At 37.9% G+C, this 144,179-nt stretch overlaps 1 long non-coding RNA gene across 2 annotated transcripts; it reads right to left on the reverse strand.

Annotated features, from left to right (window-relative positions):
- Positions 1-2,441: 2,441 nt before the first annotated feature.
- LOC122230468 lies at positions 2,442-81,223 on the reverse strand. Of its 2 annotated transcripts, XR_006207431.1 has the most exons (4): positions 80,932-81,223; positions 61,022-61,071; positions 50,181-50,218; positions 31,688-31,953 (listed from the first exon to the last, which is right to left on the reverse strand). It is a non-coding gene; the product is annotated as an uncharacterized LOC122230468 (long non-coding RNA). The 2 variants fall into 2 exon arrangements; XR_006207430.1 differs by lacking the exons at positions 31,688-31,953; positions 50,181-50,218 and adding an exon at positions 2,442-2,516.
- Positions 81,224-144,179: the final 62,956 nt, after the last annotated feature.

Consider the following 144,179-nt stretch of genomic DNA (forward strand, 5'->3'; position numbering starts at 1 on the left):
TAATTCTCCAGTTATGACTTCATGACAATCACTGACTAGTTTTAATCTTCTAGTAAATCAATAAGGAAATGTGATTCATTTAATGAAGTTAGTTTTGTAGTAAATTTAAAAATGCTAAGCTGCATGTTGTGCATGAAATGCGAGCTCTGTGTGCTTATGTTTGTATATTACTAGATAGTTATTATACCTTGTTGATAAGATTAATACATTTCAGGTGTATTTAGTTTTCAAGCTAGTAGCTTTGGTTTCTTGGTTTATATTTCAAATCTGTACTCTTGCTTAGCATGCTCCTATCCACATTAACAAACAACTTGAGGATCATTAAAGGCAGAAAGAGAAGAAAAGACTACCCATTTGTAGCAGTGAAGATGTGTATATATAACATTGTCCAAGCACAAACGCGTGAACGAGGAATGCATGAAAAATATGTCCAGTACAAAGCCAAAATTCCAGCGAGAGGAGCCGAGGCTGTGTTACCCGTTGCTGTAAGGGAAGCAGAAAAATCTATGCTTTTTTTTGAAGCAGTGTTGGGCATTTCCCTTCTACTAATGGAAGCGACATTGAGAAAGACATGGTCTCAGAGGGAAGGCCCTGAGCTCTGTAATGTGTGAATGGTTCTCTCTCAGGTCAGGCTCCCATGCCCAGTTGACTACCTTGCTCTCCGATGAGTGATGATTATTACTTTATCCTTTGAAATAGACACGACCGACTGTATATATAGAGGGCTCACATGCTACGAAAAATGCTTGCAGGTTTGTGTGAATTCTTACCTTAGTTCACGATTTTAAAGAGGATTCAATAAGTTGTTTTTGTTCCTGATTTATGATATAGTTCATAAACTGTACATTTCAGAGTTGAGATGGATTTTAGAGGATTATTTTGTCCAAACCCTTTATCAAATGTGGAATGCCATTTTTAATCCCATAAAAGATGCTTATCTTCTTATTTTACCACAGATAGTTGAATTTATGGATGACGTGGTTTTGTTTTGCTATAGCAATAGCAGTGTCAGTGATAAAATTTGGCTAGGAAAAGGGAATCATCTACTAAGGATCAAATTGTCTCAAAGTGATCCTTAATGTTAGGGTTCAATTCTAGCTTGTATGTGTATAGTTTTGTAGTTCATGCATATTAATTTATCTGTTTATGGAGAAAATATGATTTATCATATAAATTCTGGAACTAAAAGTTGAGTCTTTCAAATGTAAGCTAAATGAAGCCTCTTGTAAAATGTGAAATTGAAGAAAAGGTTATTGTTTTATACACAGGAAAGAGAATGACAAGAGAAAGAAAGAATAATGACCTATTAGGAAAGAGACTAATGCCACCTTTTTTAAAGAGTTAATCATAAATGTTAACTGTGATGTCAGAGGTACCTTCTGACAGCTTCTCATTTCTTTTGGGTAAGCTGAGGGACCATTGTGAGGGTTGTCATGAAGGATGCCACACTAAATAAAGCAGGACAAAAGGAGTGCAATGTCTGTATTAAGGGGCAAAAACATGGGATTTACTTTTCACCTAAGGATGATTTCAAATGTCACTTATGGAAGTACACAATTATGTGCACATTAAAAAAATTAGATTCTGGTTTTTAAAGAAGTATTAATTCACTGACTATTATAACAAAAGGAAAGCTTTAAGAATTTTTTATTCTAACAAGATTTTGGAAGTCAAAATGTTACTAGTCTATGTTTTCATGGTAGTAGAGATAAAGAAATAGACTACAAAGCCTAAAACACCAAGCAAGCTGTACCCTGATTGCATGCACTGAATATTGTTCTTGGCAAAAAAAAAAAAAAAAAAAAAAAGGATAAAAACTTTAAGCTTCCCTTTCCCATATTTGTTAGGGTTCTTCATTTTCTCTCTTTCCTTCATTCATTCTTTCTTTTCTTTTTTTGGAGCATATGAAACATTAATGTGGTTCCAAAAGAAAGAACTGTACAAAAAGGTATTCTCAGAGTAGCAACACTTTCACCCCACCCATTTCTTCCATTTGTTTTCCCCATTCTCTCTCCCTTGTGCTTAACCAATTGCACAGTCTTTGGCTTATCCTCCCTGTATTTCTTTTGAACTAAAGAGGAGACACATGTATGTTTTCTTATCTCCTCTTAATTTTTATAAAATGGTATCATATTATATGTACTCTTTAACAGTATGTCCTAGGAATTCCACCACATCAGTTTATAGAGATTTTCCTCCTTCTTCTCAGTATTCCAGTGTGTGGATGTATTATGGTTTATTCCATTATGCTTTTATGTGTGAATGGTTAGGTTGCTTTTGATCAGTTATTTAGTTTTACCTTTGGATTTTGAATTTTGCAGTCGATTTAAATATAATAGAAAAATAGGTCCTGCCCTTCAAACAAATGTCACAAGCAATTTCATTTTTGTTCTAGTCTTACTTTGCTAAAAGTTCCATCATAGAGGAATTGTTATATTTACCTTGTTTTTTTTTTTAAATGAGCTTCTATGACTTCTCTGTTGATATCTGGCTGTTAATTTGCTACTATCTGCAGACTGAAGAAGAAGGAGACAGAGAAGGAGAAGGAGGAGAAGAAGGAGAAGGAGGTCTTACTGATTGTCATGAGAATCTATACAGCCTAAATTTATTCGATACTATGGTTATAAAACAGCACCTAATTGGTTACCTGGAGTTTGAATGGAATGTTTTCATTTAAGGTATTTTTCACATATGGGAAATGTAACTTTCCTTTAGTCTGAAAAAATGTTAGGCTTTCTTATGGGACTATTTCTAGCATATTATTTGAGAACCTTTAGGGATGAGCCAGAATGGAGTGGAGATTTCACTGTAACTCACTTTATGAAATAGTTAACTTACTAGCAGGGCCATCGTTAAGTGCACATTCCAATTGCAAATCTACTAAGTAGCAGAAACTGATATGGCCCTACTCATTAATCGGCTCTTCAGACAAAATGGTGGTGCTATATTAATTAAAATTTTCACGAAGATATATAAAATAGAAAAATATGCATTAATATTTGAATATGATTAAGTCATGCCACAGAGGGAAACCAATATACAACATAGGCAATGAAAAAGAAATTGTAAATTTGAGGACTGTAATGCATTAGAAAGTATGTTCAACAAGAAGAGTGCTGTCAAGGTGAATGCAAATGGCAGGGAAAAAATCCTTATGAAGTATAGAAAATGCAGGTCTTCAGTGTTGACCTAGAAGACTGACTATATGTGGGCCGTGAAGGTCTGTTTTCTACAGATGAACACTCTCCGGGGAGAAGAAACAATTCATGAGGATTATAGTACCTATGACCTACTATGAAAAGTTTTGCTGTAATATGCATTCTACTTTTACCAGTTAGCTTCCATGAATCCTGAAATCCAGTAAAAAGGGGGTCCTTGGTTGCATTTTTGAGTATCTAGTCCCTGGAAAGGTATAAACATTGCTATTTTTTTGGTGAGCTGATGAAGCAGAGTTCTTGAAGTTGGAAACTGAGGACCAGTTCCTGATGACAACATAATTATAGCTACCTTCTTCCCCGCCCAAAAGCCAAGCTAGTATGCATATTTTTGTTACCAATACATAATACATTGAAGTTAGAATTTGAAGCCCTCCAATGAGTTTAAGTCACTAACTTATTTTCTTAAAACTTCACTGTTTTTGGTCTCACCAAACAAGGTGCTTTTCGTTTATTTTTATTATTTTAAATTTTTATTATAAAAAGTTTCAACCACATATAAAAGTAGACAGGATTGTATGAAGAAATGAATCTGAATGGCTCATTCATTATTCAGTTTCAATAATTATCCAATATTTTTGCCAATCTTTTTTCACCTATTTCCCCATCCCCGTGCCCCACACCTTTATGTTTGGTTGTGATATTTTAAAACAAATTCCAGATATTGTATCATATAATGTGTAAATACTTCAGTGTCACTAATAGGTAAGAATCCCTCCATAAACTTAACAACAGTACATTGCTAAATCTAACAAAATAGCCATCATCTACTACCAAATCCATATTTAAATTTTACCAGTTGTCTCAAATAGTTCCTGTTGTTGTTGCTTTGTTTGAATCGAGATCCAAAGAACTGCTCACACATTGCATTTGGTTGATAGGTCTTTTAAGTCTCTGTTCTGTACTCTAGATGCCCCACCTTAAATGTGATTCATTTGCTGAAGTAACTGGATTTTTCAGTTGTTTTGAAAAAATACTTCATAGGTGATGCTGTGTGTTTTCTTTTGCATCATATCAGGAGGCCCCACTTTAGACAATAAGATTGATTAGTGGATTCAGGTATTGTCAGCCCAATATACCCATTGTAAAATTTCTCATCAACTATACACCAAATAATGAGTGATGAACACTGCTTCGTGCCACTATTTCATCATGAATTGTAAAATATTTCATTTAAAAATTCTATTATTTCTTTTGTTTTTACTATTTAGAATTCTTTTATAATAAAGGGCATAAATAATATATCCTTATTAGCTGTTTGGTTACCCCAAACAGAGCATGTTGAGGAAAGATGGACTATATGTCTAATTATTTCCCTTTACCAACTTTCAGAATAATAAGTTGGTGCCTATGCATTTTCCAAAAGGGATCAGTGAGGTTTCTTTCTTTATCAGGTATAATTATGAAATCATGGATTTTATACATTGATGTGTTCTAATCTACTGTAGTTCTTGTTCTTTTAGGTTCTCGAATTTTCCCATCCTTGGCCAATGTTATTCCCTTCAAATTGATTCCTGTGTCCTTTTGATAAGATTCCAAGATTCTGTGATAACTTCCTTGCTTCCTGGGTCAAAATGTTCCAGGATCATTTGCATAGTTTCTCTCCCAGACCTGGAATCAGCCATCTTTCCAAGGAGCCTACGTTCCTTTTAGATGAAAATGGTATTTAGAGTCCACAAGCTGGAGACTAGGGATGCTTATCACTTCTAGGTTGTCATTGCTTCCGGGCCCTCTCAGTACACAAGAATATGTATTCTTTTTAGAATGAGAAAAATTTGAAGATGACTGTATTTCTGCTGATTTATTTTAATTTCATGTTGTTATTATTTTAGTTTTTATTTCTTTATTTGACTTCTATTTAATCTGCTTTCTTATTTTAAAACTTTTTTTTTTTTTTTTTTTTTTTTTTTTTTTTTGCTATTCTTTTATTCTTAGGATATTTCCCTCTAGGGAGATACAGTAAAAACAGTGATTTTTGTTTTCAAATTACTTGAAGTAATTATTCTCTGTGAGCTTTTGATACCAGCTTGATTAAAAGTTAGCTTTAATTCCAGCAATTCCACTTCCGGATATATACCTAAAAAAATTGAAAACAGAGACTTAAATAGATATTTGTATACTCATATTCATAGAGTATTATTCCTAACAACCTAAAGGGGGAAACAAACCAAGAGTCCATTGATGGATGAATAGAGAAAAACAAAATGTGGCATACACATATACTGGAATATTATTTAATCTTGAAAGGAAGGGAATTCTGACATAGGCCACAACATGGATGAACCTTGAGGACATTATGCTAAGTGAAATAAATTAGCTACAAATGGAAAATAGTATATGATTCCACTTTTGTGAGGTACCTAGAATAGTCAAATTCACAGAGACAGAATAATGGTTACCAGTGGCTAGGGGGAGGTGGAATGGGGAGTTATTGTTGAATGAGTAGGAGTTTCACTTTGGATGAGGAAAAAAAGTTCTAGAGATAGATAATGGTGATAGTTGCAAAACAATGTGGGATGTATTAATGCCACTGAACTGTCCACTTAAAAATGATAAAAATGATTTTTTATGTCATATACATATTTTTAATTTAATTTTTTATTAAATTTATATCCAAATTAGTTAGCATATAGTGCAACAATGATTTCAGGAGTAGATTCCTTAGTGACCCTTACCCATTTAGCCCATCTTCCCTCCCACAACCTCTCCAGTAACCCTCAGTTTGTTCTCCATATTTATGAGTCTCTCATGTTTTGTCCCCCTCCTTGGTTTTATATTATTGTTGCTTCCATTCCCTTATGTTCATCTGTTTTGTCTCTTACAGTCCTCATATGAGTGAAGTCATGTGATATTTGTCTTTCTCTGACTGACTTATTTCACTTAGCATAATACCCTCCAGTTCCATCCACATAGTTGCAAATGGCAAAATTTCAACCTTTTTGATTGCTGAGTAATACTCCATTGTATATATACACCACATCTTCTTTATCCATTCATCTATCGATGGACATTTGGGCTCTTTCCATACTTTGGCTGTTGTTGATAGAGCTTCCATAAATATTGGGGTGCATGTGTCCCTTTAAAACAGCATACCTGTATCCCTTGGATAAATACCTAGTAGTGCAATTGCTGGGTCGTAGGGTAGTTCTATTTTTACTGTTTTGAGGAACATCCATACCGTTTTCCAGAGTGGCTGCACCAGTTTGCAGTCCCACCAGCAGTGCGAAAGAGATCCTCTTTCTCTGGATCCTCGCCAACATCTGTCGTTGCCTGAGTTGTTAATGTTAGCCATTCTGTCAGGTGTGAGGTGGTATCTCATTGTGGTTTTGATTTGTATTTCCCTGATGATAAGTGATGTGGAGCATTTTTTCATGTGACGGTTGGCCATCTGGATGTCTTCTTTGGAGAAGTGTCTATCCATGTCTTTTGCCCATTTCTTCACTGGATTGTTTGTTTTTTGGGTGTTGAGTTTGATAAATTCTTTATAGATTTTGGATACTAACCCTTTATCTGATATGTCGTTTGCAAATATCTTCTCCCATTCTGTCAGTTGGTTTTTAGCTTTGCTGATTGTTTCTTTTGCCATGCAGAAGCTTTTTATTTTGATGAGGTCCCAATAGTTCATTTTTGCTTTTGTTTCCCTTGCCTCCAGAGACGTGTTGAGTAAGAAGTTGCTGCGGCCAAGATGAAAGAGGTTTTTGCCTGCTTTTTCCTTGAGGATTTTGACGGCTTCCTGACTTACATTGAGGTCTTTCATCCATTTTGAGTTTATTTTTGTGTATGGTGTAAGAAAGTGGTCCAGGTCCATTTTTCTGCATGTTGCTGTCCAGTTTTCCCAGCACCACTTGCTGAAGAGACTGTCTTTATTCCATTCAATATTCTTCGTTGGCCATATGTTTGTGGGTCCATTTCTGGGTTCTCTATTCTGTTCCATTGATCTGAGTGTCTGTTCTTGTGCCAGTACCATATTATCTTGATGATTACAGCTTTGTAGTATAGCTTGAAGTCTGGGATTGTGATGCCTCCTCTTTGGTTTTCTTTTTCAAGATTGCTTTGGCTATTTGGGCTATTTTTCTGGTTCCATACAAATTTTAGGATTATTTGTTCTAGCTCTATGAAGAATGATGGTGTTATTTTGATAGGGATTGCATTGTAGATTGCTTTGGGTAGTATCGACATTTTAACAATATTTGTTCTTCCTATCCAGGAGCATGGAATCTTTTTCCATTTTTCTGTGTCTTCTTCAATTTCTTTCATAAGCTTTCTATAGTTTTCAGTGGATAGATTTTTCACCTCTTTGGTTAGATTTATTCCTAGGTATTTTATGGTTTTTGGTGCAACTGTAAGTGGGAACGATTCCTTGATTTCTCTTTCTGTCACTTAATTATTGGTGTATAGGAATGCAACTGATTTCTGTGCATTGATTTTATATCCTGCAACTTTGTGAATTCAGGAATCAATTCTAGCAGTTTTTTGGTGGAATCTTTTGCGTTTTCCATATAGAGTATCATGTCATCTGCGAAGAGTGAAAGTTTGACTTCCTTCTGGCCAATTTGGATGCCTTTTATTTCTTTGTGCTGTCTGATTGCTGAGGCTAAGACTTCCAATACTATGTTGAATAACAGTGGTGAGAGTGGACATCCCTGTTTTGTTCCTGACCTTAGGGGGAAAGCTCTCAGTTTTTCCCCATTGAGGATGATATTAGCATTGGGTCATTCATGTATGGCTTTTATGATCTCGAGGTATGCTCCTTCTATCCCTACTTTATTGACGGTTTTCATCAAGAAAGGATGGTGTATTTTGTCAAATGCTTTCTCTGCCTCTATTGAGAGGATCATATGGTTCTTGTCCTTTCTTTTATTGATGTGATGAATCACATTAATTGTTTTGGAGATATGAACTAGCCCTGCATCCCAGGTATAAATCTTACTTGGTCGTGGTGAATAATTTTTTTAATGTATTGTTGGATCCAGTTGGCTAATATCTTGTTGAGGATTTTTACATCCATGTTCATCAGGGAAACTTGTCTATAGTTCTCCTTTTTAGTGTGGTCTCTGTCTGGTTTTGGAATCAAGGTAATGCTGGCTTCATAGACAGAGTTTGGAAGTTTTCCTTCCATTTCTATTTTTTGGAACAGCTTCAAGAGAATAGGTGTTAACTCTTCCTTAAATGTTTGGTAGAATTCCCCTGGAAAGCCATCCAGCCCTGGCCTCTTGTTTTTTGGGAGATTTTTGATTACTAATTTGATTTCTTTACTGGTTATACCCATTTTATTGGTGTATAATTGCTCACAATATTCTCTTATTATTGTTTGTATTTCTGCAGTGTTGGTTGTGATCTCTCTTCTTTCATTCTTGATTTTATTTGTTTCGGTCCTTTCATTTTTCGTTTGATCAAACTGGCTAGGGGTTTATCAATTTTGTTAATTCTTTCAAAGAACCAGCTTCTACTTTCATTGATCTGTTCTACTGTTTTTTGGTTTCAATAGCAATGGTTTCTGCTCTAATCTTTATTATTACCTGTCTTCTGCTTGTTTTGGGTTTTATTTGCTGTTCTTTTTCCAGCTCCCTAAGGCGTCGGGTTAGGTTGTGTATTTGAGATCTTTCCTCCTTCTTTAGGAAGCCTTTGCTTGTGCTATCATTTTCATTGACTTCCATATACTTTTTAATTTCTTCTTTAACTGCTTGGTTAGCCCATTCATTCTTTAGTAGGATGTTCTTCAGTCTCCAAGTATTTGTTACCTTTCCAAATTTTTTCTTGTGGTTGATTTCAAGTTTCATAGCATTGTAGTCTGAAAATATGCATGATATGATCTCGATCTTTTTGTACTTGCTGAGGGCTGATTTGTGTCTCAGTATATGGTCTATGCTGGAGAATGTTCTGTGTACACTGGAGAATAATGTATATTCTGCTGCTTTAGGATGAAATGTTCTGAATATATCTGTTAAGTCCATCTGGTCCAGTGTGTCATTCCAAGCCATTGTTTCTTTGTTGCTTTTTTGATTAGATGATCTGTCCATTGTTGTGAGTGGGGTGTTGAAGTCTCCTACTATTATTACTATTGATGAGTTTCTTTATGTTTGTGATTAATTGATTTATATATTTGGGTGCTGCTACATTTGGTGCATAAATGTTTACAATTGTTAGGTCTTCTTGGTGGATAGACCCCTTGATTATGATGTAATGCCCTTCTGCATCTCTTGATACAGTCTTTATTTTAAAGTCTAGATTATCTGATATAATCAGTAATCTGGCTTTCTTTTGTTCACCATTAGCATGATAGATGGTTCTCCATCCCCTTATTTTCAATCTGAAGGTGTCTTTAGGTCTAAAGTGGATCTCTTGTAAACAGCATATAGATGGATCTTGTTTTCTTATCCATTCTGTTACCCTATGTCTTTTGATTGGAGCATTTAGTCCATTGACGTTTAGAGTGAGTAGTGAAAGACATGAATTTATTGCCATTATGATGCTTGTAGAGTTGGAGTTTCTGGTGGTGTTCTCTGGTCCTTTCTAATCTTTGTTTCTTCTGATATATATATATATATATATATATATATATATATATATATATATATATATCTTTTTTCCCCTCAGAGAGTCCCCCTTAAAATTTCTTGCAGGGCTGGTTTGGTGGTCATGAACTCCTTTAAATTTTGTTTGTCTGGGAAACTTTTAACCTCTCCTTCTATTTTGAATGACAGCCTTGCTGGATAAAGAAATCTTGACTGCATATGTTTCTGATTCAGCACATTGAATATATCCTGCCAGTCCTTTCTGGCCTGCCAAGTTTCTGTGGATAGGTCTGCTGGAAACCTGACCTGTCTTCCCTTGTAGGTTGGGACTTTTTTTCCCTTGCTGCTTTAATGATTCTCTCCTTGCCTGAGTATTTTGTGAATTTGAGTATGATATGCCTTGTTGATGGTTGGTTTTTGTTGAATCTAATGGGAGTCCTCTGTGCTTCCTGGATTTTGATGTCTGTGTCTTTTCCCAGGTCAGGGAAGTTTTCTGCTATGATTTGCTCACATAACCCTTCTACCCCTTTTTCTCTCTTTTCCTCTTCTGGGACCCCTATGATTCTGATGTTGTTCCTTTTTAATGAGCCACTGATTTATCTAATTCTTTTTTTATTTTTATTTTTATTTTTTTTAATTTTTATTTTATTTAATGTTTATTTATTTTTGACAGAGACAGAGACAGAATGCGAGTGGGTTAGGGGCAGAGAGAGAGGGAGACACAGAAGCAGAAGCAGGCTCCAGGCTCTGAGCTGTCAGCACAGAGCCTGACGCAGGGCTCGAACTCACGAGCTGTGAGATCATGACCTGAGCCGAAGTCGGACGCTCAACCGACTGAGCCACCCAGGCGCCCCTGATTTCTCTAATTCTTAAATCGTGCTTTTTTGCCTTAATCTCCCTCTTTTTTTCTGCTTCATTATTCTCCATAAGTTTGTCTTCTATATCGCTGAGTTTCTGTTCTGCCTCATCCATCCTTGCTGCTGCGGCATCAGTTATAGCATTTTTTTCTTTCATCCTGACTAGTTTTTACTTCCTTTATCTCCACAGAAAGGGATTCTAATCTATTTTGACTCCAGCTAGTATTCTTATCGTGATTCTAAATTCTGGTTCAGACATCTTGATTGTATCTGTGTTGGTTAAATCCCTGGCTCTCGTTTCTTCGTGCTCTTTCTTTTGGGGTGAATTCCTTCATTTCGTCATTTTGAAGGGAGGAAAGGAATTAATGAGGTAGAAAAATTAAAATAAAAAAATTAAAAGTAAATAATATTAAAATTAAAATATTAAACACACACACACACACAAAATCAAATAAATGATATTAGATCCTAGGTGTGCTTTGGTCTGGGTGTTGAAAGTGGTTTGATAGATTAGAGAAAAAAATGGGGGACAAAAAGGAAATTGTTTGAGAATTTGAAAAAATGAATACACTGAAGTAGACTAAAATGAAATGATGGGAGTAAAATAGAATTTGAAAAAATTTACACAAAAGTAAAGAAAGAATATAGTAGAAAAAAATTAAAGAAAAATATTTTTAATAAAAAGTAAAAATAAAAATGAATTTTTTCTCTTTCTGTATTCAAGAAAAAGAAAAGAAATGAAAAAGAGAAAAAAGAACAAAAGGAAATCATTTGAAAATTTGAAAAAGTGAATACACTGTAGTAGACTAAAACAAAATGATGGAAGTAAAATGGAATTTGAAAAAATTTACATAAAAGTGAAAAATATAGTAAAAAAACTAAAGAAAATATTTTTAATAAAAATTGAAAATAAAAATGAATTTTTTCTCTTTATATATTCAAGAAAAAGAAGTGAAAAAGAGAAAAAAAAAGAAAATTTAATAGACGGACCTACTAACAGATTGAAACGTGACTGAAATTACTTTGTTTTCCCCTAGAAGCCAGACTATGGAGCGCTTTATAGTCCATAAACTAAGCAGGTGGTGAGACTTGTGTTCTTGAAGAGCGAGGTTGGCCCAGTTGGGCGGGGCTTAGTTTAAAGGCTCTGTTCTCCACTAGATGGTGCTGCTAGCCAACTGGGGTGGAGTTTTGTGGCGCTCGTAGGTGCGTGTGCGCATGTGTGGGAGCGGTGAAATGGTGTCACCCAGGTACTCTGTGTCTAGTATTGGAACTCTGTACTCTCTGATCAGCAATCATGCACCCGTCCTCTGTCGTCAGGTTTCGTCCACTCCCTCCTTTTTCACTGTCCGTAACCAAGCCTCAGGTCGTACCTCTCTCCCGAGTTTTGTCTCTGATGCAGCTGTTTTCCCCGGCCCTTTACTTCTGAAGGACTTCGGCTTTGACCCCTTCCGCCCCTCTGCGGGAGAGTCTCACTGAGCAATGGCCGAATGTCGGCCGCACCCAGGAACGCTTGCTGGACCCTGCTGCTGCCAGTGCTCCAAGACTGTGGCCAGGTGCCAGACCGTCCCAGAAAAAGTTCGAGAGACAGTGTAGCAGCAGCGTTTCAGGGATTATGGAAAATCACAACACACCTGGCACCAGGCTTCGCCCTTAACCTTGTTCCAGCACCAGCAAATGTGGCCAGTTTCTGGGGTCTGCTGGGACCAGGTGGCTTCAACAGTCTCTACCAAATGTCCTTCCAGAAGTGGAACCGCTTTTCCCCATGTGGCCTAAGAACCTCCTGGACCCCACTCTGTTCCTGGGGATTCGCCCTTCCCACCAGAGCACCGCCAGGTATGGAGCTGTGGAGTTGCAGACTCTGCACTCCCCTTGTTTACAGTCTTACTGGAATTTAAACCCTCTCCTTTCTCCTTTCTCCCTTTTTAGTTTAGTCCCTGCGGCTGTTTCCAATTTTCCACTTTCTCTCCAGCTGCTTTTGGGGGGGGTGCTTTTCCCGTATTCTCCCCCCAGTCTCCGTTCTCTGTCTGCAAAAGTGGCTCTGTGCCCACTGCAGCTTCTTGCTCCCCAAGTTCACCTCTCCGCGCTGCGTACCTGCTGAATTCTGTGCTTCAGGTTGTGCCTATTGTTTTGTTAATCCTCAGATCAGTTTTCTAGGTGTGCAGGATGGTTTAGTGTTGGTCTGGCTGTATTTCATGAATGAGAGACACACAAAAAACTTCCATGCTGTTCTGCCATCTTGGCTCCTCCTCTGTCATATATTTATCACAATAAAAAATTAGCTTATTTTTCAGTTTGTTTCCAGCTTTAGAGATTTTGTTTTCACCTTTTTGATTTTGTTATTGTAAAACAATTTAATATTCCAAAATGAAAGTTATCAAGCAAGTTTCTTTCATAGACATACTTTTTACTTTCATGCCTATCTCCAGCCTGTTCCCTTGGTTCCTATAGAAATAACTATTATATTAATTATACTAGTTTTGTGATTTATTCTACTATTGTTTCTTTCTGAAAATATATAGAAATAGCTATCTATATAGACATTTACGACTTTTTTATTATAAAAATAGCAATACTCTGCAAACACTGCTCTGTACTTTGTGTTTTTCACTTAACCATGTATGTTTGAGATCCTATCCATGGCAATTTATATAGATCTTAATCAGTCTTTTTTGTTGTTGTTTCATAGTATCCCATTGTATGCAGACAGAAAACTAGGGGAAAGGAAGGGAAGCTATGTATTGAGTGCTAACTATAAGTAAACTGTTGTTCTGTATGTTCATTTTCTGTAATCCTTATAATATCCCTTTGATGTAGTATGATTCCTATTTCATAGATGAAGAAATAAGCTTGGAGAGATTAGGAAACTTGCTGAAGTTCCCATAGTAAGAAAATGGAGTGGGGACTTGGGTCTGAATTAACTCCATAATCTATGCTCTACCCTCTCTACGACTAGAGCTAGGCAAATCCATGATTAGAATGGAAGCAAGTTGAAGTCCAACAACTCAGTTGGCATCCATGGAGACCTGCACAGGGAAAGAATACAGCAACCAGGAAATCACAGCAATAGGAAGCTACACTCCAGGATCTTGGAGGGTTTTGTCAACAGAGAAATTTGTCGACAGGCAGCAGGGACTATTGTTCTGTGGTTAGACTTGTGGCATTGTTTATGGTGCTGGGAAGGAGACTGGCAAGAACTAGAGGACCCAGACTGAGGCTCAGTCTGCGTACTTTTGTTAGAACCAAGATCATCTCGGAATGTAGTGAGCCATGAAGGCAGAAAGCTGAATCCTACCCACCGGACTGGATTGGAGCTGCTCACATCACTTCTATGTTGGGTCAGTGCCAGTCTGGGAGACTGGTGGACAGAGGAGAAATGGATAGGCTGATACCTGGCACCCCCCGCCCCCCGCCCTTAGTAAAGTTCCTGCTGACTCTGACAGGTACCCAGCACCAGTTTTCTCCAGGTCTTCAAATCTGGAGTCTGAATCTACTCTCCTGGGCTTAAAGTATAACTATATTTTTCTCTTGGGGTACAAAGGGCTACTGTGATTATACTAGGGTTCTTCAGAAAAACAGAACTAATAGAATGTGTGGATGGATAGGTAGGTAGGTAGATAGATAGGTAGATAGATAGATATTTATTATAAGGAGTTGGCTCACACAATTATGGAGGCTGTTAAGTCCAGAATTTGCAGGATGTGCTGGCAGGCTGGAGACCCAGGAGATCTGATGTTTCAGTTTGAATCTGAAGGCAGTCTACTGTAGAACCAGGAAGAGCTGATTTTGCAGATGAAGTCCAAAGGCAGTCTGCTGGAGAATTCTTTCTCGTTGGGGTTGGCTGGTCTTTTTGTTTTATTCAGCCTTGGGCTGAATGTGGCCCACCAACATTATGGAGGACAGTTTGCTTTACTCAAAGTCCAGCGACTTAAATGTTAATTTCATCCAAAACATGATCAACAGAAACACCCAGAATAGTGTTTGACCAGATATCTGGGCATCTGTGGTCTAGTCCGGTTGACACACAAAATTAACCAACACAGGGGCACCTGGGTGTCTCAGTCAGTTAAGTGTCCAATTCTGATATCAACTTAGGTTGTGATCTCTTGGTGGTGAGATCCAGTCCCGTGTCAGGCTCCGTACCGAACGTGGAGACTGTTTGAGATTCTCTCTCTCCCTCTTTATCTCTCTGCCTCTCTCCCACTCAGGCTCTCTCACAAAATAAATAAACATAAAAAAAAATTAACCATCACAGTGATCTTGGTAGTTAAGTGCATTCCATCAGGCAGAATAAAGTGAAAAAAAGCTTTAAAATCAGTGAGAAGATGTTGATCCCCAAATCATAATTCCAGAACGTTAGTACTGAGGGGACATTGGAGATGATTTATTTTAGCTGTTTATTTTGCAAATGAGAACACCAAGGCAAATGAGAAAATGATTAGATGAATTATCCAAGATCCCACATCCATTCATTAATTTAAATAAAGAAAAGAAATATTGATTGAATGTTTTCTATACGTCAGGTGCTGTGCTAGGCACTGGCATTACAGTGGTGACCAAGAAAGACATTGTCCTGCCTTTACAAAGCTTTTTTGAGGAAGGGGCCCTTAGGCTGAGAGATCAGGATAAGTAGGAGTTAATCAGGATTTGTGGGTCAGGGACAAGCTGAGGGAATCATTTTTCATGCATAAGGATCTAAGCGTGGGCAGGCGCTGAGGTGGGAAGAAGTTGAATAACTTTGAAGAGCTGAGAGAAGTTCAGAATAAATTGAAAGAGGCAGTTAAAAGACTTGAAGATGCTGTTTACATTGCACCTTCCCCTAAAGATGAAAATTTTTTTCCCACAGCTATTTCCTTTTCAAAGTGCTTAGCAATCTTTGAGCAATCAGTCTCACAGCCCAAGGAGAGCAGGTATCATTATCACTATCTAGTGACTAGAGGAATTAAGGCATTGAACAGCCAACGCCTTGCCCAAGGCCACTGAAAAATTAAGATTAGAGAAACTAGAATTAAAAGTCACAAGGGAAGGCTTGGCTTCTCTGACACAATCGTGGGAAAGGAACTTATTTCTTCTGGAAACTTAAATAGTCATCTTAGAGGCTTCAGTGAAATCAGAGTGCAAAAATAGGCCTTCTCCCTGTCCCTCAGCACAACAATAATTTAGCAGTAATTATGATAATTATCGCTAAATGATTTGTGTGCTGATCAGGTTAAGAGTTCCCAGGGCTGGGTTCCCAGGTTACCCTCCTCAGCTCCCCCTCTGTGATTTGCCCAGGGCCAGACCGTAACTGCACTTCTGTAGCTCTCCAGCCAGGAGCTCTGACTCCCCTGGGCCAACCAGCCCTACACCATGTCACCATGTCCCGAAGTTGTGATGTTGATGGCGGTGTGAATAAACCGGAAGTGACCTGATGGAACTACCTCATTGGGGAGTCCCTGAAAATGGTGTCTTTGGTGATTTATTGTTGGATGTAAGTTTCCATTAAACAACTGTCCCTTTCTTTGCCTATCTCTCTGATTTACATTTACCTGTGGCTTCTCTGAATGTATGGAAAACATTTAACTTTTATCATTCTTTAATTTTTAATTGTCTTATGATTGTCACTTAATTAAGCTTTAATAGAGTCTATTGAAAAAAGAGAAACCAATGCTTACTGGTAAGCTGTTCTGCTTTCATTATGTCTGACAAGTCAGAGAAATAAAGAAACGGGAAAATGTTTATGTCTTCTGGAAGATGTATGACATGTAATGGGCTTGGACTTTGTTCGTCCTGGGAAAAGGGATAATTTTTCAAAACCACAAGATGTTCAGATATCATTCAAATGCGCCTGTTGCAGCTAATGTACGTCAGTGGTTACTCTGAGTCACTTTCCAGTTTTCACCCATTCATTTTCAGATGGGGTGGGAACCTTTGCCCACCCAGGTTGATATAAATGGAAAGAGAGTGGGCCTTGGCGAAGGACAGACCCGGATTCAAGTCCTGGTGTGAGAGTCTCCTGGTCATAGGATTGTTCACATGTCACTTAACCTCTGATCTCAGTTTCTTTATAAGTTAAATGGGGTTAATATTTTCCTCCCTGGGGTTTTCTTGTGGATTAAATGTAATGCAAAAGCCCCTGACACTACCGTAGCTCTCCTTGCCAATTCTTCTAACACTTTCCCTGGAAGTTTGCCACTCAAGTCTCAAGCCTGAGAGTAGCTAAAATTTATAAAAATGTGGTGATTTGTTCACTCATTATAATTATATTTAAACATCATATTTTATTTTTTTAGGACCTAGAAAAGTACACAAGAATTATTAAAGCAAGCCATCTATATAATCTTTTCAGTGTTTTGACATGATTTCATTTTTCGTATGAAAGGCAATTTGGAGAGCAGCAAATGTGCTACAATTAAGGAAAACTGAAATGGATCATAACTTATTTAATATTTCTTTTTAGGCTAAGAGTCAAGTACAAGTGAGTTCTCATGTATTTTTATCCAAACCACATACAGAACTTGATTCATATCTCTGTTGACTTCTATTATCTGTACTTGATATTCACATCCATAAACCTTTCTCTTGCTCTTTTTCCAAGTGAAACTAATTCAGAGTCTTAAAGGTTGTCCTTGTTGAAACTGCATAGAAATTATTTTCAATGTGAAGTGAATAGTTCAGATGGCTTACTGACATATGTAAGAGAAGAACTGAAATGCAATGGTAATGATGAGAGAATGATTCCTTATATGTTTCAGAACTTTGTGTTACTCAAGATGTACTCATATATTATTTAATTGCTCCTTACAATGACTCTGTGAAGTTCTTCCACAGTATAAAAAGCATTTAAAGGGTGAAAGCCACCAAGCTTGTTTTCTGAGGCTTGTATAATTGTGATGCCAAAACGAAGCAAGATAACACAAGAAAATCATAGCCCCTTTTACCTATGAACACAGATGCAAAGATCCTAAATAATGACTTTATCTTATTTTTTACTTTCTTATTGAAGCATAACTTACAAGGAAGTACATAATCTTAGGTGCACAGCTCGATGAATTTTTATATACATGTACACCAATGTAGCCCCAGATCAGGATATGAAACAGTTTTAGAACCCAGCAGGTTCCCTTGTAACATCTCCCAGTTAGTACAAATGGAACCAAGGGCACCTGGGTGGCTCAGTTGGTTAAGAGTCTGATTTCGGCTCAGGTCATGATCTCGAGGGTCCGTGGTTTCGAGCCCCACACCGGGCTCTGTGCTCACAGTTTAAAGCCTGGAGCTTACTTTAGATTCTGTGTCTCCCTCTCTCTCTCCCCTTCCCCCACTCGCATTCTGTCCCTCTCTCTCAAAAAAAAAAATAAACATTATAAAAAAGTTAAATGGAACCGCTTGATTTTTTTGTGTGTTTCTGGCTTCTTTTGCTTAACATTGTCTATGAGATTCATTTATGTTGTTATACATGCAGTAGTTTTTCTTCATTGCTGTGTATTATCCCATTGTATAGTGATATCACTATTCATTCTACTTTGATGCATATTTGGGTTATTTTAAGTTTTGGGCTCTTATGCACAAAGTGTCTATGAACATTCTTGTAAATATGTTTTATAAGTACTCGTTTCTTTGGGGTGTGAACCCAGAAATGGAACTGCTGAGTCATAGTGTGTACAATTCCCTAAAGTAGTTCAACCAATTTACGCTCCCACTATTGCATGAGAGTGTATATAGTTGCTCTGCATCCTCCCCTCACAATATCCTGGAAGTTTCAGTCCTTTTAGTTTTTGTAATTATGGTGGAGTAATGGTGTCTCTTTGCAACTTTAATCTGCATTTCCCTAATGATTAATGATAGTTAATAAAGTTGAACTTCTCTAATATGCTCATTAGCTGTTTGGATATTCTCTTTTATGAGGTGCTTGTTCAAATCTTTGCACATTTAAAAAATTGAGTTGTCTTTTTCTTATTGATTTGTAGGAGTATTTTTAAAAAACATATTGTGGGTACTTATCCTTTGTCAGATATGTAGAGTGGGAATATATTTTCCCAGTCTATGATTTGCTCTTTTACTCTCCTAATGGTGTCTTTTGATGAACAGAAGTTCTTAATTATAATGAAGTCCAATTTAACAATTTTTTCTTTTCTGATTAGTGCTTGTGGGTATTGCTGAAGAAATCTTTTCCTACTCAAAAGTAATGCAGATATCTCTTATGTTATCTTTTAGAAGTTTTATGATTTTATCTCTCACATTGAGGCTCTGTGATCCATCTTAATTTTTTTTGCATGTGTGAGGTAGAAGTTAGGGTTTACTTTTCCCAACTGGATATCCAACAGTCCCCGCACCATTTACTGAAAGGACTGTTCTTTTCCCACTGAAATTCAATGGTGCTTTTTTTTTTTTTTTTTTTTTTTGAGAGAGAGATGGCATAAGTGAGCGAGGGGCAGAATGAGAGAGATAATCCCATGGTGGAGGGTGGAAGAGAGAGAGAAGCAGGGCTCACCCAAAGTGGGCTCATATTTTTATGCAAAGTGGAAGTAACTCATGTTCACCCAATGAGGGGCTTGAGCTCCCCGGATGTGGGACTCAAACTCACAACTGTGAGATCATGACTTGAGCTGAAGTCAGAGGCTTAATGACTGAGCCACCCAGGTGCCTTGCCTCTTTTTGTAAGAGGTAATTGTATATGTGTAGGTTTGTTCTGGATCCTGTTCTGTTTTGGCCAATATGTTCATCCTTGCACCAGTTTTTCACTTTCTTAATTTTTGTAGCTTTACAATAAGTCATGATACACAATAGTATAAGCCTTCTAGCTTCTTTTTTTTTTTTTTTTAATTTTTTTTTCAACGTTTTTTATTATTTATTTTTGGGACAGAGAGAGACAGAGCATGAACGGGGGAGGGGCAGAGAGAGAGGGAGACACAGACTCGGAAACAGGCTCCAAGCTCTGAGCCATCAGCCCAGAGCCCAACGCGGGGCTCGAACTCACGGACCGCGAGATTGTGACCTGGCTGAAGTCGGACGCTTAACCGACTGCGCCACCCAGGCGCCCCCCCTCTAGCTTCTTAAAGATTGCTTGGTTATTTTAGGTCCTTTGTATTTTCATATAACATTTAGAGGCAGCTTGTCAATTTCTTTAAAAAAGCCTTCCTGGTATCTTGATTGAGATTGCATTACATCTATATAACAATTTAATGAGAATTGACATCTCACGATTTTCTTTTTTTTCTTTAGTTTATTTACATTGTTTTTTAGTAATCTCTGCACCCAGTGTGGTGCTCGATCTCATAACCCTGAGATCAAGAGTCAAATGCTCTTCTTACCAGACCAGCCAGGTGCCCCTCATGATTTTCTTTAAGTAGAAAAAGGTTTTGATAAAATCTAATCCCTATTTATGATAACATTTTATTAAATAAAGAAGAGAAATGTATATGGAAGCATAAATGTCTATGCCCACTAACCTTAAAAAAAGTATGGAGGAGATTTTTCCAGCCAGATGTTAAAACATACTACAAAGTCATAATAATACATAAAGCAAGGTATTGGTATGAGAATAGGCATATAAACTAATGGAACAGAAGAGACAGCTCAAACACCAAGTCCAATAGAAAAATAGGCAAAAGATATGAGTCAAAGTTTTATAGAAAAGGAAACCCAAAAGGCTTACAAGCATTATAGCTGATACTCAAATTCATTGGAGATCAGGGAAATGAAAAGAAAGAAACAGTGAGAGTGCTGATAGCATTTAGTCAGTTTAAGTATATGCATAGCCCGTGGTCCAGTAATTTGGTTCTGCATATCAGGTACAAAGAATTTCTCACAGAATAAATAGTAAGGGAATACTGCATAATTTTTTTGTGTGTGTGTGGCAGGGAGTTGGAAGTAGCCTGGTGTTCTGCAAAATAGAGAAGCTAAATGGGGTTGAATGCACACCATAAAGTATTATACATCATTTAAAAACAACAGTTTAAATGTGCACATAGAAAAGTGGATACAGCTCAAAAAGACAGTGGTTAGTAATAAAAGTTAGGTTCAGAATGAAAGAAAACAATATTGGTAACAATATCAGTTATAGGCATTAAACATTCCGCACACAGAATAGGAATCTATTTTACAAGAGCATACAGAGAAGAAGATGCACTTCAGTTGCATTAAAGTGTTTGCTTATGAAGGGGGGAAATGGGAGTAGGATATGGGGCTTAAAGGGAAAAATTAAACAAGCTGGGATGTTTCATGCACCTTGATACGGTGTGCACTAAACTGAAGCATTGGATTAACTCAATCAAGTGGATAAGCATTGTTATGTACCTGATAGTGAGGAAGGCTCTGTGGACACAAAAGTGAATCAGACATTATCAGCTATTGGAGAAAAAATAAACAAATACGTTCAATATAATGTGCAAGTACCCTGGATATTAGGAAAGCCTTGCTGAGGGATGCCTCATTTATCCCGGAAATGCTTCTTCTACAAGGTGGGCCCTGAACAGAATCTTGAAGGATAAGTGGGAGGGAGTCAGGCAAAGACAAAAGGAAAGAGTATCTTAAGAAAGAATTATTATACACCCCCTTTTTTAATTTTGAAAAATCTTGAGAAAAAAATCCCTAAAAACTAAAAAAGATAACCAAACCAATAAAACTCTCAAAGTACCAAGAATAATATGATAAATATGCTCAGACCCATGACTTAAAATTGGTAATTGTAGCATATTTGCTTCATCATTAAAATTGTTTTATTATAAAAAATATCAAACATGCACAAAGGTAGATGAACCCCTTTATAATCATTCCTTAGATTTTGCCATATTTGCTTCATCTACTCCCTTTACTTTATTGGTTTTGAATAAAGGAGACAATACCACAGAAAGTAGCATTTCTTTTGATTCTAATTCCCATGCCTATCCCAATTCCTCATTCCCTGTTTAGTATGGATCCTTTCCATCTATCTCAAAATAGCTTTAAATACACTTACACTTTTTTAAAAACACTCTGGCAATACTGTTTACTAGAAATAGATGCATTCTGCACATATAACTTAAAATTTTCTAATAGTCACATTTAACAAGCAAAATGTATACATGCACTACAATACAGTATGTTACATGGCAAGAGATAGAGTGATACGTAATACCATCAAATGTAAAGGTTGTGTTTAATGGAGAACACATTTTGCAACGTTTTGGTTTTAAAATTTAAATTAACTAAAAGTAAATAAAATAAAACAATTTAGTTTCTTAGTCATGCTGGCCACATTTCAAATGCTCAGGAGCTACATGTCCATATTGGGCAGCACAACAGCTCTATAGGTATTGCTTTGTACACTTTCTAAATTTACATGAATGGAATATAATATTTATCTTTCTGTAATTTGCTTTTTGCATTTAACATTATGTTTTGAGTTGTATTCATGTAGATATTATGTAGAACTCATCCATTCTTCTAAACAGTTGTATAGTATTCTATCATAGATTGACTTAATCAAATACTACATTTTACTATACTATATGATCCTCAAATGCTATATTTTATTTATCCAATCCCATTTTATGGATTGGCTAGTTATAGTTTTTGCTATTATAAATAATGCTGCAATAAACTTCTTGTACACATCTTCTTGACTGTAATACGTTGAATTCCTGGGCCATGAACTATATGAATTTTCAATTTTACCATCCGTTTTATGCTAGTATGGGAATTCTAATTCCTTCACATTCTTAGGAAACATATATTGTCACCATTAATAGCAACTGAGATGACTGTCTTAGTTTTAATCTTCATGGCTGGTTAATTTAATAAACTACTTTAGAAAGACAACAGGTCTCAATAATTTTGGTAAAAAAACTCAACCAAATTTGAAAATATATGAATGTATCAATCAAATTAGAAAAATATGCTATTAAAAATTTTAATAATAAAAATATTTTTATTAATATTTAATCACATTTAATTTTAATTAATATTTATAATTAATTATATTTTTTAATAATAAAAATAAATGTTTATTTATTTTTGAGAGAGAGAGACATTGTGGAGTGCAAGTAGGGGAGGGGTAGGGAGAGAGGGGGACACAGAATCTGAAACAGGCTCCAGGTTCTGAGCTGTTAGCACAGAGCCTGACGCAGGGCTCTAACTCATGAGCCATGGGACTATGACCTGAGCCGAAGTCGGATGCTTAACTGATGGGGCCACCCAGACGCCCTGAAAAATATGCTATTTAAATGATTCCAAGAGGAACATGGAGATGGATGACAACTAATCACAGAAATTCTTATTTTTTTTTTTAAGTTTATTTATTTATTTTGAAAGAGAAAGAGTGCCAGTGGGGGAGGGGCAGAGAGAGAGAGAGAAAGAGAGAGAGAGAGAATCCCAAGCAGGCCCCTGAGCCATCAGTGTGGAGCCCAATGTGGGACTTGATCTCATGATCATGACCTGAGCCAAAATCAAGAGTTGGACATCTGACAACTGAGTCACCCAGGCACCCCAGAAATTCTTATGTTTAAAAGCACAGAGTGCTTAATAAAGGTGCCTTATTCACTTATATGATTATTTGGTAGCATGTCATCAGAAAGGAAAGGCAATGGTTTTACCTTCTAATTATAGACCCAACAACTAATTTATGGCGAATAAATAAATGTAGAAGAGAAGAAAAAAGATACATATGTCTTGAAAAAAATTATAATCTAATCACAATGAATTCATACCTATTAGCATTTTGGTGTTTAGCTTCCAGTCCTTTTTGTTCTGCAATGCAATATGTACTGACCATCAAAATAATAAAGTCACTCTCTCGGCTCCTCCTTCCTTAGTTTTATGCTTGCCCTTGTATTTAGTGTTTTTCTCACCTTGCCATAAGGTTATCTGTGAGCCAAAGGGAAATCATAGGCTTGCCATCTTACACTGCTCTCCTCTCTACGAAATTTCTGTGGAATTTCGCTTTGGTAATGTGTCTTGGGCATGTGTCTCTTGTCCTCATTTAGACTTTAAGGCAGAGGCTGCCCTTCAGTTTTTCCCTCCTGCCTCAGTAGCTCCAACATGTACAGTGACTTTCACTTAACACACACTTTTCTTAAAGGCATATACTCTTTAAATATCTGTTATGAATAAATGAATATCACCAATGAGGAGAGGAACAACTTCCATTGTACTTAATATCTTTGTGTTGGCTTTGTTATATACTGTAGTTATTACAGAAAATTTTGGTATCTCTTCTATAAATTGTTAAAGTTATCAGGGCAGGGACTATATTCATCTTTGTATGCATTTATCAAATATGAATTGAACAAATATTTATGTGTAAGGTATTGTGATGGTGTGTGTGGGGGGTTGCTGAGAACATACAAAGAGAAGCTATGTAAACAAGATATGGTTATGGCTCCAGTTTACAGATTAGCAGGATTGGGGGAAAGTAAGCATATTTTTCGTACTATCTAAGGGAATGGGAGGGACTAACAGACAGCATCTACTCAGTTAGTAGACACTTTGCTAGGGTACATAGTATTATGCCCATTTTGTAGCTGAGGAAACTGAGGCTTCAGGAAACTTACCAAAAACCAACACTTAGGTCTGACTCTAAAGCCCAACCTTTCGCATTTGGAAACAGGGATTCCAGAAACATATGTAAAATGAGTAAATATTGGAAGCGCATAAGCACTGTTTTACTCACTATGTACAGTATAGTACATTGAGAAAAGAATAGGGATTAAACTAGAGACATTTCTTTTCAGTCTGACTCTCAGACTAAGATTTGGCTATTCTCGGTTACTGAATATTTCCTTCAGGCAACATCAGTCTCCTGCCTGATCTGTGTTCTCTTTCTTAACTTCGTCTTTGGAGAAAGCTTCCTAGAAGAAGTGACATTTGAACTAGGTTGCATAGAGGTCATTCAGGTAGACAAGGGCCTAGAAGGAGTTCCAGGTAAAGGAACAGGATGTGCCAAGACCTGAATGGTGTGGCTGGATCTTGGGTTCAAGGTTGTAATGGGAAGATAGTAAATGAGGTTTGCAAGGTTGTTAGAGCATGAAGCCTTTTAACAAAACCTACCTACTCACCTGGTCCCCAGGACTTAGCATGTGATCATGCAGGTTGTGCACTGCACGAGAGCACTTGGCCATTGGAGGCTAAATTTGTACTGGCCAGCTGAGGGTCTGAGCCCAGGGTGACTTTAGCCCAGAGGAATATAGAATTCTCTACCTGATCTACCTGGAGTGGGGAATTTTTCTAATTTGTCTTTTTAAAAAATGTTTATTGATTTTGGAGACAGAGAGAGAGAGAGAGAGAGCACAGCAGGGTAGGGGCAGAGAGAGAGGGAGACATAGCATCCAAAGCAGGCTCCAGGCTCTGAGCTGTCAGCACAGAACCCGACACGGGGCTTGAACCCACTAACCATAAGATCATGACCTGAACCAAAGTCAGACGCTTAACCGACTGAGCTACCCAGGTGCCCTTCTAATTTGTTTTTTAAGAAAAGTTCTCTTTTTGTGATTTATTCCCCAGCAGGGGACACTTTTTCCTACTTTTCACAGAGTCTCAGTTTGACAGATTTCTGCTCTGCCTGGTATTGTTTACAAATTCCTGTTCTCTTGGAAAGGGAAGATGTTCCCACTGATCTCAGTTTGAGTCCTTGGATAGAAAATAAGTATTGAACCCAAGTAGATAACATGTACGGTGAACACATTTTCTTTTTCCTCTAGAAAGGAAGTATTTGCCACTTTATGCACTTGGCTGTCCCCTTTCTTCCTTCCCCTTCCTATTAAACTATTTGCTGAAAAGAATAAAAAAAATAGAAAATGCAAGCATGGTCTGGCTACTATTTCATTTCCTCATCTGTGTAATGGGGATAAGGATAAGGCTAGTACTTACTTCATGGGGCTCATGAGGTTTAGACGCAGTAATTCATATCAAGATACTTGGAATGATAACTGGCAAATTGGACATGCTCTAAAAGCATTAACTGCCTCCTTCTCTTCCTCCTCCTCCTCCTCCTCCTCTTCTAAATGACCAAACGCCTGTTTGGATCCATATGCTCTCATCCCGTCTTGCCTGTTGATTGTCCCCTGCTACAATCACTATGAAATGAGTTGGATGGTATTTATTACATTTACATAGTAATAAACATCTTTTAAAGTATGAGTATTTTGAGAATTAATACCATTCTCTTTTCTGATATGGGTTTAATGCAATCACAAAGTCCCATTGATTATTCTATCCTTCAACATTATTGAAGGTTGGTCTTTATCCTTAAGTTCTCGTTTCATAACAAAGTATGCAAAAACCTCTAGGCACATGAAACTGGCATGGAGTCTTTAACTTTACTCATTAAATGACTATTAAGAGGGTCTGAGTAAGTCAGATTCTACAAATTAAATCTGAGATAAACATAATTCCTATGAAGGTATTGCAATCCATTTTATTATACCCAATTTTGAAAAAAAGAAACACATCTCCGAATACCAATTCCCAATTTTCTACCTAGTGAGGAGAGCTGAAAATTAAATAAGTCAAAATAATGTGTATTTTGTAAAATTTTTGCAGGATGCCCCGGAAGGTACATAACTGGGGTGCCTGGCTGGCTCAGTCAGTAGAGCATATGATTCTTGATCTCAGGGTCATGAGCTCAAGCCTCATGTTCGGCATGGAGCCTACTTAAAAAAATAAATAAAATGCATTAAAAAAAGAATGTATTACATACTTGTTTGTCCTGCCAGTGACTTCTTTCTTTCTTTCCTTTTTTAAAATTTATTTTTTTAATTTACCTCCAAGTTAGTTAGCATATAGTGCAACAATGATTTCAGGAGTAGATTCCTTAATGCCCTTTACTGTTTAGCCCATCTCCCTTCCCACAAACTCTCCAGTAACCCTCTGTTTGTTCTCCATGTTTAAGAGTCTCTCATGTTTTGTCCCCTTCCCTGTTTTTATATTATTTTTGCTTCCATTCCCTTATGTTCATCTGTTTTGTCTCTTAAAGTCCTCATATGAGTGAAGTCATATGATATTTGCCTTCTCTGACTAATTTCGCTTAGCATAATACCCTCCAGTTCCATCCATGTAGTTGCAAATGGCAAGATTTCATTCTTTTTGACTGCTGAGTAATATTCCATTGTATATATATACCACATCTTCTTTATCCATTCACCCATCGATGGACAGTTGGGCTCTTTCCATACTTTGGCTGTTGTTGATAGTGCTGCTATAAACATTGGGGTGCATGTGTCCCTTCGAAACAACATACCAGTATCCCTTGAATAAATACCTAGTAGTGCAATTGCTGGATCATAGGGTAGTCCTATTTTTACTGTTTTGAGGAACATCCATACCGTTTTCCAGAGTGGCTGCACCAGTTTGTAGTCCCACCAGCAGTGTGAAAGAGATCCTCTTTCTCTGGATCCTTGCCAACATCTGTCGTTGCCTGAGTTGTTAATTTTAGCCATCCTGACAGGTGTGAGGTGGTATCTCTTGGTGGTTTTGATTTGTATTTCCCTGATGATAAGTGATGTGGAGCATTTTTTCATGTGTCGGTTGGCCATCTGGATGTCTTCTTTGGAGAAGTGTCTATCCATGTCTTTTGCCCATTTCTTCACTGGATTGTTTGTTTTTTGGGTGTTGAGTTTGATAAGTTCTTTATAGATTTTGGATACTAACCCTTTATCTGATATGTCGTTTGCAAATATCTTCTCCCATTCTGTCAGTTGGTTTTTAGTTTTGCTGATTGTTTCCTTTGCTGTGCAAAAGGTTTTTATTTTGATGAGGTCCCACTAGTTCATTTTTGGTTTTGTTTCCCTTGCCTCCAAAGACGTGTTGAGTAAGAAGCTGCTTGCTTTCTCCTCGAGGATTTTGATAGCTTCCTGTCCTACATTTAGGTGTTTCATCTATTTTGAGTTTATTTTTGTGTATGGTGTAAGAAAGTGGTCCAGGTCCTTTTTTCTGCATGTTGCTGTCCAGTTTTCCCAGCACCACTTGCTGAGGAGACTGTCTTTATTCCATTCGATATTCTTTCCTGATTTGTAAAAGATTAGTTGGCCATATGTTTGTGTGTCCATTTCTTGGTTCTCTATTCTGTTCCATTGATCTGAGTGTCTGTTTTTGTGCCAGACTTATTTCTTTATATCCTTTAACAAAAAGCAGTGTAAAATTTTTATTTTTATTTTTATTTTTGAGTGGACTAGTTGCATGCAAGGTGAGGGGATTACAAATTAACCAATTTAAATACCCCAACCTAGCTCTACTAGTTGGCAGTTGAAAATTGAATGTAGGTATTATGTAACCAGTAAGAATGGGTAGAATGAAAGTTCACATCTATCAAATATCCATTTTTTACAAAGCGTTTTAAGATTTACCGTAGTGGGAGTAGGCTTTTTGAGGAGAGATTATAAAATAAATTCTTGATTATTTCATCCCTTTTACAAATTTTCTCCTATTACAATTTTGAGGAAGAAATATGATTTTGTTTTCTTTGATTAGTTTTATTCCTTAAGGGTACTCAACGTGTAAAGGCTTACTAACACCAAAGGTTGCAAGAAATGGAGTATTTGACTATTTATATAATAAATTCTGGCAATATTTACTCAGGTATATCATCAAGAAGGTTATTTACTCTTATTTTTGTCTGGGGAGGAAAGAGAGTTCCTCCCAGGACTTTTGCAAGCAAATACTGATTTTTACATATTTTGGTTTAGAAGTATTTATTTTTCTCCTTTTTTTTCCCTGAAGACATTTTACCCTATAGAAGTGCTACATTTCTTATTTTTTATTCCTTGAGAATAAGGGAAAAGAGCAAATGATATTTCTATGCTATCTGCAAAGAATTTGATTTTACATACTTGCTAACATTTTTGCCTGATAAGGGCTTCTGGAGTACAACTCATAGCAATTTTAGGTATAAGTCTATTACTCTTAAGTGATAACTGATAATTCTTAAATAAGTTGAACTAGAGGATAGCTGGTACTGACAGAGTGGCCACAGCAGTCACCATATTATATCTATGAGAATAATAAATATCATTACATCATTCCACTTTGATTGCCTTCTGTGGCCCTATTTTTAAGTCAACTATCCACAAGAGAGAGAATGACAGAGACCGACAGAGACACAGAGAGAGACAAGGAATAGAAATAAATAGGGTAGAAGGAATCACCCAATTACCTTCAGTAGTTCATGGCATAGATGAATTAACAGATTAGACAAACATAAATGACTCTATGTTATTGAATAACATACTTGTCCTGGAATTTTATAGTATTGTGCTTAAGGCACAGGTGATGGTTTTGAACTTAGTTTCAAAACCTTGTTCTACCATGTTCTAGCTATGTGGATTTGGACAAATACTTAACAGAAGCATTAGTTTTCTGATCTGTTAAGTGGGGTAATAATACATATGTTAAACATTTTTTTAGTGAGGATTAAATGAGCTAATCCTCATGCAAAGTTTGGAGCACACAGTCAGTGCTCAACTAAAAATAACTATTTTGTTTAAACAAATATTCAGGGATGACCGAGTCCTTCACTGATAAAGGGACTGATGGCTGAGCAGTGGTCCCAGTTGGGTGGCATCAAACAGGGACATGCTATGGCATAGGAAATTTGGCCTCATTTGGCCTCATTTTTTTCTTTAAAATTTTTTAATGTTTATTTATTCTTGAGGGAGAGAGAGACAGAGCATGAGCAAGGCAGGGGGCAGAGAGAGAGGGAGACACAGAATCCAAAGCAGGCTCCAGGCTCTGAGCTGTCAGCACAGAGCCTGACGCGGGGCTTGAACTCCTGAGCCATGAGATCATGACCTGAGCTGAAGTCGGACGCTTAACCGACTGTGCCACCCAGGTGTCCCTCATTTGACCTCATTCTGAAGCGCCAGTGAATATGTGTAGATGAGGAAGGAGAAGGACTGTTTTAGAACTTAAATTGACATGCAAATAAAAGGAAGCATGCTTTTGGGGCTAAGTAAATCCTCCTGCCTGGAATTTGAAAATAATTTGCTTGGCCACATGTGGATTTGTATACAGAAGTGAAAAAGGATGGGGTTGATCTGATAAATGGTCAGATGAATAAAATATATTTGGAAATAGGGAACTTTTGTGTTCTTAAACTAAACAATGAAGATTATAACACATATATTTGTGAAGGTGATTCCAGCAGTAATTTCTGGGTTGGATGGGGAGACAATGGAGTCTGTGGAGAGTGTTGATAGTCTAGTTACTGCACAGTTGGTTCTGGAAAGTACTATGGAATTGGAAAGCAAGAGAGCAATTCCAAGAGGCAGTTTGGATATGGCACAAGTTGGTAACACACTCAGGGCAGGAACTAAAATAGTGTAGCTGATAACATCTTAGTTTATTATTTTATCTGCTTCCCTATCATGTGAAAAGAACCTCCCATCCCAGCCCATAACATCCATATTGGAAATGGAGGACGAGTTGATCTTTGACTAAGAACTTAACCAGGGCTTCTACAATAGTAATATCAGAATTTTGGACTTACTTCAAGGGAAACTAGGTATTGAGGAATGGAGGAAGGTAAATTATTCTGCACAGGAAAGTAGGGGGAATGTGTGTATGTCCACTTGATTGGGCTCTTGATTGGGCTGGTGTAGGAGGGAAGATGTGAGAAGGGTAGAGAAGACATAAAGAATAGCTAAAAACTGTTATGACTGTGGTTTCTATTATCAAATATGAATTTTTGTGTGATGTATTCTTTTTCAGTATTCGCAGACATTCAGGCACAGGTGCAGTGCTGCCATGAGTGTTTTGTTGTGTGTGTTTGTGTGTGTATGTGTGTGTGCAAATGATGGAAAGGGACCGAGATCTATGCCTAGGTTGATGTAGTATGAAAAAGAATTTGGCCAGGGAAGGCAAAACGATCCTTAACTGAACTAGCTGAGTAGTGGTGGGAGCTGAGTGCCAGAGGTGTTCATGACAGTAGCATTCTGAGAATTTGCAGAATCCCAGGGAAGACATAGACTTCCCACAAGTCACTGGAAATGGGTTTGGGTTTTCCTTATTGTGACCTTAAGGGATTGGGTGACTGGCTGAATTTTTATGGGGATAAAGTTGACTTTACATACTTATGTTAGCAGGGATAAGAGGTGACTGTGTCTGTTTCTTTTAGTTGTGTGCCCTGAAAGCCCCTACCCTCTATGCCTAAGCTGCCTTGATGGCTCCTTGATGCTGCTGCCTCGGTAGGAGTCTCAGAGGAGTTAATTTGCCTGCCAGGCTGGTTTGGCTTCTCTCAGCCTTTTCACAGATACTGAGATGTCATATTGTGGGTGCTGTGTCTTTCTGACTTACCTCCAGGACTGAAAACCCCCCTCCCCCTACTTGTCAATAAAAATGACAGCTAGAGATGATCTTTCTAAGGCAGAGTAACATTTTAAATTTTTAAGTGCTTAATGTATACTCCCAGAAATGCTGGGAAGAGAATCTGAGGCACTAGATTTTTTTAGCTGAATGCTTTTAGGAATCTGTTTGGAGTCACCTCTTGGTCGTTGTCTCATTTCTGTCTAATTTTGTGGTTATGATGCTATTTTAAATTAAATGTCACAAAGCACAAACCAAATAAATATGTCATCTGACTTTTTAGCTTTTAATTCTTCTTAGTATTGTATTTAAATAATGTTCCTGCCTTTTAGTAGGCTGTTTTGCTCCTTAAATAAAAGGGTGATGTGGGTGGGGAGTTAATTGTAAAGAAAATAGAATTATGTGGGTATGTGGCTGGTGAGAAGGTTAAGGGCAGATTTCTTGAGCTTGAATCCTAGCTCTTCTAATTCCTAGCCCAGTAACATTGAAGATGTGAAAATCACCTGTAAAATGGGTTAATAATAATACCTACCTCAAAGGGCCGTTAAGATAATTTGTGTGAGGCCCCAGAACATTATTTAGGATCTAGCGAGTGCTCAATTAGTTATTATTATTATAACATTATTATTATTTATAAGAAAAATGAGTCTACTGGAAAAATCAATCTTACCATTTTATTGCTTTCACCAGTTTTTTATTCCAAACAATGGCTGGGGAGGGACAGAGAGAAAGGGAGATAGAGGATCTGAAGTGGGGTCTGTGATGACAGCAGGGAGCCCGATGTGGGGCTTGAACCCACAAACCGTGAGATCATGACCATGAGCCTAAATAAATCAAGAGTCTGACGCTTAACCGACTGAGCTGCCCAGGCACCCCATCCACGTTTTAATCCCCAGAAACCCAGAATATGTAATGTTACATTGCAAGGAAGAATTAAGGTTGCTAATCTGCAGATTTGGCATGAGGAGATTATTCTGGGTTTTCTAGGTTGCCCAAGGGTTCTTATAGGTGAAAGACAGGAACAGGAATCAGTATTAGAGTGATTCAACGTGAGAAAGACTCATCCATCCACCACTTGCCCTGAAGATGGAAGGGGGCCAGAAGTCAAAACTGCAGAACCTAGAAAATGTAAGGAAACATTTAGAACCTAGAAAATGTAAGGAAACAGATTCTCCTCTATCTAGAGCCTCCAGAAGGAATGTTGCCCTACCACCACCTTGATTTTAGCCCAGTGAGACCCATATCAGACTTCTGACCTCCAGAACACTATGATAATAAGCTTGTGTTGCTTTAAACCCCATGCTTCTGGTAATTTGTTATTGCAGCCATAGGAAACTAATACAGTACTGTATTTTGTCATGTTTTATGCCATGGGTTAAGGTTAAAATTGTAGTTTTGGTTTATGTGTTTAATATTTTAGGATACGTAGAGGCAGGATAAAGATCACTTTCAGAAAGGAAAGCAGTACACCAAAAAATTACCACCAAAGGTATAGATGGTAGTAAAGAAATGTTCACTGCTATTTAAGAGGAAATGTTATCTCCCATTCTGTTTCACTCGCAGAGATTACTCACAGTTTGAAGCACATGTTGGAGCTTGGAATGAGAACGGAGATAAATAAGGATCTTGTGCTATGGACAGAGCAAATCACTGAAGAGAATCTTACCTTGGGCAGAATGGCTGTGTTTGTGGAAATTTTGAAAAGATTAAACTGATGAGGCTCCTATTTATAGAATTATTCTGATTGTTTTTGTTTTCCCCAGGCTACTAGAGGTAAATACATGTGCTATTCATTGATGAATCTGTTTTTTTTTTTTCTTCTGGGGATATGTAAGTGATAGAGTATCTGCAACTTTTAGGTGTATTAAAGCTACAAAAATGAAAAAAAAGGATTTTAAAAGCAATAGTGTGTAGGCTGGCATGAGGTGAGGGTGATTATTTTGTAGTATAATTTTGTGGAAGGGGGTATACAATTTATGGGACATGAAACAGTAAAGTTTAAAGGGAAAAAGGAACATTTACTGGAAATGGATCACAGGGAGGGATTCAAAAAAGAGAATCTCAGTAGAATTAGTACAGCCAAAGAAGGCATGGAAAATAAAGAGGCCAAGTGAGCTAATGCTAACTAAAGGAGTTAAAAAGAATAATAAGCAGAGTCATTTACAACTTTATCAGGGAAGAAGAAATACAGGAGAGAGACAATGACCCATCAATAAATGAGGAGGGAAAAGAAATCAATGTTAGTTGTAAAATGTCTGAGCTATTGAACTGCTGTTTTCAAGTCCATATTTATAAAGAAATAGAAGACTGGATAATTAGGAAGTAATTAAGGTCCCGCTGACTGTGAGGCACTATTGATAGTAAATAAGTAAATAATTACCAATTGCATTGATAAATGTGTGCCTGTATAGAAGAAATGCATTTTATGATAAATTTACCTGATCCAATGGTAATTATTACACCACTTGTGAAACTAGCAATAGACTTGGGGAGTAGGGGGGACCTACCTCCAAACACACAAAATTAATTAGATGCAATGATTTCACCAGAGTAGAAAGACAAAGAGATGAACTCTTCAGGCTGAAATCTAGAGGATATTATATCAGTTTATTTAAAAAAAACACTACCCAACACACACATAACACTGTAGTAAAACAATTTAAAGTCTGGAGCACCAGGTGTGGGACTAGGAACTGTACAAAGTACACTTCTTAGTTGCTCATTGCCTACATAATTGGGACCCCTCAGGTGACCAATTACATAATTTTTACAAATGCTAGATAATTATAGGTTTAATAATCTCCAGAACTGTAATGTTATAAAAAATCCCAAAATCTCTGGTTTGTGCTACATAATGTGGACCTAGGTATGAGCTCAGTAGAATATGGATTGTATGAACAAATCTCAAACACTTAAAAAAATTTTTTTTATTTAATTAATTTTTTTTAAAATTTATATCCAAGTTAGTTAGCATATAGTGCAATAATGATTTCAGGAGTAGATTTCTTAATGCCCCGTACTGTCTAGCCCATCTCCCCTCCTACAAACTCTTCAGTAACCCTCTGTTTGTTCTCCATAATTAAGAGTCTCTCATGTTTTGTCCCCCTCCCTGGTTTTATATTATTCTTGCTTCCATTCCCTTATGTTCATCTGTTTTGTCTCTTAAAGTCCTCATATGAGTGAAGTCATATGATATTTGCCTTCTCTGACTAATTTCGCTTAGCATAATACCCTCCAGTTCCATCCACGTAGTTGCAAATGGCAAGATTTCATTTCTTTTTGACTGCTGAGTAATACTCCATTGTATATATATACCACATCTTCTTTATCCATTCACCCATCGATGGACAGTTGGGCTCTTTCCATACTTTGGCTATTGTTGATAGAGCTGCTATAAACATTGGGGTGCATGTGTCCCTTCAAAACAACATACCAGTATCCCTTGGATAAATACCTAGTAGTGCAATTGCTGGATCGTAGGGTAGTCCTATTTTTACTTTTTTGATGAATCTCCATACCGTTTTCCAGAGTGGCTGCACCAGTTTGCAGTCCCACCAGCAGTGTGAAAGAGATCCTCTTTCTCTGGATCCTTGCCAACATCTGTCATTGCCTGAGTTGTTAATTTTAGCCATTCTGTCAGGGGTGAGGTGGTATCTCATGGTGGTTTTGATTTGTATTTCCCTGATGATGAGTGACGTGGAGCATTCTTTCATGTGGTGGTTGGCCATCTGGATGTCTTCTTTGGAGACGTGTCTATCCATGTCTTTTGCCCATTTCTTCACTGGATTGTTTGTTTTTTGGGTGTTGAGTTTGATAAGTTCTTTATAGATTTTGGATACTAACCCTTTATCTGATATGTCGTTTGCAAATATCTTCTCCCATTCTGTCAGTTGGTTTTTAGTTTTGCTGATTGTTTCCTTTGCTGTGCAAAAGGTTTTTATTTTGATGAGGTCCCACTAGTTCATTTTTGGTTTTGTTTCCCTTGCCTCCAGGGATGTGTTGAGTAAGAAGTTGCTGCACCCAAGGTCAGCAGAGGTTTTGCCTGCTTTCTCCTTGAGGATTTTGATGGCTTCCTGTCTTACATTTAAGTTTTTCATCTATTTTGAGTTTATTTTTGTGTATGGTGTAAGAAAGTGGTCCAGGTCCATTTTTCTGCATGTTGCTGTCCAGTTTTCCCAGCACCACTTGCTGAGGAGACTGTCTTTATTCCATTCGATATTCTTTCCTGCTTTATAAAAGATTTGTTGGCCACATGTTTCTGGGTCTATTTCTGGGTTTTCCATTTCGTTCCATTGGTCTGAGTGTCTGCTCTTGGTGCTAGTACCATACTGTCTTGATGATTATGCTTTGTAATACAGCTTAAGTCCAGGATTGTGATGCTTCCTGTTTTAGTTTTCTTTCTCAAGATTTCTTTGGCTATTTGGGATCTTTTCTGGATCCATACAAATTTTAGGATTGTTTGTTCTAACTTTGTGAAGAATGCTGGTGTTATTTTGATAGGGTTTGCATTGAATATGTAGATTGCTTTGGGTAGTATTGACATTTTAACAATATTTGTTCTTCCTATCCAGGAACATGGAATATTTTTCCATTTTTTGTGTTTTCTTCAATTTCTTTCATAAACTTTCTATAGTTTTCAGTGTATAGATTTTTCACCTCTTTGGTTATGTGTATTCTTGGGTATTTTATGGGTTTTGGTGCAATTGTAAATGGGATCAATTCCTTGATTTCTCTTTCTGTTGCTTCATTGTTGGTGTATAGGGATGCAAACGATTTCTGTGCATTGATTTTATGTCCTGTCGCTTTGTAGAATTCATGGATCAGTTCTAGCAGTTTTTTTGTGGAATCTTTTGGGTTTTCCACATACAGTATCATGTCATTTGTGAAGAGTGAAAGTATGACCTCTTCTTGGCCAATTTGAATGCCTTTTATTTCTTTGTGTTATTTGATTGCTGAGGCTAAGACTTCTAATACTATATTGAATAACAGTGGCAAGAGTGGACATCCCTGTCTTGTTCCTGACCTTAGGGGGAAAGCTGTCAGGTTTTCCCCATTGAGGGTGATATTAGCGTTGGGTCTTTCATATATGGCTTTTATAATCTCAAGGTATGATCCTCCTATACCTACTTTCCTGAGGGTTTTCATCAAGAAAGGATGTTGTATTTTGTCAAATGCTTTCTCTTCATCTATTGAGAGGATCATGTGGTTCTTGCCCTTTGTTTTATTGATGTGTTGTATCACACTGATTATTTTGTGGATATTGAACCAGCTCTTCATCCCAGGTATAAATCCCACTTGGTCGTGGTGAATACTTTTTTAATATATTGTTCGATCTGGTTGGCTAGTATCTTGTTGAGGATTTTTGCATTCATGCTCATCATGAATCTATAGTTCTCCTTTTTCGTGGGGTCTCTGGTTTTGGAATCAAGCTAATGTTGGCTTCATAGACAGAGTTTGGAAGTTTTCCTTCCATTTCAATTTTTTGGAACAGCTTCAAGAGAATAGGTGTTAACTCTTCCTTAAATGTTTGGTAGAATTCCCCTGGAAAGCCATCTGGCCCTGGACTCTTGTTTTTTGGGAGATTTTTGATTACTAATTTGATTTCTTTACTGGTTATGGGTCTGTTCAAATTTTTTACTTCTTCCTGTTTCAGCTTTGGTAGTTTATATGTTTCTAGGAATTTGTCCATTTCTTCCAGATTGCCCATTTTATTGGCGTATAATTGCTCATGCCATTGTCTTTTATTGTTTGTATTTTTGCTGTGTTGGTTGTGATCTCTCCTCTTTCATTCTTGATTTTATTTATTTGGGTCCTTTAATTTTTCTTTTTGATCAAACTGGCTAGGGGTTTATCAATTTTGTTAGTTCTTTCAAAGAACCAGCTTCTACTTTCATTGATCTGTTCTACTGTTTTTGGTTTCAATAGCAATGGTTTCTGCTCTAATCTTTATTATTACCTGTCTTCTGCTTGTTTTGGGTTTTATTTGCTGTTCTTTCTCCAGCTCCTTAAGGTGTAAGGTTAGTTTGTATATCTGAGATCTTTCTTTCTTCTTTAGGAAGGCCTGGATTGCTATATACTTTCCTCTTATGACCACCTTTGGTGTGTCCCAGAAGTTTTGGGATGTGGTGTTATCATTTTAATTGGCTTCCATGTACTTTTTAATTTCTTCTTTTACTTCTTGGTTAGCCCATTCATTCTTTACTAGGATGGTGTTTAGTCTCCAAGTATTTGTTATCTTTCCAAATTTTTTCTTGTGGTTGATTTTGAGTTTCATAGTGTTGTGATCTCAAAATATGCATGGTATGATCTCGATCTTTTTGTACTTGTTGAGGGCTGATTTGTGTCCCAGTATGTGATCTATGCTGGAGAACATTCCATGTACACTGGAGAAGAGTGTATATTCTGCTGCTTTAGGGTGAATATTCTGAATATATGTTAAGTCCATCTGGTCCAGTGGGTCATTCAAAGCCATTGTTTCCTTGTTGATTTTTTGATTAGATGATCTGTCCATTGCTGTGAGTGGGGTGTTGAAGTCTCCTACTATTATGATATTACTTCGATGAGTTTCTTTATGTTTGTGATTAATTGATTTATATATTTGGGTGCTGCCACATTTGGTGCATAAATGTTTACAACTGTTAGGTCTTCTTGGTGGATAAACCCTTTGATTATGATATAATGTCCTTTGCATCTTGATACAGTCTTTATTTTAAAGTCTAGTTTGTCTGATATAAGTATGGGTACTCTGGCTTTCTTTTGTCGACCATTAGCATGATAGATGGTTCTCCATCCCCTTATTTTCAATCTGAAGGTGTCTTTAGGTCTAAAGTGGATCTCATGTAAACAGCATATAGATGGATCTTGTTTTCTTATCCATTCTGTTACCCTATGTCTTTTGATTGGAGCATTTAGTCCATTGACATATTGGAATGAGTACTAAAAGATATGAATTTATTGCCATTATGTTTCTGGTAGAGTTGGAGTTTCTAGTGGTGTTCTCTGGTCCTTTCCAGTCTTTGTTGCTTTTGGTCTTTTTTTTTTTCTCCATCTTTTCTTCCCTCAGAGAGTCCCCCCCTTAAAATGTCTTTCAGGGCTAGTTTAGTGTTCACGAACTCTTTTAATTTTTTTTGTCTGGCAAACTTTTAACCTCTCCTATTTTGAATGACAGGCTTGCTGGATAAAGAAATCTTCGCTGCATATTTTTCAGATTTAGCACATTGAATATATCTTGCCACTTCTTTCTGGCCTGCCAAGTTTCTGTGGATAGGTCACCTGCAAACCTGATCTGTCTTCCCTTGTAAGTTAAGGACTTTTTTTTTCCCTTGTTGCTTTCATGATTCTCTCCTTGTCTGAGTATTTTGTGAATTTGAGTATGATATGCCTTGTTGATGGTTGGTTTTTCTTGAATCTAATGGGAGTGCTCTGTGCTTCCTGAATTTTGATGTCTGTGTCTTTTCCCAGGTTAGGAAAGTTTTCCACTATGATTTGCTCACCTAACCCTTCTACCCCTTTTTCTCTCTTCATCTTCTGGGACCCCTGTGATTCTAATGTTGTTTCTTTTTAATGAGTCACTGATTTCTCTAATTCTTAAATCGTACTCTTTTGCCTTAGTCTCCCTGATTTTCTCTGCTTCATTATTCTCCATAAGTTTGTCCTCAATATCGCTGATTCTTTGTTCTGCCTCATCCATCCTTGCCACCGAGGCCTCCATTCAAGATTGCAGCTCAGTTAAAGCATTTTTTATTTCATCCTGACTAGTCTTTACTTCTTTTATCTCTGCAGGGTGGGATTCTAATCTATTTTCATCCCCAGCTAGTATTCTTATTATCATGATTCTAAATTCTGATTCAGACATCTTGCTTGTACCTGTGTGGATTAAGTCCCTGGCTGTTGTTTCTTCCTGCTCTTTCTTTTGGGGTGAATTCCTTCCTTTCATCATTTAAAGGAAGAAAAGGAATTGAGTAGGTAAAAAAATAATTAAATTAAAATATTAAAAACAACACACATACACACACAAAATCAAATAAATGATGCTAGATTCTAGGTGTGTTTTGGTCTGGTTATTGGTTATTGAAAGGAGCTTGATAGATTAGAGAAAAAAGGGAAAAAAAGAAAAAGGAAAACATTTGGAAATTTGAGAAAATGAATACAATGAAATAGAATAAAATGAAATGATTGAAGTAAAATAGAATTTGAAGAATATACAAAACAGTAAAAAATTCGTCTAAAAAAAGAAAAATATTTTTAATAAAATTGTAAATAAAAATAAATTTTTTCTCTTTCTGTATTCAAGAAAAAGAAGTGAAATGAAAAAAAAAGAAAATTGAATAGATGGACCAGTGAACAGACTGAAATATGATTGAAATTACATCGGTTTCCCCTAGAAGTCAAACTATGAAGCATTTTATAGTGCGTAAACTAAGCAGGCAGGGAGATTTGTGGTGTTCCTGAGCGAGGTTGGCTCAGTTGGGTGGGGCTTAGTGTAATGGCTCCATTTTCCACTAGATGGCACTGCTTTGCTTGCTGGGGTGGATTGTTGTGGCACTTGTAGGTGTGTAGACGCATGCATGGGAGGGGTGAAAATGGTGTCACCCAGCTACCTCTTTAGTATTGGAACTGTGTGCTCTCCCCCACTAGCAATTGCACACCTATCCTTTGTCTCCAGCTTCTGAACACTCCCCACTTTTATACTGTCTGTGACCCAGCCGTTAGGTTGCCAGGTGGCACCTCCCGCGTGAGTTTTATCTCAGATGCGGCTGTGTTTCCCTATCCCTTACTTCTGAGGTACCGTGACTTTGACCCGCTCAGGCCTTCTTGGGGAGGGTTTCACTGAGCAATGGCCAGGTGCTGACCATACCCAGGAAGAGTCGCGGGTATTCGTGCTGTTGCCGATGTCCAGACACTGTGACTGGGCGCCAGCCCACACCAGAAAAAGTTCACAGGATTGTTTATAGCACTGTTTCAGGGATTATGGAAAATCACAACACAAGTCTGGCACCAGGCTTCACCCTTAATGACCTTCTTCCAGCACCAGTGGATGTGGTTGTTCTCTGGGGTCTGCTGGGACCGGGTAGCCACACAGCCTCTACTAGTAGGGGAACTGCCTCTTCCTGTGTGGCCCAAAGACCCCTGAACCTCACTCTGCTCCTGGGGATTTGCCCTTCTTACCAGAACACTGCCAGGTATTGAGCTGAGGAGTTTCAGACTCTGTGCTCCCCCTGTTTATAGAGTCTTAATGGAATTTAAATCCTCTCCTTTTTCCTTTGTCCCTTTTTAGTTCAGACCCTGTGGCTGTTTCCACTTTTCCACTTTCTCTCCAGCTGCTTTTGGGGGGGGGGTGTGCTTTCCCAAAGTCTCCCCCTCCCCCTGTTTCTGTCCTCTCTCCACAAGCAAAAATAGCTCCTTGCCCTCTGTGCTTCTCTCTCCCCCAGTTCACCTCTTCACACCATGTACCTGCTGAGTTCTGTGGTTCAGGTTGTGCAGATTGTTGTGTTAATCCTCAAATCAGTTTTCTAGGTGTGCAGGATGGTTTTGTGTTGATCTGGCTGTATTTCATGGATGTGAGACACAACATCTTCCACGTTGTTCCGCTATCTTTGGTCCTCCTCCCAAATCTCATACATTTTTTACTAATTAATGAATCAATGTAAGATTGTACTTTTTTTGGATTTTTTTTTTTTTGGTAATTTAGAGGTGGTGCAGAGTGGTGAAGAACAAAAGATTTGAAGCCAGACGATCTAGCTTAGAATCCTGCCTCAATTTCATGCAATGAGCATATGAACAAGTTCTTTAAGCTTTTCAAGGAATGGTAATCATATTTACTACATATTGTTTTATGAAGATAAAATGAAATAGTTGATATACAACTCTTGGCACAAAATATGTGCTCAACAAATAAAATGTATTATCATAATAATATGGTAGATTTGAGTAAAACATATGATACAAATGCTTGCTTGAAAGCAAGAGAACCCAGAATCTACTTTAATCTTGAGTAACATAGGATTTGGCATATTGGTACTTGATAAGTGGTAGCTATTAATGTGCATTTATTGTTTAGCCTGTTACCTTGGAAAAATTATAGTCTCAGTTGACCTCAATTTCCACATAAATTAGGATTAACCTGTATTTTTTTTGAGCATTTACCATGTTCTGAGCATTAGAGCACATGATTTCTGAAAGAGTGGTTAAAACCAATATACAGGAAACAGTTGGAGGTAAAAGCAGGGCTAAATGCTCATAAGTGCATCAGCATTTCAGAGAACAGAGGGGATAGGCTATTGTAGCAAGAAGGAGAAAAAATGATATTTTGGGCCTTTAAGGTTACTTAGGAATTGGATGGACAAGGAGGTGGTGGAGAGGCTGGGATGCTTTTCGGGTTAGATGGTACAGCCTGAGGCAGGGTATGAAGGTAGGAATGAATGCATCTGGGAATTGCATTTCTGAAACAGGGCATATGATTGTGTATGAGATCTGAGAATTCTGCCAGAAGATTTGAAATTAGAGGACATTCTCTTCAGGTGAGGAGAGGTGAGTAGATATTGACTGAAAAGGAATATTAAGGTTGGAGAAATAATTGGAGGACAGACCACAAGGATGCTGTCATTTGTAATACCTGTCTTCCTAAGTGGGGTATGGCTATAGATGAAATGATATATTTTTAAAAACACTTTTTAATGTTTACTTAGTTTTGAGAGAGAGAGAGACAGAGCATGAGCAAGGGAGGGGCAGAGAGAGAGGGAGACAAAGAATCTGAAGCAGGCTCCAGGCTCTGAGCTGTCGGCACAGAGCTGGAGGCGGGGCTTAAACCCACAAACTGGGAGATCATGACCTTAGCTGAAGTTGGATGCTTAACTGACTGAGCCACCCACGTGCCCCAAAATGAGACATTTGAATCCCTAAAACTCTTTCCTTCTTGTGAAACTCTACAACCGTCCTCAGAAATTTCACTTTTCTTGTCTTTTTCCACAAGTAGGCTAGAAGTCCCTTAAGGTGGGAACCAAATTCTGTTCATTTCCATATGTGACCACTTGACACAGCGCCTGCCACATAATCATGAATGCAAAATACTTGTGAGATGGATGAAAGCTGCTGTAGGTTATAAACATAAAATGATATTTAATATTTGCTCATAATTATTTTAGTTACACATTTTGTCTACATCTAATATGTCTTACAGTATGGCTTGCACGTTGAGACAGAATACCTGCTAAAAAACAGAGATCATATTTCAGAAGGAGAATGTTCCCTTTCTTTTAGGCACCAAGGCCAAGCAGATTATGATGTTAGGCAAGAAATTTGGATTTGGTTTCTGGCAGTTGTAACATAAAGAGAATCACACTGTGCTTTCATTTTCTGATAAGCAGCCCACGACATTCAACTGCAGAGAAAGAGTTTTCCCTGGAAACAAACTTGAGGAAGTGATCACATGGGAGCTTGTAATATTTCAATTAAATTGTTCCCATATAGGGAGGGATATTCAATTGGATATGAGTGAGCATAAAATAGACTCTAGAGAGAATTGGCACTGAGACCAACCCCATTTCTTCCGGCTCTCCAGATGGTTCAGGGATGAAATTTACCCAGTATTTTTTGGTTGTTGTGTTTTTTTTTGTTTTTGTTTTTTGTTTTTTTTTGGTTTTGGAAGTGCTGTCCATCTGGAAAAAATAACCACAAATTCAATTGTTTAGAAAGTAAAGATATTTAGGTATAGTTAGAGAATGGAGTTCATATTAAATGTTTTTGCTTTGAAACTTGGTAAATAACTTGGAAAATAGCATAAAACACTTTGCTGGGCCATGGCTCATAAATCTATAACATTGCTTTTATTAATTTGGAATCTTCATGAGCTGAGATGAAGAAGAGAGTCCTTGAATTGATTTCCACATTATGCTTATTTTGTGATCATCTGTGTACTGAAAAGACCACCCAATTCATCTCTGTTGTAACTAACACCAGATTTTGTCCTGGATTTGAAATCTCTAGCTATGACACGCAACATATTTAAAAAATCTGTTTGATTGATAGTTTAATCATTGTTCACTATTACATCAGCAGCCAGGCCTAGTACTCCAATTTTGAAAGATTGTTTTGCCTCTGTCCCTGTGTCACACAAAGTACTTGTGGCTTGCCAATAGTAGATCTGATTGCAGCTTTATAGATTTCAGACATAGTTGAAAGTTTAAATTTTCCGTTATGTTCTTGTGGTTATCTTTTAGACGGCATGTGATTTCTAGTCCTCCTGTTATAAAATAAAGTCAACTTTCTAATCATTTTCATTGTGTGCTCTTGTCTCTTCCTTTCTTTCTTCCATATTTATATGAGTGTCAACAATTTTATACTTTTGAAAAGCCCGTGGGAAAGCCAGTCACCACTTGCTTTTTTTTGAACTGAAGCAGGCAAATGTGTAATCACGTTTTCATCTGGGTGTAGTTGCAACTCTTTCCTTTTGGTTAGTGTCCTCTTTCTAAATTTTCTATGTGATTTAACAATCATGCAAATGACCATGGCTTTAAAAGCTGAAATAATTCAACGAGGCCTAAAAAAATATCATTGTTGCTAAGTACAATTGAACTTGACGTTGGATTTATCCATTGATGGTATACTCTGGTGCTCAGGCAAAATTGTTAAGTAGGTAAAGTCTGCGTAGAGATCCTGCATCCTAGGCATTTTCTCTGATGTCCTCATTCCCTTTATGACATTTTTGGGTTTCTTCAAAACTCCCTTCATCACACCTATGGCACCTCACCTGATTTGTCTTTTTTGGCTATAATCCATGTTTTGGCTTTAAATAAGAACCTTAGTTAACGTATAATTGATATACAACAAACTCCTCTTATTTATAGAGTATGATTTGATAATCTTTGACATATGTGTACCTCGGTGGTCACTACCATCAAGACAATGAACATATCTACCACCAACCAACGTTTCCTCATGCTTCTTTATGAGTCCTCTTCCCACCTATCCTTGAGCCCCACTTCATCCCTAGACAACATAGATTTATTTTTATTTTCTAATATTTTATATAAATTGAATCATAAAGTATGTGTCCTTTTTGGTGTGTAGTTTAGTTTGGCTTTTTTCACTCAGCATTGTTATTTTGAGATTCGTCCATGTTGCTTTGCATATTAGTAGTTCATTCTTTTTATTGCTGGTAGTATTCCTCAGACAGACATACCACAATTTATTTATTTACCTGCTAATGAGTATTTGGGTTGTTTCCAATTATTGGTTAATACAAATGAAGCTGCTATGAACATTACGCACAAGGGTTTGTTTGGACATGTTTTCATATTTCTTGAGCATTTACCTAGTATGTACAAATGGCTGGGGCACATGCTAGATATATGTTTAACTTTTTAAGAAACTGCCAAACTCTTTTCCAAAGTAATTGTACCACTTTACATTCCAGTTGTTCCAAATCTTTGTCAACTCTTGGTATTGTCAGTTTTAATTTTATGTATTCTAATAGACATTTAGTGCTCTCTATTTGTGGTTTTAATGCTTATTTCTCTAACAATGTTAACAGTCTTTAATGTGCTACTTGCCATTTATGAATCTTCTTTGTTGAAGTGCCTATTCAAATCTTTTTCCTATTAAAAAATTGAGTTGTTTTCGGATGCCTGAGTGGCTCAGTCAGTTAAGTGTCTGATTTCGGCTCAGGTCATGATCTCATGGTTTGTGAGTTCCAGCACCACGTTGGGCTCTGTGCTGACAGCCCAGAGCTGGGAGCCTGCTTCAGATTTGTGTGTGTGTCTTTCTCTCTGACCCTATCCTGCTTGTCCTCTGTCTCTGTCTCTCTCTCAAAAATAAATAAACATACACAAAATTAAAAAAAAATGAGTTGCTTTCTTATTACTGAACTTTGAGAATTCTTTATATTTTCTTGATGTAAATTCTTTGTCAGATTTATGACTTGCAAATGCTTTCTTCTGGCTTCTGGCTTGTCTTTTCATTCTCAGTGTCTTTCTCAGAGCAAAAATTCTTAATTTTAATAAAGTTTAACTTACTAATTTATCCTTTTCTGGATCACATATTTACTATTGTACCTAAGAAATCTGTATAATCCAAGGTCACAAAGATTCTCTCCTATAGATTTTTCTAGAACTTTTATAGTTTCAGATTTTACATTTAGGTTTATAAGCCACTTTGAGTTAGTTTTTGTATATGGTGTGAGGTGTGAATCCAAGTATCTTTTTTTGCATATGAGAATCCAATTGTTTATTACCCTTTGTTGAAAAGAATATCTATCCTCTACTGCATTTCTTTTATATCTTTGTCAAAAATTAATTGGTTATACAAAAAACAGAATCAGACCTATAAATACAGAAAACAAACTGATGGTTGCAAGGAGTGGGGAGATGGCGAAAATAGGTGAAGTGGTCTGGGAAATACAGAGTTTCAATTACAGAATGAAGTCATGGGAATAAAAGGCACAGTACAGGGAATATAGCCAGTGATATTGTAATAGCATTGTATGGTGACAAGTGGTAGTGGCACTTATGATGAGCATAGCATTATGTAATTATGTAATTCAGCATCAGAGATGCTGAAACTAATGTAATATTGTGTGTCAACCATACTCAAATAACAAAATTAAAAAATTAATTGGTTATATATGTAGCTCTAATTCTGGACTCTGGAAGTCAGGTTGTGTAAATTCTTCAACTTTGTGCTTCCTTTCCACAGGTTTTTTTTTTTTTTTTTTTTTTTTTTTTTTGCTTATTCTAGGCTCTTTCCACTTTTATATAAATTTTAGAATAAGCTTGGCAATTTCTACACAAAAGCCTGTCATGATTTTGAGCGGGATTACATTGAATCTATAGATCAGTTTGAGGTAAAAATGACAGCTTAAGGATATTGAGTCTGCTGATACATAAACATGGAATATCTGTCCATATATTTAAGCCTTCTTTAATTTCTCTAACCAGTGTTTTGTGATTTTCAGTGTATACGTCTCAAACATCTTTTTTCAGATTTATTCTCAAGCATTTCATAGTTTTGTGCTATTGTACATGATGCTGTTTTAAAAAATTTTACTTTCCAATTGCTTGTTGTAATAGAAATATAACAGATTAAAAAATTTTTTTTAATCTTTATTTTTGAGAGAGAGAGAGAGAGAGCACACGCGCCAGTGGGGGAGCAACAGAGAGAGAGGGAGACACAGAATCTGAAGCAGGCTCCAGGCTCTGAGCTGTCAGCACAGAGCCTGAGGCGGGGCTCAAACTCACAAACTGCAAGATCATGACCTGAGCCAAAGTCAGATGCTTAACTGACTGAGCCACCCAGGCACCCCTTTCCAGACTTGATTTATCGCCCAGATTATAGTCTGTCTTGGTAAATGTTTTGTTGCACTTGAAGATAATCCTGTTGGTATTGGATGCAGTGGTCTGTAATTTTCAATTATGTCAAATTGGTTGATAGACTGTTTCAAGTCTTCCATATCCATACTGATTTTCTACTTCTATCAGTTATTGACAGAGAATGTTGAGATTTCTGCCTACAATTGTTGATTTGTTTAGTTCTTTCAGTTTTATCAGTTTTGCTTCATACATTTTGAAGCTTGTCATTAGGTACATAAGCATTTAGGCTTGTTATATCCTGTTTTTGAATTGATACTTTTATCAGTATGAAATGACCCTTTATTTTTCAAAGTAAGTGAAGCCTTTAATGATGTTAGAAAGGTAGTTGGGTTGGGATAAAGGGATAGCTGTCTCCTGCACTTCCCTTCCTGGGATGACCAGCTGCAGAGAAAGGTCTCTTCCTGATGCCCACCATAGTATGTCCATGCCACCCCACAGCACCTCAGGTGTAGGAGATGAGCTTGGGCATCTGCCCATCCTGGACCTAGGTCCCATTGGTGCTGTCTGAGGAGCACTGGAACTGGAAGGTCACCTTTCCACACTGTTTTTTGTCATGTCTTCCTGCCCAAAGTACCTGAGCTTACTGGCATGCAGAGCAGCACTAGCTTTGTAGAAGGTGTCCTGCTCTACCTGCACAAGGTGTTCAAACCAGACCAAGAAGAAGTTGCTGGAGCCATCTGAGACAAATTTGGGGAAATAACCTTTTTTACAATTGGTAATATTTTTTACTGTAAACAGAAAGAATATTTACTATGTATGTTTTTTTTTTTAATTTTAATGTTTAATTTTGAGAGAGACAGAGAGATAGAGACAGAATGTGAGAGGGGGAAGGGCAGAGAGAGACACACACAGAATCCAAAGCAGGCTCAAGGCTCTGAGCTGTCAGCACAGAGCCCAATGTGGGGCTCTGACCCACAAACCGTGAGATCATGACCTGAGCCAAAGTTGGACACTTAACCAACTGAACCACCCAGACACTCCACTATGTCTGTTATTAATATAGCCACTCTAACTTTTTAAAATCCAAAATTAGCCTAGCATATTTTCCCTCATCCTTTAACTTTTAACCTAATTGTGCCTTTATATTTAACACTTGCACTTTTTTTATCCAGTCTAATAGTTGCTGCTTTTTAATGGGGATATTTAGGCCATTTATGTTTAATGTGATTATTACTACAATTAGGTTTAAATTTACCATCTTGTTTTTTGTTTTCTATTTTTTCATCTCTTCTTTATTTTCCTTTATTGTCTTTATTTGCCTCCATTTGGTTGAATATTTTTAATGAATCTCTTTTGACTTTCTTGTGGGCTTATTAACTTAGTAACTCTGAATTATTTTGGTGATTGCTTTAGGGTTTATAGTGATAAGCTAGAGACACCACACTTCCCATATTGGATGCCAGATTTTATTTAGAGCATAAGGGCCTCACACAGCATAGTTACATTTCTTCCATCCTGAACTTTGTGCTGTTTATATCTTACATTTTATTTCTACATATGTAATAACCTGACAGTACATTGCTACCATTTTTGCTTTCAATAGTCAATTATCTTAAATATCTTAAATAGGTTTAAAAATGAGAAAAAAGATCTTTTATATTAACTCTTGTAAAACTGGTGCTCTTCTTTCCTTTGTGTAGATCCATACTTCCATCTGTTATCATTATCCTTCTGCCTGAAGGACTACTGGTGATTAAACATGTCAGCTTTTGTATGTCTGAAAAAGTTTTCTATTTTATTTTATGTATTTATTTTTTAAGTAGGTTCCATGCCCAGAACTCACAACTCTGAGATCAAGACCTAAGCTGAGATCAGGAGTCAGACATTTAACCAACTGAGCCACCCAGGCACCCCTGCTCTCTATTTTTAAAGATATGTTGCTGTGGGGGTGCTGGGTGGCTCAGTCAGTTAAGTGTCCGACTTCAGCTTAGGCCATGATCTCGTGGTTTGTGGGTTCAAACCCTGCGTCTGGCTCTGTGCTGACAGCTTGAAGCCTGGAGCCTGCTTCAGATTCTGTGTCTCTCTCTCTCTCTCTGCCTGTCCCCAGCTTGCTCTCTCTCTCAAAAAATAAATAAAACATTAAAAAAAAGATATGTTTGCTGTGCATAGAATTCTAGGTTTACTTAAAAATACAAAGAAGATACTGCACCATTGTATTTTGGTTTGCATTACTTCCGACAAGAAATCTGCTACCTCCCCTATCTTTATTTCCCATGTACATATCTTCTTTTTTTGTGTGTGTGAATTCTTATTTTTTTTTTATTTTTTAGTGATTTTAAGCAATTTAAATATGATATGCCTTGGTATAGTTTTCTTCAATTTTCTAGTGCTAGGGTTTGTTGAGCTGCTTTTGAACTACTTGGATCTGAAGGTTTATACATTTTATCAAATTTGAAAGAATTTGGTCATTATTTCTTCAGATACTTTTTCTTTAAAAAATTTTTTTTAATGTTTATTTTTGAGAGAGAGAGAGAGAGAGCGCACACGACTGGGGGAGGGGCAGAGAGAGAGGGAGACACAGTATCCAAAGCAAGCTCCAGACTCTGAGCTATCAGCACAGAGCCTGATGAAGGGCTCAAACCCATAAACCGCAAGATCATGACCTGAGCTGAAGTCGGACGCTTAACTGACTGAGCCACCCAGGCACCCCTTCAGATACCTTTTCAGTCTCCCATTCTCTTTTCTTGTTTTTGGGGACTTCAATTACATGTATATTAGGTCACTTAAAATTGTTCCACAGCCTACTAAGTCTGTGTTCATTTTTTTTTTTTTTGTGGCAGTCTATTTTTTTTTCTGAGTTTCATGTTGGATAGTTTCTATTGCTATGTCTTCAAGCTCACTAAACCCACCCCCCCCCCCAATGTCTAATGTACTCTTAATCCTGTCCTACTATTATTCTTTCTAGACATTATAGTTTTGATACCTAGAAGTTTGACTTGAGCCTTTTTATATCCTCCACATTTCTGTTTAACATGCTTAATCTTTCTTCTAGATCCTGGAACACACAGAACATAGTTATAATAACTTTTAATGTTTTTGTCTACTAATCCTATCATTTGTGTCCTTTCTGGTCAGTTTAAATTACTTGATTTGTTTTCTGATCATAGCTGGGCTCTGAGCAGTACTGCAGCTCTACTGACAAAATTGGACAACTCTGGCGTGCACTTCACTTTACCCTTGCCTGTGGGACTCAGCGATTTGGAACTGATCATCCACTTGGAGGCCAGTCCTCCAGCTGGGTGGTCTTCCCAACCAGACCCCATACGCTCCTGGCTTACTTCCCTCTCCTCTGCTCGGCCACTCCTCTTCTAGATGTAGGATGCCTGGTGACCAAGGCTGCACGGGTTATGTCAGTCAGTGAAAAGTACTTTTTTTCTTTTGCAAGTTGACCCCATTTATTTAGTTTTCACAGATAAGATATATTATTTTTCAAGCTTATAAATATAACACATACTCATGTGGACAGCTTAGAAATTTTGGAAAAGTGTGTATCACAAAGTTAAAATCAACCAGTAGTAACATTTTGTATACTTCTGTCTGTTTTACATAGTGGAATCTTATACTGTATGCACACTTTAAATTCTGTTTCTTTTCAGTTATCTTTCCCAATATCACTAAAATTATTTTCATGATTAATGCTATTTTACCATAGAAGCATGCCATCATTTATGTAACTATTTCCCTATAATAAGACATTTTTAGTTTGCTTCCATTTTTTTTTTTGTTATGTCTTTCTACAGAATTTCTTCCTGAATTTGGGATTATTTCTTTAGGATAGCTTCCCAGAAATGTAATAACAGGGACGAACATTTTCAGGCACTTAAGACATAATGCCAGATTGCTTTTCAAAGTGGTTGTAACGATGTACACTTAAACTCAATCAGCATTTGGCACAGCTTTCAGTTTTACCCAATAAATGTTTTTAAACTTTATAAGTTTGTTTATTAAAGTGAGATAATATTTAATAAATTTGGTATTTACCTTGAATTAAATGGTCAGTTGAGATTTTTCTTGGGTAGCTAAAAAAATAGGAGAAAGTGTTTGTTCTACTTTCAGATCAGTTTTTAAAAATTCACTTGCATCCATCTTATAACCCAAACCAAGTAGTGTACATCCTTTTCCTTTCATTTGGAGTCCTACATTTGCATGAATTTGACAAATCAACCATAGAATGAACGTGTTATTCCTTAATTTGGGTGAGAGTTTCCTTTCATGACTAATGTAAAGAATTTTGCGGGGATCTGCTCAAGCCTGGTAGAAGCCCTTAATTCACTATGCTATTTGTTTTATTTATTCAGGATTTATATCTTGCCTCCTACTAAGCTGGATTTGAGGTGACTTCTACATAACAAGAAGAGTAAGATAAAGAATACCAAGAATAGAGAAAAAATGTTAATGGGAAACTAAGTTAATTTTTGCATCTGGATATTGGTTTTCAAATCATCACTTTGTGACATTTTTTTGCACATTATTGTTATTATTATTATTATCATTATTATCTTGCCCTTGAGCTCTGCAGGCATCTTGTAAGAACTGACTGGGATGAGAGAGCAAGCCAGAGGCGGGGGAGGTTGCTCGTACCTCGGCATTAACCTCAGAGGTCCTCTGGGGATGCTGGGGTCTCACTTTCTCACCGGAACACTATCATCTATCATATTCATAGTGTCCCAGGAAACCCCTGAGAGGGTACCCTTGCCTTAGAGGACAGCTCTCCAGGAGCTCTTGCGGCATTTGGCGGGCAGCATTTCACAGACTACCGGCTTCTGTGGTGGGATGACAATTTGTCTTTGACTTCATCGAGGGTCCTTTGCACAGTGGTGCAGCAGGAAGTGGAAGACCGCGGCCCTGCTGTTGTGCTAAGAAGTCATTATCGCCAGACAGAGCAGAAGTAGGGACTGCAGATAATGGGCCTCTCTGGCTGTCCAGAAATCATTACATGACTGAGGAAGAAGCAGCAACTGTTTTAAATCCCATTAGTGGGGTTGATGGGCTGTCTGGGACAGGATGCCTATCCCTGAACCAGCAGCTTAGAATAACTTCTTATTAACCCTCAAATGCTGGGAGCTGTCATTTGTCAGGCTGCAGTACGATCACTTTTCCAAAAAGGACAGGAAATTGTGTCAGGTGCCTCATACATTATCTCATTTAATTCTAACAATCAACTTCTGAAATTGATACTAACTCCTCTTTGCAAGTGAAAAGCCTGAACTCCACTTAAGGTCACATAGCTAGTAAGTTACGGAGCCAAGATTTTAACCCAGATCATCTGAGTCTAAAGCCTATGTTCCTTTCATATACGAACTGACTCTAAAATGCTGTGTGTATGTGGCTGAGGAGGTGCCAGAGTATTGTGGTTCATGAATGATCTTCACAGTGGATGACATTAATGACTCAAGACCTGACACTAAGCCTTGAAACACACATTTTAGCTAACTTGAAATACCTACATTTCTCTCTATCGACTCCATTTTCAGAATTTACCAATACCAATACCATTTAAAAATCTTCTTTCCCTTTCCAGAAAAAGCTTTCCTTCCTATATTTTGTTCTATAGAAACTCAGAACTAAGATATAGTTAATTTCATAGGCTGATTGCCAAATATGATCCAATGGGGAGGAGCAGCATATATTTCTTTTAGCTAAAATCTAAGTTTCTCCAAGTATCCTCAGTAATCCTGATTTTTTTCTTAAGCCTAAGAGTTTTAGTGTTACAAAATTAGTAGTTTTAATTGTGGCTTTTGGGGAATAATTTTTATTTGTTTAAATGACTATAGGTTATTATTAAACAGGTTTTTAATAATTTTCAGAATAGATATAATGATTTTAAGGTGAATATTATAATGATGTCTTCTAATAACTTGCTTTACAGAGTTACATGATAGCTAAAGAATCATGGTCATGGGATATGCTGAATGTAGGTGTCTTCAAAAAATATTCACCTTTTTTTCATTATGCTATTTTGTGTATTGAATAATTCATTGCCAAAACATAAAAAAAATTCTCAATAACAAAAGCATGTTTTTAGTTAAGGACCACCTCATTTTTTTTTTTTTTTTATCAGACTATCTGCAGGCTTGCAAAGCTAGATTGTATAAACAAGTTTTTACAGAAGAATTGCCACAGTGCCAATTCCAATGTTTTTGCCACTTGGATTCCACTTTCTTAACAGAATAGTTATGAGGCAAATTGGTGTCCAAAACAGAAATAGTGTACAGAAATAATCTGACTCTTAAGGAGTCTTTTTGCATGTTGTAATCAATGCCTAATTATATTTATTCCAGCTGTCTAAGGCACTGTGCCAGGCACTTGGGATTTTTCCTCAACTTATAAATAACTTTTTTTAAGTAGGCTCTACAGCCAATGTGGGGCTTGAACTCATGACTCTGGGATCAAGAGTCGCATGCTCTACTGACTGAGCCAGCCAGGTGCCCCTGTCTTCAACGTTTAAGATGTAATGTTAGCAAAAACTTCACTTCTGTGTTATTTGGAAATCTTGTGGAGTGTTTGAAGCTCATATCTATTCTTCAAGCTCAGCTATATATTAGGATGAAAGAATGTTTTGGGCATGAGGGCAATAAACTAGGCAGATGCTGGAATCCACATGATTCTTAACAATCTACAGGTGAGTTATCCACTGTGTGGCTGTCCTACAGCAGATTTCTCATCCTAGGATGTTATTCCTTGCTAAAATAGTATTTCTGAGGGGACCTCCTCTTATACTAGTCAACACACTAATCATCAGTCTACTGACCTTGAGTAAGTGTCTCATGTATGAGGCACTTATGGCAGTAGTAATAGGTTTATACTGAGAATTCAAGGATGAGGAAAACAGCTCTGACCTTCAGTTTGTGGGCATTTGTGAAAGGTTTTAAATCATGGATAGTACTTTAATAATTAGAATGAGGAAAGTAAACTCCAGGTTGGAGAGGATGGTGTATATTTGATTGGTCGCAGGATGGGTGTGGTAGGAGCAGGAAGGAGGAACTAAGCATTAGAGACTTTGAGGAGAGAGAATGCATGGAAGTTGGCAACAGCTCAGACGCGGAGGTGGGGCAAAGGAGGAGAAAAAATGGATAAAGCACACTGAATTTGGTGATTAGGAAGTCATTTTTGATGCCTAAATGTGCCATGTCAATAAAATAGCTGAAGACAGAAGCCACATTATAGGGAGTTGGGGGTACGTGAAAGGACAAGAAAGTGAATTCAGTCTATTCCTTAAGAAATTTGTTAGCGCAAGAAGGGAGAGAGGGGAGGGACTGACTGACTGAGAATTGAGCAGGTTTGAAGGCAAAAGAGAAGGGGCCAGGGGCAAGGTGGAGATTAAAAGAATGAGCACAATTCACAGAAAGAGGAAATGGAAGAGAATAAGTGAATTTACAAGTGGAAGGGTTAGCTCTGAACAGGAAGAGAGATGTCTATTCTTTTGAGAGAGAAAAGAAGAAAAAGCCAAGACTAAGCAAACGTAAGAGAAATTTTGAAGTGGCCTGTGGGTAAGGCATTGGGTCTCAAATTTGTTGATCCTGATTGTATAAAAATCTATTGGGAGGTAAGGATGATGTAAGAGGTCTGACTAATTTTTGTGGGGTAGAGGCTAGGAACCCATGGTGATGAGGAAGATAACTAATCATAAATGAGTCCTAGCTGATGTTAGAGGGACAGACTGTGATGTCAAGGGCAGGGCTAGGGCTGAGCAGGTTAGGGATGGGGGACTAGGCTGCCACCAGGGCCATCTGCTCTGTAAATGTTGATTTTCTTATTAGCATGGAGAAAAGTGCACTAAGGTTAATATGATGTGAAAAATCATGTAAGTTTGAAGTCCACATGAAATGGTATTTAGGTTCTGTGTGCCTCTGTTCTGTGAGTGCGGGTGACTGAGGATGGACTGCACTATAGGTCTGACATGATCTAGCTAGGACAGGTCTAAATGCAGTAGCCTCAGTTAAGCGGCCCTCCCATGACTCTCCATCTCAGGGCTTATAGGATCTATAGGATTGGCTCAGAGTAGAGTATGGAATAGTGGTGTGGGCAGCCTCTCTCGGGCTTGTTTTAAGTAACTTGAGATGTCAATGGGAGGAATCATAAAGGGAAAAACTTGCTCTGTGTAGGATTTTACAGAAATCAATAAGCACACAGAAAAGAAATGAAATATATAGTCTTTCCTCTTTAATCCTTTTGTGGAGTAGAATCTATGTAAAAATCTGTGTTTATATGGAGGCTTAGAGCAGTTGTAAGAAAAAGTTTAAGTCATAAAATTTAAATGGGAAGAAGTTACAAAGACATGGATGGCTAGAAGTGGTTGACAGTATAGGGATAATGTAAGTTTTATGGGTCAAGTTTTGCATGGCTGTTAATAGTTGAGTATTACAAGGCTAATTTGAGTAGATGAGGTATCTTGTGGGGATATATGTTTAACTGAAAGAATTTTGTAATGACAAAATCACATGAGCTGAAAGTCAGGAGAAACTGAATTGTGATTCTGGGTTTTCTAGAAATGAAGGATGGAAACTTAATTTCCCCAGGCCTTATTTTCCTCACCTATAAAATGATGGGGCTGGACTCGGAGGTGCCTTCAAGCTATAACATTCTATGATTTCAGACTTAGAATTATCAGGTTGGTCATAATGTTCCTGAGGGGATCATACAGGCAGCTTGTCTAGTTAGACTTTTACATCACTGTGCATCAGAGATGTGGTTAAAAAGAGCACAGAACAAGGAGTCAGAAGGACTATATATTTAAAAAAAAATTTTTTTAAATGTTGTATTTATTTATGAGAGAGATAGAGACACAGAGAGTGAGCGGGGGAGGGGCAGAGAGGGAGACAGAATCGGAAGCAGGCTCCAGGCTCTGAGCTGTCAGCACAGAGCCCAATGTAGGGCTCAAACCCGCGAACTGGGAGATCATGACCTGAGCCGAAGTCAGACGCTTAACCGACTGAGCCACTTGCATGCCCCGAGAAGCACTATATTTTAGTTCCAGTTCTGCTATTTGCTAGCTTTGTGATAGAAGTTTCTGGGAGCTCTAGCGGTAGACGGGATAATGTTCCTCCCCTTGCTCCCACCCAGATGTCCAGGTCTTAATCCCTAGAACAGGTGATATGTTAAATTACATAGAAAAGAAAATTTGCATATGGAATTAAGGTTACCAACCTTAAAGCAGGGAGATTATCCTCTGGATTATAGGGTTATTAAAGTGGAAGAGGAGGGCAGATGGTAGGTTAGCGACATCTGACTATGGTAGAGGCAAGCAGGAGAGATTTGAAGTATGAGAGGGACTTGACCCACCATTGCTGACTTCAAAGGTGAAGGAAGCTGGCCACAAACTAAAAAGAGGTGGTGGCCTATAGAAGCTGGGAACAGCCTTCAGCTGACAGCCAGCAAGGAAATATAACTTCAAGAATTGGATTCTGCCAACAACTTGAATGAGCAAGGAAATGAATTCTTTCTTAGAGACTCTGGAAAGAAAGGCCTTGATATTAGCCTGGTGAGATTCATGTCAGACTTATGACCTACAGAACTCTAAGGTAATAAACTTGTGTTGTTTTAAGCTGCCAAATTTCTAGTAATTTGTTATGGCAGCAATAGAAAATGTATACACCTACTTTCTTCATCTGTAAATGAGTGAGACTAATAATAATAGTAATTATAGCCTATTTGGCTCTATATGAGGTTAATTGTAAAGGATACAAGTGACATCAGCAAGAATGGCAGATAAAGACATTTAAAAATCTACTCCTCCAAAAAGCAGTGAGAACACTGGAAAAAAACTATCAAAATCAATTTTTTTCAAAACTCTTGGAATTAACCAAAGGCTTGCAACAATTCAAAGAGTATTCAAGAAAAATAGCTGAAAAAAAAAAGAAAAGAAAAATAGCTGAATCTTGATAAGAACATTGAGTTTTTTTGTATTTTAACTTGCCTTACTTTCATTTCCCTCTCCCCAGCTCTGCAGTAGCTTTGAAAATCAAAAAAAAAAAAAAATTTAACACAAAAGAAGGAAGAAATGGATGGGTAGGAGAGCAAAAAAGACAGAAAACATATAGAAAACAAAGCAAAATGGCAGACATAAACCCTACCTTATTGGTAATTTATTTATTTATTTATTTATTTATTTATTTATTGATAATTTATTGTCAAATTGGTTTCCATACAACACCCAGTGCTCATCTGGTAATTACTTTAAATGTAATGGATTAAAAGACAGAGGTTGGAAAAATGGATAAAAGACATGATCAACTATATGTTGTCTGCAAGAGGCATTCTTGATTCAAGGACACAATTAAATTAAAAATAAAAAGATAGAAAAAGATATATATGCCAACAGTAGCCCAAAGAGAGCTGGAGTAGCTATACTAACAGCAGACAAAATAGTCTTTAAGACAAAAATTGTTACAGATACAAAGAAAAACACTTTTTAATGATAAAACAGTCACTCTTTCAAAAAAAAAATGACAATTAAAGACATATATGCACTTAACAACAGAGTCCCCAAGAAAAGAAAAGGTGTTAGAACTGAAGGAAGAAATAGACAATTCAACAATACTCATGTGTAGTAAAATAGAAGATAAACAAGGAAATGCGAGACTTGAACATGAGTATAAACCATGTAGACCTAACACTATAGAGCACTCTAGTCAAACACTAGAATGCACATTCTTCTTAAGTGCATATGGAATATTCTTTAGGATACACCATATATTGGGTCATAAAAGAAACATCAATAAATTAAAAAAAAATTTTTTTAACGATTATTTATTTTTGAGACAGAGAGAGACAGAGCATGAACAGGGGAGGGGCAGAGAGAGAGGGAGACACAGAATCTGAAACAGTCTCCAGGCTCTGAGTGGTCAGCACAGAGCCCGATGCGCCCCAGAAACATAAATAAATTTAAAAGGACTAAAATTATAGTCCTTCTCTGATTACCATGGAATGAAATTAAGAATAATTAACAGAAGGAACTTTGGGAAATTCACAAATATTTGGCAAGCAACACACTTCTAAATAATTAATGAGTAAAAGGAGAAATCATAAGGAAAATTAGAAAATATTTTGCTCTTGGGTGCCTGGGTGGCTCAGTTGGTTAAGCATCCAACTCTTGATCTTGGCTCAGGTTATGATCTTGTGGTTCTTGGAATTGAGCCCCGTGTCAGGCTCTGCACTGTCAGCTCTGAGCCTGCTTAGGATTCTCTCTCTCCCTCTCTCCCTCTCCCTTGCTCCCACACACATACACTCCCTCTCTTGATATAAAGAAATAAACTTAAAAAAAAGGAAAATATTGGGACGCCTGGGTGGCTCAGTCGGTTAGGCATCTGACTTCTGCTCGGGTCATGATCTCACAGTTTGTGTGTTCGAGCCCCATATCAGGCTCTGTAATGACAGCTCAGGGCCTGAGACCTACTTCGGGTTCTGTGTCTCCCTCTCTCTCTGCACTTCCCCCACTCATGCTCTGCATCTCCTTCAAAAATAAATAAACATAAAAAAAATTAAAAAAAAAAGAAACTATTTTGCTCTGAACAAAACCAAAAATACAACATAACAATGCCTGGAGTATAGCTAAAGAAGTGCTTAAAAAGAAATTTGTAGCTGTAAATGCCTATATTAACAAAGGCATTTAACTCAAATCAATATTAAATCAATAGTGCAATTTTTACCTTAAGCAACTAGATAAATAAGAGCAAACTAAAGCCCAAACCAGCATAGTACAGGAAAGGAAATAATAAAGATTAGAGTGCAAATAATGAGATAAAGGATAGAAAATAGAGAAAAATCAACAAAACCTAGAGTTGGATAAAGATCAACAAAATTGACAAATATTAAGCTAGATTGATCAAGAAAAAAGTTTCAAATGACTAAAATCAAGAAAGAGAGGACATCATTACCAACATTTACAAGAATAAAAGGGTTATAAGGGAATACTGTGAATAATTATATGGCAACATTAAAATAACCAAGATGAAATGGATATGTATATATCCAAGAGAATTGGGTCTACGTACATGCCACAAAGAATTGAAAACATGTCCATTCAAAAACTTGTACAAGAATGATCATTGCAGCATTATTCATAGTAGCCCAAAAGTGGAAACAACATAAATGTCCATCACATGATGAATAAACAAAATATGGTATATCTACAGAAGAATATTATTCAGCCAAAAGAAGAATGATGTAATGATAATTGCTACAACATGGATGAACCTTGAAAACATTATGTTAAGTGAAAGAAGCCAAACGCAAAAGACCATATATTGTATGATTCCATTTATGTTAAATATTCAGAATAGACTGATCCATAGAGAGCAGAAATAGATTAGTGGTTGCTGGGGATGGGGGATGGGGAGGACTGTTAATGGGTTTTTTGGGGGGTGATAAAAATATTGTGGAATTAGTGGTGAGCATTTGTATTAGATTTCTAGGGCTATATAGCAGATTACCACGACTTTGGTGTTTTGAAACAACAGAAACTTATTCTCTCACAGTCTGGAGGCCAGAAATCTAAAATCAAGATGTCAGAAGTGTTAGCTCATTCGGTGGAGGCTCTGAGGGAGAGCCTCTCTCCTACCTTTTTCTGGCTGCTGGCAGGTGTGGATATTCCTTTGGTTTGTGGATACATCACTCCAATCTCTGCCTCCATCCTCACATCACCTTCTCTGCGTTTCTCTTCCTTTATGTCTTAAAAATCACTTGTCGGGGTGCCTGGGTGGCTCAGTCGGTTAAGCGTCCGACTTCGGGTCAGGTCATGATCTCGCAGTCTGTGGGTTCGAGCCCCGCGTCGGGCTCTGTGCTGACAGCCCAGAGCCTGGAGCCTGTTTCAGATTCTGTGTCTCCCTCTTTCTCTGACCCTCCCTTGTTCATGTTCTCTCTCTCTCTCTGTCTCAAAAATAAATAAATGTTAAAAAAAAAAAAAAACCCACTTGTCATTGGATTTGGGCCCATCCAGACAAGCTAAAATGATTTCATCTTGAGACCCTTAACTATATATGCAATGAACTTAACTATAATCTTAAGGTTACATTCACAGGCTCCAAGTGGACTTACATTTTGAAGGGTCACCATTCAACCCACCACAGAATTGTGCAACTTTGTAAATATACTAAAACCATTGAATTGTATAATTTATAACAATGAATTTTATGGTATGTGAATTAGTTTTCAATAAAAGAGAGATAACAGGTAAAATGTTTTCTAATGTCTTTATAAGAATATTTCTTATAAAGGGCAGTGGTTAAAGATCTATTTAGATAGATTTAAAAATTTTTTCTGTTTTTATAGTTTGTTTTGAGCATAGCCAACACACAATGTTACCTTAGTTTCAGGTGTACAACTTAGTGATTTGACAAGTTATACATTATTCTGTGTTCACCACAAGTATAGCTACCATTACATCACTATTATGATATCATTGACTATATTCCTTATGCACTGCTTTTTATTCTTGTGACTTACCCATTCCATAACTGGAGGCCTGTCTCTCCCTCTCCCCCTCACCCATTTTGCCAGGCCCTGCCCACCCCCCCACCCCCCACTGGCAACCATCAGTTTGTTCTCAGTATTTATAGTTCTGATTCTGCTTTTTGTTTATTCATTTTTTTAGATTCCGTTTATGTATGGAGTCATAAGGTATTTGTTTTTCTCATTCTGACTTATTTCACTTAGCATAATACCCTCTAGATGTATTTATGTTGTCTTAAATGGCATGATCTTATCCTTTTATGATTGTAATATTCCTCTGTGTGTGTGTGTGTGTGTGTGTGTGTGTGTGTACCACATTTTCCTTATCCATTCATCTACTGATGGACACTTAGGTTGCTTCCATGTCTTGGCTATTGTAAGTAATGCTGCAGTAAACATAGGGGTGCATATATTTTTTCAAGTTAGTGTTTTCATTTTCCTTGGGTAAATACCTAATGGTGGAATTCTTGAATCACATGGTATTTTTATAGAAACAGTATTTTAGTATAATTTTTCTATTATTATATACAAATGGTATTTCCCATACTGTTTTCCACAGTGGCTGCACCAGTATGCATTCCCACCAGCTGTTCATGAGGGTTCTTTTTCTTCACATCCTCACCAACATTTGTTGTTTCTTGTCTTCTTGATTTTAGCTATTCTGGCAAGTGTGAGGTGATATCTCAGTATGGTTTTGATTTGTATTTCCCTGATGATGAGTGATGTTGAGCACCTTTTCATGTGTCTGTTGGCCATGTGTATGTCTTATTTGGAAAAATGTCTATTTAGAACCTCTGGTCAGTTTTTAATCAGATTGTCTTTTTGGTGTTGACTTGTATAAGTTTTTTAGAGAATTTTTAAAAATTTAAGTATTATTGATATTAATCTTTAATATACTAATGTAATAAGTTAGGATGGTAATCTCTATAAAGAGTACTTAAAATTTTTTTTTTAATGTTTATTTATTTTTGAGAGAGAGAGAGACAGAGCGTGAGTGGGGGAGGGGCTGAGAGACAGAGACACAGAATCTGAAGCAGGCTCCGGGATCTGAGCTGTTAGCACAGAGCCCAACACGGGGCTTGAACTATGGCATCCCTGAAAAGATTCCTTCAAATAATATTTCCTTCTTGTCAATGCCATATTTTACCACATTTAGTTTGGAAAAATTTTTTGATGGCTATTAATGAAGGTAGATGATTTCTAAGTTTTACTGCTTTTTTTTTTATCTTTCCTTTTCCTTTTTTTTTTGCACACATACTATATAATGGATATAAACAAAGAAAAGATAATTTTCAGATAGTTATGATGTACCAGTATTCACCTAAATTCTCACAAACTTCTTTATTAATATACATATACCCAGCATCACTTACTATTTGATGGCAGTTATCATGTGAGATTTAAGATGAAAGTAATTACTGACCTGAAAGAACAAAATGGAATGTCAGTACTCATGAATAGTTTCAGAAGTAGCCTAGAGTAGGTGAATCAAGTTTTAGCTTCCTTTTTGAGAACCAGCACCAGAAATTGGGGCTTCATTCAAAACAAGACTTGGATACTGATTACCTGTATGTTCTTTCATTCTTAAAAAATTTTTTTTATTGAGATATGTGACAAATAACATTAAGTAAGTTTAAACTGACAACTCTCATTCTTTTTTTTTCTACACAATTTCAGTCACTTTTTACTGTGAAGACATTGACATTGAGGCCAGATAGAGAAGAAAATCTTATATGTTAAAGTATTGCTTCAGTTTTGGTTGAATGTTAAAAAGTGACAGACTCTGGTATTTTTTTTGAACAATTTGATTTTCTTGCTCTACAAATAACAAAGATTGGTTCTCATCTGTATGAGCCAAATACATATTTATCTTTTTGCTATGAAGTCTAGGTCAATGGCTCATTTTTGCCTTATTCTTTGAAAATAGTTGATTTGGGAGGCTTTTTTTAAAATAATGAATGAGTCATCTTCAGTTTATTTTTTATTGGAGATAAAATAATTTTATCCTTATTTTGCTGACTGCCCATCTAGACCTACAATGATAATATTAGATCTCTACACATCCCTTTCTTCATGCTATTAGATGTTATTATTTATCTTATTTTTTATCACTTGAAATCTACATTTTAGTCCATCAAACTGCTAACAAGTATTCACTCAATACTTTCTCTGTGTCTGATGTTATAGGGAAGAACAAAAATACAAGCCCTTGAGAAACTTGAATTTTTCTTAAGGAGTGAGGACTTATGGCCATGGAAACAGTATTTTTAAAACTAGGGAGAACTTTGGAGAATACATACTTGAAGATAAAAAAACTGAGGCTCAGAGATTAAGTGACTTACTGAAGGTCACATGCCAGTCTGTGGTCAATCTGTGCTAGAACTCCACTATATCATGCTGCTTCTTCATGTAATAGGTTAAAAAGACTATGTGATGGTATACAACCAAGTGCTAATGTAAATGGGTCCAGCTAAGAACGATTTAGTAGGTAAAGGCTAAACGACATTGCTTTGGCTGGGAGTGGAGAAGAAGGCTCCCAGGGAAGTGAGACCTGAGCTTGAGGGTATATAGGATTTGGGTAGGTGGAATGGAGAGAGAAGACCTTCCAGATTAGGAATGCTGATTGATTGCAGGAGAAATGCTGTTGATGGAGACTGGAACAGTCTGGATTCCAGAAGAGGTTGCTGGGTGTCTTATAGTTTCTTTAAGTTTGTTTGTTTATTGAGAGAGAGAGAGAGAGAGAGCGAGAGCGAGAGAGAGAGAGAGAGAGAATATGAGTGGGGGAGGGCAGCCAGAGAGGAAGAGAGAGAATCCCAAGCAGGCTCTGCACTTGAACTTGTGAACTGGAGAGATCATGACATGAGCAAAAATCAAGAGTTGGACACTTAAACGATTGAGCCACCCAGGTGCCCTTGAGCTAGTTTCTTAATCTCTGTAGGTCAGACTGCAAAGTGGAAGTAATAGTATCTGCTTCATGAGGCTTTTGAGGATTAAATGAGGGAATATGTGTGAAGAGCCTAGTACCATGCTGGGCATGAGGTATGTCCTCAATATACTGTAGGTATGATTACTGTTGTTGTTATGTTCTAGGTGCCAGTCACTCCCGAAATTTGGCCAGTGACAAAATGCAAGTTTCCTGGGAGATTTGTTTCTTCTGAATTGCTGTTTGATGTACTGCAGTTTGGGGCACCATTGAACATTATATGTATGCAGAACATCAGATGGAGGTGGTCTTTGCCTTTGAAGAGCTTCCAGTTGAAATGACAGCAAGCACACGCTTTTGCTGATAGATGCTTGCACACACAACTAACACTTCCCACAAGATGGGTCATTGAAGAGTAGATGCTAACAAGCCCACAGAAGTCTACATTTTGAGAAACTCATGTCTGAATGTGAGTATTCTTATTTGATGTAGAAACTGTGATGGAAAGCTAGAGTTCTCATTGATTAATTGACTCATACTGTGAGAAACTCTGGCCTTTACTTCTTTCTATGGTGAACTCATCTTTAATGATCACTCACATGCCAAAAAACATTTTCTTCTGATTGGTAGAGGCAGCAAGGTACAGAGGAGAGATGCCCTAGAGAGCTGAAAGGATGTGAGCTTTGTTGAAAGAACTGGTGTGAGTGCCAGCTCCCTGCCCCTTCTTGGTTGAGTGACTACAGGCAATCCAGTTAGTCTTGTTCCAAATGGACATCCATGTCTGTAAAATGGGGCTAATTCTGCCTCACAAGGTTGTTGTAAGGATTAAATATAATAACATCTCTGAGGATGTTTTGTGAAGGTTAAAACACTATGTGAATGTTCGTATTTGTTCCAAGTGGGTGGAAAGGGGCATTGTATTTCTCAGGAGAGTTTCTTTTAGTGCTGAGAAAATGACTCAAGGAGTATCTTAAACTTGAGGTCAACAGAACAGAATGATTAACGTAGCCAGAAGCTCTGCAGAGAGTATAATAGTAACAGTGACTTACTTATTAAGCATCTATTATTCACTTTATATACATTCTCCCCCAATATTACCCGAGTTCTGCAATGTACTTATTTCCATTTTACAGAAGAGGAAACAAACTAAGAGAGGTCATCTGACTTTTCCAAGGGCACACATAGAAAGTAGTGAGCTAAGATTTGAATCCCAGGATACCTGACTTAAATGGACCACATTCTTTTAATTTAATATAAAGTTCAGTTTTGTAGTAAACATCAACTGGGCAATTCACATGAGAAATAAATCTACCAAGAATCCTGTATTTTTTCAATTAGTTGCCCTCAAGACATTTAGAAAATAATAATAACTATGCTCACAATATATTGAGGACATAATTTTTGCCCAGCATTGTATTGGGCTTATCACATACATTCCCTCATTTTGTCCTCAAGAGCTTCATGAAGAAGATATTATTACTGCCACTTTTCAGGTGAGGAAACAGACCCACAAAGGTTAGGAAACTTGCTCAAGGCCGTTTAACTGCTAGGTGTGGTGGTGTCAGAAATTGAAGCCAGTTGTATCTTACTCTGGACATTGCTCTTTCTATTACCTTACATTTCCCCCATTAAGGTCTCCATCCAGCTCTTTTATGCTTGGATGGGTGTATGACAGTTTGAGGTGGACTAACGTCCTATAGCCTCTCCCAGAATCCAGACTACCTCAGACCTCATCACCAGCATTTCACCACATCTAATCTGGAAGACGCTATCCTTCTCCATTCTTCCTGCTTCAGTCCTACAAACCTTCAAGACCCTGCTCAGGGTGTACCCTGAACTTCCTCTTCTGCCCCACACTAGGGGTGGTCCGACACCACTCCTCAACCATCTAATTCAAAGGTTTCTCTAAAATGTTTGCAGTGATAAAGATCTTTAAAAGGGTCTTTGTCATAAGATATAAACTGATGTATCTAGAAAACTATTCCAATTATGGCTGTTATTTATAGAAGTAAATACCATTGGTAAGTTTTAGCAAAGCACTTACAGTAGAGTGGTTTGGATCGAATCCAAGTTATTCACTTGTTAATATATTATTTATATTAACAAAATCAAATGTTATGCTGAGCACCAAGGTTCCCCCCTCCCAATACTAGGTGTTTACCAAGGCTATTTTCCTTCTTAATAATTATTTGTCAAACATAAATTTCATGAGATGCACCGTAATTTCTGACACCCTCGACAACAATTGGAAATGCAGATACAGAGGACCAGCTAATTTGAAGGACAACCCACTCAATCAATTTTGTATCATTACCCATGAAGCTCTTGTCCACTGTTGTTTAGAAAGATTTAAGATGAAACAAGGCCATGGCTTACTGCCGTTTTATGTACTCCCCCACTCTGCACTCCGCTGGGTTGTTTGCCATGGATTACTCATTCTCTCCCAGGTGGCTCTCGGCAGTGGTCAAATATTTAAGAAGTATGTATTTCATCAGGACTCTATCACACACTTCCCCTTCAGTGCCTTCCCTTCCTCCTAGTCTGAGTCATCACACTTGATAATCTATTAAAGCGTTAACCTGCCTCCATTTTATTTTCCCTTTTCTTGCAGAGCAAGAATTTACAATATGGCAAACTAGAACACATCTAACTGTGACTCAGGTGGGCGAATTAGAGCAGGGGGGATGGGGGTGCCATCCAAGTATAGTGGAGTGGAAAACCTGTTTCTTTCCCCACGCTGCTCCATCAGCTGCCCCTTGTGACTTCCAGATGGGTACGATGGGTAGAACCTGGCCCTACGGCAAGATTTCCATGCTGGCGCCAATATTCAGTAGCTCTGCTATTGGGCAAGTTGTCCTCTAAGTCTTAGTTTCCACATCTGAGCAAGAGGCTGATGATATATCTACCTCACAGGGTTGTGAAAATGATATGAGACCACAGATGTGAAAGTACTTTATAAATTCTGTTTATAAGGCTGGTCATTTCATTACTGGTCCTGTAATTATTAAAAAGCTCATCATTAATTCAAAATCTGCCTTCCTCGGGGCGCCTGGGTGGCGCAGTCGGTTAAGCGTCCGACTTCAGCCAGGTCACGATCTCGCGGTCTGTGAGTTCGAGCCCCGCGTCAGGCTCTGGGCTGATGGCTCAGAGCCTGGAGCCTGTTTCCGATTCTGTGTCTCCCTCTCTCTCTGCCCCTCCCCCGTTCATGCTCTGTCTCTCTCTGTCCCAAAAATAAATAAAAAACGTTGAAAAAAAAATTCAAAATCTGCCTTCCTCTAAATTATGTCCATTGCCAGGGACCTGGGTAGCTTGGTTGTTAAGCTTCTGACTTCGGCTCAGGTCACGATCTCATGGTTTGTGAGTTTGAGTCCCACATCAGGTGAGTTTGTGCCCTGCTTGGGGTGAGCATGAGCCCCACTTCAGGTGAACTCGAGCCCCAATTCAGATGAGCATGAGCCCCGCTTTGGGTGAGTCCTGCTTATCTCTCTCTCTCTCTCTCTCTCTCTCTCTCTCAAATAAATAAATAAATAAATAAATTATGGCAATTGCCTTTCATTCTAATCATAAACATTAGTTTACCAATAACAATTATGATGATACTAATGCCATTTGGCATTTATTGAGCTCTTACTATAAAATGTTTTACGTAAATTACATAGTTTTCATAGAGTGATTTTGAAATTGGCAGTGTGATGCAAACTGGTGCATTGAAAGAAGATTCAGTAAAAAAAAAAATGCTAGTGGGGGGCACCTGGGTGGCTCAGTTAGTTAAGTGTCTTTTTAAAATTTTATTTATTTATTTATTTATTTATTTATTTATTTATTTTTATATTTATTTTTATATTTACATCCAAGTTAGCATATAGTGCAACAATGATTTCAGGAGTAGATTCTTTAATGCCCCTTGCCCATTTAGCCCATCCCCACTCCCACAACCCCTCCAGCAACCCTCTGTTTGTTCTCTATATTTAAGAGTCTCTTATGGTTTGTCCCCCTCCCTGTTTTTATATTATTTTTTCTTCCTTTCCTTTATGTTCATCTGTTTTTTTCTCTTAAAGTCCTCATATGAGTGAAGTCATATGATATTTGTCTTTTCCTGACTGACTAATTTCGCTTAGCATAATACCTTCTAGTTCCATCCATGTAGTTGCAAATGGCAAGATTTCATTCTTTTTGATTGCCGAGTAACACTCCATTTTGTGTGTGTGTATGTGTGTGATTGTGCATGTGCGTGTGCGTGTGTGTGTGTGTGTGTGTGTGTGTGTGTATATATATATATATATATATTCCATTATATGTATATATATTTACCACATCTTCTTTATCCACTCTCTGTCAATGGACATTTGGGTTCTTTCTATATTTCGGTTATTGTTGATAATGCTGCTATAAACATTGGGGCGCATGTGCCCCTTTGAAACAGCACACCTGTATCTCTTGGATAAATACCTAGTAGTGCAATTGCTGGGTTGTAGAGTAGTTTTTTTTTTTTAACTTTTTGAAGAACCTCCACACTGTTTTCCAGAGCGGCTGCACCAGTTTGCATTTCCATCAGCAGTGCAAAAGAGATCCTAAGCGTCTGACTCTTGATTTTGGCTCAGGTCATGATCTCACAGTTTGTGAGATCAAGCCCCACATCAGGCTCTGTGCTGACAGTGCAGAACCTGCTTGGGATTCTCTCTCTCCCTCTCTCTCTACCCCTTCCCTGCTTGCACTCTCTCTCTCTCTCAAAATAAACAAACATTAAAAAAAAGTAATAAGGATCTGGTAGAAAGCATCATGCTTATAAATCCATGGTTGTGGTTGCATTTCTCAAGATCTCAGCAGGATTTGTCCCACTCTGGGGACAGTTTAGTGATTGGGACTACTTAACAAAGGTGTGGGCAAGACATGGGGAATTGCCAAGAGATGGTGAGGTACCCAGGGACAGAACAGGAAGAGCTGTTAGTATCTTTAGGCCAGAAGGAATAAAAGGAGGGAGCTGCTATCAGACCTCCATGGGAGCTGTAGTTGTCAGGGAGAGGTTGCCTCCCAGGAACTGTGGCTAAAAGTAAAGGAACACAGCTACTGTCAAGCTGACACAGCAGGGAGGGATGGAGGGAGTAAGTACTCAGACTCCTCACATTTTGGATCTCCTGCCATCACCTCCCATTTGCTGAACTCAGTCAGAAACCAGAGGGGCAGGAAACCCGTATAAAGCACAGGGGACAGTTACCTGGAACACAGAGCAGTGTGGAAAGTCTATCTGATATGTCAGCCTGGGAACAACCAGTGCAGGATCATAAGAAATGCCAGCATAAATGATAACATAAGTGTAAAAGAAAACGTATAATGAATGATTATAATGAATGATTAATTATGCATACTTTGCTTTAAGAATGGGTTATCTCTGGGGTGCCTGGGTGGTTCAGTTGGTTAAGCATCTGACTTTGGCTAAGGTCATGATCTCATAGTTTGTGAGTTCAAGCCCCGCGTCAGGCTCTGCGCTGGCAGCTCAGAGCCCACCTTGGATCTTCTGTCTCCCTCTCTCTGCCCCTCCGCCACATGTCCTCTCTCTCTCTCTCTCTCTGTCTCAAAAATAAATAAGTATACAATTTTTTTAAAAAAGAATAAGCTATTTCCAAAGCTTTGTTTTTCAGTTGTTTGGTGGTAACTCAGAATGTAGTTTTCTTAGATTTACTTTAGATGCTGATTCTGGTCTCTATCCACTCCTCCAAAGCTCTGTGATTCACCTTAACTTGAAATCTTGTAGCAGTCGGACAAGGATGAATTCTAGGTATTAGGAGCAAAAAGTCATATGGTGAAAGAGAACATCTCCTCTCCCTTTTCAGGGCATGGGACTGGCCATAGTGAACTTTGAACTGGATAGTTTGTTCTGGTCCTACTCCTACTTTTGCTGGGTACCCCTCTCATTCTGCCCTAAATACTTGCTGTGGCAATTGTTCTCCCCTATGAAATACTTCATGCTCCCAAATTACCCACTCATCCTTTCTCCTCATTCAAAAGTGGTTTACAGCTTGGATTTTGGAGTTGACTTTTAGTTTCTCTAGGCTAGACTTTGCATATTCCTACATGTGATTAGTTAACCTAAGTCTATGCACTGTGAAATAGGGACACTACTTGTATTCCTGTGGGGGAAATGAGCTTGTGGGGATTCCTCCTAGCTGGGGGCAGAGAAATCAGATGAGCAAACCAGTGGGGGCCGACGTAGCTTTTCTTCCTGGGTTTGAGACTTTTTTTTTTTTTTTTTAATTTGTAACAGTTCTTTAATTGTTATTGAGCTAGTTTAATAAGTATTAATGAACTTCTCATTATTTCAGCAGGCAGGATTGGATGATATTTCAATAGTAGACTCCCGATTTTAATAATGCATTGTAAATGTTGTGATACCAAGATATTAGCATTTAAAACCCAGGAACAATGGAAAACTGTGGAATGTGCAATGGCTGAGTTTTATTTTGAAAAATAGGGAGTAGAAAATGTTTTCCTTGCAATTTTAATTAAGTTTTTCTTTTTTTTAAACAGACAGAGAGAGAGCCATGAGAAGGGAGAGGGGCAGGGGGGGTGGGGAGAGAGAGAGAGAGAGAGAGAGAGAGAGAGAATCCCAAACAGGCTCCACGTTCAGCATGGAGCACAACGCAGAGCCTGAGATAGAGCCCCATGCATGGCTCAATCCCACAACCCTGGGATCATGACCTGAGCCAAAATCAAGAGTTGGAAGCTTAACAGACTGAGCCATCCAGGCACTGCTTCCCAGCAATTTTTAGAACTTAACTCTCTTACAGAGAGAATGTGGTCTTTAGGTTTATCCTAAGGATTAGGAAAGGCCGGCGAGTGGCCACCAATTCTCTTATTAGTAGGGAGATTTCTTGAGTTCCTTTGAAAGAGTGGACTATGGTGCGGCTCAAAGTTAACTCCTTGGATCTGACTTGCAAGGACATCATCAATCACTGTTGGGGATCCTTGCTGGGGCCTTGTCCAGCAACTCTGGGATGTGCAATATGCCTCTGCTCTTTGGGACCAATCATTTCTGCTTAAACTCAGTATTCTTTCATAAATAGGTTGGAAACTCTAATTTAGTACATGTGCATGCGTCTGCATTTGTATGTATGAGTGCGTGAGCCTGCGTATGTGTACTTGCATGTGACTTTTCTCTACAAACCTATACAGCCCAGTGTTTTTCAAACTTTAGCAAGTGTCAGAATCTCCTGGAGGGTCTGTTACCACACAGACTGCTGGTTCGTCCCCAAAATTTCTGTTTCAGTAGGTCTGTGGCGGAGGCTGAGAACTTGAATTTGTCACAAATTCCCAGGGAATGCTGATGCTGCTGGTCCAGGGACCATATTTTGATAACCACTGCTTTGCCTCTCTGAAATGCTTTCCCAGGATTTCTGAGAGTGTTAAATGAGGCAATCCACACAGGGGTGTTGGCACAGGGTCTGGCACAGAGTTAATGCTTGCTACTGCTGCAATATAGCCATCACGACAGCTGTTCCCTGTACTGTGGCTACTGGTCAGCTGCTATTACTGCCTGGTAATCCTTCATCCCGGATAATGTTAGTTAGGTATTAGGAGCAATGCAATCTGCCCTAATTAATTAAAGAATATAATTACCTCTCTGGGAGTCATTTGCATTTTAAAGAAGCTTGTTAATTCAAAGAGATTTGTAATTTGAAGAATATTAGACACTGTAATAAGGAGATAGAGAAAACTTCTGGCATGTATGGGGGTCATCTCTGTATGCCTGTTGTATAGCATTCCACATTCTTTCTAAAAGTTCTGAGCTTTTTCATAATGGCTTCCATATCAGGACAGCACATGGCCTGGGGGTGGGGTAGGGCAGCTGTGGCCATTTAGATCTGTGGATTTTTTGCAATCTGGTGTTTATAAACTGGATGATGCTTGCATTGTTTTTATTTATTCAGTGATGTAATAGAAGATGCACATAAGATTTATTTGAGAAGTATGCTTTTCAGTTTCATGCTGAGAATAATGCAGGAAGTTCAGTGTAATGCAATTATAGTAAAATAGTAGCAGAACAATATTTTGTTTTAAATTGCGGAATTAGCAAGTAGAAAGCTAGTTGGAAGCTAGCCTTCTGAAAGTCCTTTGAATGTAATTTTGATTTGGAGAACAGGGCTTGATGGCTATATGGACTTAATCTTCTGACCCAACCCCAGAATATATATAAAGAACAAAAACAGTATAATGAACAACAGTTTTAAGCACGAGCTTACCAGCCATCTTGATAAAATGAGTATTGGCATGTATAGGAATGTCAACGTTGTGTTTTTCAATTCAGAAATATGTTATGCCATACAACTGCAGCAGTTAAAAAAAATTTAGGATTAGTTAAAACTGTTGAAATCCTTAAATTTTTCCTGCTTAAAAAATCCAGAAAACATCAAACTTTTTCTAGAAGTTGAAGTAAAGAAATTAATGTCAGTGACAGAAATACAGTGAATCTAATTAGAAGTCCCTGGGCAGCAGCTCATTAGTGTGGTTAGTTAGTAAATGAAATTTCAGCTGAAATGAATTAGACTATGTGTCTTCGGTTATTTTTTCTAAAAAGAATTACAAAACGTCTGCAACTGTTTTTTGTTAGGAGAGTATTTTTTTTTTATCCTGCAAACAAAAAATATTTAGGATCTTTTGTCATGAGGAAAGAAATGGCCATTTGGGGACAGATTTCCTTAAATGTCTGTATGTTAAACGTGGGTGAGTGAAGCAAAAGCCATTTTCTCTGGCGAGGGGGAAGCTTTCATTTGTCTGGTAAGCTGCTCAGTTTCACGTGTTTCTTTTGTCAAATCTTTTAGTCCGTTCATTTGTTCATTTGTTTTGCCCATTTGTATGTCTTGATTGGGTTTCTCTAAAAAAAACAATGTCAGCTAGATTGAACAATACATTTCCAGTATCAGATATTTAGAGCAGATTGGAAAATTTGTTAATTACTACAATGTGACACTTGTTTCCCTTTTTATGTCACTACCAGGGATGTTTACATTTTTGCTGTTTGAGAGTTCATGGGTAATTTGGTGACCCAAGAGCCTAAATTCCAGTATTTTACAAGTGTTCATGAGTAAGGTATGATAACCATCTAACTGCTGCAGGGCATGTTGCCCTGTCCTTCCCAAGGTGTTTAAATATTTGTAGATTATATTAGAAGTTTAGCTCTGGGTTCATACCTTTCTTTAGAGAGTCTGGAATGCACTGACTGGATCCTCCATGCCCACAGGTTAGCCATGATTCCAGTGTTTTGGGGTCTGTAGGTTCAGACTGCGGATAGCCTCTAGTAATTTTTCAACTGGAGGTGACTTTGTCCAACAGAGAATAGTTGGCAATATGTGGAGACAATTTCAGTTGTCAAATTCACAGATGGGGATGTGGGGAGGGGGAGTGACTTCTGATATCTACTGGGTAGTGAGCAGGGATGCTGCTAAACATCAGACATGACAAAGAATAATCTGACCCAGGTGCCCTGGCTGGCTAAGTTGGTAGAGCATGTGACTCTTGATCTCAGGGTTGTGAGTTCCAGCCCCAGGTTGGGTGTGGAGATTACTTAAAAATAAAAGCTTAAAAAAAATCTGACCCAAAATGTCAGTGCTGAGGTTGAGAAACCCTGGCCTTTGTCATAAAGCACTTGCTGAATGAGCAGACACACATGTAATGGATGGTACACTTTTCAGCTGCCTGAATTCCTGCAGAATGCAAGATGGGGTGTGCATTGGAATATAGCCAAACATTCCAAAGACCTCTTAGCTTTGTCGTTGAAAAGACTTTTGAGATAACTGTTTATTCCTCTGTTATCCTGTAAAAAATTTACATTTCCAATTTATTTCTCTGTGGAAGTCCTTAGGTTAGAGGCACATAGAGCATAGTGTTACACTGTCAGCAACTGACAAATAAATTTTCCAATATGACTGGTCCCAAATAACAGTTGCCAAAATATTCTTCAATTGAGCTTAGATATATATTTTTTAAGTGGAAAGAATCATATGAGGTCTTGAGTGAGAAATTTAAAACATCATGTTTCCTTTGCTGTGCATCCCTTGATAACAAGAGTGCATGTGTATTACAAGAAATGTAAAGCATAGGACATAGGCTGGCTTGCCAGGCAGGGACATGGCAGGTGAGTTACAGTGGAGACCAAAGCACAGGAAGAGTAAAGCAATGGGGAGAAAGAGTTGGGTCTCCCTCTTTCCCCACCTTGTTTTGATGGGGTTGCTATTGTCCTTATTTTCATGAAGTCAAGGAGGAAAAGTTTTGTTTGTTAACATACAGTATAATTCTTTACTATTTACATTCTCTTCTCTGCTTTCTAAAAAATTTCCCACTGACAGCAGAAAGGAGAGGAGATATGGGCATCAGGAGAAATTGACATGCAAAGTGGCAAGAAAGGGAGATATTTTCAAGTCATGAGAAATGGTACTCAGCAATGTCAAGAAACAGCAGCTTGACTTCACAGGTACTGCAAGCTACAGAAAATGGTATCAAACTTGGGTATAATTCACTTGGTGCAAAGGCAATATCATAAGTATGACTTAAACCTGGAAACCAAATGCTTGGGAAAATGCAACATACAAAGAATCAGCGACACATATATATGTGATGTTCTACTTCACTTATTTTCCTTCACTGTTAGAGCATTTGAAATTTTGTTGTTTATACCAAATATTTCTAAAATTCTGTAACGTCTTGGGTGTACAATTTGAGTCAAAAATATAAGCACAAAGAATAAAACACAGAAAGCAAGGAAACATGGTCTGCTTTCACAGTCCATGGTGGTATGGCTTCCTATATTTGTGTATGTCATTCTTTTCTTCTATTCCATAAATGTTCCTACCCCCTCCATAATTCTTATTCTTCACTTCTACCTTTCTCTCTCTCGCTCCCATATATATATATATATATATGTATGTATATATATATATGTATATATACACATATATATATGTATATATACACATATATATATATATAATCTTTCAATAGCTTTATTGAGGTATAATTTGATACTATATAATTCACCTATTGTAAATGTATAATTCAGTGACTTTTAGTAAATTTATGTAGTTGTGTGACTATCATCAACACTCAAGTTTAAAATACTTCTATCATTCAAAAAGTACCTTTGTGTTCATTTGTAGTCAATTTCTGCTCATACTCCTAGCCTTAAGCAACTACTGATCTGCTTTCGGTCTCTATAGTTTTGCCTTTTCTAGAAATTTCATGTGAGTGGAATGAAACAATATGTAGTCTTTTGTGCATGGCCTTTTTCACTTGACATAATGCTTCTGAGATTCATCTATGCATGTGTTTCAATTGTCCATTCCTCTATATTGCTTAGTAGTATTCCATTATATGGATGTAGCACATTGTCATAGTCTGTTAGGGTTGCTGTACCAAAATACCAGAGATGATGTGGATTATAAACAGAAATTTATTTCTCACAGTTCTGGAGGCTGGGAAGTCTAAGATTACAGATTCAGTGTTTGGTGAGAGTCTGCTTCCTGGTTCTTAGATGGCTGTTTTTTTTTTGTTTTTGTTTTTTGTTTTGTTTTGTTTTGGTGTGTCTTAACATGTCAGAGGGGGTGAGGGATCTCTGTGGGGTCTCTTTTATAAAGGCACTAATACTATTCATGAGGGCTCCACCCTCATGACCTGATCACTTCCCAAAGGCCCCACCTCCAAACACCATCACATTGGGGACTAGGTTTCAACACAGGAATTTGGGGGACTGCAAACATTAAGTCCATAGTATACATTTTGTTTAGCATTTACCATGTGTTAGGCATTTGAATTGCTTCCATTTTTTGGCTCTTATGAATAGTTCTGCTATGAATATTTGCTTTTAAGGCTTTTTGCTGATATGTTTTCATTTCTTTTGTATATATACCTAGGAATTACAGGGTCATACTGTAAGTGCATGGTTAACTTTTTAAGAAACTGTCAAACTGTTTGTTAAAGTGTCTGTGTACCATTTTACATTCCCACAAGCAATTTATGAGCGTTTCAATTTCCCTGCATCCTCACCATTTGGTAAGTCCACCTGTTTGGTTATAGCCATACTAATGAGTGTAAAGTACTCTTCCTCCATTTTCAATGCCCACTTCCTTTTACTCTCTCATTCTTTTCTTCCCGACTTGTGCCTCTAGTTGTTTGAGTTAGTAATGCAGATATACAGATCTTTCATGACTGACTATGGGGTTCCATCCCAATAATATTATAATATTAGGAAAATATCATAACTCAAAACTGCATTAAATATGTCTAACCTACCAAACAGCTTAGCTTAGCCTGGCCTACCTTAAACATGTTCAGAACATTATCATTAGCCTATAGTTGGACAAAATCGTCTAACACAGAGCCCATTTTATAACAAAGTGTTGAATATCTAATGTATTGAATACTGTACTGACAATGAAATAAAGAATGACCATAGGGGCACAGAATGGTTGTCAAGGTATCAGTTGTTTGACCCCCTGATCACATGGTGGAGTAGGAGCTGTGAGTTTCCCTCATCATCCCTCATCAAGAGAGTAGTATCATGCCGCGAATTTACTGCATATCGCTAGCATGGAAAAAAGATCAAAATTCAATATTCCAAGTACAGTTTCTACTGACTGTTTATCACTTTTGCACCTTTGTAAAGTTGAAAAATCTTAAGTTGAACCATCATAAGTCGGGACCATGTGTATCCATTTATATCAAATCTCATCGCTGACCAATTCTTAGTAGACAAATAGTCAGGAAATGACGCTGGTGTGGATTCAAAGGCTAATTCCCTTTGGCAATCCGTTCTGTTCTTTTTATAGATGTTCATGTTTTTTCCCAAATGCTCTAGTTTCACATGTAGGAGAGTAGAACAAGCAGCTTTGAGGGCCATGAAGTATATCTGTTTGGAATTAATTTAACAATGAGGGTTCAATGACATTATGGTCACACCTGTAAGCATTTCCCCCCTAGCACATAGGAATGCTGCATCTCACACACATCCTCTGTATATGGCGGAATTGGAAGATTTCTGTTATTCCCTCAGTTGAGAGGGCAGATTTACTTATGCTAGTGTTCTGTTCTTTTGTTTTTCTACCCTGAGTATTTTGCCCTCTTGGCCTGAGGGGCAAGCCTGTGAAGCTGAGTTTCTCTATGTTCTGTGTAGTGACTGAGCCTAAGTTGATTTAGCTTGGCAGTTTATATATCAGCAAGCCACTAGGAGCCAGGCTTCACCCTGGATGCTCATTAGAATTGCTTACTGAGCTTCAAACACTACCCTTGTCCCAGTCTTGCCCTAGACCATTTAAACCAGAACCTCAAATGATTTTGGAAATACAAAATGGCCAAGGCCCTTCCTTCCTGTCCCCCAAAATAGGTATTTCAAAATTTTAAAGACATGGGAAGAAACAGGCGAAATAATCATAATAAGGAGTAAAAAAAGCATCCCCTGAAAGCTATGTTTTAAAGGTAGCTGGACAGTTGTGGAATTGGATGTGGATTTGGACTCAGAAGAGCAAGGTGATAATTCAGGCCCTGACCATGATGAATATTCATAGGTTAGTCTGCTCTTAGTTGGGCCCTTCCTGGCTGTAACATGGGACTCACATTTGTCTTGTGGTTGTGTTAGAAACAAAGGGATGATCTACCTCTAAGTGCTTTAAAATGATATATTTTTAGAACACTCCACATCTGTTAATTATTTCAACAATGTTTTATTAAATTTGTCTGGTCTCACTTTACCACACATAATTTGAGTTTGTTTTTTTGTTGCTTTCCTCTTTTGATTGGGCCAAGAGCATGGGTTCTAGAACCAGACCGCCCAGGGCCAAATCCCAACCCAGTCACTGATTTGATGTGGGACCTTCCATTGTTAACCTCCTTCAACCTCAGCTTTCTCCTCTGTAAAATGAACATAAAAGTACCTACCCCATGGTTTCATGAGAATCAAAAGAGACAATGATTGCAAAGCATTTAGCACATCCCTTTCTGGGGACAGAGGAAATATTAGTTTATCTTATCATTATTAATAGAGTGAGTTCTTAAAAAAATCCTGTGATATTAGACATTTTGTGGTAATGGCTGAAAGGACAATTTCACCCCAAGTGGGCCCCCACTTTTTTTAAGTAGGCTTCATGCCCAGTGTAAAGCCCAATGTGGGGCTCAATCTCATGACCCTGAGAGCAAGACCCGAGCTGAGATCAAAAGTTGGATTCTCGACCAACTGAGACACCCAGATGCCCCCTAAGTGGCCCATTTCTTTTTAAGTTTACTTACTTATTTTGAAAGAGATGGAGAGAGACAGAGGCAGAGGGAGAATCCCAAGCAGGCTCCCCACAGTCAGTGCAGAGCCCAGTGCAGGGCTTGATCTCATGAATCACAAGATCATGACCCAAGCCAAAATCAAGAGTCAGATGCTCAACTGACTGAGTCACCCAGGTGTACCCTAAGTGGCCTATTTTAAGAGATTTTCATGTCTTGAGCGGTAATGCAATCAGTCTGAGGGTATTTTTTTCAGACTAATTTTTCAAATTAATGTCAAGGTTTGTAAAAAAACTTTATTTGGAATTTCTTTGTCATTATTGCACGATTGATTTTTTTCCTTCCATTCAGAACATGTGAAAGGAAGCATTTCATGCAAGTTTCATTTTCTTTACATTTTTTTAAACATTTATTTATGTTTGAAAGAGAGAGAGACAGAGAGGGAAGGGGGAGGGGGAAAGGTGGGAAGGGAAACACAGAATCTAAAGCAGGCTCTAGGCTCCGAGCCATCAGCACAAAGCCCGATGTTGGGCTTGAACCCATGAACCGTTTGGTCATGACCTGAGCCGAAGTTAGATGCTCAACCAACTGAGCCACCCAGGTGCCCTGCAAGTTTCATTTTCTAAAATAAAGTGTAAGAAATTGTGATTCCTTCTGTAAACTTCAGCTTTCTCCTCTTGGAGAAAATCTCCTCTTCAGATTCCAATCTGTAAACTACAGATTGCAGAAAACCTGTTTCCCTAGAACTACATATTTGAAATTACCCAAATGATACAGTTTAAAAAACCTTTTTGTCATGGATATTGCCAAATAATCCACAACCCATAAAGTCAGAACAGTTAAATGAATCCCATGTACCCATCATACACCTTCAACAATTAACAATGCTTAGGTATGACCAACACTTGAAAGTGTCACATAACAGAGGGGTAAAGGAATTCCAATCAAAATGAGTTGATACATTTTTATTGCTAAAGAACATCTGAATAATACAAAAGTGTGTGAAGTACAAACAGAATACCTATATTTCCAATCATTTGTTAATAAACCCTTTAATCAGGATGCTGTATCAGTCAGGGCTTATAAAGTCACACAGTGTCATAATTTAATGAGTGATGGATAAAAATTCTGGTCATATCCTCACTGGGGATGGTTCTGACATATCAGTTACTTAGAAAATCTGATCTTTTCAGACTAAAGCCCTTTGGCTGCCACTCTGTTTTAGATCATCATAATTTACTTGTTTCTTCATAGATATGGATTACAAAATTTACAAGTTTCTGTAATTGTTTTCACGGCCACAGAGGGAAATGAAAACATGCATAAATAGCAAAATAAATGACTACAACTGTATTATGGGATGGTTGTATTCTAATGAAGCTTTGGGTGAGGGATTACAAATGTGAGGAAAAGAAAGCTCATTATCTCCTGGTTAGGTTCAAGGACACCATCTTTCTGGATGAAAGGTGATTCTGGTATTCACATTTAGTACAGATTCTGAGCTGTGCATTGAAGGTTATAGTTTGAATTTTTCCCAAATTAGTTATATAGCCATTTCTGTCTGTGAGAGAAAATGGAAATTCAGGTCACATTTCAACGTGAGTTCAGTTTTTAAATTGCACCTTCAGAAGCAGTGTCTACACAACCAACTGCAGAGTTAGCCTTCCAGAAAGCCCTTTCCTGTTGTCTCACTTTCCGGTGAAGATCGCATTTGTTTACCTTAGGCCTGGGTACACAATTTCATTTTATTTTAGATTTTGCAGAAGTCTTGAGACCTCTCATACTTTTTTTTTTTAAAGAAGTGGTTATTTCATGGTTCTTAACCTGATTCCACTAATTAATTTTAATGCTTTCTATTAGACTCCGTTTGCAATTTTCCAGAAATATGTGATGAAACATCTTTTGCACCATCCACAACATTTTTAGTGAGTTTTAAAGAAGTATCCTAAAGAAGTATTATTAAAAAATATTATACAAATTAAATTTAGTCCTATATATATACAGTATGTTCTAAAATATTACTGACTAGATTAGTTCAACAATTGGGCCACACAGGATGTTTCATAAAGTTTAGACACTAGAATAACATCTTAAGGCAACAGTAATTTGATTTTTTTCCTAAATGTGTTGCCATAGATTTTCCTAAATGTTTCACAAACAGTTATTAAAAGCACATTGGGAATCTGAATTCCCTTTGGGCAAAATGTTTTAGTACTTAACTTTCATTTAATTCAAAATTACATATGGTTAGAGTTGCAGAAAAACATCAGAAAATCATAACCAGCTATCACAACACCACATATTTAAATCAACGCAATGCAGCCTCATCAGAGCCACCTCAAGGTGCCTAATAATAAAAATAAATAAAAGCAATCGGTGTTACTCTTCCTTACAGTAGAAAAAAAAGGGGGTATTTTAATTTTAAGTTTATTCCTAACAATTCAAAAGCTTTTCTGAGATAGTATAGAGAGATTTCCAGTTATTGGTGAATTTTTGAGATGGGCTCACTGCCAGAGAGAGAACAGGAGGGTTCCATGAAGGAATTCTTACGGGTTGGGGAATGTGAATATCTATCTGGAGAAAACGCTGATTAAGAATTTGATCCAAAGTTCCAGCTCACAGTCACACACACACACACACACACACACACACACACACGCGCACACACGCACACATGCACACAAAGCTTTATTTATAAAATGAAAACATTTAGGATTACCTGAATTGAAACTTGGACAATTAAATTTTATAATTTGAAGGATGTGCAAATAGGTAATGGACTAACTACTAATGTATTTGGAACTCACTGAAGAGGGAGTCTATGAAATGAGCCAGCTGGTGGATGAAAAGAGCCAGAGAATTATGTTTTATTTCTATTTAATGTTTCCATTTTAATTGTGCCTCTAGGTAACAGGCTTATAAATGGAAAGCCTGTCTTTTGTATGGAAGGTAGAATTACTCATCTAAAAAAATTTTAAATTGTAAGAGTTGAAAAATACCTTCAAGAGAATAATTTATCAAAGAAGAATACAGAGAAAATTTGCCGTTGCAAAATTATGCTGTTTCTGTACCCAATACTATTTGTATAAAAATGCAAATTAAAGCTAGCATGTGTTTTAGTTGGCTTAAAGCAAAGGCAAGCTTTAAATTTTTCTTTTAGGCCCTATTTCAATAGAATAATCTCTGATCTGGATTACAATTAGACATCTCTCTCTAAATCTATGTATCTTCCTTGCAATCAGCACTTTTCCAGGGAATTAGAAAAAATTTTGATGGGTGCTAGTTGAATTGGTACAACGCTTTGGGCTTGGGTTTTTAAATCTAACTCATACTCTGCCATGATTCTAGGCTTCTTCATGAATAGTTTACCCCCAAGATTTGTACCTTTTTTCTACTCTCTGGGGTTTAGACTTAATGTGCCACTTGATTTACTTGGTGCCTGTGGTTTACCATCACTTCTGAATAAAAATATTTAAATTATACTAAAAAAAGTTCTCCCTTTTAGGGAAATCAAAGAAACAGAAATTCTGGGATTCAATAGTTTTGATTTCTTTAACAAAAGAGTGTTACGAAAGGGTACAAATGGCAAGTAACTACCTCCTAACTGTGTTATTAAAATTTTAAAGTCATTGCACTGGAGTAAAGCAAATTTTCTCAAGTATTTCACGGATTTAAGACAATACGTTATAAGAGCTTTATAAATTTATAAGATTTGCCAATCTGTTCACGTGGGTTGGTGTAAATGGAAGCTCAGTCATGCTGATGGATGAGGACAAAGAATAATGTGTATTTTTCAAAGCCATGACAAGATGGCCATCTTTAGACAACAGAAACATTTCAGTGGGGACCAACCTCTTAGCAGTCTCCTGTAACTGGAGGACAACTGCGGGTAAAAGAATTCCAATCCAACCAGTTGATTTGTAGAATGTGGAAATACTGACAACAACAACAAAAATCCTGTGTTACTTGTTAGCACAGATAATAAATGAATAGGTAAGTATGTCCATCTGGGTTTTGGTAAGTATAGGTACTGAATCCTGATAGCATGAAACCAGGAAAGAATTTAAGAAATTATCTCTTGTGAAGTAGAGAAAGTCTGAGACTCACTTCCTCCTCCTGAATTTCTTCTCCAAAAGGTTGCCAGGTCCAGGTGATCTTCACCAACACTCTGACATGGTGGCTCCACTTTGTAATCTTATTACGGGTCCTCTTTGGAATCCCCACATTTACTCCATCACCAACCCGATGCTGCCCTTTTACATGCCAAGTCTTTTTCCATTCTTGCTCTCTTCCCCTGCAATTGGTGTTGTCTTGGTTCTGGCCTTTGTCTTCTCTTTTGCAGATTATCACCACCACTCCCTTGACTTTGTGTCTTTAATCTCACCTACTTGCAATTCAGCCTCCATTCAGCTCTCAGAATGATAGTTCCATCACAAAGATCTCCTTGGATCATTTTCAAGCTCAACATTCTACAGTGGTTCCTATCTCCTGCCTGAGAAAATGGAAACTTCCTACATGGCCTATCAAACACTTTCTGACCAGACCCATGCCCACATGCCCAGCAGCATCACTACCATTATGTTCAAGCAAGGCAGACCTACATAGAGCCCCTGCCGTTGAATCTTTGTGCCTGTTCTCTCCTCTCTTCTCTTCTCTTCTCTTCTCTTCTCTTCTCTTCTCTTCTCGTCTCGTCTTCTCTTCCTACCCTTCTCATGCCCAGCATCTGTTGGTCCTCCAAGCATCATTCTTTCACTTGAAATGCTGAATTGACCCCTTTCGTCACTCCACTATTGCCTCCCCTAATACAGCATACTCAGGCCTTTGTTTCTGCTCCCATGGTACCTGGTTCCCCCTCTGTAGTCATGCAGGATGTTATGTTATAATTGTTTGCTTATCTATTTCTACTGTAAGTATAAGCTGATTAAGGTCAGGGAGGGTGTCATCCCTTTGAGTATCTACAATGCATAGCACAATAATTCCTGAATATTGTTGCTCAATAAATCTTTGTTGAATGGATGAATGTGTGAATAAGTTGCATGAATGAAACCAGGTGAAATAGACTAAAATGCCACATATCATTGAGAATGCACCGACCTGGTGATTTTCTGTATTTAGAATTCAGGTTTTGACCTTAGCTCTCACTAAAGAAAATCCAGCAGATATTAAGATCAGTTGTTTTCCAAAGGAGGTTTACTGGCTTAGATTTTGGAGAATCATGAAGGGATAAAACCATGAATACTATTTGCTACCATAGAAAAGCCTTCAAATCAAAAACACCAACAACATTCACTGTGCTTACCCTTTCCTGTAGACAAAATAAAATGATGATGGAAAAACTCAGCATGCTGTTTACAGATGTCTAAAAGATTTAGGGCTGCATGTCAAGGCTGATACTGGAACCATCTTGGATTGGCACATCAGGTGACTTCAGAAGGAGGCCCACCCGGGAGACCCCAGAATCTGGAGAGGACTGGAGGCTAGAAATGGAGCAATGCTGGATCTAGGAAAGATGGGACAGATACCGGTCCAAAGTGGAATCATATGGCAGCAAAGGCATAACATGTCTGCAGGAGAATCCAAACAATACTTTGGAGTTGTAAAGTTCTTTTCATCCTAAGAGCTCAAAGCACTTTGCTCTAGCTTTCTGTGAGCAAGAAACCTTGGGTCTAAGGCAAGGAGACTAATCTGTAAGCAGAAAGTTTCAAAAGTTATGAGTAACGTTTTATGATATGGCACTTCTCCTGATTGTGAGTCCCAAGAAATCACTAAAATGTCTTAAAATTTTTTTAAATGTTTATTTATTTTTGAGAGATAGAGCATGAGTGGGGGAGGGGCAGAGAGAGAGGGAGACATAGAATCCAATCCAGGCTCCAGGCTCTGAGCTGTCAGCACAGAGCCTGATGTGGGACTCGAACTCACAGACCATGAGATCATGACCTGATCCAAAGTCTGATGCTTAACTGACTGAGCCATCCAGGTGCCCCTAAAATGTCTTTTATAAACTCATGTGACATTAACTGTCACTTTATAAGTCTTCACATTTAGAAAAAAATTGTACCCTCTTTCCTAGGCTTTGTTTATCTGTGTCAATTTAGAGTAAGATATAGGTGAATGTTAGAACCAGATTTTTACTTTTCAACATGGAATAAATGCTTCTCACCTGTTTAATGAAGAATGACTGAGAAATAGCACCTCATATGGAGGAAGTGGTGGCAAACTTATACCAAATATATACTTAAAATTGGATATCAAGTTCCTTACTCTAGCACTTTATAGAATACTGGTTAAACCAGAGAACCACATCTATTAAATATATGTCAGATACTGGGCTAGACCAGATAGTATATTTCCAAGTCAAGTGAAATAATTCCTGCCTTCAAAGAGCTTATAATTAAATGAAAGAGAAGAAGAATAGGTCAACACTGTGGGACACTGTGGTAGGTACACTGAACAAGCATACAAGGAAGTATTGTGGGAACTCACTAAGAAGAGGGACCCAAACCAGATGTGTGTGTGTCTGTGTGTATGTGTATGTGCGTGTGACAGTTTCTTGGAATTGAGTTTCAAGGTTTTATTTTTTTAATTAATTATTTATTTATTTTTTGGGGGAGAGATAGAGCATACAAGCATGAGCAGGGCATGGGCAGAGGCAGAGAAAGACTCTTAAGCAGGCCTCATGCCCAGCACAGAGCCTGCCACAGGGCTCAATCCCACGACCATGAGATCAGGACCTGAGCCGAAATCAAGAGTCAGATGTGTAACCGACTGAGCCACCCAGGCGTCCCAAGGAATTGAGTTTCAAAAACAAGCAGGAATTAATATTCTTTGTAGAGGGCAGCATGTGTGGGGGATGGAGGCTTAAGAACACAGTGCTGCTTTCTGCGGTTCATATGACAAAAGGGAAGAGAGCACAGGGTGGGGGTGGGTGGAGGGAGATGAGTGATGAACAGCAGGTGGTGTCACACAGGGCTTTGGTGTTAGGGTGAAGAATTTTAACTTTCTCTGAAAGCTTTAGACCCACTTAGGGTTTGAAGGAGAGGAAGGACAGGATCATATTTACATTTGATTAAGATTCCAGTGGAAGCAGTAGGGAGGCTGGCTTCTCATGGAGTGGAACCAGAGGTAGAGAGATGGGGAATATGCTTGTACAGCCATCCTGCGGAGACAGTGGTGGGGTCCAGTCCTGAGGCAGGACATGTGAAGTGGTTATGAGAGAGGACTTGGTGACAGGTATGTGTGTGTGTGCTCCCACGACAGGGGAGATGTCGATTTGGTTTAATACATCGCCAGATTCTGAAATTTTTTCTTACAAGAAGTACCTTTACACACGTTTCTTCAAAATCTACTTTTGGTTGTAGTCTTCAATAATAAAATTAACCTGTCTCATTGTATATTTAAGGTTCCTCATGGATACCTCAATTCACTCAGAGGAGGCCAAATCCTGCTTTACAGACAGAACCTGTGAGCAGCTGACAGGCAGTGATATACCAATCATAAGTGGGAGAGCCAGGATATCATTTCTTGATTCTGAGCCTAGAGTGTGGTTTACCAAGTATGCTTTCTCTAGGGGAAGGCTGGCATGTCTGCCCTTTCCTGGGATGTGAGGGCTGGGTTTGGCTATCTTATCCCTTTGATGTAGATTTTACAGCCTGTATTCTTAGAGAGAAAGAATTCCTTAGTGGTCCAAAGAAATTACTCTCTGGTTGGGGCTGCGGCTGCTTGCTTTGGCCTGGGAAACTCTTGCTGAGCCTGACCCACAGCTACTAAGAGAAAGGAGGGGTTTGCCAGTAAGTTCTATGACTCAGACGGATGGTGTAAATTTAATTCCTGGGGTCCTTATCCATACCCTGGGCTCCTGCCTGCTTATAAAGTTATGCCTTATTGCTAGGAGAGTTTATGACTTGGATGTAATGGTTTCAGAATTTCCTCCAGGCCCTGTTGTCCCATTTTCTCTCACTGTCTTTCCTGCCGTCATCTTCACCAGCAGCTATTTCCTATGGAATGTTTTTATTAGAAGACTGGAACCATAACGTCAAGGTTGGCCAAAACTGTCTTTTCACAGGCCAGGGTGTCTGCAGGCTGCTGTGTGAGGTTCTGCCACTGGCTGCAGCCCTTTAAGCCATGGCGCTCTCTGCATGCAAAGTCAACCAGGCAACAGTTAGGCTGGTTTTGCAGTGTGTTGGGTATTGTGTTTTTTCCATCTCAGCCAGGCAGAGCCTAGAAAATGTTACTTGAAAAGAAAGGAAAAAACTGACTGTGGTTATAAATATGGTCTTGAGATTAGAGAGTTCTGGAGTGGAAATGTGAAGACTGAACTCAGAATATAAGCCTTCAGCAGTGATATAAGTGGGATGATATTTGTAGTTGGGGAAACAGTTTGAAAATTTTTTTATAAGTTATGTATTTATTTTAAATAAGAAACAGCTGTTACACCTGTGATTTTACAGATATTAAGGCTTAGAATGGAATAATGATTGTTTTAAAGAGAGGTTATTTTATTTATTTATTATTTATTATTTTTTTTTTGAGAGAGAGAGAGAGAGAGAGAGAGAGAGAATCTTAAGCAGGCTCCACACTCAGCACAGAGCCCTATGCAGGGCTCGATCCTACAACCCTGGGATCATGATCTGAACTGAAATTAAGAGTCAGATGCTTAACTGGCTAAGCCACTCAGGTACCCCAAAGAGGGATTATTTTATTTTATTCTATTTTGCTTTATTTTATTATTTTATTTATTACTTATTTATATTTTTAAAAACTTATTTATTTATTTTTTAATTTACATCCAAGTTAGTTAGCATATAGTGCAATAATGATTTCAGGAGTAGATTCCAGTGGTTCATCCCCTATGTATAACACCCAGTGCTCATCCCAACAAGTGTCCTCCTTAATGCCCCTTGCCCATTTATCCCATCTCCCTCACCCACACCCCCTCCAGCAACCCTCTGTTTCTCCATATTTAAGAGTCTCTCATGTTTTGTCCCCCTCCCTGTTTTTATATTATTTTTGCTTCCCTTCCCTATGTTCATCTGTTTTGTATCTTAAGTATATGGGTGTGTGTGTGTGTGTGTATATATATATATATATATATATATATATATATATATATATTTCCATTATATATATATATACGTATATTTACCATATCTTCTTTATCCATTCTCTGTCAATGGACATTCAGGCTCTTTCCATACCTTGGCTATTGTTCATAGTGCTGCTATAAACATTGGGGTGCATGTGCCCAAAAGGGGTTATTTTAAAGAAAAACATTCATTCAGTGATATTAGAAGTGATGTCCAACTGTAGAGGACTTTGTGATGCATCCCCAGTACTCTTCTTCCTCTCCCATCCTAGATAGCCAGGCTGAATGGGTGGACTAGGAAAAGACTCTGAATGGACTAAGCTCATTAGTGGAGTCTCAAACTCTTACCACAGTGATTGGTTCAGGTATAGGCGCATGACCTAAGATGACCCAATTAGAGTGAAATTCAGGATTTTCCCTCAATGGTTGAAGGAAACAACCTCATTCCTTCTGGATAGTCTTGTGTGGATGAGAGGCCTTGGGAGGGAGGCAGGCATTCATTTCTTTCCCCCTACACAGGAAAGCCGTCAGAGGATAAAATCTATAAATCAAGGAGGGCAGAATTTGGAGAACTGCAGAGAAAGGGAGTCAGAGCCCTGCTCAAACTTCCATTTTGGAATTTTCAGATACTCGAGCCAATATACTCTTTATTGTCTTGTTTTCTGCTACTTGCAGCTGAAAGCATCCTAGTAGGCCAGATTTGGCAATGTGAGGAATGATACAAGTGTGTGAAGTTTAGGAAACACAGGTTTAGAGGACAAAGTTCAGACTCCTTCCCTTGCAATCAGATCTGTAATAACAAAAATGATAAAAATAATAATAATAGCTAACATTCCTTGAGGGCTTACTATGTGCCAGGCACTGTTCTTAACATTTTACACAGTTTACCTCATTGAAGCCTCACAAAACCCTATGACAAAGGGAGCCAAAAAATCTGGATTCTTATCTTGCCTCTGCCTTTTACCGGCTGGTGAACTCACACACGGCACCTAATCTCTGTGTCACTTGTCTGCCTTGCAGGGTTGTGAGTATTGAATGACATAATATGATCCAAACACCTTAGGGTGTTGCTTTTAAAAAATTACATCTCAGAGGCACCTGGATGGCTCAGTCAGTTAAGGCTCCAACTCTTGATTTCAACTCAGGTCACAATCTCACAGTTCCTGAGATTGAGCCCTGCATCAGGCTCTGGGCTGACAGTGCAGAGCCTGCTTGGGATTCTTTCTTCCTCTCTCTTTCTGTCTCTCCAGCTTGTGCTCTCTCTGTCTCTCTCAAGATAAATAAATAAACTTAAAAAATTGCATCTCATATCCTATTACTTGCCTCTGAAAATTCTCTGTGCTAGGGCAAATAACCTCACAGTTATGCAAATATAAACACATGTAATTCTACTTCTTCTGTGAGAAGCCCTCGTTTCTCCTCTCTTCTTGCCTACATCGTGTCCTTGTTGCAAAGTCTGGTTGAAGACACACCCTTCCTCTTAGTTCTCCAAGCACCTGCTAGCTAATGTTGCTGTCCTTCCATGGATTACCTGTGCCTTTTACTGTCTGTCCCACACATTGGCTCTCCTCACATGCCAACCCAGTTCTATTGAATCCTTGAGGTCCTGTTTTCCCACAAGAATGTAAATTATTAAAGGACAGGGACGCTGTACTCTAGCTCATAACTTATCACTCACCTGGGACCATGATAACTAACACAGTGACTTTGAGAAAATCCTTTTTTTTTGCCTTAATTTACGCAACTGCACACTTGCTTGGAAGAGATGTGGAAAGGAAAAGTCATTTTTGGTCAAAGGCATCAAAACTAGTTGTTTTTCATTTTTGTTGAATTTAGCTACCTGTATACTTGGCTCTTACCAATTTAAATGCTGGCATCCATTCCCCCTTCTTCATCCTCCAAATAATACAAATAAACAAAAAGCAAACAGTAATAACCACCAGGAAAAAAACCCACACAAACTAGAAGCAGCTAGTGATTCATGATGATAAGCAGGATGCTTGTGAGTGGGTACAGAGAAATCTGCTGGAGCTGACTTTCCTCCAGGTATCAAGGATTGTTGCAGACGGTCTCAAGGAAGAGGCAGGTATTCTGTGGGAAGAAAAGAGAGGAATTCTTTGGAGTTTGAGCGGACATAACCATTTTCTTCTCGAATACATTCTGGGCTAGTGGTTAAGGGCTCATGGTAGAGGTCCGGGCCCTGAACACACATTTGATAAGGTGCTCTGAGTCTCTTTGAGTTTAGAGTAGGTGCTGGATAAACCCAAGGCAGCATTATTTAATCCAGACGGGCACCAGGCTTTCCTTGTTTACTGTCTTAAGTGCCATGAACATTTATTGAATCTCAGGAGTTGTTCTATGCCTGTTAAGGGCACAGTAATTCATGATACATATGTTGTCGTTTCAATTAACTTTAAAACTTAAGAAGTTCAACAATCACTTTTCATAAGTATTTGGCTGGGTTCTTTGTTTTCATGAGACCTGATGCCACTGGATCCACAAAGACTCATTTTCAAAGCATAGAGTGGTAGAGACTCTGGAAGTGCCAGGAAAGTGGAAACCAGGGCTTTCCCTTGGTCAATCTAAGGAAAAGATGAGGCTGTCCTAAATAATAGTCACTAATAATAATATACCTCCTTTCTTTACAGTGCTTTATAGTTTCCAAAACTCTTTCACATTTTTTATTCTGCCTTGACAGGAAGTCAAATACTAAACAGTCACGATGGGCGGGCGATCAATATAATGAAGATATGACACTTGATGCAGGGCTGGAGAGAATATGGATGATCTATGCTGTTCATTGGACAAGTGTATAGCTAGTGTCATTTTCCAGTTAGGACACATGAACATTTCCTCATTGCAAGAAAGGGAAACAAAAACTGCCCACCTGTGTCTCACGAGATCCAGGAAGGATGCTCAGTGGCCAGCTGCATTTCATTACCTTCGACTTTAGGGCAGCCCAGAGGTGAGGGAGGTCTCTTTCTCATATCACTGTTATCAGCTGTCTGATAAGTATTTAAATGTTAGTAAAAGTGTATTTTAAATTATGGAATAAGCAATTTGGACTGCATCTCACATCCTTGGATGAAGTGACATCCTGGTTCTCCGGAACAATACTCCACGTGGGGTCCGGATGCAAATACCGCTAATAACGGCTACCAGGTGAATAAATAAAGAAAGTGTGAGATATGTACACAATAGAATATTATTCAGCCACGAAAAAGAAGGAATCCTATCATTTGTAACATCATGGTTGAATCTTGAGGGCATTATGCTAAGTGAAATAAGTCAGAGAAAGATAAATACTGTATGATCTCACTTATATGTAGACTCTAAAAAAATGGAACTCACAGAAACAGAGAGGAGATTGGTAGTTACCAGGGGCCCTGTGGCTGAGGGAAATGGGGGAATGTGGTCAAAGGGTACAACTTCCAGTTGTAAGATGAATAAGTTCTAGGGATCTGCTGTACAGTATGGTGACTATAGCTAATAATACTGTACTGTATGCTTGAATGTTAAAAAGTGAGTAGATCTTAAAAGTTCTCACCACACACATATACACAAAGATAACACATGAGATGATGGATGAGTTAGCTAATTTTATTGTGGTAATCATTTCACAACAAATGCATATATCACCTTTTTTGTTCACCTTACACAATGTTATACATCAGTTCTATCTCCATCATGTTAAGCACATACTGTGTGTGTCAGCTATGAGCTAGTTACTATCTTTGGTCCCCTTTTACAGATGGTGACACTGAGGGTTAGAGAGATGAAGTAATTTACCCAAGGCTACCTAGGTAGTAATTAATAGGATTGGGATTTAAATCTGTGCTTCTTGGCTTTAATAAAGCTCAATATGTTTAACCATTGTGCCATATGTGCACAAATGCTGATTGCAAAGGGAAATTGGAGGGGAAATCTGGATTGGCTTCCATAGATACCTGTCAGAACCAGCATTAGGATCAAGCCCTGTGGTTCAGTGACCACACTTGAAAGGTGTCTTAATTATGTACTTAAAAATTTGGATGAGAGGTATTAAATACAACTATTAGTAGGTAATCATTCAATGCACTCAGGTGCACTGGAGACCATCTATGCATCCTCTGAAAAGCATGAGTGTTCTCAGGCACTGAAGTTATCCATAGCTCTTTCTTTTTATCTCAAGGCTTGGTTCATGAGTTCATTGCTTATATTGGGAGGGACTTCCCAATAAGGCATAATTATTAGGAAGTTACTTCTCTTTCCATTTCGAGTTTATTGAAGTAGCAAAAATAAATTTCATTTTAAAAGATCAATGCAAACTAAGTTAATCATTTAAAAATGCTGTAGAACATTTCCGGAGTATTATCTTACAGCACCACAGGGACCACTCTGTGGGCTTGTTTCAAAAACAAAGCAAGAGCAAAACAAAACAAAACTGAACTCCAGAGATAAAATCTTTAACTTTTATCCAACTTAACACTCATTTCTAGCTGTGATTAAACACCAAGAGCGTTTTTTTTTTTTTTTTTTGCTTTTAAAAGTCCTGTGCCATTAAGTTTTATATGTTTTTGTTTTCTAGAAAGGCTGTTGTTTTCCTTTAAAATAAATCATGAAACAACTGGCAAAAGTGTGAGGAAAGGTTGCTTAAGTAGCATCCCACACCTAAATGGAAAAGAACAAGGTCCCTGAAATGTATACACAGCTTCACCTCTGACCAAATTTTTTTGTTGGTGTGTTTGTAGCAGTGTAGACATTTGTTTCTGGAAAATGGAAGTGACTTGTAGAACTATTTGCTATTATCTTGAGCATCTGCTTGTGGGCTGGAAGACTTGTTTGATTTGAATAAGCAGGCACTTACTTTAACTATGAAGCGGCACAAAATCAATGGAAGAATAGAAATAGCGATAACTTCATAAGCTGGCTTTCACTAAAATTGAACCGTATAGTATTGGTTGATAGAATTGTTTGCAATAATTTTGAATTTAAACATTTGTATATTCTCTGGGTTTACTGAAGTTGTGTGAATGTCTTTTCTTGGCATTTGGTGTGTAAAGCCAATTATTTAAACATGCCGTAGATATTGCATAACATGCAATGTGAAAGTAACCATAATGTGATTTCCGAGTTTTCAAAAAAGCTTCCTAAAAATTCTATTGTTCTGCTGCGATTATGCAAATGAGAAAAGAAACAGGCTTTGGCTCCCATATCCTGTTTATTAGGTGATGGTAGAAAATATGAAGGTTTTCAAAAAAAAAAATGTCCAATGTCTATTTGTTTCTAATTTTCTTTCTGTTAATGTCACTGTAAATTTCAATGTCATATTCCCGCACGTTGCTGCCCCTAATCTGACAGTGTCAGAGGATCTATCTTCATTTTCTCACTCGTTTCATAATCTAATCCTCAGCTCTAACATGCAATTAGTGCCCTCTTCGCCCCCTGCATACCAAACAGGCAGACTGCTACAGCTTTCCCTGTGCAATCCGTTTAGTAAGGCCGCCCGTAATGAATATGTACATTTAGAAGACCTCGGCGCAGAGGGTCACAGGCAATCAACCTTGAATTCAATTATGCGAGTCAAGGTTAATGACTCGCTGCAGTGGTCAGAGGCATTCAGAATCCTGCAGATTAAATCAGCCTGTCAGAGCTGACAATGTAGAAAGGACAGAATTACTTGTGTGAGAAACAGGGAATCGTGCAAAGATAAAATGGTGTCACTCCTCAACGAAGATTACATGGAGTTCTCTGTGGCAAATCAGATTGTAAATCTCCTCTGGACTTGCAATATGATTAGTCTACATAAAGACGTTTCTAGATTGTAATACAGAGCTACTAATAAGACCTCCTGAACTCCACCCTCACTAGGTAACTTCGTTTTTTTACCTCATCATTAACATCTTCTGATTGTTCAACGTGAAAAATAAAATTATTATTTTTTTAAGTTATTTTCATGAAGTGTGCCCTACGTGATCTTTTATAACATAACCCAACATTTAATTGGTAGAAAGAATTAAAAATCTTTTTGACTTTTTTTTGCATTCCGTTTTTCCTTAGTTTTCTTTTAAGCTTTTGTCTTGATAATAGAGCTAGTCAGGGAATAAAAATCAGAAATAGGTTAAAATAGTGTTGCTCATGAAAGGAAGTGTCTTGTGATTTAAAATAAATATAAAGTATGTAGATATTACATTTTTGTTATAGTTCATTTGCAGAACAAACAAATATAAATTTGGCTCCAGAGACGAGCCAATTTTTTTGTGTGCGTTGAGATATGCACATATTCCCCAAATTCACGTGGGAGAGAAACTTTCCTCTTTTCCTTCCATATTCTCATTAGAGCAGAGTCCCTGATTTAGACTCATTTCTAGCTGGAGGAGCCCTGACCTGTGAATAATCATCAGGAACTCATCTCTTCCACATTGCAAAAAGAATGTCTATACAACTATACCTTCCTTTAAATGACAGATATGTTCTTTAAATGTTAGGTTTCATTAAGACTTTTGTGATTTTTAAAAATATATTAAATTCAATAGGAAGGTTATTTTTCCTTCATTTTCATTTTCTTTCCCTTCTTTTTTCCTTCTCTCTGTGTCTTCCTTTCTTTCTGTATTTATTGAGCACATACTATGCATCTTGTTTGTATTAATGCAGGATCAGAATGGATTATCTTAATCTGTAAGAAGCTCACAGTTAAGTGAAGGAAGGATGAAACCAGCTAACAGGGTAATATAGTATGGTAAGTGTTGCAATAGAGGAATATGTAAAATAGTATGCTAGGTCCTAAGAAAGAGGGTGTGGATTCATGCCTATGTCAGTGTGCATGTCAGGGCATGGAGATGGTGTGTTAGGAAGTGGGGCCCAAACAGCAAGGAACACTTCACAGAGAAGGGAATATCTGAGTTGAGGTTTGAAGCATAAATAGGAGTTTTCTAAGTAGACAAGTGGAGAAAGGCTAGACTTAGAGAACACACAAGCAAATGTAAGATGTGTTTGCGATAGTAGCAAGTGATGTGAGCTGGTCAGGATACATGGAGAGCAGCAGGAGACAAAGGGAGAGGTCATCTGGGGCCTTGAGTACCCCATGCTCTAGTGTCAGTAAACCTCTTGAAAAATCTTGTCATAAAGCAAAACTCATTATCTAAACCAAATCCTATCACTCTTTCCCACTGATCTTTTCAAGATATCTGGGTTTTTAATGTTGGATTTGCCAAAATAGACTTGAAATGCCTGTTATTTTGCATCCGATAGTGAAGTGCAAAAGTCTACTTCCCAGCTTTCACATGGGGAGACAGCAGGTTGGTGGAGAGAAGGATACATGGCCCTGCTTCTCTATCTTCACTCTGGGGACTCAGGGGATCAGCCTTGTGCCAACCAGGACACCAAGCCATGTTCATGTGTTGAGCAAAGGGCTTTATGGCTGTGTCTTAGCCCCCAAAGTGGATATACATTCTTTTTTGAAAAAAATGTTTATTTTTGAGAGAGAGAGAGACAGAGAGAGAGAATGAACGAATGAACAGGGGAGGGGCAGAGAGAGAGGGAGACACAGAATCTAAAGCAGGTTCTAGGCTCTAGGCTCTGAGCTGTCAGCACAGAGCCTGATGCGGGGCTCAAACTCATGAACCTCAAGATTATTGACCTGAGCTGAAGTCAGACGCTTAACCAACTGAGCCACCAGAAGCCCTGCATATATGTTCTTTTATGCCTTTAAGCCTGGGCTTACACCATATTCCTATGACTGGCACTGGCCTGTTTTCTCTGCTCCTCTTTTCTGCCTTCAAGTCTTGAGTTCTCATTCCCTGGAATGACCTTCCAAGCCATGAGGCCAACTGTGAGCTCTTTTGCTTCTGGCCTCAGAGCACTTGCTGCCTAGAACATGAACATGGCCAATAAGCAGTGCTGAGGTGGCCTTTTTTTTCTCATTTGATTCTTGTCTCTTAATTACTGAGAGGATTATTGTTTAATCACTTATTTAAAGGTTGACCCCATAGCATGGCCCACACTGCTTGGTGTGACTGGTTCCTCTTACTCAGTGATTTTTAATGTTGGCGAAGGGAGCTTTGGAAATATGTGGGAGAAGTCTTTATTGTCTCAATTCTTGGATGACTGGGAGGTGCCACAGAAACTACTGTTCGGTAATGGGCAGAACAGTCTCTCAGTGAAGTGAGGATTGTGCCGCACTGAATTTTGATATAGCAAACTTGATCCTACCCCAGAGCCTTCACCCATGAAGTTCCCCCAATCTTCCTGTGGCTAGTGACTCTTCCTGTGGCCGGTGACAGGTTCATCCATTGTGGATGCTCACCCCTCCGATATTCACTGTACAGCTCTTCTGACTCCCTTCATAGCATGTCTTTGTAGTTATTTCCTTGTTTTCTTATTTACTATTAGACTTTTAAATCCAGAAGAACAGGGACTTTTGTCTGACTTTTTACCATTCAGCATCAAGACCAGTCATCACCACACACTTGGCACTCAGTAACTGTTTGTTAAATGATTTTTCATTTACAGATAGGGTTTTCAGATTTAGCAAATGAAAATACAAAACACTCAGTTCAATTTGAATTTCAGATAGACAGTGAACAATTTAAAAAATATAAACATGTCCCAAATATTACATGGGGCATACTTATATTAAATATGTATGCCAAAAAAATGATTCATTGCTTATGTGAAATTCACATTTATCTGGGCATTCTGTATTTTATTTGACAAACTTAATTTATCAATTGCCTGAGGGTACACACATATATATACAGCCTTCTGTTCTTTCTACTGCCTCAGTTAGTGCCTTCCAAAAGTAGGCACTCAAACACGTGCTGATGTTATTTGACTTAAATGCATACCATTTTGATATAACTGAGGATTGAATCTCTCAACTAATAGATTTCATAAGTGAAATCCCAGGGTAGTAAGTTTCCTCAGGAAAAAATAAGAGTGAAAAATACTTTTTCATTGGGTCTTTTTGTCTAGATGTGGTTATTGGAGTTACTTCCAGGAAAAACTTGCCATTTCTTTAGTTAAAACAAAGCCTATAATTCAAAGAACTAATTGTATTATGAGACATTTTAGCTGCTAATCCCTAAACGAGCTCCATAAGTCACCGTCATTTTAAAGTTTGATATTACTCATAGGACACTCTGTTCTAAAACATTATTCTGAGACATGTTGAAAAATGTCCTCTACACAGGATTCAATGATGGTCAATGGCCAAGGAACTGTCAGTGGTTTTATGGGGACTGGGTTTCTTTTCATTCAGTTCTGTCAGAATCCCAAACAAAAAAACAAATGGTCTAGGGCTAGTTTTGTGAGCCACATTGCCCAAAAATGGCAGAAATGATGAGAAGGCAATAGCTGGGTTCCCAGTCCTAAGTTTGGTAGGGTCCAGCCATTCTCAGGACCCATTTGGTGCCTCAGCTGCAGAGTGCTGCATTCTCTAGGTCCTTCTCTTTTGTAGGTGGATTTGTCTGGAGGAATCATGAATGTCTGGAGGAAGACCCTGGCTTCAGGCTTGGGATACTGCAGGTCTTTTGGCAGGAGAAGTGGTAAATGAAGTGCGTGAATGCATTTTTCTGCTATACTCCCAAAGGTAAATGTAGCTGAAGGAGCAAACATATGCTGGGTAGAAGAATGAGAGACCAAAGAAAGAAGAATTAAATTTGACTAGCTCAGGAGATATGAGTTAAATTGAAGATTCTGTTGAATGGTCTAGTATATATCAATAAAAGGAACTAGAGTTATATAAGATTATTTAATGCCAGAAATTGTTGTTATTGTCTTTGTCATTATCAGTATAATTCCAATAACATTATCCTGAAGCATCAAAATTAAAAAACTTCATAGGATCTGAAATTTCATCTGACTCTACCCACACCTTCCAAACAAAAGAATACCTATCTCTTCAAAAGTGTGTTGATATTTTGATTTAGTTTACATAGGTAAGAACAGTTAACATTTCAGAAGATTTTTATATTCTTTATTCTGTAATATTTCCGGGTCTGTGCCTGTCCAATAAATCAAAATCAAAATCATTCTAGGAGAGCAGAGTGTAATCGCTACCAAGCTGTTTTCTGGTTGCACATGTTCCACTTTTATGATGTCTTCCCGTATCTTTGTGTTGTTTTACTTTTTCCATATCTTTAATATTATTCATCCCAAATCATTTTTTTCTTTCCTTATTCTTCTCCTGATCCTCCCAGGATTTCAATTTTTCAAGAAAGCCATCTGATTCTATTAAAAAGCAGACAATGAAACAAATGCTTCCAAGCCCAGACTAGCCTGGGAGGTCTGGCCAACACGGATACCATGGGACTCATAGGACACCCTCGTGATATACGGGTCACACGCCCAATTTAATTTTAGATTATTTATGCTAAGTCAAGGCAGTCTTGAATTGACTACAAACGTTCTATTATTATTCCCCAGCTCTCTTCCTGATCAGTGGAGGTGACAGAGTTGGCTAGTTGAGTCTTTCTCAAACAGTGATTCTTTCCTCTGTTGCTTTGTGAATGAGCTGTGCCCTTTATAGAATTGTGGGAGATTCTTTTAATGACAAATGATACTGGTTTTCTGTTTTTGCTGTTAGTATAACGTTTTGCCCCTATAAGTAAGTTAAAAATGGTTTTGTTTTTAAAAATTAGGAGGCTAATAGTACAAAAGGTAAATGAGTATGGCTAAAGTAGTAAGGTGGCCCAATAATGATCCAAGTTTTAGAAACAATGGGTGAGGACCCACTGATTGATTCATTCCAAGGACACTGCACAGTTTTAGCCACATAGCACCAAGTGATGAGTCTCAAATTGTGCTAGCAGAGTTGCCTTTGCTAGAAGAAAGGAAGCAATGGAATTTCCAGGCTCCATTACTATATGAATTATGGATTAAATCAGTAAAAGTTCTGAGTTATAGATTGACATGATGCATCCTGTCAAAGGACCACTTATAAACTTGGAAGGTTCATTTATGATGTAACATGTCAAAAGCCCATTTATTAAAATCTCTATGCTCTGGATTGATGATATTGTCTTTTCTCAAAATATATTTTAGTCTTAAGTGAAGGGAAGTGGAAGGAAAAGACAGCTTTCTTTTTAAAGTGACAGGAGACCATTGTAATAGTCCAGGTAAGCGGTGGGGAAGGCCTTCACTGAGCCGTGGTTGTGGGAATGGTTTGTAGAAATATTAATGGGCAGAATCAATAGGCTTTAGTCGCCAACCAGGTTGTGTCCTGGTTTAAAGGCCTTTGAAAATGGGGCTTGACATTGTTTATTCTTATAGCCGCCCTCAGGGCCTGTCAGTGCATTTTGCACACATTTGGTCTTTTCACAAATAAAGGGTTTGAAAGGAAAAGAGTGCAAACCAGTTTTTGAAGGGGCCTCCTCCTCATCAGTGAATGCTTATGTATAAGAACAATATGCTTTATAAATTTAAAAAGCTACAATATAAAAAATGCATATTGAATGTATAATGATACTAAAGATGAGAAATTGGCATTTAGTTACAGTCATGAAATACAAAGGGGTACTGGTGTTGTTAATTAAATGGCATAACAGACTGTGAAGCAAATTCTACATTGGGTTGATTCTTCTGGTAAATAGGAAAGATAAAGGATTCACTCATTCATCCATCTAGTCTATAAATATTTATTGAGTACATTGATAATGGTTTTATGGATCAGCAGTACCAAGCATGGAGGTGGCCAGAATAGGGTGTGGACATTGTATTTCAGAAGCGAATGTTCTGCCTAGGAACTGCTAGCTAAGTGGGATGTTATTTACTGGTGCAGACAAATTAAAAACATAAATAACATTCCAGTGTCTAAATCTTTTCAATAAACACAAATTATGAGTTTTGTATATGTAAAACACAATCTCCCTGAGGAAAAACACTTTATCGATAATTTATGTTGTACCAAGTGTGGGGCAATTGCTAAAGTCAAAACTGTTTCCTAATTCTGTTTGCATTAACAGCACCCTCCCCCCCATAGCCAACCCAAATCTATTTAGAGATCAATCTGTGAATAATAAAATGGTATCTGTTCGGTCAACTCCAATTCATTCGTTTCTAAATGGGTGGCTTTGGCATTGCATTCAAGTGTTTGACTCCCAGTTTGATTCCAAGTCTACTTTTGGAAATGGCAAGAAGCAAAGGGGCTGCCTCTGGTTGTACTCACACTCTGTGTGTGTGGCCAACCCAGGCAAATGGTTGAAGTCAGGATAACTTTCTCTGATGGGCCTAGACTAGGTCACAAGGAGGAGTTGCCTTCACCTCAAGCCCACTTCTTTCATGCCAATTCATCCCATCCCACCTTAAAAATTTTTTTTTAAATTTGATTATCGTTGATCACGCAATGTTGCATTAGTTTCAGGTGTACAACTTAGTGATTTGACAAGTTTATACATTATGCTGTGTTCACAAGTATGGATACCATCTGTCCCATTAAATCACTATTATAACATCATTGACTGTATTCCTTATGTTTTCCTTTTTATTCCCATGACTTTCTCATTCCATAACTGGAGGCCTGTATCTCCCTGTCCCCTTTATCCATTTTGCCCAACTCTCCCCTCTGGGAACCATCAGTTTATTCTCTGTATTTATAGTTCTGACGCTGCTTTTTGTTTGTTTATTCATTTTTTTTTTAGATTCCATTTATGAGTGGAGCCATATGGTATTTTCTTTCTCAGTCTGATTTATTTTACTTACTATAATACCTTCTAGGTCCATCCATGTTGTCTGACATGGTATCATCTCATCTTTCTTATGGGTGTGTAATATTCCTTTGTATATATTTATAATATTTTATATAATGTTATAAATATATACAATGTGTATTGTATATATTTTCTTTATTCATTTGTCTACTGATGGACACTTAGGTTGCTTCCATGTCTTGGCTACTATAAATAATACTGCAATAAACATAGAGATGCATGTATCTTTTTGAGTTAGTGTTTTCCTTTTCCCTAGATAAATACCCAATAGTGGAATTAATGTATCATATGCTATTTCTATTTTCAATTTTTTGGGGACCTTCCATATTGTTTTCCACAGTGGCTGTACCAATTTACATTAGCACTAACAGTGCATGGTGGTTCCTTTTTCTCCACATTCATGTCAACACTTGTTGTTTCTTGTCTTCTTGATTTTAGCCACTCTGACAGGTGTGAGGTGATGTCTCACTGTGATTTTGGTTTGCGTTTCCCCGATGATTAGTGATATTGAACATCTTTTCATAGGTCTGTTGGTTCATCCCATCTTCCAAATCCATTCTCTACCTAGCAACCAGAAAGGTATTAAGAAGAAAACAGCCCACCTTAATAGAATCATGTCACCATTCTATGGAAACATTACGGTGCATTCAGAAGAAATGCTGACTCTACTACAGCTGATCCTACCTGGCCTGTCTCCTTTTTATCATCGTACCCCAGCCACATCAGTCTGTATTCTGTTCCTCATAGTCTCTAAGCTCTCTTGTATGTTTCGCATAAGCTTTTTTTCCAGCTTGAGGTCTGGTGGGCTCCTACTGACCCTTCGGGTCTTGCCTAGGGAAGCCTTCTCTGATCACCCAATATAAAGTAGGCTACTTCCTTTTACCCACTGCTAATATCACTCATAGCACCTGATACTTTTCTTCATACACTTACCATAATTTGCTATGATGTCTTCATTTATATTTTTGTTTATTATTTATCTCCAGTCTAAAGTTCATGAGGACAAGCAAAAAACCTCTTTTGTTGACCAATGAATAATTAGCACAGAGTGAATATTTGGCACATAGGAGATAATCAATAATTATTTGTTGAAAATGTTGACTATAAACCTCTGTTCATTCAAATTCAACAAGCCTATTTTTGTTGAGGTGCAAACTTTAGGTAAGACGTAATTACACAGCTGTGCTTCTGTGGACAAAGGGATTGTGAAAGTTCGGGGTATAGTTTGTGCTTAGAGAAGGTATTTTGTCTGCACCCCTGAAACTGTGTTATATGGTGAAAGCAATATAGTATAAGTAGTGCGTAGTCTTTGGCTCAGATGTTTTTCTTTGCTACTTTTATCATTATTGAGGACAGTCTGAATTGCTTGGAATTAATATGTCCTATGGTAGAGATACAGTGGCCTTGTTTGCTCTCAAGTCCTTGAATATGTACTGTCTCTCTGAACCATCTGTTTTCAGCTGGAATCCTGGCAGATACTGGATGTGAACATGTGAGGCAAGATTAGTGTGAGTTTAATAAATTTTAATAAAGAGCTCAAAGTAAACTGATTTTAATTTAAACCTTGGGCCAGAGTGGAGAAAGAGTCTTTGCAATTGCTTTAGCCTAGCTCCTTTATTTGAGTGTCTCCAGGGAAGTTTGGGGTTCCCTTTGTTGTGGTTCCCTTGATTCCTATTTGGCCTTAAGGTTTGGGCTCAAGGCAGAAAAAGGAGAAAAACCATAGAATAGAGAGAGAGAATCCTAAGAGTGGGTTCTCAGATTTCTATAAATGGTACTGTTATTACCATTTTTAAGATAATTAAATACAGTAACAGCTTGTAACCTGTAACCTCTTTATAAACTCCACTGAATTCTTTATCTGCTAGTACCAGGACCCCAAGTACCCTTGAGTTTAACTCATGCTGTTACCTTTTTTTTAAAAAATTTAAATTGAATTTAGTGTAGTCTTGGTTTCAGGAGTAGAATCCAGTGATTCATCTCTAACATATGACATCCAGTGCTCATCCCTAAAAATGCCCTATAAATGCCTATCACCCATTTAACCCATCTTTCCACCCACCCACCTCCAACAACCCTCAGTTTGTTCTCTGTGTTTAGGAGTCTCATATGGTTTGCCTCCCTCTGTTTTTATCTTATTTTCTTTTCCCTTCCCTGGTGTTCATCTGTTGTGTTTCTTAAATTTCACATATGAGTGAAATAATATGATTTTTGTCTTTCTCTGACTGACTAATTTCACTTAGCATAATACCCTCCAGTTCCATCCACATAATTGCAAATGGCAAGATTTTGTTCTTTTTTATTGCCGATTAATACTCCATTGTATATATATATATACCACATCTTCTTTATCCATTCGTCAGCCAATGGACATTTGGGTTCTTTCCATACTTTGGCTATTGTTGATAGCGCTGCTATAAATATTGGGGTGCATGTGCTTCTTGAATCAGCATTTTTGTATGCTTTGGATACTTAGTAGTGCAATTGCTGGAGCATAGGGTAGTTCTCTTTTTAATTTTTTGAGGAACCTCCATACTGCACCAGAGTGCAGAGTGACTGCACCATTTTGCCAGTCCCACCAACAGTGCTAAAGCGTTCCTCTTTGTTCACATCCTCACCAACATCTCTTGTTTCCTGAGTTGTTAATTTTAGCCATCCTGACAGGTGTAAGGTGGTATCTCATGGTGGTTTTGATTTGTATTTTCCTGATGATGAGTGATATTCTTTTCATGTGTCTGTTAGCCATTTGGATGTCTTTGGAAATGTGTCTATTCATGTCTTCTGCCCATTTCTTCACTGGATTACTTGTTTTTTTGGGTGTTGAGTTTGATAAGTTCTTTATAGATTTTGGATACCAACCCTTTATCTGACATGTCATTAGCAAATATCTTCTCCCATTCTGTCGGCTGCCTTTTAGTTTTGTTAATTGTTTTCTTCAGTGTGCAGAAGCTTTTTATCTCGATGAGGTCCCAATAGTTCATTTTGCTTTTATTTCCCTTGCCTTTGGAGACATGTCAAGTAAGAAGTTGCTGCCTGTTTTCTCCTGTAGGCTTTTGTCTCACATTTAGGTCTTCCATCCATTTTGAATTTATTTTTGTGTATGATGTAAGAAAGTGCAGTTTCACTCTTCTGTATGTCACTGTCCAGTTTTCCCAGAACCGTTTGCTGAAGAGACTGTCTTTTTTCCATTGGGTATTCTTTTAAACTCAGGCTGTTCTCTTCTGCATGGCAAAATAGGGGATGAGCACAGGAAGACCTGAGCCCCCATTAGAACTTGAGAGTATACTACAGCATTAACTGTGACATTGCTTACTTGTCTGGTCATATTTCCAAAATGGGCATATGTGTGTACTTTAGATTTGGATGGACATTCCTCATCTGTTATGGAATGAATATTTGTGACCTCTCCCACAATTCACAGGTTAAAGCCCTGACTCTCAATGTGATGGGATGTAACTAGGTTTGGATGAGTCTACAGGGGTGGAGCCTTCCTGAAAGAGATTAGTGCCCTTATGAGGGGCAAGCTCTCTCTCTTTCTTTCTAACATGTGAGGATACAACAGGAAGGCAGCAGTCTGCAAAAGGAAGAAGGTCCTCAGCAGAATCCATCCATGCTGGCAGCCTGATCTTAGAGTTTCAGCCTCCAAAACTGAGAAATAACTTTCTGTTTTTTATGAGCCACCCAGTCTATTGTATTTTATTATATCAGATAGAACTAAGATATTATTTCTGTTCTTCTCTTACTAACTCCTGGGGCTAATATTCTGGCTGGTGAACTCTCACTCATCTTTCAAATTTAGTTAAAAAGCCATCTCAAGACTTTTAATGCAAATACTCAAAAGAGTGCCCCACTCATTATCCCTTTAGCCTTTAAAGTTTCGGTGTTCTCACATATACCTTCCAACTGCCCCTGCCAGCACTGTGACATTTCTCCTGAGGGCTTTTTTTCTGGGACCAGATCCTACTCTATTCACAGGCAAGACAGGTCAGAAGTGCTGGGGAATTAATGCCCCTTTGGAGCAGCTCTCAAATAATGCTTGATAGGATGTGGTGTGCAAATACCCCAGCTCCCTCACCCTTTAGTGGGATAACATTGAGGTAGATGTTTGACCCTAGATCCCTGAGTTCTCAGCAGAATTAAGTGCTACCTACCTACAGTGGTAATCTAATTGATAACACACCTTTTTTAGGCCACCTTTTCTCCCAGGGTAACTTCCCTACTACCTGATATTTATTTGATTCCTTTTTGAAGAAGAAGAAGAAGAAGAAGAAGAAGAAGAAGAAGAAGAAGAAGAGGAGGAGGAGGAGGAGGAGGAGAAAGGGGGAGGAGGAGGAGGAGGAGGAAGAGGAGGAGGAGGAGGGGTGCCTGGGTGGTTCAGTCAGTTGAGTGCCTGACTTGATTTCTGCTCAGGTCATGATCCCAGGGTTGTGGGATCAACCCTTGTGTTGGGCTCCATAATGAGCATGAAGCCTGCTTAAGATTCTCTCTCTCTCCCTCTTCCCCTCTCCCCCACTTGCATTCTCTCTAAAAATAAAAAGAATGAGAATAAGAATAAAAATTTATTTCTGTTATTTCCGTGCCATTAACATGGAGCACTGTGCAGGGCACACAATAGGTATTAATTGTTGAATAGAACAAAGGATAGAAAATTACTAGCTTCTTGGGGCGCCTGGATGGCTTATTTGGTTAGGTGGCTGACTTTTGACTTAAGTTCAGGTTATGATCCCAGGGTCGTGGGATCAAGCCCCGGGTTGTGCTCTGTGCTCACAATGCAGAGCCTGCTTGGGACTCTCTCTCTCCCTCTTTTTCTGCCCCTTCCCAGCTCATGTGCACATGTGTGCTTTCTTTCTCTCTCAAAAGTAAATTAAAAACAAGAGAAAAATTACTAGCTTCTGGAAGCAATAGCTTGCCTGACGCTTGCTTGATTTTGTAGCAAACACTGTTGATCTCCTACTGATATCCCCTTAGATCTCTTTTATTATTTCACTGTACCGCTCTCTTAACTTCATCCACTGACTGGAATCTATAACTCTTCTGTGAAAGTATGCCCTTGGGCTACTGTAGTCAGAAAGCTGAAAGTGTCTGTGAGTTTACAGCCCAGCATCAGGGACTCACTTATAGGAAAGCAAGTGGGTCCATGTTTGTGTGGCCACACAACTTTGGTTTTGTGGGGTTAGAGGTCCCGGTTCCCAGAGGAGGGATGCTTCTCCAAGAGACACAGTAATCATTCCATTTACAATAAAGCTATGGCTTCCACCCAGTCATTAGGGCTCCTTGTGATAGTAGAAAAGAAAGGAGCTACCATACTGGCAGGAGTAACTGACCCTGAGTGTCATGAAGATGTAGGGTTCCTACTACATAATTGGGGAAAGATCTAGGGATCCTCTGGGCTTTGTCTTGGTGCTCCCATGGTTATTTTTAACTGTGAATGGGCAATTGTAGCAGCCATGATCTAATATGAGAGTTGTATCTGGGCTCAGATCTCTCAGGGATGAATCTCTGGTTAATTCCACCAGTCAAGCTGCTTAGACCAGCATCAGGGTTAGCTAATGATAAGGGAAATGTAGAGTGGGTGATAGAGGAATGAGATCATGCATATCAGTTATGAACTTGAGATCATTTGCAGCAGTGGGCTTTTACTCATCCTACTAACCCTCCTCTTACAAGTTTTCCCCTAGAAATTTTGACCACCTATCCATCTGAAGAAACTATGCTAGTGTGAAATGAACATAATCTGAGATGGAAGTGGATCTAAACAATCAGATCATGTTAGATCCCTTTTCTACCTCTGTGTGCTTCTACCCTGGCTTCAGTATATTTTGCCTCCTGTGTCCCTCATCTCTGCCTCTTCTTCAGGAACCTGTCTGCAGGGTACTGGAGTGTCTTTTCCTGTAAGCACAGAGAGCTATAAATGCCTGAGAGTTAGTGCCCCACTGTCATGACCTTGGCCAGTGACTGAAAGGGATAGGAGTTTTAAGCCTAGATCTCTTCCCTCAGATCAAGACAACTCTGAGGCATAATCTACACACCAGAGTTTTACTTCAGGATAAGAGAATTTACTTAAAATCCCTCCTTCAGTGTTGGTTTCCCCATTCTTTTACTGGATTGTTCTGGGATAATTTCTTTAATGAATCACTTGCATATGGATCTTCATCTCAAAGTCTGGTTTTGGAGAGCCCGACATAAGACAGATTCTTCTTTGTCCAGGTTTTCAGAAAATATGTTCTGATTGGGTCCCAGCTCTTTTAGGTGATCACAACTGAGGAACTGGAGGTAGAACCACCTAGGAGGCAACTCTTTGTTGAGAGACAATTTTCCCCGAGTCTCTTGAATTTCTACGTATCTTGCAAGAAAGGCACTGATTGCTGTCAGTTCCAGACTTTTTTTTTTTTTCCCCAAGATATTTGTATAGTGAACAACTTTGGAAGATAGAGATAGTGTCTTTCTCCAGAGCAAAGGGCCAGCATGTTTACTGCTCCTTATAGAAGATTCTTGTTTCCTCAGGTCAGTGTTCGTTTCTCATAGGGTAACCCACTGCCTGTGCAAGCATCTATGGAGGTCCATCCACATTGCCCCGGGGAACTTGGGAGCAAGGGGAATTGATTAGAATATACTGACGCTCATACTGTTTGGCAGTGCTCTGAGCATACAATCCTTTGTATTTGACCCAAGAGTCTTGTGCCCTCTGTTAGCATCCATGAAACTGTGGCAAGCTAACTTCTTAGCTAGAAAATAGAATAAGATATCAGACTTTTCACTGTTCTTGACACTCTTCTGCTCAGCAATTGCCAATGTTTCTTTCCGTCTTCTGGCTATCTCATTCTACTCCTCATGCATTTGCCAAATCTGCCAGAAGAGGCTTTTCTGACAGACCCACTGGATGTGGCCCCTTCTCCCTCAGATCTCCACTCTTAGTATCTGCTGATTGGTTACATGCCACCTTGATCTTCACTCTCAGCAACAACAAAAAAGCAAAAACCTACACACCCAAAAAGCACTTCCCCAGGGATGCTCTGCCTCAAACACTCAGGTTTTCCTAATTGACTGTGACCTTGAAGCCCTAGTTCCCCTTTGAGCTCCTGAAGCCCCTGCTGGCTGGGTCTTCCTTCAGTCCATCCTCACCTGTGCCTTGGGCTAGAGGACATACCCAGACCAAAACATCCCCTCCCATATTTCTCTATTTTTGATCCTGTATACAAAAAACCTAAATTTTCAAATCGAATTTGAGTTGTTCATTTACATGTTAAAATAAGCCCAAAGGACTTCGTAAATTGGCATGTTATTATTTTAAGTGACAGAGAAAATTACACTGAGAAGTTAAGCCCAGTTTCTTGATGGCTCATTTGTGAAATCAGAAAATCTTATTTTTTTAAAGTTTCAATTTCTATTTTACTTACTGTCAAAATAGTGACTTTGTTTTTATTACCGCCCAAAGAGCCCATTATCTCTTTCATCACATGAGACTGCCCAAAATAACATGTCTCACTTAGAGAGGGACAACTCAAAAAACCATGCTGTGAAGGGTTGTGGTTTTGTTATGGAATCTCTCAGGCTTTGATTGGTTGAAAGTAACTTGGAAAATCTATATTATTCACCAGACTTAAAATCTGGTGAAGATTTTATTTTAGGATTTAGTACTTACACAGCTTTAACCAAGATATCCAATTCCATGGGAAAACTGTGGGTTAAGAATGAGCTCCGTTTCTTATTTACTGATTTGGAACACTTAAATTCACTAAGCTTCTGTTTATTTGACTATAAAGCAGAAACAATAATAACAGTATCCCCAAAGGGCTGTTAGGAGGATCAAGGAAGATGGTGCATATGGATTCACTATGAACCATTATGCAAAGCTGAGCACATTGCCTGACACAGAAGAGGAATTTAATAAATGCTTGTAGAATGAAGAAGATGCTATTTAGCAACTTCAAATCTGCTCAGGCCCATTTCAGGAAACGATTTTGAATCTTGATTAAAGATGAAGCAATTTTTCATAAAATGTAGTTCACGAAAATTATTTTCCTGTATCTAAACTTAGTTTAAAAAAATTTGACAACAAGAGTTGTTTAGTAGGAACCCAAATGCCCTCCATGACTTGAGTTTCAGAAGTTTAGTGGTTCACTCCCAATCTATGATGAAATGAAAATTCCTATTCAATCAAATAATATTTTACATTGTACTTTCTGCAGATACGACCAGATCTATGGGTTTTTATACGGTGGTATAAAGCAGGTCTTTTACTTGCCCTGAAACTTCTGACTTCAGTTATCTATAAGAATTTATGAATGAGTAACCGCCAGAAAAAGAATTTGAGCAGCTATTGCTGTGCCATAGTAGGATGAGTTGAAATATGGTAATAACATTTTGAGTTTTGGGTTTAAACTCACATATAAGGACTAAGATTGACCTTGGCTATCTTGGACGTGGCCCTGGGCTTCCTCAACTGTTAAGCCTTAGTGTGAGCTGCATCTTCTTGCCTTTCATTTTCTCTCCTTGAAAGCATCTGATTCCAAGTGCTTAAAATGTGAGTTATTGAACATTAGAAAACAATAACATGTTGTTGGAATGAATTAACTATCTAAACAAGGCATCAATCAATCAGTGCTGACTTTTAATTGGTTCAGTGAGTTTATAACCAATGCTTCACCTTATAATAATAATTCTCTAAGATTTGATTTTTCAATCCTCTTTGACAAAGAGTTTCTCTTAAGTTTCATCAATGGTTTATTTTTTGTTTATCCTTTTTATCCATATTTTTCATCTGTCCATTTGTACATCCATTAATAAATATCCACTGAGTGCAACACAAACAAATTTACATGAAATCATTAATGTACATGATCACAAATGGAGGAATTTGTTGTGAAAATTATTTTTATCAGATGTTATATGCTTCTTTCCATCTGGAAATTAAGCAATTTTACTTCAGCATGTTGGGATGAGAAAGAATGAGAAAATACAACATATTCAAAGGAATTGCAATAAATAATTTCCCTCCTTTTTTCAACCTAGCTTTCCTCCCTGATACATTTATTCTATCATCATGGAGGGAAGAAAGAGGAAAGAGCAGAAGAACTATGTGAGCAACCGACTTCTGTTTCTCCTCACCCTCAATGAATGCTAATCATTCAAATTCTTACTGTTATTTACTAGAAATCACCTAGAGTTACCCATAACTAGTGACTGAACCAGTAGAAGGTGGAATCTTCTAGCACTGATTTCTTGGGAATTTCTTATTGCTTAATGGCTTTCAAACCAGTCTTCTTAATGTTTGTGGGAGAGAAAAGACTAAGAGGGTGGTGATTTGCCATTGTCTGGAAGATAGTTTTACGCATATAGGATGATTCTTTTTTCCCCAGACTCACATGGTTTTCCGTGGTTCAGGAGCAGAAGACCCAGTCAGTGGCAAATAGCCTCAGACTCACTGTTCCAGATGAATGAAAAGCCTACCAACACTGAACCACTAATGCTGGGGAATAGGAGGGAGGGGACAGACATTGTAAGGAAGGAGGAGAGGAAAAGATGGTGGCATATTCAAAGGTTCCTAGAGTTGCTCTGGGGACAGGAGCCTGTGTAAGAGCACCTTGCATACTGGTCTGGCCTGACTGTGTAACCTCTGAAGCCAGCCCAGGTCTACAGGCCATGGGCCAAGTCCTCAGGTGAGTGATCACACTTCCTTTTTAAAAAAAAAATTTTTTTTAATGTTTATTTACTTTTTGAGAGACAGAGACAGAGCGTGAGCAGGGGAAGTGCAGAGAGAGGGAGACAGAATCCGAAGCACGCTCCAGGCTCTGAGCTGTCAGCACAGAGTCCAATGTGGGGCTCGAACTCACAAACTGTTAGATCATGAACTGAGCTAAAGTCAGATGCTTAACTGACTGAGCCACTCAGGCACCCCAACGAGTGATCACACTTCCTAATAGGGCCCTTAAGGAGATGTTCTCTTTTTTTTGACAAAGTCAAAGCTTGAGGAAGTAGGAACACATACTCCACAATTTACTCACATCTTTCCATCTCTGATCACCTTTCCCACAGGGCAAAGAAACACCTCTTGAATGAATTTCTGGCTACACATCCTCCTGGACATTCCATCATGCAAGCTAAATATTTATCATTCATCCACTAAATATATTGATATGGCAGTTATTGCTCTCAGCTTGAGGATAGTGCAGCAAACAAAACAAGTAAAGTTCCTACTCACAAGGAATTTGATATTGTAATGGGGAATCGGCAAGCAATAAGTAAACAAATATATGCACTAGACAGTGGTGAGAAAAAGATAATAAAACAGGGTGAAATGACAGGAAGTGATGGGGATAGTTGTGGGAAGTAAGGGATGATTAGGAAGGCCTCTCTGGGGGCTGGGGAGAGATGACATTTGACTTTAGGCCTAAATGTCAAGGAGAAATTAGCCATGTGGGTATCAGAAAAGAGCATCCAAGGAAGAGGGAACAGCAAGTGCAAAGACCCTGAGGCAAAAATGGGTTTGGCATGTTGGAGGAAATGAAAGACGGTCCATGTGAATTAGAGTGAGGAGATGGTATCTTTAAGACAAGAATTAGGGACCATATATTGTGGGACCTTTATAGACCATGGTGAGAGTTTCCTATTTTATCTTAAGTGTAATTGGAAGCTTTGGGAATATTCTAAGTAGAGGAGTGGCAAAATCCAATTGACCTTTTAAATTGATCGCACCGGGTGAAGAATAGACTGTAGGGGGATAAGAATGGAGGCAAGGATACTGGATGGGCTATTGAGTAATCCCTGGGAAAAATGATGGTGGCTTGGACTAAGGTGGTGACAGAGGAGGTTGAGAAGTGATGGGATATGGGATATATTTTGCAAGAAGAATGAAGAGAATTTGATGATAAATTAGATGTGAGGTTTGATAGAAAGGGAAACATCAAGATGACATCAAGGTTTTAAGCCAGAGTACCTGGTGTGTGAAATGGAATGTACAATATTGAAGCAAGGCAGCATGGCAGAAGAACCAGTGTGACAGTGGAAATCAAGTGGAGATCCTGAGTAGGCAGTTCGAACTCAGGAGAGTGGTTAGGGCTGGAGATATACATTTGGGAGGCATCAGTGTACAGATGGGGCTTAGGGCCCTGGTATCAGAGGAGGTCACTTAGGCAGGAGCCTTGGAACATTCTGATAATCACATGCTGGGGAGAGAAGAAGGAGACAAAAAAAAAAAAAAAAGAGGCAGAGAAAGAGTGGGCAGCGAGGTTGGAGGAAAACCAGGAAAATGTGCTTGTAAAAGAAAGCATTCCAAGAAGAAGGAAGTGATCATCTCTATCAAGTGTGGCCGGGACAGGTTAGATTAGATGAGAACTGACCACTACTTTTAACAATATGGAGGGAGCATTTCTTGTAGTATAGTAGGAATTAAGCCCTGACTAGAGACAGTTGGGAGGGAATGGGAAGAAAGTCCCTGAGTAGCCTATATGGAGGAGTTTTATTGTAAAGGAAAACAGAAATGGAGGGCAGCTAGGGGTGGGACATGGGATCATAGAATCTTTCCTCTCTCCCTCCCTCCTTACCTTCTTGCTTCCATCCCTCTTCCTCTCTCTCCCTTCCTTTCTTCTTTCCAAGATGGAAGACTACACCATGGTTGTGTGCCAATGGGTATGACCCAGAAAAAAGGAATAAATCTGATGGTATAAGAACTTACGTGGGACAGAGTGGCCCTGGGGAGATTTAGCGATTGCTCTCTCCCATGTAAATTGTGCATATAGAATCATTGTGACTTAAATAAAAGAAGCTATAACAGACTTATCCAACCCACCACGAAACGTGGAGAGAGAATTATATGATCGGATCTAGCAATTATAAAGCACTATGTAAATAATCCATGAGCTCAGAGACTGGCAGGGCAAAAATAATTGTCAAACATGACCTCTTCGATGTACATCACTTCCAAGCAGTCTTTGTACCATTCTGCTCCTCTGAAGCCACAATCGGATGGGAGTTTCCAGGAAAGTATGGGCTTAGGTGGTTGGGGAGCAGCGTGGGATACAGGAAATTATTAGTCCAGTGTTAATTATAAACTGGAGAACAGAGGACACATTTGTAGAGAAAAACAAACATATTTTATGAGGAAAAATACTTTTATCATCCATATTGGCTATCTAAGTTGAACAGGTTAACCAAATAATTAATTGTTCAGTTTTCAAGTTTCAGATGTAATTAGGTAGATTGTACTGCAAGGTGACCCCTTTTCTTCCATGTGAATCTTTAATTTGGGTCTGTTGGGATTAAAGTATTTGCAGAAATCCACTAGGTTTCTGTTAAAGAAGGGAGTCATCGTATATTTAGAATGCAATAAAGACCATTTTTGAGGGTTTACTTTTTATTTGGTTCTGTTGTAAGAACTATACTTCAACACATTTAATCCTCACAACAGCATATTTACTATCATTGCCTCCATTTTATGGATGAGGAAATGGAGGTTCAAAGAACATGAAGTTACTTGCCCTAAGTCACAAAGCTGAAAAATGGTAGAACTAGGATGTGAATCCAGGAAGCCTGATTCCAATGTCTCTGCTTTCAATCACTGGGTTATGATTCTGGTATGTCTAAAGGTATAAAATATTATCCCATGGTGTTTAGATCAAGAATAAATATGATGAGCAAGCATGAGTTTCATTGTGAAATTCTTATTTTAATTATGTCTCTGCCTTCTCTTTTTGTATTTTGAGGCTTGCTTTGGCATATACAACAAATTCAAACTGAAACAAAAACAACGTCACAGTGCTCTTGGCTCTTAGACACTACTTAACAATTTCTTATGTAGTGTGGATCCATTGGAGACGGGAAGTAACCAGCTCTTTCTCACCTTGCCTGAGCAAACAGCCCTAGGAAATGTAAATTGTAGCTGGGAAACTTCAGGTTATAAAGAAATTAATTCTTACTTATGAATATTTCCAGCAGCTCTCATTTCTGTCATGGTTTAGGGGCCTTTGCTCAGGAGGCCTCCAGCAGGGTTAGATGGGTGAGGGTTTGTGGCTTCTTTCAGGCTTTAATCTCTATAACAACACAGAACGTATCTGTCTTTGTACACCTGTTCCCTAACATTGGCCCTGGCATATTAGCATTTAACTAATCAATGAATGAATGACTCCATCATCCAGAGGCAATTCCTCCTGGCCCATTGGATTTTCTTCAAAGCGTATTAACAAATTGGAATTCTATGGTGTCTACTTATGTTTAGTATGTTGTTTTCTTCCACTTATAATAAAGTATGATTATTCATACATTTTCAATACGTTTATTTCTACAGTTTTACATACTAATGTATAGTATTTCTCTGTCATTGGGTAGCTAGATTTTTTCCCACATTTCCTTACATTATAACAAAATTACAAAGAAAAGACTTGTAGATAGGTACTTCCACAGATTCTTTTTTATTTAAGTCATGTTTCTGGGAGGGGCATTGCTAAGTCAAATAAGTATGCACTTTTTACAGATTTTTCCCAAGTTTTCTCCAGAATACATGTACAAATACCATATGGAATGTCTATTTCTAAGCATTCTTTCTATCATGAAGGCTATCCTCTCAAAGATATTTTTTGCCATTATCTTGAAAAATTGTATCACAGTTTTAATTTACAACTGTTTCTGTTCGTTTGATTCTGGGCTTTATGAAAAGTGTAACAGGGATAATATTTTTGAAATATATTAATGTTCTTTTCCTTTTTGTACTTCCTTTTACATGATTCTTCTGCTATCCAGCCAGAGGCATCCAGTGCTTGGGGGAAGCTTTGGACTGTTATAACAGAATGAAAAGAGAAAGAAAGATCCAATGTTTGGCTTTTGAATTCCAAAATAGGACTTCTGATCTGCATTAAGTCAATTGTCTCAAACAAAAGAGAGGCTTTTTTTTTTAAGTAAACTTTTGAATTGAATATCACATATTGACCAAAAAAAAAAAAAAAAGCATAAATCCTAAGTGTTCTGCTTGGTGAATTTTCACAAAGAGAATGCATTTGTGTAAGTAAATACTATACAGATCAGGATAAAGAACACTGCCAGCACCCCAGAATTTCCCTGCCCCTTACACTTAATTACTTCCCATGAGAGGCAGCTTCTAGTCTAACTTTTATCACCATAGATTTGTTTTGCCTATATTTGAACTTTACATAAAATGATTCATCTATTTTGTGATGATTTATGTCTGGCTTCTTTCTCTTAAAATTAGGTTTGTGAGATTTATCCATGTTACTGTGTAGAGTATTAGTTTGTTCAATTTCATTGATGTATAGTATTTAACTTCACAAATATACCACAATTTATTTTTCAACACAGTAAATAAAAATTCCAGACATCAATACTTTCTATTGTGACTTTTTTGTTTTCATTTTAGCTGTTTTATTGCATGCATAGTGTTATCTCACTGTGGTTTTCATTTGTATTTCCCTAGTGACTAATATTGCTGACCACCTTTTCATGTATTTATTAGCCATTTACACACCCTCCTTTGTGAAAGTCTTATTCAATCCATTTTTTGGTTTGTTTTGACCATTAAAATTGTTCTGACAATTTTTTTCTTGTTGATTTTATAGTTCTTTTTATATTTTAGATGTAAATCCTTTGTCAGATATGTATCTTATAATCATCTTCCACTATTGGCTTGCCTTTTTACTTTCTTAATAGTATCTTTTCTTGAAAAAAATTCTTATTTTTTAAAGTGATCCTACTTATCAATCTTTTTCTTTATGATTTATGCTTTTGCATTTTGTCTAAGAAATCCTCGCCTCCCCTAAAGTTCATGAAGACATTCCCTTGTCATTTCCCGGAAGCTTTTTTTGTTATATTTTTCCCATTTATGTCTAAAATCTAGCTGGAGTTTATTTCTGTTTATGGTGCAAAGTAGAGGGTCAAGATGAACTTTCCCCCAAATGGATACTTAATTGACCCATTGCTATTTATTGAAATGATCATTCTTTCCCCCACTGCACTGTGGTGCCATCTTTGTTATAAATTAAATGACTACATATGTGAGGTCTGTTTCTGGACTTTCTGTTCTGATTTGTCAATTCATCCATACTCTACCAATGCCACACTGTCTTCTTCATTAATGCAGCATCATAAGGAGTCCTGATATGTGGTAGGGAGTTTTCCAGCTTTGGTATTCTTCTTGCAGATGATTTTGGCTTTTCTCGGCTTTTTGCAGTTCTATATGAATTTTAGAACCAGCTTGTTAATTGTTACAGGAAAAATCTATTGGGAATTTGATGATGATTACATTGTACCTACAAATTAGTTTGGAGGAGAATTGACATCTTTAAATTACTGATGATCTCAAGGCATAAATGTAGTTATCTTTCCATTTATTTAGGTTTATAAATAAACCTTGTATAAGGAGAATTTGTCTCAGAAATATTTTACAGTTTTCTCTGGAGAAGTGTCTCATATCTTTAATTAGGTTAATTTCTAGATATTTGATGTTTAAAAATTTTTTGTTGCTATTTTATTTTATTTTTTAAAGTTTATTTATTTTGAGAGAGGGAGCATGAATGGGGAAGAAGCAGAAAGAGAGGGAGAGAGAGAGAATCCCAAGCCGAGCTGGATGCGGGGCTCTCTCTCCTGAAACAGAAGATCATGACCTGAGCCCAAAGCAAGAGTCAGACACTCAACTGACTGAGCCACCCAGGTTCCCCTTAGTTGCTACTTTAAATGATGTAATTTTTCAAGTTTCATCCTCAAATGTGTATTGCTACCATATAGAAATGAAACTGAGGTTTCCATCACGACCCTGTATCCAGACACTTTGCTAAGTTCATATATTAATTCTAGTGGTCTATCTGTAGATTCTTTTGGATTATCTACCTTCATAATCATCTGCAAACTAGAATAGTCTTATTTTTTTTTTCCTTTCTGATTTATATGCATTTTAATTTTTCTTTTATAATTACATTGAATAGGATCTCCAATAAAATGTTAAATACAAGTGATAATAGATTCTTTTTCATTCTCGACCTTTGGGGAAAGTTTCCAATACTTCACTGTTTAAAGGTATTCTTTTTTTTTAAAGTTTTTATTTATTTATTTTGAGAAAGGGGGAGAGAGAGAGAGAGAGAGCACACACAAGTGGGGGAGGGGCAGAGAGAGAGGGAGAGAGAGAATCCCAAGCAACATCTGCACTGTCAACACAAGCCCCACATGGGGCTCAAACTCATGAACCAGGAGATCACAACCTAAGTCAAAGTCAAGAGTTGGATGCTTAACTGACTGAGCCATGCAGGCACCCCTAAAGGTATTCTTTACCAGATTAAAGAAAGTCTCTTATTCCTAGTTTGCTTAGAGTTTTGATTTTTTAATTAGCAGAGTGTTGGTTTTCATCAAATAGCTTTCCTGTATCTACTAAGATGATCATGCCATCTTTTCTGTTATTGTAGTGAATTATATTGTATAAATAGGTGATATGAATGGAATGATTTCTGGATATTGAATTAATCTTGCATCCAAACTGAACTTGGTTCTAGTGCATTAGTTTTTGTTATTTCTGGGTTTGATTTGCTAAATTATGTTTAGATTTTTTGCATCTATGTTCATGAGATATACAGGTCTGTTATCTTTCTTATAATGTCCTTCATGAAGTTATGTGAGCCTTATAAAATGCAATGGGGAATATTCCTCTTTTCTGCTTTGTGGGTAAATTTGTATAAGATTATGTTACTTCTTAAATCCTCCAAATAATCCACTAATAGAGCCATTTGTGCCTGGTGTTCTATTTTTGGGAACATTTTAATTACACATAAAATGTATTTAATTTTAATACATTAGTCCTAACAGACTTTTCTTCTTATGCAAATTTATTTATTTTTAAATGTTTATTTACTTTTGAGAGAGAGAGACAGGGAGAGAGAATCTTAAGCAGGCTGCACACCCAGCTTGGAGCCCGACTTGGGGTTTGATCTCATGGCTGTGAGATCATGACCTGAGCCAGAATCAACAGTTGGATGCTTAAATGACTGAGCCACCCAGGCACCCTTATTGTGTAAATTTAGTTAGTCGTGCTTTCAAGAAAATTATCTATTTGATCTAAATTTTAAAAAGTGGTTGCATAAGTTTGTTCGTAATCTTATTACTACCTTTTTAAGGCCTATAAGATCTGTAGTGATGTCTTTTTTTAAATTCCTAATATTGCTAATTTATGCATTTTCTCTTTAGAGATCAGTCTTTAGTATTTTATCAAATTTGTTAATCTTTTCAAAGAAGTCTGTTTTGTCGTAGTTGATTTTCTCTATTTTTTCTTTCATTAATTTCTGCTTTTATATTTCTTTCTTTCTTTCCTTTTACTTTCTTTGTGTTTTGTTTCCTTACTTAAAAAGTAAAATCCTAAAATCCTAAAATCCTAAAATCATTTACCCTCACCCTTTCCTGTTTTCTAAGATATGCATTAAAAACAATCAAGTTTTTTGTTTCTTTTAGCTATATCATGCAAGTTAGGATATTATATTTTTTTTATAATTTTTAATCATAATTCAGTTAAAAATAGTTTTTCATTTCCATTGTGATTTCTTCTTTAACCGAATCTATTCAGTTATTAATTCAGTTATTTCTTAAATAACTGGATTAAGAGTATATTGTTTAATTTCCAGACAGTTTAGATTTTCTAGTTATCATTTTGTTATTGATTTTTGTCTTAATTTCACCGATCAAAGAAATTACTTTGAAGGATTTCCATAGTGTGTCATTTGTTGAAACTTTATTTACCTCAGTGATTAGTTGACTTTGGTAAATGTAGTATATACACTTGAAAAGAATGTGTATTGGATGCAGCGATACATGCACATATGTATGCATACATACAATTAGATCAAACTGATTAATCATATCATTCAAAGTTTCTATATCTCTGATTCTTGGTCTATTTGTTCTATCAATGTGATGTCAGTTATCAACACAAGTGTGTTAAAATCTCCTAACATATTTGTGGATTTGTCCATTTATCCTTTAGTTCTGTCAGGTTTTGCTTTATATGGTTTGAGGCTATGTTTTTAGGGGCATACAAATTTAGAAATGTTACATTTTCCTAGTGAATTGATGCTTTATTGTTAGGAAATGCTGCTCTTTACCACTAGAAATGCCAATATATACATATTCCCTTTTTATTTGATTAGTCAAATTAGACTGCTTGCCCTGAAGTCTAATTTGTTTGTTATCAGTAAAACTTTTCATTAATGTTTGCAGGGTATGTGTTTTTTATTCTTTTGCTCTCTGCCTTAAATGTCGCTTTTTCTTTTTTTTGTAAGTTTTTTATTATTATTTATTTATTTTGAGAGACAGAGAATGTGAGTGGGGGAGGGGCAGAGAGGAAGAGGGAGAGAATCCCAAGTGGGCTCCACAATGAACCCATGAGCCTCGAGATCAAGACCTGAGCTAAAACCAAGAGTTGGACTCTTAACTGACTGAGCCACGCAGGTGCCCCACTAGACAGCATATATTTAGTTTTTAATGGATTTCTTAGTCTATTTATGATTTGTATAATTACTTCTGTATTTGGGTTTGAATCTGTTGTGTTTCTATTTGTTTTCTGTTTGTCTCTTCTTTGTATTTTTTTTCTTTTTTGCCCTCTCATTTTCTTTTGTATTAATTATTTTCTTCAATTTTCCCCTTTTATTCTTTTCTTAGTCCATTAGTACTTACCCTTGAGGTCACAGTGTACATCCTTGACTCATTAGTGTTTTGTGTAAATTAGTACTTTTAATATTTCCTGAACCTTAGGAAACTTTCACTTCATATATTCATCTCTACTTTTCTGTGTTACTGTTTTTTTCTCATGTATTTTAATTGTACACATGTTTTAAGCTTTTCAGACATTATATTGTTGTATTTATTCTTATTTTTTCCCACAAATGTGCTTTTTTCTGGTTCTATTAATTTCTTCTTGCACTCTGTATTTCTACCTACTTCATTGTATAAACCATTCATGAGTTTCTTTAGTTTTGGGAAATTCTCAACTATAATCTTTTCACATATTGCTTTTATTGTGTTCTCTCCCAACTATACATGTTTTGCATAGTTTGGTCTTTTCTCTATTTTCCTTCTGTTTTTCTCACCATGCTTTAGGCTGGACATTTTCTACTGACCTATTTTCCTGTTCACATCTTCTGCTACACCTAATCCATGTTTAATCTTTGTCTTATCCATCAAGCACATCTATTGCATTCTTAATGCCAGTTATTTTTCTTTTCTTTTTTTTTTCTTTAAAGTTTTAAAATTCTAGTTAGTTAACATACAGTGACATGTTAATTTCAGGTGTAGAATTTAGTGATTCATCACTTACATACAACTCCTAATGATGATCCCAACAAGTGCCCTCATTAATCCCCATCACCTGTGTAACACATCCCTCTGCCTACCTGCCCTCCAGCAACCCTCAGGTTGTTCTCTGTAGTTGAGAGTCTGTTTCCTGATTTGCCTTTCTTTCTTTCTTTTTTTTTTTTTCTGTATGTTCATCTGTTTTGTTTCTTAAATCCCACATATAAGTGAAATCAGATGGTATTTGTCTTTTTTTTGACTGGCTTATTTTGCTTAGCATAATACTCTATAGCTCCATTACCATCATTGCAAATGGCAAGATTTCATTGTCTTTGATGGTTGAGTAATATTCCATTGTGTGTGTGTGTATATGTATGTGTGTGTGTGTGTGTGTGTGTGTGTGTGTATACCACTTCTTTATTCCATTTTATTTATTCCATTCCATTTATTTATTGCATTACAATTTATTCCATTATATATATCTTTATCCATTTATCATAAATTTGGGCTGTTTCCATAATTTGACTTTAAAAAAAATTTTTGTTAGTGTTTATTTATTTTTGACAGAGAGAGAGAGACAGAGCATGAGTGGGGGGAGGGGCAGAGAGAGAGGGAGGCCAGAATCTGAAGCAGGCTCCAGGGTTTGAGCTGTCAGCCCAGAGCCCGATGCGGGGCTCGAACTCACAGACTGCGAGATCATGACCTAAGCCGAAGTTGAACGCTCAACCAATTGAGCCACACAGGCGCCCCTCCATAATTTGACTTTTATTTATAATATCAGTGTATATATCAATTTTAGAATTTGCATTTAATTCTCTTTTAAAGATTCTAACTCTCTGGTGAGACTATTTATTTGGTCATCTATTTTCTTGAATATATTAATGTATAGACATTCAAAATTTATAATAACCCTAATATATGAATCACTTGTGGGTCTGTTTATATTATCTTTTTTAAAAAAATCTTGGACTTTGGGCATTTTCTTGTATCATTGCATACATGGTAGGTTTTGATTGTGCATCAGATATTACAAATGAAAAATTGTAGAGGCTTTGGGTGACAGTATTTTCTAAGGAAAATGTAATTTTCTTCTTGTGTGTATTTTGCTTTGATTAAGTCAGGGATCAAGATGATTTGAAGGTGGGTTTAGTGTTTGTAAGGATACTATGATTTCCAGTTTCCTTCCTTCCTAGGGCTTGGTCTTCAGGGGTCTCAGTGGAAATCCTGGCATATTTTCTAAGGCTTCTCATCCTTGTCAAGTGTGACTTAGCTTTTTAGTATCTTAGCTGCTGCTTTCTGTATGGTGTCTCAGCCTCTTGCCTTCTGTAGCTTAGACACTGGAAAATGCTTCAAGAAGAATGGGTCAGAATGTTGGGGTCACTTATCTAAGGGTCACTTTACTCCCATCCCCTCAAGTCCTGATTGCCTTAGTAACACTGACCTTCAGCTTTTGTCTTTCTGGCCTCATGAAAATGCTGAAAGTCTTTTTTTGTTGCTTTCTTGCTGTTATAATAGGGTCAAATCATATTGACTTAAAGTCTCAGATTGGGATGTCTCAAGGCTGGACTTCACGCTTAGGAAGGCCTTGTTTTTTTCCAATGTATTTGCACTCCTACAGTTACTCCTTCAGGGCTCTAAACTGGACTCATGTCTTTACCAAAGCCCTCAACCTCCCTGGGCCTTAATTTCAGTCTCTGTCTCCCTCACATTAAAGGCAGTGAATAATTGTATTTAGCTTCTCAGTCTCTTAGTAGCTCTTTCTGCTTGGATTTCCCACCTCTCTGCCTAAACATTTTGCAAATAGGCAAATACTCTGAGAGGAAAAAAAAAAGCAGCTCAGACCATCAGGCTCACATCCCTGAAATCCCCTTCTCTCCTGGGAACCAATCCTTCCAATCCTGGTGGCTTTGGCAAGCCTGAACTCCAAATGTCCATATCCCAGTCCCATGAGCCTACTAAAAGTTCTGACCTGCCACTTTCTTTTTTCTTTTTTCCCACACTTTTATTATTTATTTATTTACTTTAAATTTACATCCAAGTTAGTTAGTATATAGTGCAACAATGATTTCAGGAGTAGATTCTTTATTGCCTTTTACCCATTTAGCCCATCCCTCCTCCCACAACCCCTCCAGTAACCCTCTGTTTGTTCTCCATATTTAAGAGTCTCTCTTTTTTTTTAAAATTTTTTTTAATGTTTATTTTTGAGAGAGAGAGAGAGAGAGAGAGAGAGACAGCAGGGAGAGGCAGATAGGGAAACACAGAATCTGAAGCAGGCTCCAGGCTCTTTACTGTCACCACAGGGCCTGATATGGGGCTCGAACCCACGAAATGTGAGATCATGGCCTGAGCAAGGTCGGATGCTTAACCAACTGAGCCACCCAGGTGCCTCTCCATATTTAAGAGTCTCTTATAGGGGCGCCTGGGTGGCGCAGTCGGTTAAGCGTCCGACTTCAGCCAGGTCACGATCTCGCGGTCTGTGAGTTCGAGCCCCGCGTCAGGCATCTGGGCTGATGGCTCAGAGCCTGGAGCCTGTTTCCGATTCTGTGTCTCCCTCTCTCTGCCCCTCCCCCGTTCATGCTCTGTCTCTCTCTGTCCCAAAAATAAATAAAAAAACGTTGAAAAAAAAAAATTTAAAAAAAAGAGTCTCTTACATTTTGTTCCCCTCCCTGTTTTTATATTACTTTTGCTACCCTTCCCTTATGTTCATCTGTTTTGTATCTTAAATTCCACACATGAGTGAAGTCATATGATATTTCTCTTTCTCTGATTGACTAATTTTGCTTAGCATAATACCCTCTAGTTCCATCCACGTAGTTGCAAATGGCGAGATTTCACTTTTCTGCTTGCCGAGTAATACTCCATTGTATATATATACCACATCTTCTTTATCCATTCATCTGCCAATGAACATTTGGGCTCTTTCCATACTTTGGCTATTGTTGATAGTGCTGCTATAAACATTGGGGTGCATGTGCCCCTTCAAAACAGCATACCTGTATCCCTTGGATAAATACCTAGTAGTGCAATTGCTGGGAAATATGGTAGTTCTATTTTTAATTTTTTGAGGAACTTCCATACTGTTTTCCAGGGTGGCTGCACCAGTTTGCAGTCCCACCAGCAGTGCAAAAGAGATCCTCTTTCTCTGCATCCTCACCAACCTCTATCATTGCTTGAGTTGCTAATGTTAGCCATTCTGACCAGTGTGAGGTGGTATCTCATGGTGGTTTTGATTTGTATTTCCCTGATGATGAGTGATGTGGAGCATTTTTTCATGTGTCAGTTGGCCATCTGGATGTCTTCTTTGAAAAAGTGTCCATTCATGTCTTTTGTCCATTTCTTCACTGGATTATTTGTTTTTTAGGTGTTGAGTTTGATAAGTTTTTTATAGATTTGGATACCAACCTTTTATCTGACATGTCATTTACAAATATCTTCTCCCATTCTGTCAGTTGACTTTTAGTTTTGCTGATGTTTCCTTTGCCATGCAGAAGCTTTTTATTTTGATGAGGTCCCAATAGTTCATTTTTGCTTTTGTTTCTCTTGCCTCTGGACATGTGTTGAATAAGAAGTTGCTGTGACCGAGGTCAAAGAGGTTTTTGCCTGCTTTTGCCTCAAGGATTTTGATGGCTTCCTGTCTTACATTTAGGTCTTTCATCCATTTTGAGTTTATTTTTGTGTACGGTGTAAGAAAGTGGTCCAGGTTCATTTTTCTGCATGTTGCTGTCCAGTTTTCCCAGCACCACTTTCTGAAGAGACTGTCTTTATTCCATTGGATAGTCTTTCCTGTTTTGTCACAGATTAGTTGGACATACATTTGTGGGTCCATTTCTGGGTTCTCTATTCTGTTCCACTGATCTGAGTGTCTGTTTTTGTGCCAGTACCATACCGTCTTGATGATTACAGTTTTGTAATACACCTTGAAATCTGGAATTGTGATGCCTCCAGCTTTGGTTTTCTTTTTCAGAATTGCTTTGGCTATTCAAGGTCTTTTCTGGCTACATACAAAATTTTAGGATTGTTTGTTCCAGCTCTGTGAAGAATGCTGGTGTTATTTTGGTAAGGATTGTATTGAATATGTAGATTGCTTTGGGTAATATTGACATTTTAATAATGTTTGTTCTTCCTATCCAGGAGCATGGGATCTTTTTCCATTTTTTTTTGTGTCTTCTTCAATTTCTTTCAAAAGCTTTCTATAGTTTTCAGTGTATAGATTTTTCACCTCTTTGGTTAGGTTTATTCCTAGGTGTTTTATGGTTTTTGGTGCAATTGTAAATGTTACTCACCCCAATATTTTTGTCTTTTCTTTGAGATCTGGTCTCCTCAGGTCCAGGATGCCTTGATTGCTCTTTGATAGCTTCAAAAAGATGCTTAAAACAAACAAACAAATGAACAAACAAGAACTTCACACAGTTTTTATAATTTTTTTATGTTAAATTGATGCAAACTACTGTCTTAGCTGGAAACAGAAGTCCAAAAAGCTAGGTTTTCTTCCAAAAAAGAAAGACTTTCTAAATTTTATAAAGTTCCTTTTTATATATCAACAGCCAGGTGTGATCAATCTACATACTTTTACTGAAAGAGAGTTTATAGTAATGAGTTTTACTATAAATGATGGTGCAGAGGGTATAGAACATGATGACAGAGATGTCCTTACCAGATAGCAGGAGGATGTAGAAAGCTTTCCATCAAGGGAGATTTTCTTCAGAGGAGCAAAGGCAAGATGAAATACAGTTTGTATTCTTCAGGGACTCTCTTCTCACCAACTTTGGCTTTCGCTTAAGAATTCATGGAGATAAGAATAGATGAATCTTAGAATGTTGATTGAAAAAAAAAAGTAAGCCACAAAGCATACATGAGCTATGAACCATCATGATATTCAAAGACAAATTAAAAAACTGTATATATTAGACACATTTACCTATATCCTAAATTCATATAGATAAACAAAGGAATGACAAAGAGAAAACCAAAGAAAACAGGTGAAGGAGTTTGGGAAGGGTCTGTTAAGGGATGTCAGCTGTACTGATTATATTCCATTTCTTAAGTAGAATGGTGGATTCATGCGTTTTCATTATCAAGGTCTCTAACTTACTTGTTTAGTTACTTACTATTACAGAGATAATTTTGCATGGATTAACTGTGTCAAAATAAAAAGTGGAAAAGGAATAAAAGCAAAGGAGATAAAGAACACTAGGCAGGAGCAGCTGTGCATCAGTAGTGATCTGTGTAGGACTCCTGGGGGTCAGATCAGTCACCTCACAGCCAATTTTAGTAAATTCCAGAGGACTGCCAAAACCCCACAAAGATCTGCTTCTCCCCTCTTCCACTGAACATAAGCCCCTCATAGACTCAGATGCCATCTCGAGGAGAAGCAAGAGGAGGAAATTTTCCAAGCTGAGCATTTACCCAGGGAGACTGAGGTAATCCCAAAATGAGTAGAGATTTAGTTGTCTTCCATCAGCAAGATCTCCCCACCTTGCCTCTTCATCAAGGGTGGAAATGTAAGGGCTCTGGAACAAGCTAATATCTGTCTCAGAGAATAAAAAAAGGTTTATTATTATTGCATGTCATAGTAACTGACATTATGAGTAAAATTTGACCATGGTATAAACTTAATGCCTACATATCCTGGACACACTAGAAAAGAGTAGAATTTGTAACAGACCTCGTTTCTCAATCCTGCCCTGACCTCTGGCTGGCTCTGTGACAAGCTCAGATCCCTTAAACTGCCTGTAGAAGAGTGAAAAGGTGATTATGGCATCGCTGAAGTTCCTTTTGGGTCTGTGAGCCTAAGTATCAGGGACAGCCTTCATTCTCTTGAGCATTCACCCTCAGTTTTCTTTATTCTTCAGTCTATGATGTGACGCAGGGATGAAGCCATCATTTTGAATGTGTAACCATCAGTGTTGGTGCCATTGGATCCCTTACTTCATAAAGATAAATCACTTTGGAATGATTTTTATCTCTGTCAACAAACTGTGCACTTTTCAGAGGGCTTTGTAAGGGGGAAAAGTCGAGAATAGTGAAAGTTAAATACAGCTTCCAAAGGATTTATCAGGTAAATGTTATGGATTGTTGTGATTTAATTTATGGGATTAGTTTGACTTTCAATTACCAGGCATCACATTGAATCACTTTATATTTTGAACTCTGTAACTAGGACTCCTTATACTCGATCTTTCATTTGGAGAGGGATTATCAATAATTAGACACTGTGGCCTTATTGATCAGCTAATCAATACCCACATTAATCACCAGTGGTCTAAAAACAATTCACTCTTTGCATTAAAAGGAATCAGTGTGATCAAATTAGCATCTTTTGCTACAAGCTGAGCAAAACTGTAGTTTTCTAAAGGAAAACAATGGCTGAAAGAGGATGTGCCTGCAGAATTCAGAGCTAGGTCAACTGTTGCTAAATGAAAATAATCTAATGACAGTCACTTCTAATTGTTTTTTATTTTTGCTCTGATATTTGTACTATTTAATAAAATGTTATTTACTGGAAAAAGTAGGACAAAATGAATATGGTCTACATTGTAAATAAATGTTTTTCATTCTTGCAATTAGACCAGAAGCTGTTTATGTTGCAGAGAAAATCTAGGTACCTTGAATGTTCTAGAAAAATAGCAAGTGTTTAGGGTTAATAAATGTCAAAGTGATTAGTTAACTATTAAGAATAAAGAGTATTTTTCAAGGTACACATGTCCCTCCACACAGAGCTCCAGAATGGAAAAGACTTTTTTCTCCTCAGAGATGTGGTTCATCTGGTTTCAAGTTAAAGCAACTTGGTGGGTAGGAGGACAGCATTTGTCTTGGACTAGTCCATACAGACTTCAACTACGCTGTCTCTCAGGCTGTCACTCAAACCAGTGGCTGTCAAATAAGGGCACAGATTCACCCAATGGCTCTTAATAATTTGGCATTACTTTCATATGAATAATTTATAATCTCAAAAGTATGAGACTATTATTTATGGTTAGTAGCTGTGAAATAATGAGATACATGGTTTTAGGGCTGTTTTTATTACCAAGTGGTGTCCATCCAGTTGTAAGGAGTTAAAATAAAGAAAAGTGAAAGTGGATCTTTTTTTTTTTTTAAAGATCATATCAGAGGCAGAAATGATATATCACAGATGAGAATAATACTGGCTGTCTCTTCAAATTTATCCATTACAAACACCACACCACTTCTTTGAAATGGGAGCTTACAGCAGCATTCTGGCAGTTTCTTGAAGTCCATCGTTTTCACTCTCTGAGGAAATAAAAAACGGACTTGTTTGGTCTTTGATTCTCAGTTCCTACTGGGAAAAGGACAATTAATATCATTTTTTTAAATTCTCATTTTGAGTTTTAAAGAATAAAAAGTATTTTGTCAATGTGAAAACTTGGAAAAACATAGATGTGTATAATGAAAAAATATCACCTGTAATCCTACCAAATAATTTTCACAGAAAGAGGATCATAATGAGTACTTTTTTTATCCTGTTACCTTTGATCATTTCCGACGTTTAAAAATAACTTTTGAAAATGTTATCTTTGATGATTAAAACTATTCTACTGTATGGATATTACATAATTTATTTCCCTATCATTTAATAATTTTGATTTTTCCGATTTTTTGTTATGAATAGCTCTTTGATGAGAATTCTTGAGCATAGATCTTTATTCTTATTTCTTATTGTTTTCTTGTGATAGATTCCCAGAAGTGGGGTTACTGGGTCAAAGAGTGAGAACTTTTTAAACCTCTTGATATGTTTCACTAAGATACTTTCCAGGAAGTTCATAATAATTTTCAAGCCTATTAACAGTGGGAATGGGTAGTACCTTAGACAAATTTTGCCAAGCTGATAAGTTAAAAAAACCATGAAGGTTCTGTATTTCATTAGTATTTCCTTAGTTACAGATAGGTTAGTGCCACATCTCAAGTGATGAAAGTGTGGTTTGTAACATTTTTTAATTAACATGTTTATAGTCAACATCTTTAATTCATGGAGTCAGTAGACATTATATATTTGTGTATGCATGTAAAACAAATACAGATTTATATAAAATACTTATATTTATGTATATAAAACTAATACATGTGTTTAAGATATCTATCTATAGATCATAGTTTTTGGAAATGAAAATCATCTTCTTATTACCACAAATTTTCCAACCAATAACTGGAGATAAGTGCAACATATGCCTTTGAGGAAACACACATGGTTAAGATGGCTCTCACTTCTCTGACATTTACAGTCTTGTGGGAGAGGTGGAGATGTACACAATTAAATTTAATGCAAGGAAGGATTTGATAAGTGCAGTAGCAGAATCATAAACAGAATGAAACAGGCTTATGTAAGGAAATATTAAATGTGACTGAGGTCGTCTCTTTGCGGATGGTGTGTTTTGAAGTACCTCTTACACAACAGATAATTTTAGCCTGGGTTGACACCCTCTTTTTTTTTTTTTAAGTTTATTTGCTTTGAGAGAGGGAGAGCAAGCATGCAAGTGTGGAGACGCAGAGAGAGAAAGAGGGAGAGAATCCCAAGCAGGCTCCGTGCTGTCAGAGAACACATAAGTGTGGGAGTGGCAGAAAGGAGGGAGAGATAGAGAATACCAAGCAGTTTCCACACTGTCAGTGAGCAGCCCGATGTGGGGCTCAAACTCACAAGCTGTGAGATTACGACCTGAGCTGAAGTCAGATGCTTAACTGACTGAGCCACCCAGGCACCCATGGGTTGACCCTGTTAAGGCTGGCTTAAGCCTCTCTAAACAGGTAGGTCTTTGACAAGGAGAAGCTGGGCCCAGAAACAGTGGTGAGGGTTGTGGAGTGGGAAAGAGGGAGGAGTGAAGGGAGTAGGGTAGGTCCAGGCAGAGGGACAGCTTGAATGAAAGCAGAAGGCTAGCGTGTAAAGGGACAGCTCAGGGAACTGCAATTATATCAGTACACATGGAGTGAGGTCAGAGAGCCTGGGGTGGGGCTTAGTCTACTGGAGAGGCAGGTGAGGACCAAATGGTAGGCATCTCTGAGTGTCAAGCTGCTTATGTTGTAAGCAATGGGGAGCCTTTGAGCGTTTCTGAGCAGTTAAGTGCCATAATCCAAGCTGTTTGAGACAATCTCCTGGTTGCCGCTGTGGAGACTGAACGTTAGGAGGTGTGCGGGGGTGGGGAACCCACTTGGGAGTTGAGAGTAGTGAGTGACATTACTAGAAAAGAGTGAGTAGAAAGGAGAGAAAGTAATTAAGGGACAATTTGGAGGCATAATTGATCAGATTTGGTGACTAACTGGATATGGTGAGGAGGAAGGGAAGAAGAAGGAGAAAGATGAATCCCAGGTACACCTGAAGTTTGGAGCCTGAGCAATTCAAGTTGTCTTGCTTGCATTCCCTTCCCCGGGAGTGTGTTTTCTTTAGTATGGCTCAGGTAACCTGAGTTACGAAATCACACAGTAGGCTGAAATCAAAGGATTCTGGTTTCTACAACAAAGGAAGACCCTCTCTACACTCCTCACAGGATCATACAGCACATTGGTCAGGATGCTGGAAACAGACTGGCTGGAGCTTCAGTCACAGCTATTTGCCCATGACATACATTGGGCTGTGGGACAATGGATGGTTTCGTCAATCTCTTGCAGCCTCAATGTCCTCATCTGAATTCACTTCCTTGTGTGTTTTTAGGAATTAAATGAAATAATGAATGCAGATGCTTTGCAGAGTACCTGGTAAATATAAGTGCTCAATGTTAGCTATTTAATTGTTGGTGGTGAACTTTTTGGTGCTACTTTTGCAAAGTAAGAATAGTGATACCCCATGTTAAATTCAAGGAGTGAATATACAATAACTTGGAAGGACTGCAAGTTCATAAAATGAAATCTGACTTAGAAATAAGGAATAGAAGCCTAAGCTATCCTGTGTTCATAAAAAAGAAAAATAACTTGAAAATAAATTTTGCCTTGTTCCATCCCATCCCCATCCACTTACTTCAAAGTTTAACATAACACACTGAAGACTTAGCAGACATTGTATTTAATGCATATTATTTACTCTGTGATATTCATATTCTTCAGGATTAAGGGATTAATTCAAGCACATTATATTTATGTGCCAACTAGATATTTCTAGAATTCTGAGCAGATACCCAACAACCTCTGTGAATGTGGTATTTCTTTAGACAGGCCTGAAGCACTGATCCAAATGAGACGCCCTCTCTTATAAGCAGGGCTTGGTCATATTAGAGGGAAGTTGCACAATGACAGTGTCTTAAATATTTTTTATGCCTGATGACCTTGAGCAAAATGTCTTTCTAAATGAAATGAAAGAAAACAACAGTGATTGTAAGTGTGTGATCTCCAGCCGCCATTCAGTAAATACACATGGTACCCGGTCTGTGGGAGAGCGACTGGTCTATTAAAGGGTGGGTGCACCTTATGCCTCCTTGAAACGGAGTACAGAAACATGAAATGCAAAAGCAGTGAAAGTTTTTAGGGAGGCACAAGCAATAATGGGCCCTTGGATATAATTTCAAGGCTTACCCCTTTCTCAGGAAAATTCAATTGTACAATGACTTTTGATTTTCTTATTCTTAACATTTCTACTAAGTTTTCTCTATGGACATCTGGTTCCTTTTGGAAGGCAAGAAACAAAAAACAAATATTTTTGCTTTCTTGGTAGTTTATTTTAGACTGAAATTATCTTCATTTCTCGATATTTGAGAAATGGTCCTTGCTTTAACCACCATATTTAAAGTATTTGTGGATTTCAGCATCAAAATAGCAAAGATATTAATGGATTATAACACATGAATAAAATAAGAATTTTTCAGTCCATACTAACAACAAAGAAAATAAAGCTCTTCCTTATGGTAGAAATCAAACTAATAAATGTAGACAGAATGAGGATGATGAAGTTAACAAAAATCACCAATTTGTAATCATCAGGAAAGAATCATTAATAGATGCTAAAACTAGTGGCTAAAAATTTGATGAGAAACAGGTTTCTAAGTTTCAAAGGATGGTTTCAAAGATTCGTCCTAAATTATTCATTAATTACATAAAGAAAATGATGACATTATAGCGGAGAAACTGGCAGGTGCCACCTGTACCAAGTGATCAAAGTGAGCATCACCACTGATGGGACAAACCAACATTATGAGCCTCTTGGTCTGATCCCACGAGAAGGACACAGTATCACTTTTGTGGTATTCTTGCCAAAAAATGCATAATCTGAATTTAATCTAATCATGAGGAAACAAATACATCCAAGGTCAGGCCATGCTATGAACAACTGGCCTGTTTTTTAAAAAACTGTCAAGACCAGGAAAGACAAAGAAAGAGAAAACTGATTTAGATTAAATGAGATTAAAGAGACGTGGGAACTAAATGCAAAGTGTGATCCTGGATTGGATCCTGAACCAAAGGGAAAATTGCTATAAAAGACATTATTGGAACAACTGGTGAACCTGGAATATGATATGAATTTAATAGTATTGTATTAATGTTCACTGTCCTGATTTTTATAACTATACTGTGGTTATGTATAATAATATTCTTATTTGTGGGAAATACACAGTGAAGTTTTAACAAATAAAAGGGAATTATGTATACAACTTATTCTGAAATAGTTCAGAAAAAACAATATGTGTGTGTATGTACACATAGGTATATATCACACATGTATATGTGTACACACACACACACACACACATACACACACACACACACATGTGCAAATGGGTCAGGGAGAATGACATGGAGGCTGCTCAAATAAACAGCTTTCTAGTCAGAGGTAGTGTCCTTAAAGGAAAATATTCAAGCTACATGAAGAATGTGAGGACAGATGGTAATTAGTTATAGCAATTATTTTCTCTCCCACTCTCATTGGCTGAGTGGACTTGTGTGAGAATGTAGGCATAGGTAGGCTGTTGCCTTGACATTGCTTTGGGGATGATCTTTTGTCTAAATGATTGGATATCTGTTTAAAGGGACAGCCATTTTTCCTTTTCTGGACAATCGGAATGTAACGTCTTTTCACATACTGGTCTTAAACACTTGGCCTTTTGACAGGTATTATATACCTGTGTGCTTTAGATAGTCGCTGAATGATAAAACTGGACTTTTGAATTTGAAGTACTTAATGTTTTGTTGTTGTTAGGAGGAGCTTTATTCTGTCTGCTTTATTATAATTACTGTTGGTCATTTGACAGACAACTCCCATGTAGAAGGGAGTGGTCAATAAATCCCGGTCTCTCTTTTCTTCACCTTGATCTTAAGTTAGAATTTCTCTGCTTTCAGAATAGTAATATCTCAAATGGAAGTTCTCCTAACAAAATCAAGTCAAAATGCCCGCCCTTGAATATGTTTAGATCTAATGTAATGCATATCTTTCTCATTTGTACATATCAGTTGGTTTATTTCTCAGAATAACTTTCATTAAGCTTTAAATTCGGCTCACTTGCATTGAATTTTTCAACGTCTTCCTGAATGTGGGCTGGGTAATTTCATTGAACTGTATTTAGCACATGTCTCCCCAAAGCAAACATTAATAGTCACATCGCCCATAAATCAGATTAGACTATTAGGAAAGCAGTAAACTACCTAATCACCTACTCACCAATCGTAATAAAACTGAACTTGGTAATTAATGTAGTCAATTTACTAATTGGGCCTTAAGCCACTTGGGCCTTGGTTTAAGACTTATATTCAGACTGGATATTCAGTTTGACTAAAGCCATAAAATTCCTTCAGAGGTTAGTGACATTTTGTTGTGTGTCATTATTATGGTTTTGCCCCAAATAGGTAAAATGGCATTTGCTTTACCTGTACAGCACTTTATTCTGATGCTGGAGACAGCAGAGTTAGCTTCTAGGTAGAAATTAGGATGAGACTTAATCAATTAGAGTTAATCTTAGCTTGATTCAATTCTGAACTAAAGCCAGTTTCAATTTGGCCACAGCCACTGTTTCTAGTTTATTATCAGTGCTTTAGCAGTTGACAAATAGGAAGACGTGTTCCAGTTGCAATCATCTTCCTACGGGTCTGTAGAGACCTTTGACACAGCAGGCTCACTCTGGCTCCCAGGTGTCTGTGAAGACAGGTGGGGTGCATCCAGGTGGGGTCCGTTCAGGGGCCCTGCTCTTGGTGCAATTATCTGCTGTTGTCTTAAAATTCTTAATAGTTTTTGAACAAGGGTCCCCCATTTTCATTTTGTGCTGTGCCCTGCAAATCATACAGCCTATAGCTTGACCTGGGTGCTATCACTCATGTACATTTACATAACTGGTTAAACCACTCTATGGGCAGGATGGGAGTTTTCCTCTCTCATTCTTTTTCTGAAGCCACTTTGGCACATGCAAATGAGTCTTCTGAAAACAGGCTTCCCTCTTTACAGTATTATATGTGTCAGGGTTTATATACTGAAGGCAGTAATATGAAGATAAATTCACAAAAAGCTAACTAGCATTGAGCATGAGAAGTTTGGATATAGGGTTTTTGTATAGTGGCTGGGATTGATTTTTGCACAACACAAAGTGAGGGTTCTCCTTAGGAAATAAACTTAATAGCAATAGGGATTTACTTTTTACATGACAATAATTAAAAACAACCTTTACTTCCTACAGCTGTAATGATAACTCCCATTTATTGTATTTATTATGTACCAGGCACACTTTGCATACATGTTGTTTTTCACTGAAATCTTACAGTAGTCCTATGAGGTAGGGTTATTATCTTCATTGCACTGGTGAGTGAATGGAAGCTTGGAGAAGTTAAGGCAGAGCAGTCAGGACTCCAACTGGCCTGGTGACTCCCACGCCCCCTTGTATCCCCTCTGCCCTCTATGGCCTCCCATCAATTAAATAAGCACGGGGCTAACCTCTGAGTCAAGGAGGGACTTGCCCAGGGAATCAAATGTAAGGGTGACCTGGCTGTGACCCTGCCACACCATTGATTGCCAGGGACCATTAGACTGATGTGGTAGCCCCGTGTCTTCTTTCTCCCTCACCTCTGTGCGCGTCAGGCTGTGAGTTGCCAGCTCAGACAACTGGAATGACTTTCCCTGATAAAGGATTCGGTATCAGTAGGCCCAAGTGGTACAAGCACTCCTCAGTGAGGCCTCAAGATGGGGTGCTTTCTGTGGCCCCAAAGTGCCTCCCGAAGGGTCGACTGAATGCTGTGGGGATGGGCTGGCTGGGTCTCCTCTGACAGGTCACCTCTAGGGTGACCTCCAATCTCACCCAGGCACATTATCAGGGGAGTTTTAGGATGGATACTATTAGCTTGCTCTGTTGCTGTTGCTAATATTTTTTAAATAAAAGACACATAAAGGCTTGGGGATGAATCTTCTATTGCTGAGAAATTCACATTTCAATTCATTGTCCATTTAATTAAAGGAATGGAGAAAATATGCTGTTGTGGAAGCATATACTTAATACATTAGAGAAATAGCTCATGCTTACATAAGAATTAGCACTTTCAAATCGATGAAGTGGGGTCACTGAGCACATAAATTCTGTTTCCATAATTTTAAGCCAGCAGAGGTAAAGAAGACATCTTAAAAAAAAAGTTAGTTTTGAAATTGTTGTGATGTATTTTTATTTCAAAAATGAATTTATATTCCCAAATTAATCCATACACTTAATGTGGTTTATGTGAAGACCTAATGCCCCCTGCCTTTTGGGCAGATACTGAAAAATTGTTCTAAAGTTCACCCAGAACAAACATCCAAAAATAGCTAGGAAAAGTTGTAGAAGAGAATCACTATGATTGGGAACAGAGTGACTAATCAGGAATCATTATGAATTATAATGGCTTAGTAAATTAAAACTGAATGGCGTTGGCACAATAGTAAACAGACAACGGGATTAGGTATATGTAATAATACAATGTTGACGTTAATCTGAAGTCAGTGGAAGAAGGATATATTACTAAGTAAATGGTGTTGGGAAAACTGAGTTACTATTTAGGAAAAATAAAGCTATATGCCTTAATATAAACAATAAAGTTGTTTTTTTTAAGTTTATTTATTTATTTTGAGAGAGAGAGAGAGAGAGAGAGAGAGAGAGAGAGAGAGAGGGAGAGAGAGAGAGAACAGGGGAGGAAGAGAGAGAGAGAGAATCCCAAACAGGTTCTGTGCTGTCAGCTCAGAGACTGACTCAGGGCTCCATCGCATGAACTGTGAGATCATGACCTGAGCCGAAATCAGGCTGAGCCACCCAAGTGCCTCAAGTTGTATTTTAAATAAAGATAAATTCCATGTGGATTAAAGATTTAACAATAAAAGGTAAAATGATAAAGACACTTATAAGAAACTGTGGATGAAAACAATGAAATCTCAGGGTAGAGAAAGGCTTTCAAGGCATGACTGCAGGTAGAAACCATGAAAGAAAGAAATGTGGATATCTGTACATTTAAAACTGCAGAATGGCAAAATAGAGTATGAACCAAGGTAAAACACCAATGATAAACTGGAAAAGGCAACAGCTGTCTATGATAAAAGGTAAACATAAGGAACTCTTTCAAGTAAATAGCAAAATGATTATCTCTCATAGGCAATATGTTTGGGACTTAAGCAGGCAATTCAGCAAAGCAATATGAATGGCCTATAAGCAAATTAAAACTGTTCAGTGTTACTTATAGCCACAGAAATACAAACTGAAAGCAAAACCAACCATGTTCACCTACGGGATGGACACTACCAACTGCAGCCAGGGTCTGAGGAAACAGGCATTGCCAGACCCAGATTATTGGAGGACACATCTTTTGAGTTGGCAAATCTAATTTTAGAAGTGCATATCCTAAAGAAAATGATTGGATATACGTACAATATGTGTTATCAGAGTTATAATGCTGTGCAATATACGTGTGTGTGCAATATATGTACAAAGATGTCTACATTCTATTTTTAAAATAATGGTGAAAAATTTGAAGCAGTTTATACACTCAGCAATTGGGGATTTGTACAGTTCTACAATGGAATACTCTGTGGACATTGAAGAATGCTTTATATTTATTAAATAGAGAGTCACTATTTTTTTGAAGTTTATTTATTTATTTTGAGAAAGAGAGTGTGAATGGAGAGGGGCAGAGAGAGAGAGAGAGAGAGAGAGAGAGAATCCCAAGCAGGCTCCGCACTGTCAGCATGGAGCCCGATGTAGGGATTGAACTCATGAACCATGAGATCATGACCTGAGTCCAAATCAAGAGTTGGATGCTTAAATGACAAAGACACCCGAGTGCCCCTAGAGAGTCACTATTATTGAGCTCCCTGTGCCCCCCACCCCAACTACCAATGCAAATGACAATACAGTATATAAAGCATGATCCCATTTGTTTTTTGTAAAAAATTCTTATAAACTGGGGAAGAAGTTGGGAAGGGTAATCATCTAAATTTTGATAGATGTTACTGATGAGAGTGGGATTATATAGGGATAAATTTTTACATTTTTGTGTTTTCTGATTTTAAAATAAAATAAAAAATATATAATTGTAAGAGTTAGTTAGAAGCAGTCCTCCAAAATACTTAGGTGATTTAAATTTTTTCCTCTATTTTCCGAAATTTCTATACTCAAATATAGTTGTATTAGCCTTACATTCAGAAAGGAAAGAATTTGGAAAGGAAGCAAATAAAATTTACATGTGAAAAAACACACATGTACACACATGAAAAGTCTGGAACATTGTATATCAAAATCTTAATAGTATTTATTTCTGGGTGGTAATGATAGGTGATTTAAAATAGTTTTCTTTTGTTAACCTTCATTCATTAATTTTCAAAAAATGCATGTATTACTTGTGGAATAAATAATAAAATTATGGAATAAAGCTCCTTTAAAATTTTATACAGTATGATTCACCTTTGTTTAAAAAACTCCCCCAAATCGTAAGTGTAAATAAGAAATCTGGGACCAAAAAGCAAAATAATGTCTATTTAGATAGCTTTTGGAGCGAAAAGTTATTGCTAAGATTTTCAGTACCCCTTGACATAATTGGGGCAACGTGGAGTGACACAATGCCATGGCTGGGCATCCCTGTTGTGGACCCAAATGCTGCTTTTGTCTCTAGGCCATGACCTCGGTTTGCTTTGACCAACGCAGGCTCACATGCATCAACATTTGGAATTGCAAAGCAAGTTTTGATTGAAGGGTCCAAAGGGATTTTTAAATTTGGGATCCTGGGGACTTTGGAGCATGGGCTTTTGTCTCTGCTCTGGTTTCTGCGTCCTTCGTGCAGGAGCTGGGCTTCATGTAGGACCCGGGCAGCCGTGGTTTTACCCCAAGAATGTTTTCTTAGGCCTGGCTCCCAGGTGCCATCTTTTCTTGAGGTGGATGGTGTGGATGGTCCCTGCAAGTGGCCACTGAGAGGCTGTTGCTTCCGTTGAGATGACTGACAAATCAATCCACGTGAAATTTTCAATTTTCTTTCCACTTTCAAATCAGAAGGGGGGAGACCCTCCATCTCACACTGAGCTCCCCACCTCCCTCCTCTCCCCTTGCCAGCTTTCACACAGCTCATGGTAGCTATAGTGTGCATGCTATTACAGCAATCTATCCACTTACAGTGTATGTTGTGTTTATTGTTATTTTTCAACGTGTGCATCTTGTTTTATTTTTAAGTAACGTCTTCACCCAGTGTGGGATTCGAACTTAAAACCTGGCGATCAAGAGAACACTATACCAACTGAGCCAACAGACACCAGTGGACACTGTATCTTGTACAACAGGGATAGCCCTGTATAGGGAGAAGATCCTTGCCGGAGGCCCAGGATTTTCATCCCAGCTCTGTTGAGTGAAACTGGAGAACTCGCCTTCTCTTTCAGAGCCTCAGTTTCTTTTTTTAGTTTGTGAGGATCACAAACTGAATTCTAAAGCCCTAGTGAAACAAAGTGGGTAACAGCAATGAGTGAAGAAGCCCATCTATAAGAAGAATACTTCTCAGAAGGTTAATGCTTGACCTGTTTTTCCCACATCTGAGAAAGGTATTGGTACTGGGAGCTATTGCATTTTTATAAAAGAAACAATACTGTAAGAACAATAATAGACAGCAACTGGTGGTCCGCCTCATTATCGGGGATGTGTAAGGAGGAGTGGGGATTGTGGCAAACTGAAATCTCATGACCAGTATTGTCTGACGGATTGTTGCCACACTGGAATGGAGGCCAGACTTTCCAGGTCCTTGAGTTTTTAAGAGAAACCATATACATAGCTGTTTATGTTGAATCTCCTACTTTTTGAATGTTGGCAAGTAATGCAAACAGATTTTAAAAACAGTGGAAGGTAAACATGTCTGTAGGCCCCATCCAGTCTGAGGGCTGAAAATTTGTATTTCTGGACTCCAGGCCATCTAGGTGCCTTATTACTCAATTATTCTACTCCATCTGACAGAGAGTGCTGTTACGTGAGCATGGAGAGGTTCCTTTCCAATTTCCCTGAACTCATTTTTAAGAAAATGCCCCTTTTATCAAGTGCATTATTTAGGATATTGAAACTGCTTCCAACGTTACCATGGGTGAAAATGATAATGCCTACCAAAGAATTTTGACAGTAAAAGAAGAGCCCATGCTTTCCTTGATTCTTAGAATTGTGGACAATCAGAGCTGGTATGATGATAGAGGGAAAGCGGATGGTGTGCAATATAAAATACCGGCTGGCTGGAGGACGCACGAAAACAACTGTAAGCGGACAATCTGAAGAAGTGAAGGGGACTTAAAGGAAGGGTAGATGGGGAACAAAGGGGCCTCTCTTTGATCTCCTGCCTACAGAGAGGCGATAGGAACAACGCTGTTTCTCTCACACGCTGCTTTCGCCTTTAGGACTGTACATTTGTTTTCAATTTTAACAGTTACATCGCATGCTTTCATTACACCATTGTCTAAAATATTGCCGAGGCCCTAACCGTTGTAATTTATCTTTTGTACTATATAATTTGGAGCTGTTCAGGCCAGAAAGGAACATCTGTATTGAAAGGTTGAACTTGACACAGTTTTAGAGTCCGACACTGGGCCTGCTCTGAGGTCAGTTTCCTTATAAACTTCGTTATCACTGTTGGTTTTATTCATTCTATTTGACATATTAAGCTTCTGTATCTTGGCATAAAGGACACAATATTGCAGCATATTGGCAAGCTCATTTGCTTTTCCCAGCTAGTGTTGTGTCCAAATATCAATCCCCAGGGATAAACACGTGTATATCGACTGCAGGAAAATGAAGCTTAGCAGCAGGTGGCCTTTTGCCGCCTAATGAACATGGCAATCTGTTACTATCACCACGGCGCTTTTCACCAGACAATTAGGCAACTAAGCATGTAATTATTCAGGCCAACGAGAAGAGGCTCTCCTCTAATTTCATCTTTTCATTGCTGTTTACTCACCCACACTCCCCTCATTAGCGAGAGATTTTCCAGTCTATGCTAATTGGTTTCAATAACATTCATTTCAGTTGAAAGAGAACGATTCCGTTAATTGAGAATCGAAAGAATCTTTTCATTTTTAAGTGCGTCCTGCTATGGAAATCTGAATACTCTCAACAGGTTCGAGCTAATGAAATTAAGTCACACAGCCATTAGTGGTGTAATAGAAATAAAGTAATTTATTTTCATTGAAGCATGTGCTATAGGTCCAGAACAATTAATACAGCTTGAAGAGGGTAGTAACTTGGAAAAAAAAATAGATTGAGGATAAACGACATGATTTCCCTTCGCATGGCTTGTTTAATTCTTGGTTGAAGCCCCTTGTCCATTTGGTGCCACTTTCCACGTATTTAAAGTGAAGAGAACTCATTTGTAAAATGACACATATCTAATTGTATATGAAAAGCCTGTTATTTCCTATAGCCGCCACTTAAATGTATCAAGATGACTCAATCGGTTTGCTGTGTTGGATATTTTTAAACTGAACGTGCTTATAAAAATTTTACAGCCAAACAATTAGTCAACCTGTGTATTTCAGTCTTTATGTAGTATCAGCATATTTACATGTGTGTGATTTAGAATCCTACGGAGCCCTATGTCACAGTTATTATCGTTTTGATGGCCCTTGGAATCCATCACAGGTATTAGGATATTCAGGCACTGCAGTGTCAGTTCCAGGAACAGGCAGAGGCAGAATTTTTAAAGTGAGGTGCTAACAACATATTTATGTAAAAAACATACCCCTCCAAACAAACTAAATTATCAAAGAAAAATCTTAAGTGCGTAAATGAAATAAAAGGCCTTCTTTGGGGCTGCCTGTTACAATTCCATATTGACAAGGTACTCCCGATTAGACGACTAGTACATTTTCTTGCCAGCAAGAATCTGTTTATTTTAAAGCAAATCTCTTCCCGTTTCAGAGGGTGAAATATTGAATATATTACTTTCACACATACAAAAACGTACCTGTATCATGACACTTTTACCAAAATTCTCATATCTTATTTAGTTGTTATTTTTTTAATGGAATAATCAATATGAAACCATTTGGGCTGCTGTCAGACTAGCTGCCGGTGTATAAAATTCCCTTTCCTTCTCACACACAAGAACCAGAGTTCTGCTTTGGCCATTAGTATATAGTACAGGTCTGCCTGTTTCTAGAAGCTCCTGTGGATGTCAGTTGGTGGGTGAGTGGGAGGGTGGGTGGGGTGGTGTGTTATGCAAATGTAATGTCTATTTTTTTTTTTTAGTTAGATTCAAAAATGCATAATGGGGACAGACTTACAAAATAATACACTGCATAGCGTTATGAATATTTCAAAGAATTATTTCTTTATTTTGTGCATAGCTCAGAGTGCTGACATTTGATTTATAGCTGCATGGATGTACCTGGGGTTGCTAAGGTTACCCAATTTCATTCACCCATAGATATTTGAGATCTACATAATGCCATCACATCCTCCACTGCATTTCAAAGTGATGTTGATAAATGGTGCCTTCCTTAGATGATATTTCCATTTAGATGTGATATATCTCATGATTTCTGTCTTTTAAAATATTGTGGTTGATGAAATTTTACATTATGTGCATATACAGAAAGCAGGGATACATATTTTTTCAGTTTTAAAGGTTCGAAAACTATGAAGTGTGGGCTTCCCCTCCCCCTTCCCCGCCCTGCACCTATTCCCATATGTTGAGGCTTACTGTGACTAATATTGAGTTCTTTTTTTCTTAAAAAAAAACCCCACATTATTGTTTGTCTTATGTTTAGAGATATAACAAAAGACTGGCTAGTCACCTGCAATCATTTTTATGGTGTTTTATATCTTTGCAACAAAGGCTTCAGGTTTTCTAAAAAATGGAAACATCTTTTGAGATTTTGATAACAAACCTATGGAAGTTATTTTTTCCAACGTATCTCTTTAGAAGTAACACTTAGTAGATTCTCTATGTATGCACGTACATACACGTGCATACACAAATGCACACACAAGCATATATATATATATATATATATATATATATATATATACATATATATATATATAATTTGTAATTTGTAATATATATTTTGTTACTGCTTACAATGATCACTGACCTTGTAGCTTGTAATGTATTCCAGTCCTAGGAAGAAGTCTGGTTTAGGGTCTCCAAACTTCAAAGGAGTAGGAGATCAGACCTATGGAAGAAAACAGTCAAAAGCTCAAAATATCCATAAATTTTTGTGAGAAGAATAGACCTGGCTCCGTGGGGCAATAAAGTTGTTGGTGGGGAGAGATGAACGCATGTAAAAAAACCATGAGCCCATCTTATGAAGGACTAATCTGTGGTTTCGTTTCTCTCTAACCAGCTGGGTTGTGTTCTGAAAAATTAGCTCTTTACCTCCCTCATCTGAGTGGGAAAACAGTAACGGAAAATGCTGGCATGATGAAATGCAGGAAGGATTTATAGGGGCCTTTGGACCGTGTTCTTTGGAAGGAAACAGGCTGGCTGGCAGTAGAGGCTGAGGAGTGAAAGAGGGTGCAGCAAGGTGGGGGGAAGGGAAGTGGGACCAGAAGGGTGGGGAGCGGGGGCAGGAGGGTGGAGAGTGGCTGAGAGGTACACTTCCCAGTGGGTGAGGGGAGCTTGCAGTGGGTGGCAGTGTCAGCCCATCTAAGGAGGTTCTGTGTTACAATGGTTTTCAGAAGATTGCAACATGGTGGCCTGCAGACCTGCTGTGTTAGGCTGGTGAAAATGTTGAAAGTGTTTCGAATTACCTGTAACATTTAGATTGGAAGATTTCACAGTAGAGTTTTGAGTTTTGGGTTCTTCTGCAAAATCAGAAGACCTGGCCACGTCACACTGCATCTGCGTTGTCATACAGAACAATTAGATGGAGCTGAGTAAGCATCTGACCCCTTAACAAGACTGTCTTTCCAGGTTGCCACAGATTCCCCCTCCTCAAACCCAACTCCTTATATTCATATACCTAGTTCCTTTGGGCAGGTGAGCATACTTCTGCTTGGCTCTGGAAGTCCTGTGACTTGGTGTCTCTTTGTTCTGCTTTAGACCTAAACATCTGACAGATAGTAGATGATCAATAAATACAGGCATACTTTGGAGATCCTGCAGGTTCGTTTCAGACCACCACAACAAAGTGAATAGCTCAATAAAGCTAGTCAAATGAATTTTTTGGCATCCCGGTGCATATAAAATTTATATTTATACTATACCATAGTCTATTCAGTGTGTCTAAAAAAACAACGTACATGTCTTAGTTAAAAAATACTTTATTTCTAAAAAATGCTATCATCTGAGCTTCCAGTGCATTGTAGTCCAATCTTTTTGCTGGCGAAGGGTCTCGCCTGGATGTTTGATGGTTGCTGACCAATCAGGGTGCTGGTTGCTGATGGCTGGGGTGACGATGGCAATTGTATCTTAAAATAAGACAACGATGAAGTTTGCCACATTGATGGACTCTTCCTTTCACAAGCGATTTCTCTGTAGCATGTGATGCTGTTTGATAGCATTTTATCTCTACTAGAACTTTCAAAATCAGAGTCAATTTTCTCAATCCCTGCCACTGTTAAGCTTATGGAATGTTCTAAACCCTTTGTTGTCATTTCAACAATCTTCAACAGTATCTTCATCAGGAGTAGAGTCCATCTCAAGAAACCACTTTCTTTGCTCATCCATAAAAAGCAACTGCTCATCTCTTAAAATTTCATTAGGAGATTGCAGCAATTCAAGTATAATAATAATGAAAAAGTTTGAAATATTGTGAGAATTATCAAAATGTGACACAGGGACACAAAGTGAGCAAATGCTGTTGGAAAAATGAAGCCAATAGACTTGCTTGACACATCTGTGAAGTGCAATAAAGTGAAGTGAAGTGAAGTGAAATGAGGCACACCTATTTGTTGAATGAATGGAAGATAACACCTTGTTGTATTATGTACATATAAGCCTGTCCTCCAGGGGAGATTGTGAGATCTTGTAGGGTGAGGACTGTCTTATTCATCATTGTATCTTCAGTGCCAACACAGCACAGTAAATAATTAATAAACATTGGTTCAACGTTGCACACATATTGTGAAGGTGAGCAATTGTTCTCCTTACATAGGAAAGAATAATACAGTTGCAATATGGAAGACAGTAGGTCTGCTAAGCTGGTGGCCATGATAAGACAGCAAGAGAGCACAGAGCCCAGGTCAGAATGCCAAAGGGACTGCCTACTTCCCAGTGTGGAGCACATTACTCAGAATATGCTGCTCTCTCTCTTTTGGTCTTCAGCTTTGAGGCTGCTGGAGACAGCCTTCTGGAAGACTTACACTTTTCCCTCCTTATATGGAGGTCCTTCCTACATTTGGTGTCATTTCTCTTGGGCGTATTTCACCTGTCTGTGGACCCCTTCTGCTTTCCCTTTAGATTAAGATAACTTTTTACCCTTTCTTTGCCCCTTCCCTGAGTCTGATTACTCATCCCTTCATTTTCTTATGTGGCCATTTTCAATTTGATGATGCCCAGTGTTGTGCTTTTCTACATGTTTGGCTAGGATTCAAAGTGGAAAAAGGGGTAGTTATGGTGGGGAATGGAGAAGTAACTGGACTTGTACATTCACCTTCAGTGTTCTATTCATAACTTCTGAACGAGACCACTCAGCAGTAAAACTGTTTGGGCAGGTAATCAGGAGCCCAAGCTCAGGCACCAGATTTCTGGGGTTTGTGTTCTGACCTTGCCTCTTATTAGCTCTTTGACCTTGGATATGCTATTTAAGCTCTCTGGCTTCAGTGTCTTCATTTGTAAAATGAAGAAAATAATAGTGCTTACTAATAGTGTTATTGTGGAGATTGAATGAATAAATATATGTGCAGTGCTTAAAACAGTGCTGGAATGAAGTACATGCTCAACAAATGTCAGCTGTTGCTATCTTAGCCACTTGTTTATTCCCAACTCTTTTGGGTGGTTCCATGACAACCAAATCACTGGCTACACAAACTCTCCTAAATATTTTTATAATCTTTAGGCATAATAAAACATATTCTTTGAAGAGAAGTTTTTAAGTTGGATTGAATAAGAAAAATGAAAGATAACTATGCATCTATAATATTTATGTCCAGGTATTAGTGGTGATGTATAAGGGTCTTTTAGAAGTCTCTCTGACGATATTTTAAGTACAGATGCAGAGTCCTTTATCTGCAATTCTGAAGTCCAAAAAGGCCCCCTAAATTAAAATATTTTTCTCCATAATCTCTGGCAGCAAGGTTTGACCTGTATTTGATGGTCAAACCTGCCCTGAGTTAGCAAAAGGCTGTTTTCAGTCTGTGTCCCACTTAGGGTGAATATTCTATACTTTTTGCAAAAATATTAACATATTTGATTATGAGGTACTGTCTCAAACTCTCCCCTGGATGTTTCATGATATATGAAACATGATATACATGCACTACATTACATTTCTAAAATTTGAAAACTTTTGAATTTCAAAGCAATGTGTGTCCAAGTGTTTGTGGGCCTACATGACCACCTCTGCATTCTTGTTTGGAGCGCAGCGACACTATCTTTTACATCCTTTTGACCATCCATTTCTCCCCCAACCCAAGTACAGTGTCCTGGATCACCTGTTCATTTAATCAATATTTACCAAATGACTACTAAGTGACAGACACCATTCTAGGCTCTCATATGCAATGAAGAACAATGTGGGCCTTGTTTTCATGGCTTTTATACTCTACTTGGAGAAGATGCTCAATTAAAGGAATAAGAGCATCTCACTGTTTTGAAGAAGATAGAATATAATCACAGGGTGGGCAGTTACTCTGTGTAGGGTGTGTGTGTGTGTGTGTGTGTGTGTGTGTGTTTGATGTCACTTTAGACAGGCTGACTGGTTCAGGAAGACCTTTCTGGGGGGGGGGGTCACATTTGGACAAAAACTTGAACATTAGAGCAAGTCAGCCATGCAATGAACTGGGCAAGAGTGTTTCAGGAAGAGCAAATAGTAACTGCAAAATCCCCAAGGCCAAAATGAGCTTGACAGATTCCAGAAGTGGAAAGAAGACATGAGTGGTTGGGGGAACACTTAGCCGTGTTGGAGAAGGGTGCAAGATGTGGTCAAACATGGTTTCATAAGCGTTGTGGGGCACAGAAAGAATTTGGATTTTATTCTGTATGTAATGGGAACTGTTGGAGGCTGTTCAGGAAGGGAGTGACATAACAGTTTTTTTATTTTCAAAAGATCATGCTGTTGAATGGTTACTATACATATGTATTGTTAGTATTTGTGGAATGAACAATTCAGTTATGTAATTACATGCTGCATGCAATGCATAGGTCACCTGCAAGTGATAAAGCCCCAAATAACAGTGACTTAAAGGAGATAATGTATTTCTCTTCTGCGTAAGAGTGTGGCGGTAGGCAATCTAAGGCTGATATGGGGATTTGGCTAGATAAAAAACTTAAAGCGCAGTCCCCTTTTAGATTTCCAGTCCAGTATCCCTAGGTTAGTCTTCATCCTTTGGTCTAAAGTAGCAGAAAGAGCTCCAGCCATTGCATCAATCTTTCAGGCATCATAATAGATGAAGTGGGAAAAAACATATGTGAATTGTCCTTTAAGGAAAGTTCTTGGAAGCTGACATATGACACCTCTGCTTACATCTCATTGCCAGAACTGAGTCACTTGACCACACGTAACTACAAGGAAGACTGGAAAATGTAATCTTTATTTTGGACAGCTATATGAGTTAAAACTCAGAAGTGTTACTATTGTAGAAAAGGGAGAGCAGATATTGAGGGCCCATTTAGCAATCTCTCTGGTATATATAATCTTGATATTAAACTCAATCACAGTTCATTAAAACTGGAAGTGAGATAAAAATTTGCTAGGTCAAACTCCCATCCCCTGTGATACCATTTACATAAGTTCTGTTTCTAACAGGTGCTTTAACTGAGCTTCAGAGACA

This window comes from Panthera tigris, chromosome C2 (genome assembly GCF_018350195.1).
Source record: "Panthera tigris isolate Pti1 chromosome C2, P.tigris_Pti1_mat1.1, whole genome shotgun sequence".
Classification (NCBI taxonomy): Eukaryota; Metazoa; Chordata; class Mammalia; order Carnivora; family Felidae; genus Panthera; species Panthera tigris.